The following is a 123,522-nucleotide window of genomic DNA, read 5'->3' on the forward strand; positions in this document are numbered from 1 at the left end:
TTATCCCTAAGCACTTTCTTGCCTCCTGGCATGGTGCAAGGGCTGCTAGGAGAGGCTCAGCATCCTCTGCACCCATGTTGGTGGCAGCACTGTGTTACAGCACCAAGGTTGCCTCGTCCTAGCCAGGAACATGGTCTTTGTATTTGACGCGAGATGATCTTTGGAGTTGCAACGTGATTCCTATCCCAGAGTGAAGTAACTGGGAGGAAGCAGCCAGCCCATCCCAGCAGCAACTGGGGCAAATACTAAATCCCCAGAAAAGTTGGAAACAGTCTGGAAAGCCCTCGGGAGCACCTCAGCTGTTGCAGCTTTCCCAGGTGCACGCGGCATAGGCGAGTGCTCAGGAGAAAGGGTAAAGCAACAGTCTGATGGGACCTGCCTCCACCTGCACACCTTCTGCAAAGGCCCTGGCTGGCGGCAGGGCTGGAGCAGACATCAGGACGTCTGTGGTGGCCCTGGCAAGGGTGGCATTTTGAGGCTCACTCCAACCTCCTGTCTCCGCGGCCAGGCTCCCTCTCCCTTCCCGTGGGGCTGTTGCAGCTCCTTCTCCGCTGCCGGTGCTTCTAGATCGTGGTGCTGCTGCTGCCACTTTTAACAAAGTTCGACCTGAGCCTGCCTGCTGGACCCGGATTTCATCAGGCAGCCGTTTCAAAGTTGGTCTGCCCTGAAACAAAGGAAGGTATATGCGCCTTTCTGCAGATGCTAATTAAATTCTTATCTGGCCATCTTTCTGGGGATGCTGGGGCCTGAGAGGCATGGATTGCACGAGGGGAAAAGGGCTTACGGAGCCCTGCAAATAAATCAGAGGAGGGCAGGGGATGAAGATGGCAAATGATAAATTTACAAGTGACACAAAACCACCACAGGAAATAAAACCAGGAGGAGTGCATGGGAAAGGCGGTGGGGAGATTGTTTGCAGCGTGTGCGTTGGATTTTCCAGCTCTTGACATCTTATCACCAATTCATCCCATATGTTACTTTATGCATGGATTCCTGTTTTTATGGGGTTTTGTGCTATGGTTTTTGTGCTAACATGAATGACTCACATCTGCTCCCGTACGTAATTTATTCTCTGATGGCGCCTGCAAGAGCGAGCTCAGCCCGTGCAGCGCTCGCGAGTGGTGGGACTGGCAGAGCACAAGGCAGGCAGGTGAGCAGGGCCAGCTTGGAGATGCAAACTGCTTGCTGGAGACCTGCTCTGCTTCCTAGTTTGCTTTGCTTTTACTTTTCCCCTGGAATGTCCCTAATTCCCCTGTCCTGCTGCTCTACGTGGGCCTTCCCGACCCCCTGCACCCATGGGGCTGCAGGGGGTAACTCTCTTTGGGACCATCGTGGCTGGACCAGCCTCCGCGTGGTGCCTTGTGCTGCGGGCGCCCCGGCAGCAGCCCCGCAGCCGTGTTGATGATTATGATTTTATTTTTTAAGTGCTCTTGACAGCTCTGGAGACGGACGTCTTCCCTTCCAAATCCAGTAATTAAATTCCACCTACCTGAATTCCCCCTGCAGTTGCAATTGGATAAATTAATCTTCCCGTCATGTCGGAGCCTCCCGGGCGCGCTGTTAAACAGCGGCCCCCCCACCCCGGCGGCGGCCGGGGGCCACGGGCGAACTTCGCCGGGGCCGCGGCCGGTCCCGCCCGGTCCGGTGTCGGTTGCGGGGGCAGGGGGGTCCACGCACGGCTCCCTCCCGCCCCCCCCCGTCCAGCAACTCCGGCCCCCCCGCCGCCTCCTCCTCCCTCCCCCCGCCCTCGGCGCTGCCTCCTCCTCCTCCTCCTGCAGAGCATGCACAGCCCGGGACTCGCATCGCCGCCTCCTCCGGCTCGGCGGGCGGCGCAGCCCCCTCGTCTCCCCGCTGCCGCCCGCGGGGCCGGGCCGGGCCGGGCCGGGCCATGGGGCGGCCGCGGCGGCGCGTGGCGCTCTTGCTGCTCGCCGCGCTCTGGCTCGCCGCGCTGCTGCTGCTCTTCCTGGCGGCGCGACGGCGGCCCGAGGCGGCCGGGGCGCCGGGGCACCCGCCGCAGGTAAGGCCGCCGCGACCCCCCGGCAGGCCCGATGTCCCCGCGGCCGGACGGCCCCTTCCTGCGGCGCCGTCGGGGCTTCCCCGCCGAGACCCCCCGACCGGAGGCACAAGGAGCGGGCGGGGGGGCGGGCGGGGGGGGGCTGTTGGGGGTGGTTTTGGGGTGAGTTGTGGTTTTGGGGTGAGTTTAAGCCCGCGCTTCAAACTTCGCCGGCTGCGGAGCCGCGCAGGCGCTGCCCTTGCCGAGGAAGAGCGGAGGGTCCGAGGGGGCGCCCCGAGTGCGGGGCTGGCGGCCGGGCCGGCCCGTGCCCCCAGCACCTCCGAGCCGCCCGGGCCACCCCGCGTGCAGCGAGCCTGGCGCAGGTGGCACCTCGGCGGGCTCGGGCAGCTGCCGCTTCGCAGGGCTGCTCTTGGCCATCGCTGTTTTCCTCGGTGCGGGAGGACGTGGGCAGGTAGAAGTGTTTTACTCGGTGTTTTCCTGGGTGGCTTCCACGTGCGCAGAGGCAGGTTTGCTGTGGACATGGACCCGTGCTTGCCCCAAGTGGGCAGGGGAGCAGGGGAGGAAGGCAGAGAGCATCCGCCTGGAGCCCGGGTGAAACACACGGGTTTCCCTGCCCGAAGATAGGGAGAAGTTGGGGAGTTTCAGGCAGCCAACGTTCAAGCGAGTCCCTGCATTATTTCTTCCCAATAGCTGAGAGTTTGGTCGAGCTTTCTAGAGGGTCAGCTTTGCAAGGTGCACAGGTCAGCTCGTGGTCCTGGTTATTCTGCTGTAAATCATGAATTACTAAACCAAGGTTAGGCCCTGGTGGAGGGCCAGGTCCAGAACTCAGGTCTGCTGAGATGAAGGTTATCGCAGGCAGGAGAGGAAGGCTGCGGACCCCGTCCTGCACTGGTGAAACCAGGTGAAGCCTTTGGCCCATGACTTAGGGCAACTGTATCTATTAGACAGGTCTTCACAGATTATCATATATATATATATATATATATATGAATGTATCGCCTCTGGAAATGAATTCAAGATCTTTTCTGCAAGAAAAAAATCTAAATTCATAAAGCTTGCTTTGATTTTTTTTTCATGTAAAGGAATTATTAGTTTTCCATGTTTTTTAAATAAAAATGATTGAGGAGGTTTTTTAGTTTTCAGAAATCTCTCAATACTAGGAGAGGGGAATGAATCTATGCAATTTCATGCCAGAAGATAAATAAATATATACGCACTTATTTATTTATTTAAGGTGTGTAGGGGGGAAGTAATAAGTCATGGAAAGCAGAATAAAAGTGCTTCCTTCACCATAACTACGCTTTTGTGTAAATAGGTTTCTATTGAGTCGGCATTCTTAAAAAACTGCAATCTAAAAAACTCCCGTGTTTGACATGATCTACTGTCTTCTCCTTCAAATGAACCTTTCTTTTTGTTTGGCGGTGCTTGCTGCTGCACTTGCCGTTCCTTTTGACTCGGCCCTGACGCCCTCCCCAGCTGGGCTGCCAGTGCTGTCCCGAGCCAGGGAGGGCTCTGCTGCAGCCCAAGGAGCTTCTCCCCATGCAGGATCAGGCCCCAAGTCGAGAAGTTGCCACAGCCAAGTTGCCATAACTCCAGCAATTTGACTGCTAAAATTGCCTCTCCTTCATTTCCCCTGAATTTTCCGTCAAAACAGTCACAGCCCCTTGAGATTCATAGAGTACAGAGTTTTTTTTTTTTTAATGCATTACATTTTTGGCTTTGGAAACTATTTTGAGTGGTGTGAATTATAACCTCGTTGTGAGAGCTGGGACGCGATGTCACTCCAGTTCAGCCCTCCTGAAGGCTGCAGAGCTGACGTGGTGCCCGGAGCCCGGGCTGCTCACGATGAAGGGCTCCCTGCCGTCTTTCAGGTGGGTAAACTGAGGCTGGGAGCAGTTAGCAGAGCTGCACATCCTCCTGGCTCTTCTCATCTCTGTTGGGATCCTTCTTGTGACCCACTGGGGATGGTGCATCGGGGCTTGGTGCCCATGTGGCCAGCTCCCCGCCACCCCCCGGGCCCCTGATGCTCCTTCTCTTTGTAAGGAGAAAGAAGATGTAGACGTTAATAACTTAATTACATTAAGAAATAATGAAAGGAACTGATAGGCAGGATTAATTACAAGCAAATTCCCCAACTGGTGTGCTAGGAGGATGCGGAGCGGGCTCTGCTGTGCTCCTGAGCTGCTGTGCCAGCTCCCTGGGATTGTTCCGGTGCCTCCGCATGCGGCTGGAGCTGTGTGGTCGGCCAGTGCTGGGCTGTCCCAACCGGTGCTGAGGGGTAGGTTCAAGCCCTTTAAGCTGTCTCATCTCCTCCCATATGACTGTATTGTTTCTATTATTCTTTTAATTATTATTTTGCCTGCGTGCTCACTCTCCTGGATGCAAGGTGGGAGCGCAGCTGACAGGCTTAGAGGGGAAAGTGGCTCCTTTAGGATTGGTGTTGTAGGAGAAAGGGTATGGAAAAGTTTGTTTTATTAAAAAAGTGACAAGATACACTTGACTCGCAGAAGCGTTTGAGACGTGACAGCTCCTTTCCGAGGGTGCACAGCTGCGGATGGATCCTAGGAGGAGCTGAGAGCTGTCTGGGGGCTGCTGAGTACCCTCCCTTCCTGTGCAGGGTGCTTGCACCCGGCAGGATTGCACCTCTGCTGAGTGCTGCTCGCCAACTCTGCGCTTGTGTTGCTCCTGCCAGCCTGCGTCTCCCTCTGCAGCGTTGCCATCCACCGCAATTCTGCACCTGGCACTCAGCTGACGGGCTCCAGATACTAAATCTCTGTCATTTTTACAGCGTCAGAGCCACTTAGCAGATTAAAATAACTGTGTATCCTGCAAAAACTCAGATCTTAACAATTAACAGATTGAATTGCCAAATCTGTCACGAACAAAAAGGCAGTCAGACCATTTAATAGCAGACAAGCATTAGCTCGTGCTCACTCGAGGCTTGGATAGGTCTAGGATGGGAAAGAAAATTTAACTTTTCCACCACAGTTTGCCTGTGAAGTCTGTGCCTAAAATCTGCAGGAGTAAAAACAGGCTTTGCTGTGTGTACGTAGTGCTATCAGGTTAGTGGTGCAGGAATGATGGGCAGAATCATTTTGATCTTTCCTGACTCTAATCTTAGCTATAGATATGGAAACATGCAAGATGAGATCTTGCCCAAGCTCTCCTGGTGCCTGGGGGCCCAGTACGGAGCAAGGCTGGTGAGTAAATGGGAGCCACTTGTGGGGCACCAACCTTCCCTCCGGAGGGCTTTGGAAAGGGCTTTATGGCACAGGGCCTCCTCATTCTGCAAGCAACTGTGTCCTTGTACGGCGCGAGTGTGGTGAGGTGTCCACCAAAGGGACACCAAAGGTTGCGTGGCCAAACCCAGCCACCTCTGATGAACCGGGCACGGACACATGGTGAGCAGCCTGTTATTATATCCCGGGTGTTTAATTAATCTGCTGAGTATGTGTCAAGGCGCTCTCCAAGATAGCTGTGAAACAATAGGCAGTAAATGAAAACCCTGTTAATTTTTCACTGGTAATTGCGATGAATGAATTTCACCCCATTATGTTCTCTTAGAGCTCTGTGTTGCATCTGTGAGTGATCGAGGCATAAATATTGATTGAACAAGACCTGTTTGCTTTGCAAAATGATGGTCGTCAGGATGTCTCTGCACCTTTTGTTGCTCAGTGCTTTGCAAAAAGTAAGCGGCATGGAAGGAGAATGTATAAAAAAACATGCTTTTTTTTTACTAGTTAGAAGCTAAATTTCAGTGCAGGCAGTGTGTATCATGTTGACAAAAGATGCTGAGAGTCAGAAGGGGAAAAATGCTTTTCTTGTGCTCTGGAAGGACAGAAAGAGCTTGACAAGTCCCAAAGCTGCAGCATTACTTGAGTACAAGGAAAAGGAAGGATAGAAGATGTAGAAGACACCAGGGCCACTTTAGCAGTTGACTTTTGTTTTCCAGTTCTCATTATGCTCAAGATGGACTGGCATGAAGATTTTTGACTTTGTTTTGTCTTGCTCTTTTATGTGTACCCTGTCTTCACCCACCTCCTAAGCTAAAAACTGTCTTGTTTGCATGTCCCCTCTTGGTTTGGTGCGCCAGGACCTCCTGTGATCGTGGGGATGGTGTGAGGAGAAACCAAGTGGAGGTGGCTCAGGAGTGTTCAGCCCCAACCCCAGTGTGATTAAACAAGTCCAAGGCACCATGGAAGATACCTGGAAACCTTCCCCCTTCTGCTTTGCTGCCCTATTGCTGCTTTGCCCTCAGGGTGTTGAGGCTTCTTCCTGTTTAAAATCTCAGGATTTAACTTGCGGGATGAATAGAGGCTTCCTTCCCAGTACTGAATGTCTAGAGTGGTGACTTGGTAAGACTTTGCCTGGGAGTTGAGGTCTCTGGGAAGTCTGGGCCCGTGTTGCTTTACGACTGGAGGGTTTCCAGTGTGAGGACCGTGTCCATACGATACCGTCTGTGTTTGGGGGTGTTGCCTCTTCATTCAGAATCTTATACGCGGCATGTGAGTTGTGAAGTGTCTTGACTTAAATGTACTGTTTAGCTGGGAAAAGAATTTTGTTTTTGTACTTGCCCTTTCACCATTTCATGTATGTACAAAGGTGGATTATTTGCCAAAAAAAAGGCTTTTTTTTCTTTCCTCCCCTACCATAAGAGAATGTCTTGCTGATTTATTTTCATGTAATCAAGGCCCAGGGAACGTTTCGGCTGGTTTTGTTTCATCTCGCTTTTTCCAGATGATGCTGGCGCGGCCGGGTGATCGGCTCCCCCCTGCTGTCATGGGCAGTCGGGCATGTCGGGTGCCTGCAGAATAAGGGGCATGCGGCCGGGGAAGGCAGCTCCGCGGAGCGTTTCCACTGTGGGCGCTTAGCTAAAGTTTTTCTTTCCTCTTCCAGCCCAGGTTGTTGAAGCCCTTGGCAGCGAGCATAAGGCAGGATGTGTTGAGGGACGGTGATTGGAGCATCGGGATTGCATATAACTCCGTCCTGTCTGCCCACAGGAGTGTGGCCAGGGCCATCCTTAGGTCATCATCCTTAGGTGATGAAGCCATGGCCATGAGAATAGAAGGATTGAGTAGGATTCCGAGTCCAGTGTTTTTCTGGGACAAATGGACGTGCATGTGGTTTTCTTGGGGTACAAATAAGAGGCTGACACATTTGCAGATGCAGGAGAGCTGTTCCTGCCATGGATGATACCAGAGTTGGCAGCAACTGCAACCCATGGGACGCCAGTTTGGTACCTGTGTGTGTGTGTGCACATGAGTGAGCTCTTTGCCAAGCAAAAGAAAGCGAGAGAAAGGCAGGGAAATGCAAAAGGAAGGCACTGCAGCTGTGAGAGAGAAATGCAGTCAGAACCGTTTTCCTTCCACCAGGAAGGCCCAGCACTTGGTGCAATAAAGCCAATTACAGGGACGTATCCGTGAAGAAAGCAGAAGTGGGGTCTGCTTAAGAAAGATGCTTTGCGTGAAATGGTGATTATGTGGTGTGGAGCTGCGATGTAAGCAGTGGGTTGACTATTAATTGCAGTAGTGCGAGCGGGCTGGCATTTTGCTGGGTGTTTCTTGCCATTTTCCTCCTGCTTAAGGAAGGAAGAGGCGAAAACCAGATGATAGTTGGGGGAATTTGTTCCCAAGCTGCTTTCCGATGTAATGAAAAAGCCATTCCCTCTACTTCCCCTCCTGGTGAAATGTTCACATTTTGCCAGCAACGTGTAGCACGGTTGCTTACTAAGCTGCAATTAAGCTGATTTCCCCCCCTCCTTCCCCTCTTGCTTGCAAACTCTCAGTGGGAGCCAGAGTTAGCTAAGGAGGAGATCTCAAGCCTAATCTTTTGGTGGTCTAAATGGGTACTGCTCCATCCATGGGTGGATTTTCGTACGTGTGGAGCTGAAGTCATCTCAAAACTGAATCAAAATCCGGCTCCGTGTGGCAAACTGAGGCTCTGGAGCACGTGGGGCGGGGTGTGAGGATGAAGGAGGCGGTTGAGGACGTCAGGCGAGCGCGGCCGCAGCAGCAGCAGCATCGCGTGCCGGGCCGTGCGCATCGAGGCTCCGTGTCCCCGCGTGGGGAACATGTGTGCTTCAGGGGGGAATTTATCATCGTTAACGTTCGCATCCGGAAAATGATCAGTGGTGACAGGTTCATCAGGAGTTCACTGCTTTATTTATCAAGGCCGCATTAGTAATACTAATAGTTTGCTTTGCTCCAGCTCTACTGGGGCTTCTTACAAAGCGTTGTTAACCCTTGTGGCAGCCCTGATGGAGGAAGTGAGACGCAACGTCCCTTTGCCTTGCACCGAGAAGGGGATGCAATGCTGGCCTCACCGTGCAGCCCCGGGATGGGATTTGCTGCAAGGATTGGCTGATGGTTGTGTCTCAGCTCCAAAAGGACCGTAGCACTAGCGGGGAGCGCAGTGTCAGGAGACCATTGATTCAGAGACCAAATAGGCTCATAGGCTCATTTTCAGATCAGGCCGAAAGACAAGGGAAAGATTGATTTTCCCCCCCCCCCCCCCCCTTTTCCCCTTCTCTATTTCAAGTGCAACTGAGGGCTTTACTCCTTTCTCTCCTCAGCTTTCCAATTGGAAAAAGCCAACAATAAAACTGATTGGAAAAGTGATATGGGGAGAGCAGGTCTCATGCACTGCAAAACAAATGAGCTCTGAAATCACTTTCTATTCTCTAAATATTGTTCACAGAGCCAAGAAAATTGAGACGTATTATTATTATTTTTCTTGAAAAGCCACTGAAGGAATAAGTCCAAAGGATGTAATTTGGCCCAAGGAAGGAGACCAAGGCTCTTTTGTCCTGCCTTTCTAAATAGCTTTGTCTGCATTTAGACACACACCATTGCCTTCCCCAGGGCCGCCGCCGGCGTTGGGCAGTTGCAAACACGGCTCATAGCGCGTCGCTGAGGCGCAGAGCTCTCAAATAAGGCAAAAGTGTGACCAGTGTCCCGGCAGCTCCCTCATGCTCCATGCACTTTTTTTTTTTTTTTTTCCTCATACATTTAATTTTTAGCTCCCTGCAGGTAGGTGGGACAGAGAAAATGAGAGGCAGGTGGCAGCAGGCTCATTCCCAATGGTTGGGCTGATTTCCCTCCCCTTGATAGATCTGGTGGGAGTTTTCTTGCTTTGCCTAAGTTCCTCCAGGTTTGCGTGGGTGCTGGGGAAAAAAACATTTGGCCCTTCCTCCCAAGCACCACTGTTTTCTCCTGCCCCTTTCCTTCTAGCTTGGTCGGAATGGAGGTTTTTTAAAATGAATTAATTCTTTTTTAAATAACCTGGCCAGTGCTGCCCAGCTCAAGATCTCTTTAAGCATGTGAGTCTCTGATGGCTTCCAGATATACATCCTTAATTAAAGCATTTAGATTTGAAGCATTTTTTTTCCAATCTGCTATCCCTTATAGCTTATGCATCCTTTAGGATGGAAAATACTGCATACTCATATGGTCTATGACATACAAGACAAAGTAGTTAAGTTTTTCCCATGTGAAAAATGGGGAAAGCTTTTCCCCTCCACCCACCCACCCATCCTCCCACAGGTCTTGCTTTTTGAAGTGACTTCCAATCTGTTCATCGTCTCCCTGAGCAGCGAGGGCCCAGCCTGCAGACTCGCGCTTCCCTCCAGAGGAGGCTGCTGAAGGGAAAAATGTACCCTTCATGCTTCACTCTTGTGTTGCTTATAGTTTTGTTGAGGGAGGGAAGTGCAGGGAGCTGCACCAGAGCCCCTTGGTGCTTTGACCTTGCCCTGCTGCAGTCTGAGCACCCTGAGCTGGGCTGAGGAGCTCCCTGATGACCAAGGAAAACTGACTGCTTTCCCAGTTGGGCGGACAATGGAAAGACATGGAAGGATGAATGATACTGCCTTTGGGTTCCAAAGGTGGCAAGCCAAGTGAAGGGAGGAGCTTTCATCTCCCATGGTCCTGCGTTTCCGCAGGAACAGCGTTGGACCAGGAGAGCAAGGGGGAAGTACGGGATGGAGCTGTTGCATTTTTAATGCCCTGTGCAGTTTCTGGAGCGATAACACAGGGTAATTTGGAGTGAGAGAGATTCAAACATGCATTAAGCAGCCATCTGGTCCTGCGACTAAAATCAAAATGAATGACTACCCATATAACAACGAGAGTTAAAGCGTGTACAGCATGTAGGCTGCATATGGCCTGCTCCTCGCGGTACAATGAAGTGCTTCGCGGAGCGCCATCCCATCCAGCAGGGACATCATCTGCCTTAGATCTCTTACAGGAGTTGGCGCTGGGGATGCTGGTGCTGGGGCAGCGCCGAGCGAGGGATGTCAGCTCTTCCTGTGGGAAACCCATGGGGAGCTGTCAGTAGAGTTTCTGTGGATGTCAGAAGGAAAATCAATTTGCCTCTCTGTCTTAAGTTCAGATCTTAAGTTCAGATCTTTTTCAGATCTTAAGTTCAGATTTTTTTTTTTCCCCATTTATTTAAGGATGAGTCCCCTAAACCTCGAGGACTTTGTGTAGACTGGAGAGCTGAGTCTAGCAGGTGGCTGGGGACAGTCAGCTCTGCAGCCAGTTAGTCCCCAAAGTTTCAACTCAGATGCCCAGGAAATGCACGGTTGCTCCATCTCCATCTAAGTGTGAGGATGGCACAGCTGTGGGAGTGACCTGTGAAGGGCTCGATCAGCACTAGAAATGGTGAGAGGACGAAGTCTGCTAAGAGTTTGAAATCTGATGAGTTTTTAGCTGCTTATTCTTAGGAAACTTTGTACATTCCTGAAAAGATAGGCTTTCTAAAGGCTTCTTGTTTTGCAAAGTTTGGCAATATTTTTCAGAGGAAAAGTGAAATATCCAAGCCCAATAGAGAGGCTGCCATCTGCCAAATTTTAAGCCCCTGCCCCAAAGCTTGGAGAAGAAAGGACATCTCAAAAAGAAGGTCACCAGGATTTTGTAATAGGAGCAAACCAGCTTTTTTCCCTGTTCTTTTTTTTTCTTTGAGAGAAGAGTCTGGTTCTCTCTGAGCAACCCTTAATCTCTCTGCACTAGAGAAAAACAGCCAGGAAATTTTCAAATGAAATATCTGAAATTTGAAATTAAACTTACAAGTGGCATAAAAGAAAGACTGATAATGAGAAAAGTCCTGTGCTGGTGATCCCAGAGCTGCTACTATTGCCTTGGCTTGCATTAAGAAGCATGGATAGGGAATACTTCCTTGATGAGCATCTCTTGGATGCATCTTGCGTCCTTCAAGAAATATTGTGTTTCCAAAATTAAACACAAATATAAAAGCACTTATTTTTTCCCTCAGCTTTGCAAGGGCAGAGTGAGTTCTGGCAGGCATCTGAATGCCAAGGAAGGTTGTTCAGAGGAGCTGTAATGTTCTTTACCTGGGGCAGTACGCAGCGTTTAGAAAGGTGAGAAATTCTTTCCTTCTTATGGAAACATCAGAGACGGAAAGTTCCAACTTGGCCTTTGCAAGCAGAAGTTCTAGGAGGCTGTAAAAAACAGAAGGGAAATGTTTTATCACTTAAGGGCACTGAGTTGAGAGATGAAATGCGGTCAACATTCCTGAACGGTCACAACTCATGTTCTGTGAAAAAGCATTTCTCAACTTCCAGTGCTTTGTTCCACTCTTCATACGTCAGATTCACTGTCCTGCTTGCCCTGTGGTGGCCAAATCTTGATGCTGTCACTGAAATGCAGCCCATATGTGAGGAATCCCTGCTGTTTAACCAAAGCCTACCTAACTTAGCCTGAATGTGTTACAGTGGGGCAGAAGGGTGTGCAGATGATCTTACTTTAGATGCAGTAGCACGTACAGGTTTAGCACAAAGGTTTGCCTATGCGTTAGCTGGGAATTAATTAATTAAACCATAATATGCACCTTTTCACCTCAATGATGGCTGTGTATGGATACCCTTATTTGGAATAAAAGATTATGCTGCCTCAATTAATTTTATATCAATATAAGCTGAATAATTCAAGGTGTGAATGAAATGGCGGCTAGTTATTTCCATTCAGTCTTGTGCAGAGGCTGTGCCAGGATAATTGCTGGGATCAGCGCGGCGCTCCCGGCACCCAGCAGCAGCTGTTAGTCCTCTGGGACTGTGTGTACATAACCTCACAGCCCAACAGTTCTCCTGAATTTCTCTACGTAAATATGAATTGGACCAAACTAATCCTTGATGTAGCCCAGAGTCCAGATCTCCTGGTATTAACACCGGCTTGGTCACTGACACTGGCGGTGTGCATGGCCTTGGGCAAGCCAACATCCTTCTTCCTGAATACGAGATTAGGTCTAAAGATGTTTTTCGCATCTCCAGATAGAACTAGCAGCCCTTACTGTACTGGAAAGGTAAAGCATGTGAATTACCACAGGGTGAAAGTTAGAGATATTCTTCTTTGAGAATAGGCTAACATTTGACCTGAAAAGTGTGGTAAAGTGGTGGTATTTGCCCGTTTCTGAGGAAAAACTAAATTAATATGCTGATTAGGAATCCTTTTTTTCCTAGTTAATTCTTTTTCAGTGGATCATACATAGGTACAGGGATGTGGAGATGAATCTGTTGTAGGTTTTAATATTTCCTTGCTGTTGCAATACTTAAGTTCCATACAGGGCTAGGTTTGACTGAAGCAGGCTTTAAAAACACACAGTTGATCAAAGCATTAAAGCTTAAGTTCCCCTTGACCAAAAGACCCCTAAAGACTCTGGACATGCAGGACTGCAGTAGGATGCAAGCACGTGCTTATGGGCATTAGCCTTATAGACTGAGGTTTATGCAGGTGCTGGAAGCCAGATATTTGTGTAAGAACCTCTCTGGTCTATGTAGCAGGGTGAGGAGAAAGTGCAGGGAACTGTGCGAATTCACTTTTCTGTAAACGGGTTCGATTTCAGATGCCATATTAAGGAGTACTGCAAAACTTTATAATCTGGCAGCTTGGTTTAGTGCCTTCAGTAGTGTTTCCTGGCTGTGCTCTTCCATAGGAGCCACAGTGTGATTACAAGGGTTGTTAAGTGCCCTTAATATTCGTGCTGTTAGAGAGACTATTTACTCCTGCAGGCTCTGCTGTCTGCTGCTGTTTGCAGTAGTGTTACATTGATGATTAAATCATAAATGCTACATTGAATAGCATGTGAAGGCCCTCTAGCCAGGAGATTCAAAGGCAGAGTTAAATCTCTCCTGTTTGCCCATTTCCTTTTTTTTTTTTTTTTTTTTTTTTTTTTTTTCCCTTCTAGGTCTCTTAAGTGAGGGCATTTTTCTAAAGCAAATAAAATACATAGGGAAATGTTCAGAGCTATGAAAGGAGAAGGGCAATAAGCCCCTTGCAGAGAGGTTAAGAGAACGTGGCACATTCGCTCTAAAGGAAGAAGCCGGAGGGTTTCTATACAAATGCATAACACAGTGTTACAGTACATGCAGCTTCTCCTTTTACTCCCTTTAGTCAGCAAGGACAGATGAGTAGTCACGGCTGCATGCTGCAGCAGCGGCACTGTGGGGTGACTCTGAGGACAGGCTGGAGAGGGGAAAGTTGGAAAAGGAAGCTGAATAACCCTGAGGCCAGGGAACATGAGCAAGAAGAGGAGCATGCTGAGTAAGATGGGGTTATACGCATGTGGCTAAGACGGGAACTCTGCTCTGTAGTGCTGCAAATGATGGAGGGCTACAGGGTCCTAGAGGGCTGGGCTGCCACCTTGCCAGCTTCACTGCAAGGAACTCCTCCCTCACATGCAGCCCCAGCTTCTGTAGAGGTGATTTCAGCCTGCTGAGTGTTTTGAGGAAATGGGCAAGAAGAGTTTCTTGGTACTCTGCCTTACTTTGTCTTCTTCTGAGCCCTCTCAGCTGATCTAAGCCATTTGCTCTCACCCCTTCATGCTGCCATGGTCTCTGGCAATTGCAGGTGTTGCAAGCGGGTGGGTTGTCATAGAGGTACCCTGATGTTTCGGTTGTCCTGTCCAAAAAAGTGCAGCTTCCCAGTCCAGCAAGAAAAGCTTTAGTTTAGCTCTTGTGGTCTCAAGCGTGACAGCTGAGTCTGGGGTTCTGAAGGGCATGTGCAGGTGTAACCACCGTGCAAGAGTCTGCATGACGGACAAAGTAGTGTGGAGCTGCAGCTCTGGAAATACTGGGTGGTAAAATCCTCTTTCCTGGAGAAATGTTCAGATACTTTCTTGAGACTGATTTCCTGAGGCTCCTTTGGTGAATTAGTTGTTTATATGGCTTTCTTTTTTAAGGGATCTTGCTGAGAAGAGCCCTGACGAGGTGAACATTAACGAACCTGCCATTTAATCACTCCCCTGTCGGTTCCAGTTAGAGGGAGCAGTGCGGTGGGAGCGGTGGGGAAGCCTGCTCAGATGCTGGCACAAGGCCTTGCTCAAGGTTCAGTGAATTTCAATTGATCTTGAGCTCATGGTACGGGCATGCTGGTCATGCTATTCATTAGGAGAGGGAGTATGAATTAGGTGCTTAGTAGAAATGTTCCAAGCAGAACTGAACAGAACTGATTGCTGCTTGAGGAGATGAAAAAAATCATCACACCCAGTCTTCCTTTTCTTAAAGTTGAGTACGCATCTACGGCAGTGCGGACTCCTTGGGAAGGACATCTGAAACCTAGCTGCCTTGCAGAGCCTTGTGTCTGCTCCAGGGAGCTGGGCTCAGGGGGAGCAGGAGAGGTGGGACCAGCATGGCCTAAAAAGAGTGTATCTGTCAGGGACGAGTGGGTTGGTTGAGTTGAAGTTGTCATTTTTTGGAGCTCTGTCTGGCTTTGGACAATTTAGATGCTGTTGGTGGTGCAGAGCCATACATAAAAGCACAGTTTGTGAGGTGGTCCAAATGGAGTGGTATGGACCAGAGGTGGACCATGAATGGGAACAGGATTGGTGGAAGAGATTACCTTTAGGATGAATTTGATGTATGTCCTTCCCCAGACTCTTGTACCCATTACAGGAAACGGCAGCTGTGATAGAGTTTTCTGCTAAATGCTGCAGGAGGCTCACACTGGCATAGGGATGCTGGTATATGTGGCTAGCTTTAGGGGAGGTCAGATTGTAGGAGTGCATGGCTGCATCTCTGCTAGGTTTCTTCTAGCTATTTGCTCCTGCTTGCATTGCTTGTGCTGCTTTTGAAAATGCCAAACAAGGCAGGTGTTCGGGCCCAGAAAACCTGCTGGGGATACCTCCCAGAAATGCAGAGGCTTCTTGGTTAGGCTCAACTGTCAGTAGTGCAGATGGGAAGACAGTTTTTCTGCAAGACAGACAACCTGGACCAGGGGCCTGGCAGACAGCAAACGAACCTAGGGACGGGCTTTGTGCTGCCAACTCACTTTGGGACATGGACGAGTCATCCCACTTTGTGCCAAACATGTCCAACATATATCTACATCTTCTGTATGGTACGTGGGATCTACGGAATGAAACTACTATATGAAGTACTCTGTTTTCATCTTGATGTCTGTCAGTGGAAGGCAGGATCAAAATTAACTTTTGCAGACAATATATGCAAACCCATCAGCAGCTGGGAAGTAGATGCCACTCTCAACAGCTGTGCTTGGGACATATTGTGCTCCATCTGACCAAATGCCAAGGAGAAATCCCCCAGCTCGCCTGGGGCTGCTGGATAAGATGTCTGTCCTTCTGTCCCGGCGTTACTGCTGTCACTCCTGCTGCATCCCCGAAGAGGCCCGCTTCGTTTTATTTCAATGCACCCTGCACACAAAAGCTGAGATTGTTTTATTTTTTTCTTCCTCCTTTGTTTCCCTGAAAACCAAAATGAAAACAGGAGTCAAAACCTGAAAACAAAACTAATGAGCAAACAAAGACGAAAACCTGCAGCTGCTGTTGTCTCCTGACAGGCTGTCCCTGCGAAGGAGATGCCTTGTGTCTGTAGGGCCTTAATTCAGTGGGTGAGAGACAGAGACAGAGAGAAAATACCTTGCAGTAAACTAATCCTGTTTGAATTGCACTGCTTTTTGCTGGTAACATTCAGTCCTGATGCCTTCTGATGGGCTTCTGTCTTCTTTTTCTTTTTTTTTTTTCTTGCTTGAGGGCCTTTCTCTGAGCCCAGATATTTTTATGAGGTAGAAGGAGAGGGAGCAAAGACGACTGCCCTGCTTCTCGATGTCCTTCGCAGGACTGTTTTGTGCCCTTGCCCTCAGCCTAACACTGCCCCATGGCCCGGTCCTGCTTCATGGCAGGCTTGACGTGGGCCCTTTCCCTGTGGCTCATGCTGAAGCCGCGCTGATCAACGCAGTAAATCCTCTTGCAGGCACCGTGGAGACAAGCCCCTCTCATCTGGAGAAAAACCAGTGCTAAGAAGTCTCTGTTGAGAGATGGGGGCTTTGAGGCATGGGAAGATGTAATGGGGGCTGCTTTGTAATTAGCTCAATTTAGCAGAAGTTATTTGAGAATTGTCATTCTTGATGGGGAGGAAAAAAAAAGAAATCAGAGGGCAAAGCAAAAAGTAAGTAAATAATATTGAGAAAATTGTAAAACTGCTCAGTAGCTCAAAAGATTCCCCTACCTTGACTATGCTGTTGAGTTTTTGGCATCCAGTGAGGATGGGCACCGAGTCGTAAGGAATTAACTGGATATTGAAGTGGAAGACTATCTCCAGAAAGAGAGCTTAATCCCAGGAATTAACTCAAGGAACACACTGCTGTCAACATCTGTGGGATCAAGCACCCCATTACCCATATGGAGAGGAGGTGAAATGTGCACAGTCCTTCAAAGCCACAGGTTGTGTAAGAAGAAAAACAGATGGCAAAAAACAGTCATGCTACAGAACAGTCTCTTATTGACAAAACCCATGAAGAAACCTCACTTGTAAAAAAAAAAAAAAAAAAAAAAAAAAGGGGGGGGGTGGGGATAGTTGACTAATTTGGGGATGTTGGAGTTTTCTGAAGCAGCCACAGCTGCCTGGAGTTGTAGATGAGAGATCAAGAGGGATGTCTGATCTGCAAATTTCTGAATAATTTGTTTGGAAATGAACTACTTGGAAAAAACAGAGTCACTACAGTCCTTTGTCCTTAGAGGGGATGCCGGTTTTGCAGGAAGGAGAAATGAAGAAAAGCCTCTAGCTGAAGTAGGAGGTGAAAAAGAATAAGATAGAATTCAATTCTGCAAATCTGGCCTTTGGCCAGAAGGCTGTGGTGAACGCCCATGAAATTTTGCCTTGGGATCTTGCATGACCACGAGCACTTAGGAACCATCTTTCCTACAGCAGAACTACGTCCTCCTGGAACTGTGCAGCTGGAGGAGACGAGGGACAGATGATTGCAGATGGATAGAGGGCACAATGCACATTTTTCCATTTATCCCAATTTATTCTGTAGATTGTTATAAGCCCCAGGGAAAAATATTCTTAGGAGAGGATCTGTCTCTCATTAGTGACTGCCTGTCTAACTTACAGTGATGAAGCAGATCCACTGTTGTCAAAGTCTCCTCATCATCTGCAGAGGAGAAGTGGTGAACGGATGTCCCTTGTGGATTGGGAGGGACTGGAGATGCCGCTTGGTGTACCGCCATTGCACGAGGGAGGGCTCAGTATAACATTTGCATTCCTTTTTTTTTTTTTTTTTAATGTGCTAGTGAAGGAATAAGAGAAGTTTTGTGCAGTATTTAAAGCCTGAAGCCCTGAGTGCTCCTGAGCATGGCTCCAGGAGCATGCAGCGCTGTGGCAGAAATAGGTGGCCTGGCTGTGTCCCTGCGTAATCGTGTTCTTCCTGCCTGTCAGATGCAATAGCCCTTCACATCCAACTCCAAAACCAAACCAAATCAAACCCTGACTGCCGAGCAGCCGGGATGGATGTGCGGACCCTGCTGAGGCGCAGCGGGCAGGTTCGTGTCCCTGCACGCACCGCGTGCTTGATGCAGCTCTTTCTCCCCAGTCTATTTTGAGCCCATGGGGTCAACAGAGTCACTGCGGCTGAGCAGTACAAATGCAATCCCAGTTAGTTGTGCTGGCCTGGAGCAGACCAGGGGATGCTGCTTAGCTGTATTGCTGCCTGCAGTATATGCATAGGGGGGACACCCCAAGATTGGGCTTCTTTGGAGGGCAGTGTCCCTGTCTGCTGGGCGAGCGGTGTGGGGCTTGGCCTGAGATCTCTGAGTCCCCGTGTTTTGAAGATGCTGACGTATCAGATTGCAGATCTGGGGAGTGAAACAACTCATTTTGGGGTCTGCGCATTTATGCATTTCTTTCTGTGGAATTCCATGAGGTCCAGTGAGGTTAAACGACCCCGGGACTCTTCAAAATAGCCAGTGTCAGGAGTAAGAGAGGACATTAGCTATCTTAGCTATTGATATTCAGACACAGTTCCTGCTTGTGTCTGAGTGGCATATAGCCACAGAGAGCAAAAAGGCTCATATAAATCCCCTTCCAGCTATTTGGTTAATAAAATCATTAGGAGAACATAAGAGGCTTGCATTATAATGTTTCAACAGCCCATTGAATAGATCTCCTCATTTTTGCATGGTTTTTTTTTTAAAGCAAAAAAAAAACCCCTTTTATTTAAAATAAATAAAAGATTTAAAATAAATTTAAAAAGACTTATTTTTTTCCTAATAATGTCGACAATTCCCGGGTTTTGTTCTTTTTTCTTTCTTTGCCATTCTCCCTCCCAAGGTCTAGGATGGAGTTTGTTCCCCCAGCCCGGAGAGTCGCTCCACGCTGGTCCCTGTGCTGCCTGTTGCTCATGCCGTGATGTGATGCAGCAGCCGTTTGCGCTTCACCTCGTACAGAGTTTGCACAGCTGACAGCCAGATGGTTTCATAAATAGCCACGTCTCCTTGGGCAGAGGGTAGCTCACCTTCCAGCGCCATTACCGCTCTCCAATTACTGCGAATATAGTACACCATTAGTCCAATTTCCAAGCCTCTTCCCCCTGGAGTGTCTTGCAGACCCCAAGAGGCGAGTGTCGCCCCGTCGGAGGGACAATGAGCAGTGCTTGCCGCTCGCGGGGCGAGTGCGTCAGCACCGCTCGGTGTCTGCTAGGATACCGAGGAGAGTGGGATCCTCTGCATCCCTGCTTGTTCGTCAGGACTCTCTTCCTTTCTTTCATCTCTCCTGCCCCTCACATGGAAGCAAACAGGACTTTAAGCAAAGCAGAGCCTTTAATGGAGAAAAGGGAAAGTCGCATTGTGACAATCCATTGCAAGAGAGAGTTTCTGGGTGACTTAGGGCAAATTAGTTGATGTCTCTGCACTTCAGTTTCCCAATGGGTATGTTTGTTCCTGCCTCAAATGTGCTGAATGGTTTCCTTCAAGGGAGGCTGCGAGGTGGTTGGTACCAGGGCTGCCTGGATAACATTCACGTGTGAGCGCTAGTCTTCCCACCCTTGTAATCTTGAAAGAAAAGCAAAGCCATTTCACAGAGAGAGAAGGGAATAGTTCAAACAAACAACCAAAGCAAACATGCAGGGAAATTTATGACATCGTGATTTGTTTACTAGGCTAGGAAGCAACGCGTGAAAAAAGCCATGCTGTGCTCCTGCCTTTTTTCTTTTCTTTTTGTTTTTATCCTTTTTTTCCCCCCAACATTTGCTCCTTTGATACACAAAGGGGCCTGTAGCAGGACTCAAACTGAAGTGTCGCTCAGCAGGCCAGGGTGCCTGGCGCCGCAGCAACCCCGTCGTGGCGGGCACCAACCCAGCACCGCTTGCCCGCGCTGCCGCGGGCAGGGAGAAGGACGTCGGGGAGCTCAGGACTCGCTCGTGCTGCTGCCTCCGCTTCACCTGCGCCAGGGGTTAGAAGCAGCTTGGTGCTTCCCCAAGTGGGGTGGCAATGAGAATCATACTTTAAGTACAGCTGAAATCCTTTTTTTTTTGCCCTTTAGCTGTTTAACTATTTTATTTACTTTCTATATTTAACATAGTTGGTTTTCATGCGCCAACTGATCTTTTCTGCAATATTTTTTGCTCAGATATTTATTTGTACTGGCGGAGGGGAATGTTTTAAAATGAGCCTTGTGATACCTCCCTAGACATCCCAGTGTACCATCAGACTGCTTCTGCTATCAGGCCAGAGCGGTTACTCACCTCAGCTTTCTCACGTTTTTTTATTGCTACTTCTGACATGGTTTGCTTTTTAAAACATTAAATCAGAACTCTAAAAAGGGTTTTATTCCTCGTATTTGCCATAGCCAGTGAGAAGCCTGTGGAATTCATCCGTTTTTGGTGGCTGCCCTCACATGCTGTGGGAGACCGTGTTAGCAGCCCTAACCTGTGCCAGGCAGGGCATAGGTGAGCAGGATGTGCAGCTCTAAGTGAGCTGCTGAGAAACAAATGGCACTTGCAGGTGGGGATGTGGAGAAACGTGTGCTCTGCCCAGGCTCAGCTGTTTCTGGTTTTTCCATGAAGCAGTGAGCAGCTCTGCAGGGGCTGGTAAAGAGGGAATGGGGCTGTGCTGGGCTGCAGGCGCGAGTTGCAGGAGGGAGGTGAGGGGCCCTTGCTGTGGCTGCTTATCTATGTTTTCATCAATGGTGCTGGGCAGGAGCATTGTGCAGTGTCAGATTGCAGCTGGGGGACACTAAGTTATATTTCTGGAGCAGGTAGGGAGTTGTGCTTACCAGATTTCTACCTTTTCCACAGTAGTAAAATTGAAAGCCTGGAGCATCACGTGCTGAGAAATTGCTCTTTTCAGTGACAAGATGGGGATTCCTGTGTGCATTGCAGCACAGGAGGTGAGGGTAAACCAAATCAAGCCTGCTTGAACTCAGGTGCTGTAGTGGAAGTAACATGTTCCCTGCCAAGCACCTTGTGGTTTTTCCTTCCGTCTCAGCTTGGAAGAACATCCTGTCCTGCTGTGGCTTGCTCCCGCAGCTCTGGTACATTTTAGAGGCTGAATGCATGCTGCAGAATAACAAGGCTTTTGCTGTAAAATGCTTCTTGCCTTTTTGTAGCCAATTAAGTGGTGAGACAGGGCAGGATTCCTTAGTTGCCCTTACAGTCCCCAGGGGCTCTAGACTCCTAACAGGTCTGCCTTGCTGTGCGACTGTCCCAACCCATCCCATTTGCACCCTATGGTGCCCAAGGTGTAGGGGCAATGTGTTTGTGGAGTTTTTTGCTACAGTATGTGCTGGATGCTGGACGCTTATGTGGGTTTGTGGACAGACCGACAGAAGAAAGATCCATCCAGCTGTCAAGCACAAAGATGTCAGTGTGCTGGGAGCAGCAGGGAATTTGGGAGAGATGTCCCTATACTTACCCAGTTACAGTCTTCCTAGCCCTTTGACACTGGCTCCCATCAGAGCCAGGTATTTATATACGTTCTCACCCCACACTGCTGCACTTATGAGCAGCTTTTCTTTGCTTGACCAGTAACCTACAGGACATGACGGTCTTGGTACAAGTCTGCCGATGTGGGCATCCAGGCTGTGTCCCTGGCTCCATGCCTGCAATACCTTCTCGCTCAAGGTGGCTTCAGCTGTTTAGGTTGGAGGTTAGTTGCAAGGGTGGGTGAGCTGCCTGGGTCTGCAGTAAATGAACTGCACCTTCCCTGCAGAGGTGCTTTGTGGGAGGGTGTGTAAGTAGGGGATGAAGCTGGTGAAAAATGGAAAACTGACAGCTCTGGAAATGAGCAGTTGGCAGGAGAGGTGGTGCTGGCACTTGCGCGCTCTCCATTTGGGATGCAGAAGTGTCTGCTATGGGGCTGCACCAGACCTCAACTCCTCTGCTTCCTGTTTGGATCCCGTTTGCTGCCTGGTCGTGCCATGTCACCCCAGGATCTGTGGGAAACAGCAGCCGGTGGCCAGCAACTGCTGTATGTATCCAATGGTCCTGCTCGGAGCTGCTGCTCCTCACCTGGCAGTGCTCCTGCCAGGTGGGGAGCCAGGGTCAGGAGTTAGTGGAGAGGAGGGAACCTTTTAGAAGAACCTGCTTCTTTTATCATCAACAGAGATTTTTCTTATGTTTCCAGGGACCAATATCTCCTCCCTGTGTTGTGACCCAGGCCTGCCATTGGGAATGGCTGGGAAGCACCTTGTCCATTCAGCTATGTGACCTGCATCCTCCTTTAAGCATTAGAGTATTATTAGAGCTATTATTAGAGTATTATTAGAGCAGTGTCCCCCAGGGGTCAGTCCTCGGTCCAGTCCTCTTCAATTTATTCATCAGTGACCTGGATGAAGGCACAGAGTGCTCCCTCAGCAAGTTTGCTGATCATACCAAACTGGGAGGAGTAGCTGATACCCCAGAGAGCTGCACTGCCATCCAGGGGGACCTGGACAGACTGGACAACTGGGCAGTGAGAAACATCATGAAATTCAACAAGGCCAAGTGCAAGGTCCTGCACCTGAGGAGGAATAACCCCAGATACCAGTACAGGCTGCGGACTGACCTTCTGGAGAGCAGCTCTGCAGAGAGGGACGTGGGTGTCATGGTGGACGACAAGGTGACCATGAGGCAGCAGTGTGCCCTCGTGGCCAAGAAGGCCAATGGGATCCTGGGGCGCATTAAGAAGACCGTCTCAGGCAGGTCGAGGGAGGTGATCCTGCCCCTCTACTCAGCCCTGGTGAGGCCACATCTGGAGTATTGTGTCCAGTTCTGGGCTCCACAGTACCAGAGGTATGTGGAGCTGCTGGAGAGAGCCCAGCACAGGGCCACAAGGATGATCAGGGGCCTGGAACATCTGCCCTATGAGGGGAGGCTGAGGGAGCTGGATCTGTTCAGCCTGGAGAAGAGAAGGCTGAGAGGGGACCTGATCAGTGTCTATAAGTACCTCAAGGGAGGCAGTGAGGAGGATGGTGCTGGCCTCTTTTCAGTGGTGGCCACTGACAGAACTAGAGGAAATGGCCGGAAACTGAAACACCAAAAATTCCACAGGAACATAAGGAAAACAATTTTAACAGTGAGGGTGACGGAGCACTGGAACAGGCTGCCCAGAGAGGTTGTGGTATCTCCCTCTCTGGAGATCTCCAAAACCCGCTTGGACGCAGCCCTGTGCCACGTGCTCTAGGTGACCCTGCATGTGCAGGGGGGTTGAACTAGATAATCTCTAGAGGGTCCTTTCCAACTTTAACGATTCTATGATTCTATGATTCTAGAGTGCTAGAGTATACTTATTAGCATAAGTATTAGAGACAGTATCCAGAGCTCAGTACTGCAGCACAGGCTGTTAGTCTTAACTGAGTTTATTCCCACTATGGTTGTACATAGCACGTACTTCCTATCTTTCATTGCTGAACCTTAGAGCACTTCACAAAGATTAATTCACTATGACCCTCTAGGCAGGCATTATTGTCTCTGTTTTACAACAGGTGTAGAAAGGTGGCTGGCAGACCAAGAAAAGGAACTTTCTGAAATCCAGCTATTCACCAGCTTTCAGCCTAACCATCGCAAGACCTCCTGCTGGGTACTATCTCAGTGTTTTTTTAGGTTCATTTCACTTCTGCTGCGATCTTTTTGCAAAAAGAGGGATGCATTCAAACACTCAGCTCTTCGCTGTAGTTTTGGATTAAAACTCTTTTTGCCTGTGTAGGAGGAAGTCTTGGCTTGTGTAACCAGTTATTTCTGGTGTATGTCTTCAGACATCTGTGTTCATGTGGGCCGTAACATATGCTGCAGACTGCAGAGGGACCAATCCCATAACCATCTGCACGCATAGCTCGCTCCAAGTGTGGTGGGCCCTTCAGACAGGGCTCTGTGCGCTCGCTTTTCCTGCGGCCATGTGTAAGCTGGTGGCAGGCAATCCAGCTTCAGTGGAAGACCTTAGGCTCGGGAGGCTGTAGCAATGTATCCAAAACTACTCATTGCTCATCAGAATTTCTTCTCATTTGGGCTCCACCCAGGGCAGTTGTAAAATGTAAATATTCAGCTGGAACTTGTGTCATGGGGGTGCATTTACAAGCAATAAATCAAATATATTTATTTATTAATTTTGACATCAGGGCCAGTTTTGGTGTAGGTGTTCAAGCTTGCCTGTGCTACAGACTGTGTAGGAAGTCTGCATTGAGCAATACAGTTTCAAGAAGGGCTCATGGAACAGCCCATTTGCTCTTCAGTAGGTCTTCTCCATCCCCAGGGTTTCTGCTCCCAACTCTTGCTTCCACAAGGTGTTTTCATTTTTGCTTGTTCTCCTGGGTGTGTCAAAGCCAGAATATATCCTGGCATCATTTGTTTTGCCATCCTCTATCCTCCCGTTGAAGCCATGTGGTGACTGATGCCAAGGACTCTGGGGAGCGAGGGCAAGTAAAGACATCTCTGTGGCTGAGCAGAAGAGACTTGCTTAGGGATACGAGGGAAGATGAGGATGGATTAAAATACCCGGATGGAGGAATGAGCCAGTGGATAGCCAGTATTAAGGGAAACAGCTTGGCCAATTTAGGGATCAACTCCTTCTGGGTTTGGAATCACCAATATGACAAAACGGTTATGTTTCATCTAACTCCCTCCAGTTATGCAAACACATAGGGGCTTGGTGTGAGAGACTTCTGTCCATCTGAGGTTCCTACCTTCTCTGTAAACCCAGCTGGAAATGTGACTCTTTTCCAGGCCTTGGGAAAGAGACATCCCTTCCCTGTGTAGCACCTGGGCTCTATAACTGTATATTAGCACCTGTCTGCCCCAAAACTGTGTTAGTGCAGTTTGAACCATGCTTTTCTCTGCCTCTCTCTTCTTCTCTTGCTTGGCCAGAGTTTAACTAACAGTGTGTCTTTTCCCGTCCGGCTGCGAAGATGGATTCATCGTTTCTTTGCAGGTACTGTCAGCAGCAAATGCGACCTCATTTGTATTACCCTGTGTCTGATCCTACGTAATCCTCAGCATAGTGCGCTCCAGACAGCTCAGATGTGTCCCTCTGAGAGCAAGGTGGATCAAACGTGTACAGCACGGGCTGTGACCCAACCTTGCAGCACGACTGGCTGAAAGCAGAGCTCAGCCTTTGCTCTCTGCTCCCTGCGTCATGTTGGACATGACCCCTGTCCCCACAGTGGATTTTTGAGTGAGGAGAACTTAGTATTTGGTAAATATTTTACAGTTTCCAATGGAGCCAATGTGTTTACCCTGCATGAAGATCTCTTCATTAAAGAGGCTCTTTTGATGCTGACACTTAAAGTTTAGAGGCTCTGGAGGCTTTCTGCTTGAGGAGTTTCAGAGATCGCCAGGCAGCCTTTCAGGCTGGGGGACAAGTGACTTGCAGGCTGCCAGGGCTGTTGAGTGAAGGGATGAGGAGTGGACACCACAGCTGAGTGTCTTCAGGATCAGGCGTAGCTGTCAGCGGGTGCTTTGTGTTTCTGCTGTGCAGCTGCTTACCGAAGCTCCTCACATTGAAAGCGCAGAAGGATCAGAGTGATTTTTTTTTCCATTGCAACTCTTTTGTTTAGTGTGTGCGGTGCCTCTTGGTTCAGCTCTAGGTGCAGGCACTCAGAGGAAACCTGCTTTACAAAATTCATTCTCTGCTTTGTTTGGAGGCTGCTCTTGTTCTCTGTGCTGGTAAACTGCTTTCTGTATCATCAAGGAACATGTTTGATGGGGACCCTTTTGCTCTCCTGCCCCTGCTTCTACGGGCCAGCTGTCCTAACCTTTTCATTGCTGGAGGTCAGCACATCATTGAAAAAAATCCCATGAGTCACAACTAAAAATATCCAAAGTTAATGTTGAGAGTTTTGGGCCTCTGGAAACTTCAACATGAGGAGACCCTGCCAAGGAAGGGAGGCAGCTGTGATGTAAAAGGGATTCTTCACATGCAATTTGGTCTCTGAAGCAGCTCCTGAGATGCACCCAAGGTCCTAGGTACCACCTCTGGAGTGAGCAGAGTCATGCTAAGAGCTGAGCAGGAGCTTTCCAGGAGCTGTCAACCGTCATGCCGCTGCAGCCGTATTTGGGGACTTCTAATGAAAACCTGTTCCTGTGTCAGCGAAGGGGACCTATGTATGCCCAAGCATAACTGTCCGTCAAGACCTCCAGGATGTGTTTTCATGATTGCTTACTGCAGAAAACAAATCCTCTTTTCCTTATTGCAGCAGCAACACTTGTATGTATGTGGAAGAGTCGGAGCCAAATTAACATTATCCGTAATACTCAGTGTCTGGTTGCTGGTCTTCATCCAGATCCCCATGCTTTTGGGAGATGTTTTGACTTTGCTGCATCACATTACTTAGCAGTGGATTTATTTTTTATTTTGAATGGATTTTATTATTTTTTTCGCTTCTAGACATGCGCAGAAATATTGCGTTCCGACACTGCTGGTGTACTGGAGAAGGATGGTCCTGTGTGTTTGGGCATAGCGGTGCTTTCTAAACCAGAGTCCTCCAGGTGCAAGAGTCCTCCAGGTGCAAAAGCCCTCCAGTGAAGTGGCTGTGGTAACAGCTGTTCTGCAAATTGTGGTGGTGGTTTCATATTGGTGTTGGGCAAACTATCTGGCTCTAAACAATCCTTTGCCTCAGTGTTCCAGGCAGAGGTGGCTGAGAGAGACCAGAAGAAGAAAGCAAGAGACAGAGTTGCTGGAAGGAAAGACCTGTTGAGGTTAGTGTTTTTGCCAGGGAACTGGTGAAATGGAGAGATGTGCAGGTGCTGATGTCCAGGCTGAGCAGAGCAGCAGGTACTTGGCACCGCAGAACGGAGATGGGCACAGCTTTGGGCAAGTGGAGAACAGGACAAGGTTTGGAAGCAGGTGACTTGGCTAGGCAATGTGTGTGTCTGATGTCTGGTTTTACATGCATCTCTTGCAGACTAGTGGCCAGAAAGCCTCTGGCTCTCTATTTGTCTTTTCTTCCGTGACTTTTATTTAGCACAGCAGGCCAAGGCCCTGAGGCGTGGAGGCAACCCCGAGGAAACTTGAGCTTTGCTCTTCTCCCCAAATTTGTGTTCCCTTTTGAATCACATATGTATTGAGTCCAAGGGAGGAAAGAGAAGAGGTGATAGTGTTACTGAGCTGCCAGAACATTGAAAATCGTTTGCACAACCTCATGTCTCTCTGGTTTCCCTTGGGATTCCCTTGAGGTGCTCTCGGACTGAGTTATTGGAGCCTAGTTGGTGGATTGCCAGATCCTGACCTCCTTCTGCAGCTCCAGCAAAACTGTTGGTGTGTTGAGGAACAGCAGGATACATCGCCTTTGGCATTTGCTACAAGGCCAGTTACAGCTCTGTTCTTCCCTATCCCCGTTTTCCTTTCTATTTCTGTGACTCTCCTAGGAACACAGGGATCTGTGACTTCCTTCCTGCGAGCACAGAGCTGCACGTGCCTGCGTGCGTGTGCACCCGGCTCCCTTTCCAGGGAGGATAAGCTCTCTAATTCAGTCCCTCTAGGAGAGCAGGTGGCTTTTGTCGCGATAGAAGTGGGGCTGCACACGAGAAGAAGCTGTGATTTTTCCCAGCATGATCCCTTCCCTCCCTGCAGGGATGATTCTACCGCTGTAGAGGAGCCTGTAACGCAGCCAAGTGTCTTCAGTTCACCCTGTGACATCCTTTTACTCTGTTAGTTCCCTTGCGATGCTGTAGTGAGTCGTAGGAGATGAGCAGGGAGGAGCTGTGCTGGCAGGAAGGCAGGAGGTGATGGCATCCCAGGGGAGACAGCGATCCTAGCAGGAACCGCAGGTGTTTCTCTTGCAAGGTGCTGAAGTCCAGGCTTGGATCAGCTGCAGCAAAGCTCTGAAAATCCCCTGGTCTGGCGCAAATTGCATCCTTCTGGCAGAGGAAGGGTGCCGAGGTGCTGATTTGCACCAAATGAGCATCAGGCTGTGAGTTTGTAATGATGCATCTGAGGCAGTTGGGGTCTGGCAGCGGGTTAGGCTCCCATGCCCCAAACCCAAGGTCATGGCTGAGCAAGGCTTGGTCCCCAGCTCTGCAGAACCAGTGCTGATACCGGTGGGCCAGTGCCCTGTTTATACGAACGGTGCCTTTTTCTTCTGTACTCGCCTGTGTGCATCTGCGTGCAAAGGATGACTGCAGGACCAAGGTATAGGGCAAGTTTCTGGGAAAAATGGATGTGCTTTTTGCAGTGGATCCTTCTCCGTAAGAACAAAAATTATAAAAGCAAGTGAGCCTGTAACCTGATGAACTACAGTAAATTCTGCTTTTCTCATGCTGTTTCCCGCTTTTACGAGTGATAATTTTCATCCCAAAGATTGCTATGTAGGTGTAGGAGAATGGGGAAAGACTTCCCAGTTGAGGTCCCTTGCAATTGGCAGTAATAGAAACCTAGTCCAAAAAGTACTCTGGGTATATCTGTTGAGTGCACAGACCTTAAAATTCAGATGTGCCTTTTGGCAAGCTACAGTAAAAATTCTAAAGTTACAGCTTAAGGGGAGAGGAGAGGTTGAAGGCTATGTTCAGACATGGAAATCATGTAGCTGAGCTTACTTGTTTTGTTTTAGAGGCTCTGGCAAAGACTAAGGTGAAATGCTGTACGCTTTCAGGAAGTATTTTGCTCTCAATTTATTTAACTTTCTACTTCTTTTTTTCTTCTTTGTTTTTCCCCTGCTCTATGGGGATTAGGACAGCTTGTACACCTAAAATGACAGTTTCAAACAAAATGTTAAAACAACACTTTGCTTTCCTTCACCTTTCTTTCTCCAAAACTGTTCTACTTCAGACATGATTTTTTATATTTTATTTTTTTCTTGGCTAGTTTGGCTAGCTTGCAGCAGCATTTTTGGGCAAACTTATCCCCCAGGTTTTTTTTTTGGGGGGGGGGCAGTCTCTGTGCGTTTTAGTCACTGCCACCAGCTCGTCTCATCATTCAGGGTTTTCCTGTTGAGTGGATCTGATGTGTCCTGGGTGCCTGCCCCGGGGCCCAGCTGTAGCCTTCGGTGCCCCCCCCGTGGGGGGATTCTTCACTCTCCTCTCCCCACAGATACATTGAGGCCAGCAGTGACCTGCTCAGTCCTTACTGAAAAAGCCTTTTTATTTTCTATCTCATGATACCTTGCTACAGTACATTTCTCATTTGTGTTTTTTCATATCCTTCTTCCTCCCCTCTATTACTGAGCTGAGATAGGAGAAGACGGGGCTGACACTTATTCTGTAAATTATGTGTGCTGTATCTCCGCTGCTGTCAGTCACGTTGCTCCCAGACCTGGTCCCTAGCAAATGCTCTGGTAGCGGGTACATAAGCATCAAAGGTTTAGATCGGTTCTTGCTGTCACAATGTTTTATATCTAATTCCTCTCTGGGGAGAAGCCATGGGAGGACGGGCTGGTGTCTGATCCATATGTGCACTATGTAGTACCATTGCAGTGACCTGAGCTCCATGTTCCTTAGCCTGCGTGCTGAGGACCAGCATGGTCTTCCCACCTTGTAAAAGGGAGACAGAGAGAGAGAGATGAGAAGAGAAAACCAGTCTTGTGCTGGGAACTGCTCAGGGCAGGTAATGCTCTCTGGGAAGTCAATGAGGATGTCGGGGATCCTCCTCAAGCCAAGCAGAAACCGTGTGAGTATCAACTTGTGGAGCAAGAGGGAAACTGAGGCACGGTGGGAGAGTGTCTGGAGGGTTTCCAGAGCTGGAAGCTGAGTATGGAGTTTCAACCAAGGGCAGTACTTGTCCTTTGTGGAGCTGATCGTGGTGATGCCCTCTTGGCAAAGCTCTGCTCTCCAGAAGCTGCTAGCTGGCAGAGGGAGAAGGGAGAGCGAGCCAGTGACTTCTTTCACACAGCTAAAGCAATTCGGATAACTGCCCTGTTACACTGTAGGGCACATAAAAGCATAAGCAAATTAAAATTATTTTTTCCAACTGCCACTTTTTCCTCCCCATTAGGATAAAGCAAGGTAAAATGAAAGCTGAGCCTTTCCTCTCTTGACCCCTTCCTGGCACTGACGTTTCACGTTCGTACACTGCTCTTATCATTAGCCTCTTGTAGCTGCTCAGCTTGGAAGGGCAGCCGCTCAGGGAAAGATAGTAGCATTACTTTCCAAAGCTGGGTAAAAATCCCCATGGAAGCAATTACCGGATGGATTACCGCTGGCTTTGCTGCCGTGAAAAGGCCACGTTGGGTCGAGGATGCAAAGTATATTAACAGCGAGATCCCTTCCTTGAGCGCGAGAAGGGTCTATAGAAGGGCACTTGTGTTTGAAAGGGCTTCTCTCTGAGCAGGTCTCTTGCTGCCTTGGTCCCTCACTCTGCGTTCCCTGCTCCCTTCTCACATTTCTGCCCCCGTCTCCTTTCCTTTCGCTGGTGTTTTCCTCCCCAGCCACAGTCGCTCCTGGGGATGCACTGCGGGAACCTGCCTGTCTCCTGCTGTTCCTCAGTGCCCAGGAGTTCTTGTTCCTCAAGGTTTCCAGAGCTTGCTGTGGTTATTATTAGAAGCTCCACATTAGCAGGCTTCTATTTCCTCCTTTCCTAGGGAGATTAATCCAGAACCTGATAAATTTTGCCGTTGGGGAATTTTAGATCCTTTCTCTTTCTTTGCTATTTGCCCTTGCTCCCTGGAGCTATATGGCATCTAATGTAGCTCTCGTAATTCTTGCTAGTCTCTCATTCCCCCAGCAATTTCTGTTCCTTTCATCTGAGCTCCTCGCAGATAAGATATTGCAGCACTGCTTCCCTGTTCCAAAGTGTGGATTTGGCGCAGGGGTGCAGGGCCCTGCTTATCTCCTGGAGGGACTAGTTCCTGCCCTCTGATATTTCAAAAGGGCAGCTTTTCTTGGCCACTATCAAATCTCTTGGGGACTGGAACAGTTCAGCTGAGAGCTATGAGTGTCTGCGATGGTGACTCCCATCCCGTATGGGCAGCTTGTTGTGGAGACCAAAGCATCCTGCTGCTGTGGTGACATCTCTGCCTGCAGGGAGGGGAGGTGGTCAGCAGTTCTGTTCCCTCTCCACCTGCAAGGTGTAACTTTGCAGTGCCAAGGGTATTTATTTGCTTATGGAATGTGAATTCCAGGACAAGTGACCAAAACTCAGTTACTGAGTGGTTTCAAGCAGCATTTGCACCCCTGGATGACCTGCCATCTTACTCACCTTCCCAGCCTGATCATGGGGAGCTTGGGGCACATTGTTCTGTGTAATGCTTGGCTAGGGGCTGCTGCCTCCCCATTGCTGGGCCTGGGGAGATGCTGCTCAGGTTCGTGCTGCCTCTGGGGGTGCCTCTGGAAGAGTCCCAGCAGCATGAGCATGGGTGCGAACCCTCCTGTGCACTTCTGGGAACAGGAGGGACCGCAGTGCTTCAGGAGTTCATGCAGGTGGTTTCACAGTGGAATTAGGCTAGCAAATGTTCCCTTCTAGGAGCAGCCGCAGACTCCACCAGTGTTCCAATTGGGATGTCTTCTCCTCATTCAGTTGTGGAAGGACTGGCCTCTACCTTGGTGGGAACCAGCATGAACCCCGATGTTCATTGCAGGGTGGTGGGATTCCAGCCCAAAGCTCTGTCTGCAGTGCAACAAGGCAAGCTACTGCAGGTTAGTTTTAGTTTTACCTTAAACTAGTTTTCTGCCATCCAGGTTTGGTATCAGAGGCAATCTAGTCGCAGCATCACAGGCTGCTTTGCCAGGTGACAGCTGAAGTATCAGCCAAGGCATCCAGGGCCAAATCCCGGAAGGCACAATGCAGGCTGGTTGTGCCGTGCTGCCATCGTAATAAGCACACAGATGTGCCACCTGGGAACTTGCACTGGTTTCCCTCCCCAGATTGTGTCAGCCTGGGTTTAAGTCCGGCTACAGGTTTTGCTGTTTGGGTACTGTAAAGGGGCTGAACCTTGTAGCTGTGAATTGAGTATCTGCCCTTGGAGGTGATGTAGATTCCTGTTTGGCCTCTAGATCAGTGGTTTTCACTTTTTCTTTTTTTAAATTGTAAAGACTTCTCAGTGAATAATTTTTTTTGACTCTTAAAAGCTACTTAATTTACCCTCCAGAATTAATTTTGCAGGCCTTTTGGTAGGAGTTTTTAGGTGCCAACAAAACCAGGATGAAAAACACCGATCTATCTCATCCTTTCTCAGCAGATTGTGGTGTAGCCCAGAAGTGCTCAGTTCTGGGAGTTTAGAGCTAGGGAGATTAAAAAACACTACTGGGAGGTAGTCCATCCTGCACAGCAATGACAACTGAGCAGAAGGTTGGCAGGGCTGGCATTCAAAAGCAGATTAGCAATGCCATTAGGACAACTCGATTACAGAACTAAGCAGGCTCAACACCAGCCACAGGAACTTGGAAGGTGTAAACCCCATGGGAAGAGAGAAAGTATAAAATGGGGAAGCAGAAATCAAATTCAGGGAAAGGAATATTGGGAAACCTTTTTCTGATGCAGGCTTCAGAAGACCTATGTGCCCCAAACATTGGTAGTTTAGAACAAGCAATTGAATTGAATAGTCCTGTAATGTCTGCAAAGAGGAGGGGGAAAACGACCCAAAATCAGGCAGGGGTAGGGGGAAATGACCAAACATCCCCTCTATTCTACTGCTTGGCTCCCGGTATAGACAGAGCTGGGGATTCTTTTTTCCAGTCAGCAGATTGGTTTGTGCTGACCTCCTAAATATTCAGCTCATTATACAGTGTAATGTATAAATAAAACAGAAGCAGGCAGCAATATTCTCCAGGAGGATATAATCGGCTTTCTTTCTTTTTTAATTATACAGGATTTGTCTTCATATGTCAGGCTATCCTATGGGCTATTTTATTACTTCAAAGAATTAGAAACTGTGTTCTTTGTACAGCTAGGTGGTTCTTTACAGCCCTGTGCATGTGCCTGATGTCTACGATGAAGAGTGTGGTGGGAGGATATCTTCCAGAGCCAGGAACACCAAGTCTGGTTACTGCATGTTGTTTCTTGAGTGTCTTCTGCCCTCCCAGTGGTAAGGGTCTTGTGCTCTGGGATATCCCCCAGCCTGAATACTGTTCAATACTGTTCTTGCAGCTTCTGCATTGTTTGAACTAAAGGCTGGAAAAGAGGTGGCCTGCTAGCATGCTTTTTAGTAGAGGCAAACTGAGTAGAAATCCCCTGTGTGACCCTCTTTGCTCTCTGCTGCATGCACAGTATGGGATGTGATGGGTCAGATGTCAAGGGATCCATTGGATTTCTCCCATCTGGAGGAAGGAATTGAGAGGCTTTCAATTCTCCCTCTAGGCAGTAAAGATCTGCTTCTGTTCTAATGGGGAAAAGGGAGGTAAAGGAGATAGGCATAATTGGATGAGAATGGGTGAAGAGAAAGGGATGAGTTTCTTCCATTAAAGCTACATATTTGTCCTCACTAAATGGTTCAAGAGGGAAACGCGGAGGAAGGATGGATGAAGAGAAAGCGAGTTCCTCTCTGTCTGCATGGTGGGTAGAAAGTTCCAGTAGAAAATTCCTTGGCCTTTTGGTGATGATGGGGGGCCAAGAAACCCCATTCTTGGGGTCTAGATGAGGCAAGTGATGCTGGCTAGGACCACAGCTTGCCTCTCCCTCTTTGGTGCGAGAAGGTGCTACAGCCAGTGGATAGGAACGTTGCCCACACGTGGGGCTCGGTCCACGCTTGCTGCAGAAGGGGCATGTTTTTAATGTGGCGCTGTTGCCAGCACTGTAAATGCTTGCTGCTAAGCTTGGTGTGAACTCTGAGCTGATTTACTTTCTCCCCAAAGAAGTCCTGGAAACAAAGCTTGGCCTTTCATCAAAGAAATGAATCTGTCATCTTTCTTTCCTTGCAATTCAGAATCTCCTACTCTTGTTTTACAAACAAATTCCTTGTTTTGGTGGCAGTCCTGAGCATGCATTAGGCTACTAAAGCTTTGGTGCCCTTATTGGAAAAAGCATCACTATTCCTGTGGAGGTTTTCATGCTTTCAGATATAGAGCTTAGCAGATTTAAACCTCCAGGAGGTTGTTTTGGACCTCATATATTGATTACTGCATATCCAGACTGAAGATATGCAAAGACCTAGTTCCAGCTGCAATCAGCGTAATGATAGCCCAACTCCCTCAGCCCTGGGATGGCTCTTTGCACCTTACAGACGAGCCAACAGCCTGTGCTATTTCTAGTTGAATCTGCAGGCAGTCAAACAAAAGCACCCAAGGTCCTGCTCCAAAGCCTGTGTAGAGATGTTTCCATGAGGGTGCTGGGGTGCAGCCATAATTCATGAAGATCAGGTTGTCTTCAGTGGTCAGTTTCCAGTCTTTGCTAGCCATGTGGTCTGATGCCATAGGTGTTTCATATATGTGTGCATGCGTTTTAAATAGCTTTTTTTTTTTATTTGCTAGCACCCAACACACAACTGCTTGCTATCTTTGGGTGATCGTATGTTCCTTTAAGACCTAGCACATTCAGATGGCATCAGGCCAGCCTGAGGTGGAAGCTTATGCTGTGATGCTGTCCTCCTGCCAGGGATCCAGATTATGGTGCCCTTGACTTAGGCTTAGGCTTTTGAGAGTGTTTAGTCCTTTCCATTCATGCTTACCTCAACTTTGGGGGTCACCTCCCTCTGCTGAGAGATGTCTCTGTCTGGGGTGAGACTTGGTAGACATTGATTTTTCTTAAACTAGTGGCTGAATCCGATCACTGGTGTAACTAGCATCTCTCTACTGGTACTCCAGCTAGATTTTTAAAGTTGACTGGGCCAAGGAGGCTAAATAACTCCTACATGTGCGTGGATGTGTACAGAAGAGCTGAGACTGGCAGTTCTGGTGTTTGTGTCAGAGAGGAATAGTCTCCTCTTCAGAGGTGCAGAGAGGGAGGCATGCAGTGGCTTACGAGGTGTACCAACTGGAGGAAGAAGAGATGAGAAAAACAGAGGCTAGGCACAGTTTGGCTGGGAATGGTGCTCTCTGTGAGCCCTCTAAGGGCACCAATCGTAGGTGATGCAGAGCAGGCAGCAGAAATGACATCTTTGTTACTTGCTCCTATGGTGCTGGTGGCAGAAACAGACTGTGCTTTTATTCCAGTATATTCCTGGGCAAGCCTTGGAGAGTAACATCACAAGAACATGGAGCAATTCTCAGCCTTCAATGTAAGCACCTTCCTTGACTGTGAAGGCAGAACTGAGTCCTTGGGGAAGAGGAGGAGAGGATGCACAGAAAGAGAGGGGATAGGGAGGGCAGGATGGTGGTTTGGAGAGAGAAGGGTAAAGGAGGGGCAGTGAGGATGGTGATAGCACAGTTACTGTCCTTAGCCTCAGGACACAGTGATAAAATGGGACTTGCTGGAAGGTCCTCAAGGACCCATGGTCCCTACTGTGAGCTGTCAGAAAAGGAGAAGATGCTCTATACTTTGAAGATGGAGCAGTGTGTGCGTGCTCATGCAAGTAGGGAAAAGTCAGTGGCCATGAGAAGTTTAACAGTGAATGCTCAGAGATTCTCCAGGGATCCAGGCTGCAGGAGAGATTGCTGGAGAAAAGCTTTACTTTAATTAGGTACTTGTATTAATATTTTATTTTATTTTATTTCCTTTTTTTTTTTCCCTCCCTTTCTCCTTTTCTTTATCCAGCAACTGGGGCCAAAGCAGTCTCAGCTTTTTGGGTCTGCCCTGAGAGACAGTAAATCACTCCCAAGCTTGGGGCTTGGGAACAAGCTTGGGGCAGGCTGGGGAGCCCTGGTAGACAACGGTTCACTGTCCGTCCTTCCTGAATCCTTGAGCAGCAGTCGCCAGGATGGAACCGGCTGCTGCGCCTAGACACTGGTGCTAGAGAAGGAAGAGCTTGTAACCCACAAACAGAGGAACTGGAGTTAAAATCCCCAGAGGGTCAAAAGACTAATTAAGAGATGATGCTAATTTGGTCTCAGAGCTACCCTTGTTTTGGGTGCATGGCCGATTTCAGCAAAATCCTGGCAAAGAACAGGCTGAGCCAATGAAGCGCTTAAGCCACTGTCTAGTTTTAAGTATTTAAACGGTGATTTCCATGGGCTCCTCCAAATGCCTGAAGTTGCTTAACGTTGTATTTAACTGCTTCATTGGCTTAGGGACTGTACCACTTGTGGAAGCAAGTTAGGCGAAGGGAGGTGTGGGATACAACCCTTTGGGGTGTGTGTGTAGCCATACCTGGAGGGTCAGTCCCAGTAGTAAATCTGTTCTCAGGAGACCCATAGCCTCTTTCTGGTAGCTCTGAAGGACCTCGCGCTCTAGGACCTTGTTTTGTTTGAGTGAGTCCCCATGGGGTGATTTGGGGAGCTGCTAATGATGGCAAGAGGATAGAGGCAAGGCCACGCCAGGCTTCCTGCTTGTCCCCCTTGCTGGGACTGCTTTTCCTCTCCTCCGGTGCGTGTGCTGGCACCAAGGGCCAAGGAGGGATGAGCCCTACTCTGTTTGAAGTATTATAATCCTTTGAGATGGCATTAGCGCCTTGGACGGTAACAGCTCTATAGTTGAGCCTGCTGCTTGCAGAGGCCCCGCACTTCAGCAAGATGTTTAAATCTCATTTGTATAATGCTTGGTTGCAATTCCTGCTGAAAGATTACCCTCTGCCTCCAGTGTCCCCAGACTGAAGCAGGCAAACAAACAAAACAATCTCCAACCATCCAGAGGCGAAGGAGAGAGTGAAAGCGTCTGGGCAGTGAAGTGCCTCAGGACATCTGTGTCTCTAGAGGCTGCCTGTTCCAGATGGCTAAGATTCTTGCTAGGGTGATGTATTTTCTGTTCCCCTCCCTCCCTCTCTTCCTTTTCTGTCCCAGGAAAGACCGGACAGAGGCTCAAAGTGCTATTGGGGATTATGCAGGCGTGAACATTTCCAGGGAGAACTGGGTATGATGGGGTGCTTGCACTGAGCTTTATGGCTGTCTCCTGGGCCCTTCTCAGCATGATTAAGAGCTCGGTGTTAGCTTTCTGATGGCAGTGCTAACATGATGTAGCCCGTCACTGGGAGAAAAGCAAGTGCCTCAGTGCCTGGGGACTGCGGTGCATTGGGAGAGCTTAGTTCCTGGCCCGTAGCAGACCTGCAGTCTTCTCTTGAGACCTTTTCCCAAAGCCTGCTCATCCCTTGTCTCCAGAAGCTGCTGCTCAGCCTTTAACCCTGGGGTATGACATGCCAAGGGGAGGCACAACTCCTGGAGTAGGGCACTGCTGCACAGCCCATTCTTGCTGTGGGACGGGGTGCTGGGCACTTCTGCTCCTGGTGGTACCGTGTTGAGTGTCAGGGCATGGTGGCCTTCATGGGTCGGGCTGCTCCAGCATCACTCCAGAGACCTTGCGCCTCAATCCTACAGTACCTGTTACTGATACAACAGTGTGGTGATTTCTTTAGTCAGGAGAGACCCAGTAGATGTGTTGCTGTGGTGCTCAAATGCCATCTTTGTCCTGTGGAAAAACCTGGCAGGCTAGATGCCTGTTTTCCCAGAGTTTCTCCATTCTCTCTAGTCCTTCTCCATCTCTTCCCACCTTCCTGATGCTTTTGTTGCTTTGATCTGCCGCTCTCTGCCAGGTTGCTGGTGTGATTCTACCCATATAAACTGTTGCTGTTCATGTGAGGACATGCCAAGGAGCAAGTTTTCCTCTGGATTTCCTCACTTCCGTGCCTACCTGACCACAAAAGCAAGGAGTGACACACAGCGAGGAAGCTCCTCTGTTTTCCCTGGTGTTCGACCGTGCTAGCATCCAAACTAATTTGGGGGCCATCATAGGAAAAAAGTCCCCTCATCCTGTTTTAGGTTCCTAAACAAACCCTAGAAAACCCTAAATTTGCCTTTAAAACTGCTTTGCTTGGATTTTCTGCCTTGTGTGCTATGCCTGTCAGGTTCACATGCATCTAATTGAAACACTTGATGGTCTTCAAATGCAAACAACCTTATTTTTGCAAAAGCTTAAGTTACTTATTTTAAAAAATGTAAACAGAATTACTAAAGAAGAAAGTGAATTAGAATCTGCTTTTGGATTGTGCTTTTAGATTACGCCACTGGTTTTTCTTCCTTGGCATCTCGGCCTGCTGGGGCTTGGCCTTGGGGAGGGCAGAGCAGCATTTCTGTCCCTCGAATGGCTGGTCTGCAGAGTTTTGTAATCCACCGGGTTGCAGAATAGCTATACTGACTCACCTCAAGAGTCTGTCTAAGCCTGCATCCGGTTTCCAGAAACGGGGTAAGTGAGTGCCAAGAAAGAGCAAGAACAGACAAGCATATGTGATGTTTTTTCTCTAGTAGTCTTCCAACACCTAACTTTCAGCCCAGTGGATGATCTATTTAATGACCTTTAATGAATGTCTTTCCCAGGTGCTCCTCCAGTTTCCCTGTGAACTCTTCTGAACTGTCTGCATCCACAGCACCTTTTGGCAGGCAGAACTGTAGATCGCTGTCCCGCTGCAGGAAATACCATGTCCTTTTGTTGGTGTGAATCTAATCTGGCTCTAACTTACTTTACCAGAAATTTCATCACTTCTGTGCTAGATAATGTCCCCAGGAGTGGATGGTGTGTCCTCCTTCTCCTTTTGATCAGAAAAGCCTTGTCATTATTGCCATTCCTTTGCCTGAGTGTTTTTATTTTATTTCTCCTGTTTTTATACAGGAACAAATTGCTTATGACCAAATAAAGCTGTGAGAAGAGGTGACTTCTAATAGGTCCTACTTTGATTTTAAATTCCTGCTCTCTTCCTTAATTAGGTTATTCTTTCTAATCTGAATGGCTTTCTTCCTGGCTACAGTATATTCGGGACTGCTGCCACATTCTCTAGATGACACATCATGAGAAAAATTCGCTCTGTCTGATCTGACTAGACGTACAGTTCGCACTGGCTGAGAGTTTCCAGGAGGTGTGCTGACTCCTGCTAATACACAGGGCTCTCGGGGTGATGAAGGTGCCTCTTCTAGGTTACCCAGTAGCCTACGTACTGCTTTTGGGGACCTGAAATCACTGCAGTGCAGGAGGAGGACAGGTTGTAGTATGCATAGTCGTTATTTGTCCTCAGCTCCTCTGGAGCAAGAACAGCTCTGTATCGTGGGGAAAAAAATACTCTCGAAAGCAGTAGAAGAGAACTAGCAACCCTGTCATGGTAACTGAAAATGTTCAGTAACTGTAGTTTGGGCTTTCATGACTAAGTCCGGTTTTAACCGCCCGACCTCATTTGTTCTCACTGTGATCACAGGCCCTGCTTAAACAGAGACTTTCGCCCAAAATGCCCTTTGGCTCTAGGGCGTCTCTCCGGCTCCTGCCGAAGCACGAGAGACAGCTTGCCCCATCAGTGCCGTGGCTGACTCAGCCCTCTCAGTAAGTAGACGTTGTTGGCCTGGCTACTCTTGCGGGCACTGTGAGCGCGTGAAGTGAGGAGCTAGTCCTTGCAGGAGCCTCGGGAAGGGGAGGATGGGAGGCAGGGTGCTGGGAAGGATGTGTAGGAGGGAACCAGCTTGGGCAGTCATGCAATTCAAGGCATATATATATATATATATATATAAACTTGCTAATTATTTTGCTTTCTCAAAGAAGGACAAGGTGCCTTGGATATTTCCTGGGTATTCCTAACAGAAGCTGAGTTGCAGGAGTCTGTACAGTGACAGGCGCTGGTTTTGGCGGACAGCAAGCGTTTCTGCCGTGATTGGCAGCGCGTCGATGCTTGTCTGAGGCTGCTGAATACAACCCACTGTGCCAGACTGAGGGGGCTCCTTTTATATCCTCAGTTCCGCATGGCTTCCCAGAAACATTAATTTTCTGTTTCAGCCCACTTCTTAGCCTGGGCATTCAGGATGTGGCAGCACATGCCCTGAGCCACAAAAGTGATAGTGAGTGTGGATCTGCACTGCGCCCGCCAGCTAAGGGAGGTGCTAAAGGAGAAAGGTCCTTTTACTGTCAAGCCTTACAGGGGCTCCGGCGAGCCCCTTTGCTGTCACAGTGTTATGTGCAAGCTGTTCAACATCTCCTCTGGGCAGAGCATAGAAGTAGTAAGGGATGAATACACTGCATGGATGGCAAGAATCAAGTGTCTGTTTTTGGGCAGGGGAAAGGAAAGGATGAGGATGTGCAATAAAATGTCAGTGTGATCTGAGGGACTGCATAAGGTAAAAACTTTCCCTGAAACACAGACCCTATAGCCTGTAACTGCTCTCCTGGCAGGCCCTGCCAGGAAATGTGGCGAAGGGGGAACTGATGCCGTGCTGAGCTGGGATCTCTGGGCTTACCTTGATGCTTGCCATGGAGAGGGCCAAGAGCTTGGGCAGTGTCTAGGGTTAGGTCTCCCTGAGGACAGAGCCATTTATCTTTGTTTTGCTATGCTCTCCCCAAACACCTTCTTATAGGAGCATGCCATGTTTTTGTGTGCTCATCAGATGTATTGCCTGCTTTTCTTAGGCTGGTGATCAAGAAGTGCCAGAGGCTGTGCCTCTCCAGAGAGCCTTGGCCTTGCCACTGCTTCTGCTCTGAGTCGGATCTTCCCATCTGGGCTGGGAGACTTGCTCCGCTTTAAATAACTTACATTTAGGGGCACGTGGTGGAGGAGAGATATTCATCCCCATACATATTCATCTCTCCAAGGGGGAGGCTGTGCTGCTGAGTGTACCTGGTGCTCGGCACAGCTTTTCTTGGAGGAGCTGCAGACCCACGGCGGCATCAGTTGGAGCTGCTCGTTCTCTGTTCCTGCTCCAGTGATCCCTGCTGTACTGTAATCACACAATTATTATGCCATTAAAATGTCATATTCATAGAAATCCACATAAACAAGGCATTAACAGTTGCCAGAAAATTGTAGTCTTTACTGCTAATGACCTGCTTTCCTCACCAGCACCACTCCCTTTTTTTTTTCTCCTGTGTGTGTGTTGTGTTTTGTTTCTGAGCTGTGATTTAAGAGGCGGATGACGAACTGCATCTTTGCACTTAGAGGTTTTCGATCTCTAATGTACTATTGCAGTGAAAAGCTGCCTCTGTGCTTGCTCTGGGTTTTGTTGTGTGGCCTTTGTTAGTAAGGCTGCGGGAGGGTGCAGTGGGTTGTATTTTTAGCAGGCTGGCAGAGGGGAAGGCTCTTTGCAAAGCATCTTCTCAGCTGGGAGAGCCTCTGCCAACTTGTGTAGCATGGTGGCTCCTCTCTGAAATGTGTTTTGTCTCCAGCCTATCTGAGAAACTTGAACAAATCCAGGCATTTTCCATTCTCTTGTAAGCAGCCTCTGGAGGAGGGTTGTTGAGGGCTTTAATTGGAAGGAGCAGCTGGGGTTCAGAGGAAGGAGGACTGGCCTTATTAGACCAACTGCATCTCCACTGTAGCTCTGTGCTTGCGCTGCGGTGAGAGCAGATGGATGTGTTTGGAGCGCCTGCGATCCACATGGCTCACGCTAATTGACTCCCCAGGGACCCTGATGCCCTTCCGTCCCAGAGACATTGGCCACCCTGCCTCCTGAAATTGGGTTCTGCGTGTGTTGCCTGCGTGTGTCTGGAAACATCTCCTCGTCCCTGAAGAGACACAAATGGAATGTGTCCTGCTTCTGTCGCCTGGTCAAGCATAGGGTCATCCCGCGGCTCCCAGCTGGGAGCAGAGGGGGACTGTGCAGCTGGCAGGGTGCAAGGGCTATGGGTGTGGATGGGGTCCTAGGACTGGTGTGAGCCTGTGGTTGCCACAACCCTCTGCGACAGTCCTGGAGACAAACGTGTATTGAGCAGCATGGCTCTGTGGCGGCAGCTCCTTCAGGCTCAAGTCAAGCTCTGGCTCTTTGGACGATCAGTTCTCAGGAGTGCGTGAAGCTGAAACCTATGAAGAGGGGAACCAGCAGTCTGGCTTTCTCACAGAGCCCTGCTCTGATGCTGTTCAGAGGAGGGAGAGGACTAGTGTGCACTTGTTACCTTGGAGCACCAGGCTCATTTTTATCAGGGGGCAGATTTTTTTTTTTCATTTTCCTACAGACTTGCTCAGTGCCTCAAACTCTTTAAGCATAGACTGTGTTTCCTATAATTAATACCAACCATTAAACTGCAGTGTTGAAAGAGAAATTACCTAATTCCAAGCAAAAATTAAAATTTATTACTAGTACATGAGGGAAAATGAATATGAAACTTTGAGAGAGGAGCCCTGTAGAAGATAAATAGAAAGGCAAGTGGAGTATTGACTTGATCCTTTCTAGTGCAGGGTAATTTGGCTTCTAAAGTGAGTTAGATCATAATAAATTAAATTTAGATTTCTGCACATCCGTTGAATAACTCCCAAGACAGAATTCTAGTGTGAGGAAGAGGTGATAATACACGGTGGAAATATTATAATGAAGACCTTATCCAATAACCCATAACTGATGTGCTGTCCCTGAATGAGTGAAGAGATTTTCTCCTTTCATTTTAACTTCCTGGATCAGGCACTGAGAAACAGATGAGACATCTATGTGCAGGTCAGGAACTCTCCTGGCTCTGACACTTGAATAACTGAGAGCTTTGTGAGCCAAGGACATTGTCTTTTTTTTTTTTTTTTTCCTCCTTCCACCAGAGGTGGGAACACTTTTGGGTGTCACTTGAATTTCAGTTAGCTATTCAGGAAGTTCAGGATTGACAGTTGAAGAATGCCAACTCCTTGGAAAACTGGGGGAGATTTCCTACGCAGCAGGAATTTGAGCATGAGAGGTGGAATGAGGTCAGATCATAGAATCATTATAGTTGGAAAAGACCTTCAAGATCATCCAGTCCAACCATAAACCCTTCAACACCATGACTACTAAACCATGTCCCTACGTGTCTCATCTATACATTTCCTTGATCAAAAATAGATATCTACTTTTGACCGAGAAAATTAATTCTGCCCAATCCATGGGCTTGTCCTATAACAGAAGCTCTGTGACCAGATAATGCTTAGAATAAGCTTTTATCCTTGTTTTTGAGATCCTTCTCTTCTGATCTCAAATATGTAGGAACCATCCTATTGATTATTTTCCTTGGTGCAAAAAGTGGAGCCTGGGCTTGAGGACAATGTTAATCCACATGGGTTGAAGTGCTTGAAGCAGAGAAAGTTCCTGCTGTATATTATGTGCTGTGGTATGAACCAAAAATATAATACATGGTTAAAAAGGCAAATACAGTCCTAGGATGCACCAAAAAAGATATGCTCAGTGGAGGATGAAGGCGAGAAAAAGGAAGTTGTTGTGTACGGCATTGGTATTTGTGTGCTTATTTATTTACTCCTGTTATGTTCTGTGTGCACAAAAAATGTGCTTATGTGGGAACAGGTGCTGAGAAGGAGAGCTGGGTGGTAACAGAGTGTCTCTCTCCCCAGGAAAAGTGCTTGGTCTGTTGAAGCTAGAAAAACAAAGGCTGGAAGGATTGTGGATGTTCTCTCTAAATATACTGTTGCATAAAACACCAGGGCGATGGAAGAATTACAGAGGATAGTAACAGGGGTTGACACTGACAGGGTCCCATCTGCTAGCCAGCCTAGCAGTCTTGCTTCTGTGTGCTGGGGAATGCTCTCACCGACTTACAAATGCAGAAGTTTTGCTTGATCTTCAGAGCCTACCTGAAACTGTCCTGAAGGCAGCTGGTCCCCTGGTTTTGTTCATCTGACCAGACTTCAAGGTCTAACACCACAGCCTCCCACCGGCACACTGGTCGCGCTTGAAGTGCTAACTGAGACGCGCAAAACACATGGCTGACCTCGCATGGCCAGCTAATTGCCTTGTTCTGGAAGGCCATCGCACCATGCAAGCTTGACATTTCCTTTCCTTTATTATTTACAGCTGAAGTTTCCTTTGGATGTTTTCAGAAGTTCCCCTTCTGACTTGGATCTAATTCCTTTCCAGCCCACCCAATAATACAGAGTTTAATTGATGTTAAAAAAAATCCAACATTTTTCAGCGTTATATGGTCACTTTTAAGAATGATTTGTCTTCATATTCAGTTTGGAATTGAATCTCCATGATGGCTGTTCTAGCAGAACTGGGCCCCAAGGGTCATCATGAAATCTTATAAAAGCTGGGGCTTCGTGCGATCTCAGATGCAATCGGCTCTCTTCTCCGTCAACTCTTACAGGGGTGGTAAATCATGTTTTACAAGATGCCTCAGAAAAACATAAACAGTATTTATCACCCAGTATACTTTGGTCTTCTCGAAAGCCGGCAGGCTGCTTATGTATACCCTTCTGCTCATAAACCTCCTGATGGACTGGAGTGACCTTCCACTTTTAATAACTTTCTTCTATTCTTTGCATACGGAGAAGTTGGACTCACTTCCAAAAAAGACAAACTGTTTTGTAGCTGTTATCAGAGGCCACGTAGAGGGGCTATAAGCAGTGAAGAGCTTGTAAAAATGACAAACTTAAATATTTTACTTCCTTCTGTCTAATGTGCTCTCTTTCTAAGAGTCAAAAGATGTTTTTTTCTTTTTTTTTTTCTTTTCTTTTTTTCTAGCTGTCAGCAACTGTACTTGTGCCCCAGGAGATGAAAATGAAGTCATGGTCTTCCTGCCTTTTGCAGGATTTTCACTGGCCTTGCCAGGGGAGTGAGTCTGGCCCTCAGGCAGGAGACAAAGTACAGCCATCTAGGTACCACCACCTGTGCACAAATATCAAGGTGTGCTCTGGTGGTTCTTGTGCATTGGTGTCCTTGGCAGTCACTCCTGAGACAGCCATGGAGTTAGACCAACAGAGGACGACAGTGGTCCTGTAGCTGGGAGTATGCACAGGCGGCAGCCCGGGTTTTGTGTTGCCTGAGAGCAACCAGCAGAAGTGCCGGCGATGGCGATGGTGCTGGAGTTCAGTTTGGATTAGCAGCGAGAGCCTGGTTTGGCCTGATGGGATAAAACAGGAGCAGGGAGCAGCGGAAGAAGCCCTAAGGGAGGGCAGTCACCTCAGGAAGGCCATGAGATCTCCAGCACTCTTGAATCACTGAGGCAGCCCTGCGCCTCTTTTGAACTCCCAGTTGCCTTTGGTCATGTGTCATCCTGCTGCCATCCTATCTAACACAGTGCTTGAGGCCCTGCTAAACACAGCCAGCCCTGTAAATCCTTAGGGGAGGCCACTGTCCCCAAACTGGCAAGTGCTTGATGCACTGCTTGGTCCTGCTGCTGAGGCTGGTGTTCAGGAGATAGGCCATTCATTTGCAGAAGCCTGTTCTCTCTCCTCCCCTTCTTATTAATGCAGAGAATGTGCTGTCAGATGCAAGCAAAATCAATTATGGGATAAAAATCACCTGTTTCAAAAGCTTCATTTTGTGCTATTAGCAAGCAAAATCGGCTTTGAGATGGTGTTAACTTAAAAAAAAGGGGGGGGGAATAGATCAATTATTGGATAAGATCACAATTTTCTTTGGGACTGAGATGTCTGTAAGTGTTTGAATCTCCCTGTATTACACGTAGGCTGAGATCAAAGAGGTGGTGCTGCAGTAATGATGTGATCTTATCGGCTTCGAACTGTGTTGGCTGCCTGGGAACAGGCACGATGCCATGGAGAGAGACCCCTGGCAGCTGTCTGAGCAGAAGAATTACCCCAAATGGTGGCTTTGTTGGTCCGCGCTGTGGCCTGTGTGAGAGGACTGAGAGCAGACTACTCGTGTGCTGGCCCTCTCCCCACTGGGACAATTCCTGCTCTGTGGTAGGGTGAGGTCCTTGGTGGGCACTGTGGTCTGTAAGAGATGGACTGAGATGGTGCTGAGAGTACAGGGGACCCTCAGTGAATCAGTCCCTGGGACCAGGGTGTTGCTGTGAACACCTCGGTGGGGTTGTGGTGGTCAGGTTGGACTGGGTTTCATCGGGAGCCTGCTGTCCTTGAACAGCGAAAGTTTATCTGGGGATTCCCTGTCCCAGGCGAGGGGGATGCTGTGGTTGATCCTGGGATCACTGGACTGGGAAGATAAAAGCAGTAAAGCCCCTTTGAAGGGACCATCACTGACTTGTAAGTGATTTTTTTTTTCTGTGATGTGTTTGACTCCCTTTTTATCACAAATGATTCTCTGATTAATGGAGGGAGTAACAATTTAAGAGAGAGGAATGCCTGCTCCATGTCACCTGAGTTTCTGATGTTTCTTATGATCCCCTTGCAATGCCCTTGGCATGGGATTGTGTTTGATGAAAATGCTCTAGTCTTGTTTCCCTTCGCCAACAGACCAAGGCAACCTGTAGTGGGGGGGAGAAAGAGATTGTGGTGTAAAATATCCTTATATTCAGTGGGAGATAAATTAAAAGCTTAACAAAATCTTGGTGTTTTTGTAATTTTTTCAAGAATGTGATGTTTCAGGGAGGGATGCACCAGAGACCAGAACTTGGTTTGAAATTAGTCATTTTAAATTCAAATTGGCAGCTTTTCTTTAATGTGTCGTTTCAAAATGATAGAGAAAAACAGAAGACCTAATTAGGCTCCCTTTTAGCGTGTTTTTGTGGTGTTTGCTTGTGATGAGGGCTGACTGAACTCCTCCTGGAGCCAGAAAGGTTTGAGGTAGGGGTTTTAGCAGGCTGATGGACCAGGTCCTCCCCTGACAGCATTATGAGAAGCTGCCTGACTCTGCTCGGGAAGTCCTCAGGGACGTGGTGTGTACTGGTGGGGCATGGTGGCTCTCCAGGCCAGGTGCCCACATCGGTGCCTCCCCTCTCTGTCTCAGACCTTTCTAACGGGATCGACTGTTTGTGCGCACAGGACTTGGACGTCGACTGGGACGACCTTTGGGATCAGTTTGAAGAGCGAAAATACCTGAGCGCACGGAAGTGGAAGGGCGGCGAGGACCCGTACCGGCTCCATGCCTTTAACCAGCGGGAGAGCGAGAGGATCCCCAGTGACCGTGCCGTCCGTGACACGAGACATTACAGGTTCTGCCTCCTCCCCATCCCCTCCCGTGGCTGTAGAGCCTTTTGCAGGTAGCGCTCCTTACCAAGGGACTAAGTTGGCCGTCCTTACAGGTATCCTTGGGGGAACTAAGACCCTACAGAAGGGTTTTGGAGGAAAGTTGACTGGTCAGAGGCATGGCAGACTGTACACAGTTTGGGAATGTACCTTGTTTTTTTTTTTTTTAAAGACCCTAATGAGATGCAGGGGCTATTGATTTGATTATATTTCCCTTACGTGCTTTGGTAATACCACGTTTGACTTTTAATGAATTTGGGCAGTTTTCTTGCTACATGTTGTCTTTATTTGTATTTCCTTTGGGCAGACAGGTTGGATGAGGGAGTTTTATTTTCTGTTCTGCAGGACCGTTTTGTTTCTAGCTCTTCCTGGTGCTGTCACAAATAGGGTCTTTTTTGGTTTCCCCACACCAGTGCCTGTGCAAGTGAAAAATAACATTTTTAAAGCAAAGGCAAGGAGCTGCTTTTCAATTTGGGTGCATCCAGAAACAGCAGCTCTAAGAGGAGTGTGGATGTTTGTGATTCATGATTAAATGGTGAAAAATCTCAAGATTCTTGGTGAAGTTGGGAGAGGTGGCAACACCAGTATTGATCCCCTAATCTCACTCACAAAACAGCACTATATAGGCAGATAACCTGCATCTCTTGAGGGCCATTATTTTGGGATGTGAAGTGAGGCTAGACCATTTATCTGTGCCCCATGGACACATGTGGATGTTATTCTGCCTAGATGGGAATGAGGAGCTAAAAGTGAGGCCTCCAGAGAACTGTGGTCAAAGTCACGGAGGACAGCATATGTCACAGAGTGGCTGGTGATCTGAATGTGCATTAGCTCTAGCTCCAGCCTGGAGCAGAGGAGACATGGTTTGTGCTGCCATGTGGCTTGGAAGGAAATGCTGAAAATGGCCAGGTTCTGCAGCCGGACAGCTATTGATGGCACTGCTCTGTGTGTATTTATTTATCTAAATGCTGTAAGGGCCGGATGCTCTCTTTTTTTTTTTTTTTTTGTCTTTTCTGGAGAGGAGCTGACAGCCCTGACAGGCACCAGTTAACAGTGAGCAGAGAGTGAATGTGCTATTCCTGGCGAGAATTACTACGGGGGATATTAGCCACCTGCCCTGCTAAGAGGGGAGGTCGACACGGCCACTCCTCGCCATGCGCCCTGTTGTGGTCTGGCAGCTGCCTCACTCCTGGGTGCATGGAGGTGGCTCCAAGCGTCACCGGACACCGAGGAGTAGCTCCATTACAGAGGGAGAGAGGGCAATGCACGTGGGAGGGGCTGGGGCTAATTGCATTTGCTTCCAATTTCCTTACGTTGGTAATTGGATTCTGATTTATTGAGTAAGTCTGAGCAGTGCTGCGGACAATGCGCTGTTAGCCAAGAATTGGAGAGGACCAGAGGAAACAGGGCGGCCCTGAAGTTCCTGAGGGCCTGGTGCTGAGGATGGGATGGCAGAGGGACGGGGATCCAGGCATGGTGCACCCTTCGTCCCCTCCTCCCCCACTCCACCTAAGCATCTGGAATTGCCAACCATAGTTTAACATACAAAATTTGGCAAGGTCTCAGCAGCAAGCTGCTGCCAGGAGGTCACAGAGAGGGTGTACATTTTTGGAGGGTGGAATATTGCCTTCCTGGTGAAAGACTGGGTGAGCCCTTGGGTAGTGTGAAGGAATGCCTGCCTGTAGGTGCCCATTGCCACCGAGAGTTATCAATAAAAAAAGAAATCACCGCAGCACAAGGTTATATTCACTGACTGGACCCAGATCTAACCATTTCTTGGTTAAAAGATGGCATGTTCAAGTCATGAGTGAACAGCTCTTGCCTCTGAGCAAATGGCTGGAGTGGATGACTGGTCCCTCTTGGCTGCTGCAGTCACAAGCCATTTGGGATTGCCTCACTGTCACATCCCACCTTCAGCAACTCCCACTGCCAAGTGCGGGAATAAAACGGCAGCCGGGGGTTAGCGAGTGAGTCAGTGTCATGCGTACGTGTGTGAGGAGAGGAGCTGAGGTTTACAGTATTGCTCAGTGGGTTGGAAAGCTGACAAGGAGGATACGTTGCTTGAAGCCAGAAGAGTTCTGCGTGATGGCTCCTGGGCTTCTTCCATCTGTGGCAGACAACTCCCAGGCAGCGCAGACAGTCCAGCGTTCCTAAGGTGATTGCTCCATATGCTGCTCATGCCGACCTCCACTTCCCAAATGCTCAGTTGGTTTTAATAGATGTGCACATGCTGTTGTGGCTGCCAGTCTTGGCTGATATCCCTAGCCTTGGCCAGATTTAACCCGAACTTGAATTTGTGCTGCCTGACTGTGGAGAAGCGGATAGGTAAGATCAGAGATGAGGATAGCAGATGAGAGGGATATGTAAGTAGGAGCCTTTAGCAATTGCATTATGTCTTATTGTGCAAATGATGTCATCAAGCCTCAGGCATCCCCTACTGCCTGTTTTCCACTATTCATTTCACTTTTTGTACTGTGACTGTAATAGTTGAGTAAGACTGTCTTGAGAACTGGTAGATCAAGGAGGCCAAAGATGGAGCCCTCTCAGACCTTACCGCATAAGGCAGTAATCCTCTGAATCCTCCTTGCCTGAGTCCCAACTGCTTTACAAGAGGCCGTACATACCCAGTTATGCTTAAATTTTACTACTTTGTGAGACAATGTGTTTGTATGTATGTATCTATGTATGTCTGAGAGAAAAAACAGCACTAAAATCATGTTGAGATTGAAATCAGAAGCTGGTAGGGAGCAGATATCCATCATCTGTTGAAGTTGAGAGCATTTTGTCAGATCTGAGGCTTGTTCACATAAACTTTTGCCTTCTGGAAGAGCTCTTTGTTATTGCCTGTCTCATTCCCTCTGCTGCAAAGATAGCACTTTGTGCGACTTTCTCCTTGTTTCCTCAAATCCTCATGCAGTGCCAGATGATGGCACTCAGGAGAGTGTCTGGTAGGTGAGAGAGTGCTCCGGGTCTAGTGGTTCTCCTTGTAGGGACTTCTTGTTCATGAAAGGGTATGAAGACATGAAACCTGGGATGTCTTTCTCACGCTGGGTACCATAGAGGGCAGAGAGGTGGTAACTTGAATTCTCAAGGTCAGAAACTTTTAGTTTTTCAACTCTGGAGGAGAAGCACTAAACATTATAGCAGTTTTTAGACCTTTTTTTTTTTCATTTTTTGCATGGTGCATTCAAAAAAATCCAGAAGTTACATATTCAGCACTGTGTTGAAGCAACTCTAGCTAGAGTAGTTGAAAATATCAGAAATATTCTGCTGTGCGTGGAGATGACTAGGAAGAATATGCTGCTGTCCTGAGGAAGGTCTTACCTCTGTCTGAGATGGTATCTGTGTACACAGGCACGTGTGAGCTTAGCATGCATCTCTGTGAACGTTCTGCACATGTGCTTGTGTTATGCAAATGTGTTTGGTTAAGCTGCAAGTATATGTGTCAATGTCTGTAGATTGCATGAGGGCAGGTGTGTTGTATGCATGTTTTGAAGCGTTGTGGATTTTGCCCAAGTTGATGATTGCATCCAAGGGCTAGCAAGCAGTCACGTGCATTGAGAATATTATAATATCTTCTTGGAAGCAAAGAGTAAAACTGGATTTTGACCTCTAACTTAAAAGTTTTTATCATCCCCTTGGATTTCAGGCTTCCACTAACTTCATTTCCCTCTTGAGTCTGCTAGACCAAAAACACTTGGAAATGAATCAGTGAGCACTGGGTCTCAGTAGCTAAAAGATCCCAATGGGGATGTACAAAATGCGATTCTGTCTTGTCTTTTTCTTGCCTGGTTTTGTGAGAGTCTCTGTCTAATGCTATCTGCCGGCCCACAAGAGGAACTTAAATGTCTGGAGACTGATGTGTGTAGAAATGCTCATCTCATTCCACAGATGGCTGTGCATGCACAGTTTCTTACTTTGCTTGCTTCAGAGTCTAAATAGCCAACAGCTTTGGAGCCTGAAAACAGCAAACCAGCTAGCTCTTAAACCCAAATAGTGCCTACAGTGATTTTGAGTTTTGCTGTGTTTCTTAGCATTAAGCACTCTGGGCCTTTTTGTGTATGGCAAAGAGCATCTTGGTCCTGACAGGGTCGAGCAACTTAGCTCACGTGGTGTATGATCATCTGTTTGCATCACCTGGTGGTGAGTTCTGGCCTGACTGTTCCCTGAGGAGGGAAACATGGGTCTGAATCCCTTTAGGTGGAAATCAGTCCACCTGCTCCTCCTGTGCAGTGAGGAGAAATGGAGTAGAAAATACCTTTGGGACTTGGGGAAGATTTTCAGGGACATTACCTAAATGGTCCTTGGATAGTTGAGAGCAGAAACAAACTAAAACGTTTTCATATTGGAATGTTGTCTTTGCCATTGCTGATTCAATACATTTTTCACTGTGGCTTTTGTATTTTAGCTGAGCTAGTTCGATGTCTTGGAAATGCAGACTAAGTCCTGAGGGCTTCTGTTATTTTAAAAATTTGCTTATTCATAGAGTGCCTTGGGAATTGCTGGTGACTTCCTCTGGATTCACTTTGTTATAAATCTGATTAAAAAGCTGTGTGTGTGTGTGTGTGTGTGTGTGTGTGTGTGTATATTTTTAACAGTTCCTCTGAGTCCCCATGTTGCTGGATTAATTTGCCTGGGGAGGAGAGAATTGCTGAATTAATTTGCTCAGGGAGGAGATGTGGGTGCAGTGTCAAGAAACAAGGGCCAAAAGCCCATGGCCAATAGCAATTTTATTGGGTTACAACCTCATATTTATGAGCAAACAACTCAGTGCATGTGTCTTACATGCGCCCAGATAGCCAATCCAGCCTTGTCTGAGGCTTGCATAACTTGAGATATTCAGTCACAGAAAAGGTTGGCTTTAACTTGTTCTTGTGTCTAGTCATCAAGCCGCATCCGGCTTGACACGGTTCAGTTGGTTCTTGCTTTTGCCAATTGGTACGTTTTGCCCTTTCCCCTACAAGGAGAGAAAAGCAGAGACCGAAGGAAGTGAGGGTGTACTGCCTGTGATGGGGGCAGCGTGTGGTAAGCAGTGCCCAAATGCTTCTGCACCTCCAAACTCGACATTGGCAAACCTGGGAGATGTCCCCTTGGGGCTCGGTGCCCTCCCTCGGGGCTGGAGTTGTGTAAGAGAGGAGAGCTGGTCTCTCCTATCTTCAGACTTGGTCTCCTCATTCCTAACTACAAGCAAGAGCAAAGTATGATGACCTTGCAAGGGAGCAGTTATGAAAAGAAAACACATTTGAGATGAAAGTATCTCCATTAGGAATACAATTGCTTTTGTCTCTTGGACACCAGACCCCAAGAGGTTAGTGCTCAACAATGTATTTTCCTGTCGGCTCCTTAGAACAAGGTCTTTGGAGTTGAAGAAATGAGAAAAATCTATTAATCTAAGCAGCGATAAAAGGCAGGTGCAAGAGTTGTTCGCAGGCTCAGAGGAGCCTTGTGCTTTCTGTGGGTAACTTAGCTCAATAAAAGCTGTGCTTATGCCATCCCCCACTTACTAACACGGAGAGATGAGTCTGTATAGAAGGAATTAGCATGTGTTTTGAAAGTACACTGGAACTACCCCAAATGGCCAAGGATCTCTTTTTGCATTCAGTCAACTGGCTTTTATGGTTTAGGTTTAAGGTTGAGGGTCTTGGAGATTCAAGAGAATTTCTTGTCCTTCTACTGTGTGTGACTGCCTGGCAACTGTTCAGTAATGGTAGAAATTGCCAGCATGGGCTGGTGATGTTAGGAAAGCATCTTATTAAATGAAGCTACAGAATATATTACGGTTTAGCAGCTGAAAGTCAATGAGAGGGACAGCATCAGGCAGCTGCTGTCTATCGTTAACCTCTGATCAACCATCTGAGAACCAGTATATCATCTAAGATGGTATCACTGTGTGATGCTGGGGTTTATTTTAGAGGGAGCTATCATCATTACCTCTTCTCATCCTATTTTAAATCTCTTCAGCCCTACAGGAATTCAGTCTTCTGTTATATAATCTAGTTACAAATGCATTCAGTTCTACTATTTGGGAAAATTTGCTGTCTATTGACAAAACACCTGATATGGAGCTCCCATTCTCAAAATCTATTACTTGAGCTGTGCACTGCAGTTTATGTCCATTGTCAGATGTGTTGCTGCAGAGATGAGGCTTTTGAATTAACTGAAATGTGAAGCCAAAAGTGGCTGGGTCTGGTTGGGTCTCTGTGTCTCCTTTTTGCTCCTGGGCCAACATTGGCTCTTTCCTACCTTTTGAACTAACCTGACCCACCTACTAATACACATGGGTCTGTATCAAGGTCTGTCACTTGGAGCTCAGTTCTGCACTTCATGGGTTCATCTGGAGTGTCAACCACACGTAGCTGCATATTTCATTTTGAAGTTGGTCTTCAGGGTGAATTTGAACTTGAATCTCCAGGGAGGGTCAAGATGAACAGGTTACTGGTCAAAACCCAGAGGAATTGTTTACGTTTAGCCCATAGAACAAGAAGTATTGAGAAGTGCAAATGTTGGCAGGTAGTTAAGCAAGGCAGGGTGTACTGGCCTTGGTATTAATCAGAAATAAATGCTTCATAGAATCACAAAATAATTTGGGTCAGAAAGGGACATCAGTAGTTCTCTAGTTCAACCTCCTGATCAAAAACCAGGATCAGCTATGGAATCAGATGAGTTTGTTTTTAGTTGGTGCAGAAAGCACTGCGCCTTGCAGGGCTTCTGCCTGTCAGTCTTGGCCCTGTGCTTTTAAAGAGCTGATCGACATAATTTACAAATCTTCATTGCAGTGCAGGTACTTCGTAATTTTTTTTCTCCCAGCTGCCAGCGTTGACTAGGAGTTTCTTGAATATCTGTCCTGCAGCACTACATTACCCATAGCTTTCTCATCTTCCAGACATTATGGGCCTAATTCTCTACTCACTTACAGCAAATATGTTAAATAAGAGGAGGAATAGGTGCACAACAGAAAGAAATAAATAACAGAGTTGTGAGCAGGTCATGAGCCCGAGGTTCTTCCTGTGTTCCCAAGTGCTTCTCGGAGTCCTTGGTGTTTCAGAATATTCTGTGCATGTAGAAATGCCCGTCCTTTTCTTTTACACTTCTGTAAATCCTAAATCACTTCACTGGTTCCAGGTTTATATTAGTTTCTCTGAGAGAACAGGGCCTGTAACTTAGTGTTTTCTGCTAGGGATGCCTGAATTTACTGGAAGACTGATCATGGCCATCTGTTTTGCCTTTTCTCAGAGAAGAGAGGAAGGTTGTGACTAAAGCCTGCCCTGCTCTTCGTAGACCTCTTCTCAGAGAAGGTTGCAAACCAGTTAGAAAAAATAAGCTAAAAAACTTTGACTCCTACTTTAAAGTTTGAATTTATTTCCTAAACTATTCTGTCCCTTAAGGCACTTGGTGATATGAAAGTGGATATACAGAGACTCAGGTCACTTAGTGTAGGGCTTTCTGCCTGGCTATAACAGTGTTCTGATCTCAGGAAATTGCTGGGCCAAAAGAGCAATCCAGATATTCAGGTGATCCTTTGAGGTGAAAAATTTCCAGTGCTGAATTATCATTGCTTCCAGTCTCTTCACAAATTGTACATATAAAATGTATGTTTATTTTTTAAACACAATCAATGTATTAAATACACAGCCAGAGAAAAATATGAATTTGATCGCTTTAGTGCTGAAAAAAATAGTATTTCTTGTCCCTCTGCTTTTATTTGAGTTGATGTAAACAACATGAGGATGTAAACAGCATGAGTGAAGGACAAGGTCTGACTGGGCTGAGAAATGAGCCTAAATGTGCAACTACATGCCCCTGCCATGCATTAGGTCCTACCTGCAATTCCAGACAGACATTATAGACCTTGGACACTCTTTAGCATGCCATACCCAGCGTCCCTAAATAACATGTAGAGCTTAATCATGCTTTGGGTTGTTGTAAACTAGGCAGCCTCACTGGCATTGTGGGATTTTCCATGTTCACACTGGTGTCAAAGAGATCCAAACCTGGTCTCAGCCTCTAGGGTTTCTTGAAAATGATCTAAGTGCTTTTAAATTGGTATATCAAAACTACTTGGGTTCAAACATTGACTAAAATGCTTTGAAATGCCTGGTGTTTAAAGACTCAGCTTTCACTGATGTCTTGCCCAGATGCAGGGACGGCCAGGAATTTGTCAGTAAAATGCCTCTCTCCGATAGCTGCACACGCCGCTGCCGGGAAGCTCGTGCAGGAAGCATGACAAATTGGGCTAGAAACACGTGGGCCACCCTCATGGCAATGGCTGTGGTGTCCCTGGTAAGTGACAGCATGTGATGTATGCTGAAGTGAGAGCACATGCTGCATGCTGCCTGGCATGGTGGTCCATGGGAGGTTGAGGGCTTGAGCAGCAGACCTGCTGGACTTGATGGCTTCTGAGGCAGAGTGGCTTCAGGGGACCAAACTTGATAGCTGCAAAGATCTTGTTCAAATATCTTTTTCTATTTAATGTTCTGTTTTGAAATGTTCTGTTTCTTTTAATTAGAGATGCAGAACTTCATGGGGAGGAGAGACACCAGACACTGAGATCCAAACCAAACCAGCCCTTTCTCTGGTGTCTGAGGCAGGCTGGGGGGGGCAGTCTGACTTCCAGCAACTCATCATTTCCTGAAGCTAGAGATGCTGGCTGGTCAGACAACAAGCAATTTCTAGGAGAGATGAAGAGTGAGTGTTATTACTGAGCTAACTTCATCACAGCAGAAAGATTGCTGCTCTGCTTCCTTCTGCGGTGCTGTGTCTTCCTTACCCTGGCGGTCAAATTGGTCCACTCAGATTGTTTTGAATCATAGCCCAGCTGATCCCAAGTTGCACATTGTGCGCTGGGGTCTGTCTATTGATGCTCGTGGTCACAAAGGGGAGCAAAATTTAAACCCCTGCGAGATGCTGCATTTTATATCTTGTGGCGCTGTCTCCCTTAGCCTGCCTTTCTCTAAGGGCCTTCAAATTATTGGAGAGTAAAGGAATGAAAAACATGCTGGAAGCTGGGGCAGCAGGGTAAAGCAAAGGCAGGATGTGTCTCGGCCATGAATGCTGTAGGAAAATAGCAATTCCTGCTGTGGTGTATTTGCAGAGTCCCATTTTCTCCATTTCTTTTCTCTTTTCCTCAGAGAAAAGGATGCAGGTGACTGTTTGGAAGAAGTTTAGGGATCAACTGCGATGTGAGAGAATCTGATGGAAATACATGGACTGATGTTTTGAATGCATGAAGAAGTGCCAGCTACCTGGCTGTGCTACTTGCTTTTCTGGAGGGCAAAGCTAGTTATATCTGAAACTGCACCTAAGAGCTGTGCTAGCAGGGTGAGTTATAGCACCTGTCTGTGCAGCAGGCACAAACCATTCCTGAGCTGTGATCCTAGATAAAAATGTGTGTTGTGGGGAGGGGCTCAACAGCCTGAGTGCTGAGAGGTTTTGCAAGACCTTGGTAGGCCTGAGCTTGTGACGCACAGTAAATCCTTTCAGTCACACAGATCTTGGGTGCAAAACCATGCTTGAAGGACAACTTGGGGAAAAGACAGTAACTGCCTCTCCTCCTGGGGAGCAAGATGAATATTATAGTACGAAGTGCTGTGGGAGGTCAGGCTAGAGTGCCACGGCAGGGAAGTGCAGGAGCAAGTGCAAGGTGAACACAGTTCCAAATGGCTCCGTGCCACGTAAGCAAGCAAGATGCGCAGGTTATCCATCCTTTGATGTGGTGCTGCCTGTGGGGAAGGGGCTTGGATTAGTGCCTGCCTCCTGCATGCACGGCCTCTCGGGTGAACCTCAGTGCTTTGACTTAAGGTGCTCTCTATAAATGAGGCCATAAAACAGGCTGGAACAGAGTATGTAAGCTCTCCTACCCTTGGAGCAGGACTTTGCCTCTATTAAATTTTTACTGCAAGTTAGTTTGTATTGAAGAGTACCCACCAGTTAAGATAAACCATTACCCCCAAGCTCAGGTGCTGGCCGCCTCCCTGTCAGTTACTTCCCGGGTGTCTTTAATTGCATGCGCAGTCCCTCGGGAAGTGACAGAGCTAGGCCTGCCAAGGCTAATTATTCCCCAAGACAGATGATGTGATAAAATATTAACCTTTGTTAAAAACAGACCCCCAGTTAATAAGCTGCTCTCCCAGGGCATGTTCACCTGAAGATAAAGGCTGCTTTCCCAGAAGTTTGTTTAGGGTGCAGTGATCTTTCTGCTTGTCCCTGCTGCGAAAGGGGCAAAGAGAGACAGAAATTTAATAAAAGCTGATCCCCTACTGGCCACAGCACCCTGAGGTCCCTGCTGCTGTCATTAGAGAGGGCTGAGGCTTGAAGAGGAGAGCAGGTGGGCTGGGGGGCAGCAGCTGTGTCTAGGGATAGGCATTTGACCACAGACTCGTTCATGCCCATGTCAGCCCCCTGGTTTTAGTGGGAGGGTGATACTCTCTGACTGGCTTTGACATAGTGTTTCCAAACTCCTGGTTTGCAATAACAGTGTCAGTGCGAAATTTGTGGAATGTGAATCTGGAGACTGTTTTGGTGGACAGGCTCTGTGGATCTGGAAATCTCTCATTTCTTTAGCTGTTTAAGAAAAAGAAAAATGAGTTAACAATTTCAGTATAAACTGAAAGCAAAATGTCTAGTGAATCTGAAAGTAAAAATACCCCCCCCCCAAAAAAAAAAAAAAAAGCCACAGTAATCCATCTTTCTTATCCTGAAAAGAAAAAGCTTCCATTTAGATCTCAAATGGTTTTGACACCTCTAATCATCTGAAAATGACAGGTGATATTTAAAAGCAAGTAATTTCAAATATCAGATGAAAAGTGCATCGTGGACTTTGAATGGAACAAATGATGTGATGAGGTGTACGTGATTCTGAGATGCGTTTCAGAGTCCTGGCATCTGCAGGAAGTTTTGGTGGGAAAATTTTAACCCAGCTATGGTGATTACTGTTCTGGTTGAAGCGCGGGCTGGGAAGAGCAGTCAAGGCCTACGATGGTCTTTGGACAGCAGAAGGCGCCGGTGAACCCGTGTGAACCCGTGGGTGAACCCGTGACTCTGGAGCTGGTCTCCAGTGCCGGAGAGGTGCCTCGACTCTGAGGAGTAGCCATGGTTCCTTAAAAATGCCCAGTGGGTCTGCCAGCAAGTTTCAAAGGCATCAGTGTTTTCTGAAGATGTCCCGGAGAGCCGTTTTAGATTGGTAGTGACGAGGGCCTAGTTTAAATAAAAGAGCCTGATATTTACATCTCCAAGGAAGGACAGTTGAAGACTTCACTAAATGGCAGATTGTGCTTGTGTTGTTCATTAATGTGTTCAGTTGGAACCAGATAACACCCCGAGTCTCCACCATGGCCCTCTGGACAGGTTTGTTGACACCTGTCCATGCAGGTAGCTCCTGCGGTGCTGCTTACAAAACCTGTGATCAGGATCACAGGATCAGCCCACTGCACATCCCATACAGCCAGGAGATGACAAAAACAGCATTTTTGCCTCCTGTTTTCAATTCCAAGTGCATCCTTTCCTGCAATAGGAAGAGAGGATCCTCTTTTTAGATAAGAGAAGACACTGTTTGTCTTGCTGCCCTTGGCTGACAGCAAGTGAGCAGCACAGCACCCAGCTAAGCTGTCTGAGTGCCTCCTGAAATTTCAGGGGATGGGCATCACTTTATCACCGAGTGCTGAAGCCTTCCTGGGTGCCATCAATCATTCTTTGTTAGATTATCCTATGCCTTTGACTGCTATAATGTATTGATTATTCGTCTTATAGTTATTACGTGCCATTGATTACTTTGATAACTTGCTTCAAGTAATTCTGACAGAATAAAGTTGTTGGAGGGTGACAGAGCCCTGGAACAGGCTGCCCAAAGAGATCGTGGAGTCTCCTTCTCTGGAGATCTTCAAAACCCCGCCTGGATGTGACCCTGTGCTATGTGCTCTGGGTGTCCCTACTTGAGCAGGTGGGTTGGACTAGATGACCTCTAGAGGTCCCTTCCAACCTCAACCATTCTGTGATTCTGTGTGATTCTGTGTGTTTTGTGCTTATCTTGGTGTTTCTATTGCCTGAATATATTTGCGTGGCTGAAATTGAACTTGCATATTAGTAAGCAATGGAACTAATTTGCAAGGTTTGCTTCTACTGCCAATTAAAGCCATGGGATGATTTCTTCCATCAGACTCTTACTGGGTTTTCTAGTGCTTGTACTTCATCCATGGTAAGAAAAGAATGATCACAGGCAACATTTGGGTTCCCTTTGGACCGATCTCTGCTGTAAGCACGGCAGATCTAGCCTAAGTGGTCTTGAGTTGTCATGGCATGGAGGTGTGTTTGCGTTACTTCATTATGACTAAGGAGATGATCTGGGAATTGAGACTTTGTCTAGTTTCATTTGCCACATGGTGTCACAGAGCTCCGGTTGAAATCGTTCTCCATAGTCAAATCTTTGCATAAATGCTCCTGACCTTATTAAATTGAGTTTGAGGTTGTCCCAGCTTCTAAGAATATTAATAAAGGATTGGTGGCTTTCCAAGAGGGACAAGCCTCTCTTGTTTTCACTTTTACCAGATGAAAAACCTTGATGTCAGTTCTGGTCTTGGAGTAAAATTGACTTGGGAAACTTGGCTGCTGTTTAAATTCTACTGAAACAAAGCAGTGTTTTTTGTTGGTGGTGGCTCCTTTTTTCTTTAGCCTCAATTCTGGAAGAAAAAAAAGGGGGTGGAAGGGGATCAAGAGACAAGACAGACCCTGAATCTGCATGGAGGGCCCTAGAAGTCTGAATTATTCATGAGCTGCCTTGAAAATCAAGATAAACAGTCTGCTTTAACTTGTTTTAAATGCAGCCACACTATTCTCTCCTTCCTTTTTAATAGGTTCTTTTTTCTTTCCCTTTTCCAAAGACAAAAAAGTGATTTTTTAATAAATTATAAATGTATGATCTTGTCAGTTTTGAGGTTCACAGGCAGCAGCACATCATGTGCACAGAAGGTTATTTTTTCCTTCCTGCATTTCCCCCTTTCTTCAAGTTTAGCTGTTTGATTAATTTTTTAGATAACTATCTTGCAGAGAGAAAGAAGGAAAAAAAGACTGAAAGAGGCAGTACTGTTAGAGGAAATACTAATTGTGCACTGGCTAAATAGAGCACTATTTCAATTTCCAGAAGCTGAGTAGGGAAAAAAAATCCTTCTGGGTCAATCCACAGTTGAGATAAACCCTAAATTCTCCTTTCCAGGCCCCTGCTGTTTTGGGCCTGGTGATGGGTGGCTCACTGGGGAGCTCTAGTTCCCTATTGGACTTGTCACCATCGCTGTCACCATCGTACGCATATGGTAGCACACCTACTTCAGAGAATTGCTGGGACTGGAAAGAACTCTTTCATCATATATTCCATCTTCCAGCCTCAGGGGGGTTATTTTCCCCTTTTTCAGTATTTTTATCCCAGCTTGTGTTAGGGAAGAGAGGGATGTATCCTTGTGGGATAGACAGCCAAACTAGTTTAGCACGTCGGTAGTGTTTTCCTGATCTTTCATTCTTAGTTTTGTCCAACTGTGTCTAGCTAAGGCCTGCTAAATATTTGTTGTCACTCTGATGTCAAAAAACCTTGAGCAACACCCCCCCTTGACCCAGCCCACAGTCACCACTAGACTAGCCATGGAGGTTGGTCTGATCTTTCAGTGCTGCTTCAGTCTAGACTTTTTGCTTTTTTCTGATCCTCACTTGACTGTGCAGCTCCCCTCAGTCTAGTATTACCCCTGGCAGTTGGCGCTGACTGGCATTCAATCATGACCAGCTTGCGGTGAATTTGGATGAGTAATATAAAAGCAGAAGGCTCTGCATCCTAGTGGTGATCCCCTCAACCACTCTTCTCGTATTTAAACCATGAAGTTCATTTATGTGCTCTCAGCAGTGACATTCACATTCAAATCTTGGTGCAGCACGACGGAGCAGTCAGTATTAGAGATTTTGGCATTATGGCAGAAACCTCAGAATTTGCCGAGTGGGTCTTTGCCTCCTCATTCAGCAGCACTAAGACGAGGAGAATGAATGCAGGCTGCCCTGAGAGGGTGCTGTGTGTTTGCAGTTGATGTTGTGTGGACATATGTTACACAGGCCTGCTCTGATAAGCCTGGTGAAGGCTAGTCCAGCCCAAAGCTCATGTGGAGCTCAGGACTCGCAAGCAGCCAGCTGGCTGCCAACAGCCAACCTGCTGCACAGCCCAGCGCACCAGTCAGTGCATACGTTGCGCGTTGACACCGGAGGTTTCCAGACGGGCACTGCCTGGCCTTCTAGCGACCCCAGCTAGGCAGTCTGTGATTGGGAAGGGGTGCTATGATTTCCACCACTTCTCTGCTCTTAGTTAGGTTCCCGGCCATGATGTGACTGTGGACGCGTCTCACATAGGCAGAAGCCCGTGGGAGTTATACTGCATGCAATATCCCCGCTGTTTGGTTTCTCTTGTCTCCTTGTATCTGTTTTCTCCTTTCTTTCTTTGGTGATGGGGTAATAAGTGTTACGAGAAGGCCATTCAGGCATCTTTGTACATTTCTGCATTGTGTGCAAATAATGAGTTGTAGTATCACGTTTATACTGTCCGATGTATCTGACGTAGTGACTATAACATGAGAAGCATCTCTTGAATTTTTCCATCTCTTGAGGGCATGGAGTGATGTTTTTGGATTACTACTCTTCAGTTGGACACAGGTCACTAAGCTCGATGCGAGGGTAACTGGAGAAAATGCAAGGAGCCTCATTACCCAGAGGTCAGAGGAGATGATGCACAGTCCTGGATGGCAGTACGCACAGTGAATGCATTACCTTTCATATGAGTTGGCAACCACGTTCACGGGTGTATCTAAATCTCCGAATGGCTAGGGCTCTGAATTCCTACAGTACTTCAGTACTTGTGTGGAATTTACTGGTGACTTTGCTTGAACTAGAAGGCAGAAATGCTTGCCCACTGCCTAAGAGCTATCTGCAGGTTGTCTCAAGAGGTGTTACCAACCTGCTTGTGTGGTCCTCCCCACCATGCAGGTATGTCAATGTCAGGCAAGCTCGGTACTGGCCAGTTTGCTACTGACAAATAAGTTGGGCCTCTAATCCCTTGCTTCTCAGAGGTGTTTGCTTTGCTGCAGCAGGTCACCTTCTCCTTCCCTAGGGCAGTAATTTTAATTTCCCTTTAAGGGAGTCATTTTTCACACTGAGTTGTTTGTCAGGACTTGCTCCTTCCATTTCTCTGGGGTACTGCAGAGAAGACTTACAGTGAATACACTAAGGGCAACATGCTACAAGAGTTAGGTGAAGCCACTTGGTCTGGAGAGGCCTCATCTGATTTTCATGACTATTGTTATTATATTTTTATTTTTGGAAGATGTCCTTGTCTTTCTTTGCTGGATTCCTACTCAGTTCCAGACCCAGCCTGGCTCCCATCTATTTAACAAGCTGCTGATGTGTATGCCATTGTCTCTGGTCTTTCTCCTCCCCTTTAGCTGCAGCTCTGTCTTTGTGATTAGACTGATTAGATGTTGGATGCAGAACAGGACGGCCTCTTGGTGAAGCTCAAGTGTCCGAAGAAGTGGTTGTTGGCTGGCTGAATCCCTTCAGGAGCACCTGGCAGGCAAGGGCTCTTTAACAGTGTGGGTGTGAGCTGGGAGCTTTGGGTATTATCTTTGAAGCTGCTGTAGAGCTTTGTGTAATTTTGTTCAGTTTTTCTTAGCGCTTGAAGAAGTTTATATTGTTACCCCCGACTCCCCCAAGTAGCTTTTTGCTTCTGGTGGACTGTCTGAATCTGTAACATGCAGCTCATGGGACTGAGTGATCCTCGTTACCTCTTTGCTTGAGAGCTATTAAGCCTGAGGATTAGCCAGACCCTGAGGCAATCTCCTGAGGCCTTGAAATGCCTGTGAGTTTGTCCATTGGTGGTGGAAAAAATTGCGATAGGAACATGCTCTCTTCCTGATGGTGAGATGAGAGGGACAGACGTGGCTACATAGTGGAGCCAAACCCAAATGCTGTGGATTGGATGCACCATGGTTAGCGTGTTCTCCCCCACGTTTCCAAGCAAGAGAAGGGAGTGAGGAGCCAGCGGGGAGCTGGGAGAAGCCACAGCTCTGGCTGGCGAGGTTGGCTGTTGGAAATAAATGTGCAGCAAATGCTTTGCAAGCCGTGAGCTGCGCGAGGCCGAGTGTGGACTTCATGGCAAATGTTAAAAATTCAAAGCAGAGCTGTTGGAGAGCGATCACTCCTGAAGCAGAAAAGAATAATGAGCAGAAGGGTGGCAAGAGGGGGCTGGGGAGACGCATCAGAATAATAATCTTTTAGTGATAGTTAACAAGGCAAAGGAGAGTGAGCAGGAGAGGTGAGTTTCAGTGCTTCTCCATAAATGCACAGAGGCATGGAAAGCACAGCGCTGTGCTCGGGGCAGGTGGAGACGGAGACAGCAGATGTCAGGGAATAAGGCATGCTCTTCCTGAGTCCAGAAGAGGCTAAGGAACAGGGTGGGTCTCTGTTGGTGCTGTTAGCCTTTACCGCTGTGCAGTTTAATGGTGTTTCGAAGATAGGCCTTTGTGTGTTGAGGGGTCTTAGGAGCAAAGCCTGCTATTTTAAATGTAAAACCTGTTGAAACAGGCTGGAAATCCCTGCAAGCAGGGAATCCCATTGCGAGAGCCTCTAGGAATACAGAGGTGGCTACACGCAGAGGTGATGGGGACAAGTCACCCACTCTCTGGCCAGCAGCATGAGAGTTGCAAAGAACCAAGAATGTGTCCTCAGTGTGGAGACTTCAGAGGTGTAAAAGGCATTAGAGTGCCCTCAGACCTATATCTGTCCAAGGTTTAGGGCATTGCAAGAGGCCTCTGATTCTTGCTCTTGACATGAGTGTTTGTTCATTCGGGTGTTTTGGTTTGGTTTAACGAAGGAAACTGTTGAGCATGGCTGGGTCCCAGATTGCTTTTCCACCATATTGGAACATTCAAGGCCTCCCTCTGTACCTGCTGTTGTTCTCCATTGGCTTTCAAAACATGAGCCCCATAGGGCTCATAGCTATTTAAAGATATCCTGCCCTATCTCCATACATCAGACAGAAAAAAACACAAAAGAGTGAGGATTACTAACTGTGTAGTGTTGGAAGAGCTACTGTGTGCATGTTAAGCCCTCACACAGTCATTACATGGGACAGAGAGGATCCCCTGCTCCGTGTGATGAGTGCCACCTGTGACTGTCTCCTCCCAAACACTTCAAATGGGAGCACAGTAATTTATTCCTGAGCTAATAACAGCGCATTGAGAACATGGAAATGAGATATGTGATGTGCTGCTTATTCCACCCTGAAGGGAGTAAGGTGAACAGCCAGTTTAGGCTGGGGTTTTCAAGGGGGTGATTCCTTAAAGGTGTCTGCAGCAGGAGTTGAGGGCTTGACTCCCACTAAATCCTTTGGGGAAAAGCAAGGGTCTCTAACTCCTGAGGAACATGAGCTAAGCTGTGGGATTCAGGTGTTCTCAGTAGGAATTAGTATCAAAGATTTTTGTTTGTTTGTTTGTTTTTGCCTGGGGTTGGTTCAGAGCAGAGGGTTGCACGGTGTCCCCGGCTCAGGCGTGAGTGGGAGTGTGTGCGTGCGTGGACGAAGGAGCGCGCTCACCAGCCCGAGTGTCCTTTGCAGGCTGAGATGCCCGTGGTCCTGCACAGTGTTTCTCATGTGCGGGCTGAGCACAAGCCAGCAAGCCTGCTTCGTAACCAGCCTCCTGGTTCTAGAAGTGCTCGGAAAGGGCATGGCAGGTAATGTGAAGCAAAAAAAGTGAAACTTCCCATTTTAAACAAAAGATTGATTGCTTTAGTTCTGGGAGAGAAAACTACGTGTGTCTCTGGCCAAATACTTGCCCCCAGCTTTCTTGGGCAGCCTGGCCTCGCCTCTGTTGTATTGTGGGTCCCCAGTTGCTCAGGGATGTCTGGGCAGCCTGTGTTTCCACGCAGTTCAGCCCGGCGTAGTGCTCAGGCCAGCATTTCTGCTAATTTTACTCCCCATCTATCTCCACTGCAACATTTCAAAGCGTGCAGTGTTAAGTGACTTCAGCCTTTGAGCTTCAACATTCTGCAGGTATAAAACATGCACTTATTCTCTCTTTTTTTGAAAGAATAATCTAAAAAAAAACCCTCAACCTCTTATTGGTTTTCTGAAAATATTGTGGGTTTCTTTTTTTTTTTTTTTGCTTCTTGGCAATTGGGTGACCAATGAAGTACCAAAAGCAGCACAAAGCATTTATCCAGTGACAGCCTGAGGTAGCTCAGGCAGCTCTTAGTGGGTTTATTTTCATTATTACAGCAATTTTAGGGCTGCATGCTGCAATTTTCACTTGCAGTGAGGTATTAAATTGAAATTACCCCAGATGTAATTGTCGCACAGAATAATTCTGGACATGCTGGATTTAATGCTTTTCCAAGCTGTGGTTTTTATTACCCAAGCAAGTGCCAAAAAAACACTTGTAGTCAACAACTTAAACTGAAATCTGCCTTCTCAGAAGCCAGGATGTTTAGCTGCAGTCACACTGGGGGAAAAAGATGAACTGGTGACAGAGAACTCAGTGGAGTTTTTTTCCTTCCTGCTTTCACTAACATATGCACGTAGCAGCCTTCTCCTCTGGCCCATAATTTTGAAGGCTTCTACTTTGTAAAATTCCATGCAAGGGTGTTATCGAGCATCACACAGGCTGCTCCCTTAGTGCCCGAACAAACTGCAGGGCAGGGACAGAGGAGTGCTGGCAAAGTGCTCCTTCCCACTCAGTATGTGCAGATCAATCCCATCTCTGAGATGTTACAAGCTTCGTTACCCAGAAGGCAGGGGCAAGTGGCAGAGCAAGTGACCAAACTTTGGAGGTGTTTGTACATGACGTTTCAGTGTTTCCTGCGGGTATGTTTTCTAATTAGACTGATCCAGGGCATACACATCTGCTACTGCCACAACTGGAGTTTTAGAGACTGGTTATTGTCAAACACACAGAGAGTCTTTGCTACATCTCCAGCAGGCGCAGGCAGTGTGCAGTACATCGTGCATACATTGTGGCATTGCTTATTAGCTGTCATAATAACACAAGTGAAATACTGATGACTTAGTATTTTCCATCCTTTTTTATTCTTTTGCCCAAAATAGCTTTCCTTGTTTGCCACACAGAACCCCTCTTGATGCCATGCGTAAAGTGGGTGGAAGGACACACATCTGGGAACAGTTAGGAGATAACTGTATATAAATAGTGCAGAGAGAGCAATCATAGTCTGTCACTGCCGCTCTGCAAAGCGAGCAAGAGCTGGGCCTGTGCTCAGCAAACTACACACAACAGCAGTAGTTCTCCTCATACAGTCAAATTGAGAAAGTTCAGTTGAAGTGCAGTACCAAATGATGCAAACACCCAAAGTGACCCGGCCTGGTAGCGTAGGGCATAACCTGGTGCTATTTGGTAATTCAGAAGCACTCTGCCTTTTAGCATCCCTGAAATGTAACTTTGATGAATGAGGGTATTAATACATGGGCCAAAGCCATCAAATTTTCTTCTGCATACTGACTAGCCATGCACCTTTGGGGTCCTTTGAGGATGTATCTAGAATTAGAATTGGTTGAATAATGATTTTTTTTTTTGCATTGGTAAAGATGCTAAAAGAAGTAGGTGGCAATGGGAAGTTTGGTTTGGTCAAGCAGAGACAGGATTTGGGAATGGCTTTGAGTTCAACAATGAAAGAAAACAGTGTGTAATTTAGTTTGAGCTTGCAAATACTTTTTCACCCAAGATGTCATCTTTTTCTTCTGGAATGATTTAACCCACTGCATACCCTTTTAAATTAGGTCACTTTGTGAACAAACAGAAAAGCAATTTTAAATGAAAACATGATTAAAAAACAAAAAAGAAAGAAAAAGAATAACTCAAACATTTTGGCATTTCTGAGGGTAATGTTCTCTGCTGATAGTATCAAACTGCAGTATTTGGCTATTTCTATTTCCTTTCTCGTCCCCCTACTCCACTCAATTTTCTTGTCAGCTTTGGACTTGGCCTTGCAGATACTGTGGCCTAGAGTTTGGGGGAATTAATTTACAGTTTTCTGAAAAAGTAATTGCCCAGTTCTATTTCCTGCTTCATTTGAGCAATGGATTGGAAGCATTTGGACAGTCAGAGAAGAGCGTGCGAGTGGCACGAGGGCAGGGGCGAGGGCAACTGCTGTGAAACCGAGCTCATTGGGCTGGGGGCTCTGCATGCTCCTGATACTGGTGTGTCATCTCAAAGTTGTCATAGAACCTGAAAAGGACCTACAGAGAACAGTAAAGACAGAAGAGGTGTATGCAGCTGTATGATACCATTGCTATTTCATCAGCTAGGGGTCAAAGTGAGTAAAACAGCTGTGAAGATTTAAACTGGAGGAGGCCAGAAGGGGGCTGTGGTTACAGTTGCTCTCTTCATCTTCTGAAGGCTGTTTAGTAAACCCGTTTTTTTCCCTTCTGTTGCCTTTCCCCATAGTCAGGCTATGTCATGAAAGCAGAATGAATAAGGAAACGATCAATTGAGAATCACTTACCCAGCAGCCAAGCTGTAGAAATGGCTGCGTTAGGAAATGAGAGAAATAAAACCAAAAAGCTGGAATTGAATAGCTCTTTTAAAATCTGCTAATAACCCACGTAGACAAGAAAGCCCTCCCAGGAGAGGTTTCTTGGCAGCACACACCTTCTTTAGCAGCCCCTTTTGAGACCCACTCCCACAGTGCCTCTAGATTTTCCCCTTTTCTCAGCCATAACCGTAAGATAACACTTTCAACTTTCTTACAGCTGCAAGAACCTTGGCTATCTTCTGCTCACAGGTCCCATTTCTTATCTCATTTATGCTCATGTTAGTGTGGAGAACCTTTACTGAAGGAGATGGCGCCCTAACTGGGGTAAAGCTGATCAGAATTAGTTCTCAAGTTTCAAAGGCACAATAGGCAATATAACGTATAAAAGGGCTTTTTAAAAATTACTCCTCATGTTTGAGACTGATGACTTCTCAGTGTTTTTTAGAGAAATGCTGTGATGGAATGAAAAGAAGGATCTGAGGTATCTAAGTACAAAGCTGTTGCAGGCTTGGCAGGGTGCTAGCAGAATGTGTGCTTCACATCATGACGTGGAGAGGAGGCGGCAATTACCCCACGGTGGACTTGGAGGCTCTGCCCAGTGCATCACCCTCACAGACTGGTAGAACATTTCCTCACCTTCTGGTTTTACACTTTTTTTTTTTTTAAGTAACAAAATAAATAAGGAAGAAATAAATAAAATCTGAGAGGCTAAGGAGTGGAAAGGGTATAGTAGGAATTGTTTGTTATATTATCGTGTACTCAGAATCCCTGGTGCTTTGACAACGGGTTCCCATTGTGCCAAGCACTGTGTGAGTGTTAATGAAAGGGAGATGCTGCTTTGAGGAGGCTTTAGTTTGGAGAAATGAAACACAGCCTAGTGGAGAAGTAGGCACAGAGAGATGAGCTGACTTGCCCACGGTCATGCCAGGATCAGCCACAGAGTCAGAAGAAGTTGGTTTTCTTGGCACCTAGGCCAGAACATCACAGCCTGTTCAACTCTTTGCTTCTCCAAAGAGGAGCTGCAGTTTCCTTAACAAGTGTACAACAGCTAACAGTGGAAGGAGACCACATATTTGTAAGTTGCGTTGTGTCACCACGTGGCATTGCTGACAACCATACACTGGTGGATGATGGTGGCGAGGGAAGGCCTTTCTCTTCCTACTTCCTATGGGTGTAAGAAGCTGATGGCTCCAACAGTGTGTGCTAGTTGTTGGGAAGCTAGTGTGGTTAGAGAAAAGGATTGCAGGAGGGCAAGTCTGTGCCCATCCATTCCTAATAATGACACTTAATCTCTTCTTGTGTTTCAATCCTCAGTGATTTACTCCTATTTTTTTTTTTTTTTTGATTTTCATGAGAAAGGATTCTTGTAGGAAAAATTCACTCTTAATATTGGCTGGAGGACCACCGGGCTCTAATGCTTTGTTGATGAAATTAGGTCCCATTTTTAATTTCAGCACTAGAATGGCTTTTTCATCTTTCTCCGTCCTCAGGTGTCTGACTTTGCACTATCGTCCAGACCTCCCACCAACCAGCATCATCATTACCTTCCACAATGAGGCCAGGTCTACCCTGCTAAGAACAATTCGAAGGTAAGAGCTCTCAGATCTTTGGAATGTATTTGTAAAAGTGCATGTGTGTTTGCTTGTTTGTTTGCTTTCTTAAAGGATGATATGGACTAGAGATTTTTATGAATAAAGGTAGAATCTCTATACACTTGCCACAGTGAAATGAGTGGACCTGACAGCTGTGGTCTCAAATAATTATCAAATGATAATTATTGTAAGTGATAGTATTTTACAGTGAAATGCTCAGGAAAATGAATGTCTGCTGTCTATGCAGGGTCTAGTACTAGGCACTCTTGGGGGAAAGACGTAAGCTTAGACAGAATCTGGGATAACAGTTTTTAAATTCATCTGGGTATCAGAGCTCAGCTGTATTCTGTCCCAGTTGTCTAGGGACAGCTATTATTCTGCAGATGTCTGCTGTAGTATTGCTATTTGAGCTTCTCCAGTGACCCATCAAGTGCCAGCAAGGCTTGATAATTGAGAGCTCTGATGGTGCACATGTGAACTAGATTTTCAAGGACAGCTCTGGATATGTTGTGGAGAGATCTGGGCATGTGGCCATTCTTTCATTAGTTGGTTTGTTCTTGGCTGTGTTTTGCCATAATAGATACACTAAATGCTTCCTTTTCACTGCAGTTTTGTTTTGAAATCAGTGTTTAATCCCAATATATGCCTTGAATCTACAAGCTCTCTTGTAGAAAGATTTCTTAAGGTGTATCCTCCACACTTTTTGGTCTGTCTGTCTGTGTCTCAGCTGGTGGGATACTGCTTAGCAAGCCTGGATCAGCTCTGTTATGTGTCAGTATTAAGTGCTTTGCAGGTGTTGCCCATGTAGTTAAGACTTTGCTAGCCGTGAGCCAGGCATTGGACTCCAAGGTCCTATATGTGCCCATGGTGAGGTCCTATTTGCTCTTCAAGAAGAAAAAGAGCTGCGGTGCAGGAGAAGCCCAGCCACAGGAGCACCCTGGGGCCACCTGTGCTTGCCTGAAGGGCAGCAAGATTGTGTTGCTTCTTGTTGTGTCAGTTCTGGATGCTTGTTGCCAAGCAGGAGTTTGGCATAGAGAAACCTCTATGGGTTTGTGCTCCTTTCCTCAGCTGTCTGGTTAGGTGAGGAAAGCCAGTACAATCTCACTGAAAATCCTTCAGCTGTCTTGATGTAGGTCCGCTTGCAGCCCAAGTGCACCCTGCTGAAAACCTAGTCAGTCAAACCAGGGCTTCTCTAAAGGACCCTTGCCATCATTGCTGCTGGGGCTAGATTTCTTTTTGCTGTCAAGGACTTCATCTGTGCCCTGTTTCCTTTGTGACCCCGATGGATTCTTTTCTGAGAACAACAACCTCTCTCAGGTGATTTTTTTTTTTCATTGCTACAGATGAGTTTGACAGTCCTGAAATTGAATTCTTGCTTTACTTTATAGTTTCGTGACCACTCCGATCTCCTTCACTTCTTTCTTTAAAATCTGTCCTTGCTTTCTCTGGTTAGCATGCGGATTTCAGACGTGCATAGTACTGACACTATGTTGTGTAACATCTCCTTGATCCTGGATCTTCTCCGTTATATTAGCAACCCTGGGTGAGTTTACCATCCTCCACAATCCATTTTAATGGTGATCCAAAGGCAAAGTCAAACACGGTCCTCCTGACATGTAAATATTATAACACATGTAAGGTGCAACGATGGGCTTTAATCTCTTCTCCATAACTGAGTACCTGAGTGGCTTGGCAGGAGTGGTGATGTTGCCACATGAGAGATGCTGGACCCATGATGTGCTCTACATACACCTAGATCCACCCTATCTCACTTCATCAGAGAGATGGCATCAGTCCATTACAATGATGGCAAAGTTAGAAATATACATATCTAGAATTTTCCTGTTTTTCTCTGGGATATTGTCCTCAAGTTCCTGATTTCTATGTGAAAATTGGCTTCCTTTTCTGTTCTTTCTGTTTGTTGACTTGATTAGGTGGCTTTACTGACTTTCTTATCCTGTTGCTTGTGATTTCTCTCACAGTTTCTGTCCTGCGTGTCATTCCTTCCCACCCACTGGGGTATGTGTGGGATGCTGTTCCCAGTGAATGGTGGGTACCCATGAGAAGCTGTTTCCCAGAGGATGATTTCAGAATCATCCAGCCAGCGCCCTGTGGAGCATCCTGCAGGGCAGCATTGCAGAGTATGGCTTAGACTGGGCTGCAGGCTGGACAAACCTGTGGGGACATGGTGCAAGACTGAGAAGAAAGCTTCAGTTCTTGCCTCCCACTCACTTGGATGACATCCTAAGCTCTCCTGAACCCACTGGGAACTGACCTTCCTTTTTGTGTACCCTGTATACAAAAAGGCCTCCTGAAATCAGGAGGCTCTTTTTTCTCCGTTCTGAATGCAGCACTTACTTAGAAGTTAGCTTTTGATCTGACTGGCTAGCTAGGGGTTAGCTCCTCAGCATACCAGCCCTTGGTGGCCAGCAGTTCTGGTGACCTGGCTCCTGCCTTGCCCTGATCATGCACACACTGACGTTTCCCTGTCTGCTTTTGGACTTGGAGTCCATCTGCCTCTTCAGACCTTGTAGGTTAATTTTCTGTGCCTTCTGACTGATCTTTTTTCTTTCCCTCCCTCAGCAAATGCTTAGTTTAATTAGATTTTCCAGATATCTCTGCCCCATGGTAGCTTTAACAACATGGTTCATTTTCCATTTGCCAGCCAAAATAAACCCTGTTTTTCTGATGCTGCTTTTTGGTTTTTGGAAGACATGTTGAACATAGAGATGATGAAAATAGCCACCTCTTCTGCCCTTTTTTCCTCAGTACCTCTGTGTGTGCAGAGAGCAGTGTGCTCCTGGTTTCAGTGTAGCCGAGGTGACAGATGAGCAGACTGAGAAAGAGACTGAGAAGGACTTGTCCATGACTGACAGAAGATTTTGCATTACAAATTTAGTTTCCTGAGTTCCAGCTTATTTAAATTTTCCAATCCCACTGTGAAGCGAATGCTATGTTACCTCCATTCTAGGAATGAGAAAACCAGAGGAAAATAATGCACTCCTTCACTATTCAACTGCTCATTTTCCACCTCCTGTGAACTACTCCTTGTGGACATTTGCCCCTAGCTAAGGGCAATGTAAGGGTGATGTAGCCTGCAGTTCTCTGACAGGAGCAGCAGACCTGAGCCTCCTCTGTGGTACTCTTTACATAGATTAGTGGGTGTAGTGGACGGGAAGGGATGGCGAAGGGAAATGCAAGTGAAGACACACTCCAGAAGGGAAAGGAATGAAGCTGGTCCCTGTCACCTTGTCTCAGCCAGGCAAATGAGCTCTTGGAGAATGAGTCGCGTCTGTGATGAGCAGGAGATGTTACTCTTCCTATGCTTTTCCATAGGCACTTGAAAGCTCTACAAGGTTTTGCTCGACTACTTTAATTTTCACTGAGCACTAATGCTGAGCTGCATTGCAGACTCAGTATGTTCCATTTGGCTCTTTGTGCAGATGCAAGTGCTGTGGCCCATAAAGTAGAGATGCCAACACGTGGCTTCTGCTCTTGGCCTGTGCAGCACCCGGTACACGAGTCACATTGTGAATGTTTGTGACGGTTCATTTATGAACAATTTGCATTGTCAGAACTACTGAGAAAAGCTAGTGGACTGTGTTGAGTAAAGAATTAATTAAAAAGTTTCACGATCTTTTCTCTGACCGTTTGCCAGCTGGAAGAAGAGAGGGGAGGGAAAAAAAAAGAGTTAAATTAATTGAATGTCCAAATCTCTGCAAATGAGGTAGTCGGCATTTATAAATGTCCGTGTAACTATGTGAATAAGTAAAAGTGGCCAGGTAGTAGGGGCTAGGAGTCATGAAATAAAGGAAATGGAGAAGAGGAGTAAAAGTAAGGAAGGAGGAGAGGGTGAATGGAAAAGTGGCTTTTGAGAGAGAGAGAGAGAAAAAAAAAAAAAAAGTACTGCACTGGCAGTTAAGACTCTGTCATTGGATTCTGGTTTATGCCATCTGCTTTTGGAATGACCTTGGGCAAGTTTCTTATCTCACTGTGGTTTGGTTTCATGCGTTTCTTATTCTGAGGCTCAGTACATGAAAGATGGTTAGATGCTCCAACAGCGTGAGGTGGGGGTGATGACAACCCTACGAATTAACCCAAGGGCAGAAGATAGGAGATAATAAAGGACGTAGACTGTTTTTCTGAAACATTTATTTTCTTCTCCTTCCCTCTCTTTCTATCCAGTGCTGGGTAGAATTTAAGAAGGGAATGCGTCTTGATCCCAGCTCTAGCTGCCTGGCTCTTCCTCAGGGGGAACTGAAGGACATCCAGGAGGGCATGGCAGTCAGTGGAGGTGAAAGAACAGTGAGGCCAGCAAAGGAGCTGGGCTCATTATCGTCGAGGTCACACTGAGCATTAGGGCTCTCAACATCATGAGTAATAGTGCCTCACCATCATAAAACACACTGTAGCTAGGAGGATCGTGGTACCTTCACACACTGTGCGACTTGCTTGTTAGAGTGTCAGCACCTGTCTTTTGCCATCCCTTCTCTGCAGGCATCAGCACACTTGCATGCAGAAAAGGAGCCACCACTGCATGGAAATAGTGCTTTGAGGGTGTGATCTGGCGTGGCATCCTCTTGGAGGCAGCAAGGAGCAAGCCTTGGTGTGTGCGCCCACAGTGCTGTGTTTCCCCATGTGGCCCATGGGAGCCTGCCGTCCTGCTTTCCCCTAGTGAACACTTGCCTGAGCATGCTTGTCTTTTGCAGAGGTGCCATGACTTCTGGTGCCCTTATGCAGTATTGCTGTTCTTGGGAACGGTTTGGGGCTCTGCCCTCGCAGGAGGAAGGCACCATGGCTCTTGTGCAGGAGTGGCACCAGCACTCCTATTTGGCCACCATTGCACTAAAAGAGGAGGCATGCAGCAGGCAAAACGTAAGGGGTTTCCCTACAGCGCTGCCTGTGCTGCACAGGCATTAAAGCAGATTTTCTCTGGCCCAAGAGCCACTGTCACGTATAGGTTTGCAGTCCGTCCTTCTGCCCCTTTTACACTACACCCACACTAACTCACCCTCTTTTCTCCACTGTGGATACATCCTGGAGAGGGTGGTTGCGATAGGGCAGTAGACTTGAATCCTGGTGGCAATAGGATTGGAGAGGGGGCAGCTACGATCTCCTTTTAACCCGGTGTCTCCACACTGCATAACACTGTTGTTCCCTTCTCACTTAAATACTGAGCCTCCTGCATGCTCTCCTTCTTCCTTCTGAGGCCGACTGTCATGGTTTAAGAGTAGCCACTGAGAAATGCTGTGGGGAACCCTTTTCAGCACAGGCCCCGCAGGCGGTGAGACAATCCAGTTTACTCTGCTGAGTGGTCTTTATTTATTTATTCTTCAAATTTGCAGCTGGGGACTTCAGAGCAGGAACAAGGAGACTTAATTATTTACCTCTTGCTGACAAACCGAAAAAAAAAAAAACCACCTTTGGCAAAAGTCCTGATGCAAGTGCTGTGAATACCACATCAAATATTTAGATCATTAATTAGTGAGTAGAATATCGTGCCTTTTATTTTCCAGTATATATAAGTACAAGTGATGTCTTGGACAGTCAGCAACTCACACCTTCCCCACGTGACATTGCCCGGTGTGCATCCAGGCACTTCTGAAAAAAAGAAACAGTAAAGCCACGTACCTGCTTCCTTAGGCAGTATGTAGGCACTTTATAGAGTCTGTGCCATAACTGAAATGAGCCTGATTAAAAAAGCCAAAACAAGCCAGGTGTTGCTCCGAAACTGTATAATTAGCACTTTGTGCTGACTATTTTTTATTTCTTTCTTTATTTTTATTTTTTTGCTTTTTTCTTAAACCCTGGACTTTTTTTAATTTGCTAATCATCTCTCACAGTGACTAAGTATACAGCCCTATATGCGCTTTTACCTTTTGATGTTAACATAAGAGAACTCTTGAATTTCAAAGAGCCGGTGGGTATTTGAAAGAATAAAATGCAAAAGCCGCAGTGTAATCAAAGCTCATTATGGTTATTCTTGGTGTGATGTTTCTCTTCCTACATAATTAGCCATTTTGGGATGTTGAAGCAATTCATTTTGGTGGGCATTTTCTCTTCTCACTCTCATTCTGATTTTGATAATTCTGACCCCTGGTCCCTTCAACGCTTTATTATGCTCCCAAAGACTTCTCTTTTTTCCCTAGCAAGTCCAAATATGTTGCCATGGAGAGAATTATAGGTTTGTAAAAACAGATGGATCAATGTCCAACAGTCACCTCCTACAAAGAAACTTGTATTTTGGATTATGACCAAAAAATATCGACAAACAGAAGTCCCAGACTCCGCTTTGCAAATATTTTCTGCATTTTATGTATGGCAGGTTGAATTTTGCACTGATAATTATTTAGAGATTGAATTATTAGATTTGATACTTACTGCTGGGTGCATATTGAAAAGAATCCCAGCAAAATATTGAGGAGAACGAAAGATGGACATGGCCCTACAGTGAAAATGTAGGGTGAAGTTCTGCACAGTCCATATGCATAGTGACTGCTAAACCTATTGAACAAAATTCATCATTGTCTTTTTGAGACAATTCAGCAGAGAATCCAAACATACTCAGTGGAATAAGGTTAAAGGCTTTCAGGCCTAGAACCTATGAGTTTTCATTTTGATGGCAACAGGTCTTTCTATGATTTAAGAGAGAAAGTATCTGTGGTCTCTGGCTCAGTAGAATTTAAAATTGTGTTGGTTTGTTAAAATATGGTCATCACTGCAGTGTATTTACCTAGGATTGATTTCAGGAGAGAGAAAAGTAGTCTATAAATAACAGAGGGACTTCAAAGCACTATAATATTAATTGTCTTCTTTTTTTTTTCCTCCCCATATAAATACAAAAGGAAAAAAGCCACGCACACACATAAAGAAAGGAAAAAATCGAAGTTGAGCAAAGATCCAAGTGACAGAAAAGCTGGCTTTGAATTTTTAAGAGTGCTTTATCTGAAAAAAAAATCCCCATAACGCCAGAAAGCAAAAGGACTCGGTGCCTCTGCTTCCCGTTAGTCCTGACAAATGTTGCAGTCAGGGCACACATAATCTGCGATGTTTCCAGTGGTCGTGGTGCATTACCGTGTGATTGATGGAGCTCAGGTGGGAAATGTGTTGGAGAGGTGAGGTCAGCCTTGCTGAGGAACATTTGCTCCGCAGGGAAGTAGGTGAGAGGCTGGTAGCAGTAGCGGCTTTCCTGCGGCACTCTTCACTCTTGCGTGGAGTGGTCCTTGCTACCAGTTTAGGAGCAGTCTTAGGGCTTGCAGATGTCTGTGCATATGTTCACAGCAGCAGTAACGGGCTGCCTGTGTTGCTGTGATGAACTCTGCCTTTCGGGCAGCTCTCACTAGGGCTTTTCTCCTCCAGATTTAGGGAAGTGTCACTCTGTGGGTGAGTGCCACAAGTGCAGTTATCTGAGCAGGCTGCCATGGTGCTGGGGGAGGCTGTTTTCAGTCTGAGGGATGCTGTGTTGCTCAAAGGATTATCCTTCAGAAACCTTCTTGGCAGGATGGTGCTGGGATCAGAGAGGTCCTTCTACCAGTAGTTTGTGTGCCGGGTTCTTCACCCTTACTCTGGGCTGTGGATGTGGAGAGCCCTTGTTTGCTGTTTACACCGGCTCTGTGTGGTGGTGTGACAGTAGGTTCATGCTCCCCTTGCCACGCTCCTTGTTGTGTCTTTTGGGAGACAAGACCAGGCCAATCCCACCACCCGTGGGACATTGGTAAGGTCTGTACCAGCAAGGTCATCTGGGGACTGACTTCTTGCAGGTTTCTCCCCCACTCTGTTACCCAGGGTACCCAGGGTACCCAAACCTCTTGTCTCTCTTCATTTCCCTTTAGCGGAGTATCTTCAGATGGCAAATGCATCTTTTGGAGCCATCTAAAAGTAATGTATTGGGGGTTAGACAGATAGGAGAATAAATGAGTTCTGCTCAACTAACTTAAGCTGGAATAAGCCATATTTGGAGATGTCTTGCACAACTGAGGGGAGAACTTGCTTCAGTTGGGCTCTTGACTTTTAGATGGTGACAGTTACCTGAAATGGATCCCACCTCTGCGCGCTATAATGGTTCTGGCATCGCTCACAGAAACAGTGTGTTTCACATGCTGCAGAAAGATGAAAAAAAAAAACTGATTTCAGTTGATGGCAAAGCCTTTAAATATGAAATGCAAAATGCATGAGTCGGATGATGAATTATGTCTGTTGTGGCGATGTCAGGGTCCAGCTGTGAGTGGAGCAGTGTCATGCGAGGCACCAGAGGGAAGCAGATGGTCCCTGCTTCTGGGAGCTGCCACTCTCCCAGGCACAATGGGCATAGAGCAGGTGATGTCTTGGTAGCAAATGTCATGTTGTTTGTTTGATCTGGGAGTTGGGGAATGCAGGTGAACAGGAGGAGGGGTGATGGGGCTAGAGACATCCAGCAGCAAGTGACCATGGAGAACAAAGCAGGGTGGCTGATGAGGTCGAGAAAGCAGGCAGGACATGAGCTAGGGCGATGACTGGGTGAGAGGGGCACGTGCAGACCCCAGGCACTAGACGCAGTGCACATGGGGCACGGAAAGGTGATCAAAATCACCACCTTGGGCCCCAGCATCCCAGCACACAGCAGGGCCAGAGGGACACAGCTGTGGCCACCACTGATGAAGTGGTATGTAGCTGTCTCGGGCACTCAGGGGAGATCATCCCTGATTTACAGAGTGGCAAGCTGAGCCACAGAGTTTGCAATAAATGGCTCATCAGTGGGAGACAGTGGGTGTCCATAACCGAGGAGAAGCTTGGTGGCCCATCTCCCTAGCCCAGGGCCTTTTTGTTGTCCCTTGTTTTTTCTTCCATAAGTGATGCTGTGAGGGGAATTCCCCTGAGGCAGCGAGTACCACCAGCACCCTAAATCTGAGAATACTGCCCAGTGCAGTGGTTCCAGTGAAGTTATTACTGCTGGTACAAGCAACAGCAGAATTAGCCCCTCCACAACCGCTTTCCCATAGAGTTAAGACCCACACTGCACTTCTGTTGTCTGAATTGTTAAGACCCACATTGCACTTCTGAACAGGAGAGTGGGTGAAGACAGGCTGTGAATATTCAAGCTGCCCACTGAATCCCCCACTCTGCTATCTGTGGCTTATTTATTTATTTTGCTGGATTTTTTACAAGTCTGCTTTTTTTTTTTCTGCAGGTTTCACCAAGTTAGGTTTCCAGGCAATCAGTGCTTGTTAAATATTCCACCGAGCATGATATTGCTCTCCTGTCTCTCTGCACCGACTCTCAGCTGCGGTAATTTGCTGAACTCAGCTCTCACATATGGGGATTTTTTTTTAAATAACAAACCTATTAATAATAATAATTAAAAAAACACTTGACAGGTGGGAAACAGCACATCTAAATTGCTCTGCATGCCCCAGCGGGAGAAGGGGGAGCCAGCCACTTTTTCTAATACTCTATGCTGATTGCTGGCATTTCCAAGGCTGTGTTGTCTAGCCCCACTCAGAGGAAGGCTACATATAGCCACAGATAAGAGACTAGTGAGCACAGCAGCATGTCACAGTTAAGGCTCCTGCTGTCACCACTGTAGTTATGCTTAGGGGGCAAAAACTCTTTTTTCTCCATTTCTTTCCCCCATCACCAACCTTAGCATGTGCAGTATCCAAAATGAGGGGAAATCATGGTTTCTGCCAGCATACTGACATTGGAGGTTACACTTGTCTGTAAGTGGTAGGCTCGGTCATCAGCTGGCGTCATTCTGTGGCTGCTCAGGCTCAGGATTTCAAACCGTGCCCAAGTCTGTGCAGCCTTTCAAGCCATGGCAAGGTGTTGTGAGCAGAGAGAGCTCTGCAGGGCCCTGACTGCGAGCAGGACTGCACACTTGATGGTGAGCTACATGCTCAAATGATGAGCCAAGGTCCAGGTGGACAAGGCCATTAACGATGCTCAGGATCCCGTGTTTTTTCTGTGGCTGGGGCCGTGTTTCTGGGATCACTGTAGGAGCAGTAACTCAGGTTTTGGAGGTGACTTTGATCCTTCCAGCCTTATCCACTCTTCTCTGAGGTAAAGCTATCCAGGGATGGGCTTTGGGGACCATAAGCAGAGTCACACAGGAGAAGTTGCCATGGCTCAGCATGACTTTGGGAGACCCTTCCAGGTCCTGCCAGCTTGGCTGCTGGGCACCTGGGTCATGAGACCTCTGTATTGGGGTCTGGCTTAGGGATATGGTTTCTAGGACTTTATTTATTTATTTATTTTGCTATAGAGTTGGGAGCCTGAGAGACTGGAAAACTTGTTGATAAGGTTCTGGACTTGCCAGTGGCTTCAAGGTTGTTAGCTGATAAGGCATCTGTCCCCTTAAATCAGTGATAGATTTGGTGAGTTTTCTGACCTAGAGCAGAAGGCAAGCAAAGGGGTGGCTGCGAAATTTGGAGGGCTTTTAAATCCTGCCTGGAAAAGGACTGCACTTGAGATGAAGGCAAAGGAGTTTAATTTCTGGAACGAAGCATTTAATTCTTCTGAATGAAGAATTAAACTGACTTTAAAAGCACAAATCAAGCACTGTGGCATGCACTGAGATTTCATCTGGCTATTACAAAATCACGACCTTAGAGTTCAGATTCTTTGCTCATACCCTGCAGCGCTGGCTCTTGGTTCAGCAACTTGCTCTCCCAGCTCCTGCTGACTATTACAGCACAACCATACTGTGTGGCAGGGATGGGGCCTGAGAGGTCTATGTGCCAAAGTCTCAAGTGTCAGAAATCACAAGCTAAGTAGGGATAACCCCACTGTAAAATGGTAACTAAGGGTGTAATATGGTAACTGAAGTTTTTTACCTTGCCTGTGGGCCACGTGTTGTGAACACTCACTCTCACATTAGTTTAAGATCTTCATGCCAATAACTATGAGCAGTCTGCCTTCACTGTTCCTGTTTGCACCAGCAAATGTTTTCCTTTCACAAGGTCAGCCTTTACCCTTTGCTGGGGAGGATTTTACACTCTTTTGGTTCAACTGTCTTCTGTGTGGTACGAGGAGGGGGAAGAGCAGGTCCAGCCTTTTTAGGTAGTATATATGTATAGTATACATATACAAGTATAAAATCTTGGTAGTATAAATATGGGAAGATTATAGCTTTCAGCCACGTTTCACAATAACTCTCCTCCTGGAGGCAGCTTTGAACTACTTTTTCCACTCTCTTCCATTAAATGGGCAGACTAAAACCCTGCTCTTATCCTCTCTGCAGTCTTTGAAACACAATCAGTGCACAAATAAAATGGCAGTTGTCCTGCCAGGGCTGTGAGGTTTTTAAAGATGGTAATTTTTCACCAGGGTAATTTTGCTCTGCATTGGTCAGGCTATCAGTAAGTTATCATTAGCACAAGAAGAGGTGAAAGAGCGATGGCAAGAGGTGAAAGAGTGATGGCAGCTGTGGCCTAAGTTGCTTTATGAAACTAACTTTGTGCAATAAGCATATACCTGAAGCCCACTTCTCCTTGTCTCTTTTGGCTTTTGCTCACAGAAGTGGTCAGGGTGAAGATCTATGTCTGAGGAAGATTGAGTGCTCTCCTCAGACTAAAGGTAGAGCAGGGATATCTTTTCCAGATACACAAATCTTCTGTGCTTTGGCAAGGGTTGATTCCTAGTCTTGTCTTCGCTGTTTATTGAGTTGTTGTGTTGGTCAAGCCCTGTCATGGATTTTCTCTCTTAATTCTTTAGTGTGCTGAACCGCACGCCGATGCATCTCATCTATGAAATCATACTAGTGGATGACTTCAGCGATGATCGTAAGTGATTCTTTGTACGTTAAAAGCAAAGGGGCAAACCAAAAGAGACCATGAGAGGTTGGGATATATGTGGAGAAGGAGAGGAAGAGTGTGCTGAACTGAAAGGAAATTTGAAGCTCTGTAGGCGGGGAGGGAAGAGGGAAATCCTGCCAAGCCAGGTTTACTTTGGTGCCAGGCAGATTCAAATTGCAAATAATAGACCTATTCTAATGAAAATGATAGAAAAAAAAAAAAAAAGGAAACACGCACATCACAAATTATTTCTTTGGCCAGGAGACATGATTCCATCCTTTACGTGATTTGATCCTGCTGCAATTCTTGTATATTTGATCAGACTCTGAAATGCAGCTAGGAGCAATTCTGAGTGTGGCCGCTTTTCTGTGATAATCTGAGCCTACTGACATTTACTCCCTGTACACTTATATAAATGGCCAGCAACACTGGAATAGAGAGGAGGGGAACAGGATTTCTTGCTTAAGTTGCCTGTATCTAAAATTCATCAGGTGCTGTATGTGACAGATAGCTCAAGTCTTCTTCCTGTTTTTCCCATGCCAACAGTGTGAAATAGGTCCCACCTGCAGGAAGTTCCTATGGCTGAAGCCCCAGAGGCTTCTAGGAAACTGCCCTGAGTGTCCACAGCTGAAGACCTTGTCCAGGGAGAGGAACAAGTGAGAGATCCAGGCTGCAGAGAGCAAGTGTCTCAAATAACTGCCTTAGGCATAAAAGGGATATTAAAATATGCCTAAGTTGAGTGGTCCATGGCACTTACATTTCAAGGAGCTGCAAAATGTAGTCATTTACTAGGGAACAGAGAAACAGAAACAGAGAAGATTAAAAAAAAAAAAAAGGAAAAAAAAAACTGTATCCATAATTTGCTCTTGGGTGTTATAAATAGGTTCCACGTCAGAGAACATTAGGAACATATTTCACAGCAGAACCACTTCTCATCTGTCTGTTTCCAGCCCAGCATTGAGGTCTCACTCAGAAGTCACTGGCGCCAGTGAAGAGGTTTCCAGGGATTGCAGTGAGCTTTGGAAGGACTCCAGTGCACTGGAGGCTAGACTGGACAAGTCTAGAAACAAGCAGAGCAGCTCTTGAGAAAAGGAACAGGTGCAAAGGCTTGAGTTGCCCTGGAATTCAAGCAGAACAAGCTTTTTTTGGAAAGGGTGGAGAAAATAAATGACAGTTATTTGGCTAAATCTACAAAGCCTTCCTGAAAGAGGAAGCTTTGTAGGAATACAAATCTTCCCTGTACCAGCATGCCAGATGGCACAAGCTGGGGAAAAGGAGCAGAGGTTCCCACAGCTCCAGAGGACGGTCTGCTTCCCACATAACTTAGAGCAGCCTCTTGGCTACTTGAAATCAGCGCTTCTCTTATGTCTTACTTCTGTAAGACAGGAAAGAGGGAGCTCTTTCCCGTGATAGCCTCCTGGTATATACAATGCATGTATTTACATAAAATACATCTATTTGCATAACACGATATACACACAGGGTCAGTTTTTCTGTACGACCCACTCCAAGCAATCAGTGTTTTTATCTTGTGCCCGGTTGCATCTCATTTCTCACCTCCGTCGGTTCATTGACCTTTTATTCACTCAGATGCGGTTGTTCTGCATGCAGACAACACACACACACAGGCATGTGCGCACACGTTCCCAAGAAACCTGGAAACTTCAGTCTTAATAGCCCTAGTTCTGTATGTGTTACTTGATGTACCAGTGTGATGATGTGTCTGTAAGCAAAGGTTGCTAAAGCAGGATGAAAGTGTTTGGAGGTGTGTACACACACAGGGAAGAGGCCATCAGCATGTGTATCCATAGGGCTGAGGAGGCAAAGGGGTAAGATGTGTGAAGGGTTTGCGGGGTCATGGGTGTGCAAGGATGAAGGGGGTCACGCCGAGTGTAACTGCAGCTGAGGTCCTGCCCCATCCTCCTCCCGACCTCTGACTAGGAGGAGTCCTCCCTGGCTGTGAGATGGTCCCAGGGAGTAGGCAGGACTAGAGCATGCACAGGAGCAGTGGCAGCAAGTGCAGACCAGACCACAGGGCTCCTCTGGCATGGGTGGCCATAGGGCCTCTCTCTTGGGCATGGTGTCCTCGCAGAGCTGCTCACTCAAGCTCTGAGAGCAGCCCGAGCTGCAGGAGCTTCCAGGGTCTGCCCATCCCTGCCATGGACCAGGCACCCTGTGCTCTTCTTGCCCAACTCCTTCTCCTTGGCCAAGGCCACCTCATGGTTCTCCTGCTCTGCCATGCAAACCTGGATCAAATGACTTAGATGTTTGCAGCTAGTAGAAGTAGACATTTACATTTAATGTACAAATGATCTGAATCTGACCTCAGTCTCTACTTTTCTTTCACCCTGACTTTATAGCATAATTCAGCTATAGTCAGTCTATGTAAATCTGTCAGGTTAACATGAGTTTTATAACTGGGCTGCTACTGCGTCAGTCCTGATTTATACTGTGTGAGCTGAGAGGTAAAATAACTGTGTACTAGAAGTGCCATCACCCTACAAAACAATCAGTCAGACCCCAATATGTGCCTCTCCCTGCTCCTAGTTTCTCTTAGGAGACCATTTGTTCCGTGAAAGCTAAAATCTGTGCACTGCTAAGTTTCCCTTTGTGTTCCCAAAGCTGATGATTGCCGTTTACTGGGCAAGCTACCCAAGGTGAAATGCTTACGGAATGGACGACGAGAAGGTAAGATTTTGTTGGCCAAGCCTGGGATGCATGGTGGTGAACGTGATGGGAGTGATGGAGTGGATACACCAAACCATTCCAGAAGAGGTGACAAGGGAGATCTGCTGACGCTTGCAAACAGGGACAGGTAAAGAGACCTGGCAAAGGACTCAGGATTAGAATTTGTTTCACCCTTACCCTCTTCAAAAAGATGGGGCTATTAAGATATCCAATGAGGCTCAGCTGTAGCTTATTAGCCAGAAAATTAGAACAGGCAAAACAAAGCCCCAGGTCTTCTTTTTAAAGATGTTTGTTCTAATGAAACAGATGAGATCTGCTCCTGCTGCTTCTGTGGGAATTTAAAAAAGTGTAATTAATTATATTTGAAAGATTAAGAAGATCTATATGGAGGATGGATATATGCTTTAGTGGGCAACTGCTGGCAACCCCTTGAGACATTTTCTTGCTCTGCCCTGTAGTCTGAGTGGTTATTTTCAAGTCCTGCTTGGCAGTAATAGGAAGACAAAAACAAATCAGCTTTTTTCATACTGAAAATCAAAGGCATGAATAAGGATGCACAGGTTGGAGGGGTATGAAGAACAGAGAGGGCTTTTAGTATATTATTTTTCCAGAGTTTTGGTGTCAATATATAGTCACCCCATTGACACAGAGGAGTTACCTGGGTTGGCAGGAGAGTAGGAGATGTCTCCATAGCTCCACACCTCATTCCTGCTTTTCTCTCCTAATTCGGATGCATACTAACAGGCATATATGCTACCCTCCAGCACTCGAGACACCTAGACATAGTGATAACATAAAGCATTCAGGAGTTGGGAATCCAGGCTGGAGGACTTGCTTTGCTTAATGCAAATCTAAATCTGTCTTCCTTAAGGCCTTCCAGGCCTTGTGGAGGTCTGGGACAGATACAACAGACCCTGACTGCTCAGAGATCTTGATGCTGTGGTAGAGGTTGCAGAGGGTAACGTGGGGACGCACTGTGTTGCAGGAGGTTACGTCCAGCAAACGCTGTATCGCTCCAAGTTTTGTTCTGTCTGTCTCTCTTCTGCTCAGAGACTGTCCCTTGGCCCCTCTCCTCTGGGAATTTTAATATCATAGTCAGTGACCTCTTTCGTGTCCCAGATGCATGCTTCTGTTCAGCACATTTCTCTCTCTCTTCATTTGTTAGCACTGTTTTGCCTTCGTTGAGAAGCTCAGCTCCCCTTCAGTACCATGGGGCTCCTGCTGATAGCTAAGGGCCCTTCTCCTTGGGAGGTAAATTGAAGTTCCCTTGAGAATAGGCTACAGGTGGGCTAAGTGTTGAAAAGTCAGGTGATTCCTATAGAAATAGCTGTTGTCCCCTACAGCAGTCCAGGAGAGCTGTGCAATGGTTGGAGGAAAGGCTTTTTCTTAAACTCTAAGAGGCATGAGATTGTTAAGTAATCTGGTCTGAAATCCACGTGTCCAGGTCTTTTCTGTACCTTCCCTTCTTGTTCTTGTTGCTTGGATGCAGTCCTGTGCCACGTGCTCTAGGTGTCCCTGCGTATGCAGGGGGGTTGGACTAGATGATCTCTAGAGGTCCCTTCCAACCCTAAGCATTCTATGATTCTATGATTCTATGATTCTTGTTCATTTTTCTCTCCCTCAAAATCATATAGAAATCCACTGCCAGCATCTGCAAACTCCTGAAGACTTTTTAAGTTCACCATGAGGGATGCTGATGAACTGAGCAGGCTTTTAGCACCTTGGGAAGTGGCAGAGAATGCATTGCCATTGACCTGCAGATCAGCAGTGCCCAAGGGTAGCAGAAAGATGGGGGCATGTTTCAGTAGGACACAGAAGTGGGCACGTCTTTAGTGGAAAGTCTTTATTGTGAGAGAGGGGTAATTCTGGCACTAAGCATCCTTCGGTCAGCTTCTGACTGCCAGCCGTTGGGATTTCACTCACAAATATGGGGCACTCAAACCTATGAGCTTCTAGAGAATTTGCCTCACTGTATGTGATGCTCACATGTGGTGCTGACACTGAATAACAGCAGATCCATTTTGATTTTCTTCTCTCTTCTGGAGGATTTGTAGCTCCTGTGCCTGTCCCATTCCCAGCTGACCTGTGTTTGTATTGGATTGTATTGCTTGCGGGGTGGTCATGGAAGCATTTCAAATTCTATTTTGCCCCAGAAGATGACAGCAGAAATAATTACACAAATTAAGAATTGGCACCAATGCCATAAATCATTAATCTGAGTGGAGCTATTTATTTGGTGACCTTAGGAAATGGTTGTTGTGGAAGTGCTGGGAGGCAGTTAATGTACCAGAATCCTGTTTCCCCCCAGTGGGATTCAGGTGGGTCAGGAATGGAGGGAAGTGTGAGTGCAACAAGACAGCACTGAAGGAGTTGCCTGAGATGCTGCTTGGGGATATTCCCCATGCATCTGAGTGGGAGCTGACTTGGATGTCCCTGAACAGGTCTCATCCGGTCCCGTATCCGAGGGGCAGATGTGGCACAAGCAGGAGTCCTGACCTTCCTAGACAGTCACTGCGAGGTGAATAAGGACTGGTTGCTGCCTCTGCTGCAGAGGATCAAAGAGGTGAGTGCTCCTGGGAGACCAGGGCCCCGTAGGGTAAGTGTTGCTGAGGTCTCTCCAACTCTTCCCCTCCGTTTCCCTCTATATAAGCATATCCATCCCTCCAAACAGGCTTTAAAGAGGCAGGCTGGGTTTTCTCCTGGGAAAACGGAGAGAGGATGTGCAGAAAGGTCAGAGTAGGTGCCTCCAGGGATGGCCAAGGAATAACCAGGAAGCACAGGCTGAATGTTTAAAGGGAAATAGGTGGGCATTGCTCCAGCAGACTTTTTAATTAGGCTCAGGGAAAATGCTCAGTGCTGATGATTTAGGGGAGTGACGACTCCTTGAATAGGGGCCGAATTTAATTTCATGCAAATTAAGCGCTAATAAATTGATTTAATAGGATTTAAATTCTGCTGATTTCACAGCAGACAATGACATTCCCCTTTCTCTGGAGGCAACTCTCTCATCAATCGTGCACACAGAGGCCCTTGGCATCTTGTCACTCAAGGCAAAAGGGTCTGTGTCCTAGTGAGGAAGCCTTCAGCACCAGCTTACACTCAGGAACCTTTCATTCACTGTGCCTTGCTCTGTCTCCATAAAGTGGAGGTTAAAAAATACTAACAGATGTCTGGGATTGAGGCCTGTGCATGCAGCTTCGCTGGTGTTTTCATGGGGCCTGGACTCATAGGAAAATTCACTGTTTATCAGGGGCAGCTGTGCTTTGACTGTTCTTTTCCCACACAATGCCTTGCTTCTTCGTGCTCTGTCACTATAGGCTGGCAGGGATAATCAGCACCATTACTGTGGCTGGTGGGTGAGATGAGGTCCTGGGTTATAGAGAAACCTGCTCATTTGGTGTCCACTGTATCCTTGCCAAGTCATTGTGCTTTCTACACCTTGCCACTGCCATGTTTGTCCTGGTGGGCTGCACCTCTGCCTGTGCAGGGCAGTTAAGGAAAAGGTGGAAGGAGGGAGATGGGAGCAGGCTGAGTCCTTGAGCGATGGGTGCAGGGAGCCAGTGCTGTTTGTGCTCGTAGCACATCCAGTGCTATAGAGCTCCCAACCTTGGCTTGCAGGCGGGACCACAGCGCTGCTGATAAATGGTAATATAATGAAAACGGCCTTTTCGTGTTATTGATTGTAGCTCCTGTGGAAATATGAGAACATGTGCTATGAAATTCCACTCAAGCCTTGTAGCTGGCCTGCCCAAAGGCGGGATTCACTGCTAAAGTTTATTGCATCGATAGTTTCCTTTGAGTTTTTTTTAAAGATAGGCATTTCCCCTGAAAGCTCTTCTTGTTCTCTGCTGCCACTGTGCTGTATTTCAGGGGGAGTATGAAGAGCAATTGCCTGTTTCCCAAGCAAAACTTTTGATGTGTTATGGCAGGAGGAAGGAGAATTCCGAAGGAGAAGGTGGGCAGAGCTGGGTGTCCTTCAGTGCGATGGGGTGGCGGATGAACAAGGGTCCCCTGTGCAGCAGTGCCACACAGGTTTGTTGTACTACGGCAGTGGCATCATGGTCTGAATGTAGCATTCAAAACAAGCATCATCTCTGTGAACTTCCTTTTGTTTGTTCTTCCGCTTTAATGTTTTCTCTAGCTGGAAGTAAGGAACAGCTCCATGTTCAGCTTGTGCTGTTGCTCCTGATGTTCTTACCTTGTCCAGTATTCTACAGCCCAGCCAGAAGTCACCGTGGGGCCTCGTAAACATGGTTGAACTTGATGATCTTGAAGGTCTTTTCGCACCATAATGATTCTACAATTGTATGACTTGCTATGAAGAGTACTGTGGGACCTTTAAACCCAGTGAGGTTGCTGAGAGTTGAGGAGTTAAAGAAAGGCCTCGCTTTAAAATCTTGCTTGAGGAGTGAGAGGCAGCATCATGGGGTTCATGGTAGCCCCTCAAGGGAGTTTGCCCTGCCGGTCAAACTGGCAGGAGGGCCAGCGAGTGCGATGGCCACGGGGGCGCAGAGGTGGAGGAGCAGTGAGGACTGTGGTTAGACTGGGGCTAGGCACTGCGGGCAGGGCCTCGCAGGGTTTGGAGATGCCTCCGAAGGAAATTACCTAGCCGCCCCATGGAAAGAGCAAGGGGTTTTATGAGAGATTGAGAGATGTCTGAGAGAGCCGCATGCAGGGCTGGCAAGGCGGGCCGGCGCAGACCATGGTCTGAAAATGCACTTGATTTCTTTTTAGTCCCGCTTGTGTGTAGTTTAGTGGTTTGGGAATGCCGCGGGATAAGGGCAGAAGCCTGCTGTGCCCATGCTTTCTGTCAGGTTTAAAGTGCTGATCAGTGAACTGAACAACATGTTCCTGCTGCCACCTTCAGGCTGTGCCAGAAAGAGGGTTCCCTGGCAGAGCATCGCAGCCAGGATTAGCGATACATGCAGGCTTTCCTCCCGGGTTGCGAGCACGGGTAGACTTTGCTCTGATCTAAGTTTTGAGCAAACAAGTAGCGACTGCCTCCACATAAAGCTAGTGCTCTGCCCTCCACCTTGCGCATGCCTTTCCTCAGGGAGAGCCGCTATTCCTGCTCGTTTCCACGGCCGGCAGCGCGGGAGCACAGGACACGAGGGAGATGCCCGAGGAGGAGCCGCGCGTGCCCGTGGGGCGCTGCGCCTCGCGCTCCGGCAGGGAGCCGGGGCCTGTGCCCAGAGCACGCGCAGCTGCGGGAGCCGCTGCCCGTGTTTTGCAAACATGTTTGTGAGCGTGTGACTGTGCATGCGTAGGCACACGCTTTGTATTTTTACTTATGGAACAAATGCATCTAAAACCATTAACAGTGCATCCTGACTGAATAACGTTTCTAAAAATGTAGTTATCAAGCCTGAGGCATTTTTGTAGTAGAAATGAATCATCTCGCCCCCAAACTGGCTTTTGCTTAACCTGTGGTTGGCAACCTCCTGCCTTTACCAGCGTGGTGTGGTGACCTCCCCTATGCGAGGGGCAGCCTCTGCTCTCGTCTTACCCAAATCACCTGGAGACCAAGGTGTGACCAGTATTTGTTGACCAACTATTTTTTTTTTCTGCTATTCTTGACCATTGCAACCAAGGGCAGTAGGTGTAGGGGCTGAGGGCCCGTAGCAAGTTGGAGCCAGTTCTTTTTCTGTTGACACGTATCACTTGGCTTTAGAGTTTAGTCCTGTTAAGTTAGTTTCGCAGATTAGTTTGTTTGAGAGGTATATTGGAGAAATGCAGTCTCATGTTTTGGAAAATTTCATGTAAAAGAAGTTAAAGGTTTGGGTGTTGTGAATATAAACACACAAGCCTGACTGGGTCTCAAATTATACAGTGTGTGAAAATCAGAAAGGTGAAGCTGCTTATAACAAAAGCCTGTTGTCCAGCCTCAGAGCTAGGTTCTTAAATGTCCAGTGTCTTTCTGTTGAGGGTCAGACAGACCGTGAGGAAAGCTGCTGGCAGGGAAACTGAGGCACAGAGGTGGTTGTGTGACTGAAGTTAAACCCTTGTGGAGTATTTTGGTCAGGAAAAGGGATTTTCCTGTAAGAAGCTGTGCTGTGGAGTACACAGGAGCAGCATACAGACTGGGGATGCGTTTGGGCTGTTACAGTGCTCACCAGAAAGCTGCTTCAGGTCCAGGTATTAAATGACCAGATAGGATCATTTCCCTGCATGGTGTTTAGCCCACAGCAGTTGCTATTTTCCCTGCAGCCTCTTTGCTTAAAATCTCTCCCCCAGAAGGGATACTGTGCACACTGAGCAGAGGCCAAGAGGTGCTTCCCGACGTCAGGGGAGGCAGCGTGGAACAGGCGTGAAGCCCCCGCCGGCAGCACGGCCAGACATATCCCCTCCGTGCTGGTTTCCAGTGGGTGGTTTGATTCCCACATAGTCACCTCAGGGCTTCTGGCTACAAGTTGTTTCAGAAATACTGGGTGTTTGTCATGCTCATTTGTAAAACTGGAGCTCGAATTAAACTCCCCAGTGGAGGTTTTGCATTCAGCTGCTTTGCAGCAGCCCTACAATGGCATTTGAGTGCTGTTTTGTTAGGGTTAATCTCTGAAACAAAGTCTTTTCTGAGCGAGAGAGCAAGCCCGTGTGTGCCGAGATGCTTCCTTTGCACAGCTGTGAAAAGCGATTTGATCTGGTGAGGGTAAAAGCTTGAAGTTGGAGCTATAATTGGAGTTTGGGATTTTTGAAAAGAGAAAGGGAGATAAGAGACCAGTCAAAGCTGTCAAAGTCTTTTCCTCCCATAGATATTTTTTTTCGTAACTGTTTGTATAATCTCTTTGCCCATAACAAGATGCTAATTAAATCACCAACATCTGCTTAAAATAACTTTGGTCTTTTTTTAACCCCTTCACAGCTTCACTAACTATAACTGTATTCCTGTAATTGTACATTTAACCGAATTAGTTTAAAAGGTCTGATGGGCTGTGTTTTCCTCTGTCACTTTAATTGCCTGTTTGTCACTTGACTTTTGAAAGTCAATAAAAAGAATTTAAGGGAGGTGAAAGGGGAGCGCATTGAATCAGTAAAGACAGAGCTTTGCATTCAGCTGAGGATTTATCAGCCGAGCCCAGTCTTGAACACAGGCACGCAGCCCGTGGAGGTGTGGGGTGGCTGTGGGTGAAATAAAAGCTTCTGAAAGATGCTAGCTCAGCGGCGCAGCAGTGTGCAGGCCTTTCCTGGAAGAGAAAGCGCCCACCTTCCCAGCCGCTGCCTTGGCCGCGAGCCCTCTCCCGGGAATTTAGTGCCAGTTAGGGGATGCTGCCATTGATCCCTTGGCTGAGCTGACGTGACTTCTGAGGAGAGGGAGGCTGCGATGGACACTTCTCTACAAGAAACCGGTTGCCATATCCCCTTTCTAGTCTCTGCGCATGTTTTGTCACAGGGTATGACCTTGCGTCATGGGTTGTTTTGTCTCTGCTTTCCAGGATCCCACCCGGGTGGTCAGTCCCGTTATTGACATCATCAACTTGGACACTTTTGCCTATGTGGCGGCTTCCTCAGACCTCAGAGGAGGTGAGTGTGAGCAGCACCCGCGTCGCAGTGCACAGCCTGCATCTCCCTGTGGCCACTGCCACCGGGGATCTGGCAAAAAGTGCATTAGCCCCATTCAGTCCTCTCCCCCCAGCAATTTTCATGCTGGTTTGGAGATAGATGGGCATGATGTGAGGAATGGAGTTGGCTACAGTAAATAAGGCAGTCAAGCAGGATGGAAGTGTCATGTCAAAACTCCCCTTTGCAGCGCTGAAAGCCACTTGCTGAAGAGAAGAGACGGGGGATGTCTAGGCAGCAAATGGAGGATGCAGCTGTAGCACTTCTTAGTATGCCTGTGCTATTTGTAGCATGTAATATCCATCAGAGCATGTATCTCTATGCACAAGGGGACAAAGTAAGGTTTCATTAGCAGCTTTAATTCTGACTTTTCCAGTCTTTGGAGTCCTTGACTTTGCAATTGTAATGTGTTGTTTTTCTTTCACATGCAGTAGTAAAATATGTTAGTCGCTGGACTCATCTCCCAAGAGCTGCATCTCCATGGCTGAAGTCATTTAAAAGTGGAGAAAATAACTTCACAAAACCCATCTTCTGCATCCTGAGAAATGGAATTGTTTCCTAATCCGTGCCCAATTTTAATTTCCTGTGGTGTGTCTTTGTTTTGGTTTTAGGTTTTGACTGGAGTCTGCATTTCAGATGGGAGCAACTTTCCCCAGAGCAGAAAGCCAAACAACTTGATCCCACTGAGCCCATTAAGTAAGTTGAGATCTTGTTTGGCTTTGTACGGGTCGCCTTGTAGCAGAAGACTGACACACATTCCAGGACAACTCTGAACTTTGTATATGTATTGTGAGTTCCCAACAAGCTTGGATTTTGCAGTACCGCTTCACCTCCCTCTTGGCAGCAAAGCTTGAGGTGGTTGTAGGGTTGTGATGCAAAAATAGGCCATATTGATGGTTCCTTGTATTTGGTAGCACTGAATCTGGGGCTGAGTCTAATTAGGGGGAAAACCTAATGATCTTTACTCCCACTCACAATTCAGCTACCATTTAAAACTAAAGCAGTGTTCTCAGTCAACTTGATTAAAAAAATGGTTCCAGGTGAACACTGCTCTTCAGGACCTGGCTGAAGGCTGTTCAGAAAGTCAGGATGTGCAGGAGGGATAGCCAAAAAAAAAAAAAAAAAAAAAAAAGTTCTGTTCACATCCCTTGAGATAGAGGAAATGTTCTGGGCACTGGCATCGCAGTGATCCTTCTGACCAGCCGTGAGGCTGCTGGCGTGTGTGGCACCAAAAAGATGAGGAGCGCAGAGTGCCAGAAAACTGGCAGGAGGTCCTTATTGCAGGGGAAGAGAGCATTATTTCTTCTTACAATGCTGCTGCTGTTAACAAGAGCTCTCTCACCTCCCAAGGGCTCATCTCATATTCCTAATCACCCTGCCCTGTAGAGCACTGTGGAGACTCATCAGGGTGCAGGGAGGCCATGCCAGCTCCTCCTGAGATTCTGCTAAGCTGTTGTTATTTGCAGTTGCAATGCAACGGGCTCATGGAAACTTGTCCGAGGAAATGGTGTCTCCTAAAGCTGTCTTCTGGATCCACCCTCCCCTCCTCTGCATACCTTCTCTGTGCTGCTTTTCTCAGCTAATCCAAAGAATGAAAAATACCCCTGTTTCGAAATAAAGATCAAACAGCTAGTGATGGCTTTTTAAAAGATCTTGTGAATTGCCTCTGCCTTCCCCCTCCCCAGTGGAATGGTGCTTTTAATCGACTGGCTCCAGGCAAAAAGCCCGTCTGAGTAATGTCATGTGAATAACCCCCCAAGCGCTAAGTGCATTTCTGCTGCTCAAGCCTACAATCAGGGCTGTGAACTTGGGGCTTGCAGCAGTTGTGCTGATGCGTGCATTAGGCAGTCATTAAGTGCCAGGCAGTTATGATTGACAGCAAAATACCAAGGCAGTGGGAAGAGAGGCGCTGATGCTTTTTCAGGGCGTGTTTGGTAAAGGGGAGATATGGAGGTAATGTCCTGAGGATGGAACAGGAGGCAAAAGGAAGAGCTTCTGTGCATGTAGATGCTGTAGCAGTGTTTGAGTGTCCCCTCTTTCCTTCCCAATTCTGCAGGACTCCCATCATTGCTGGGGGGCTCTTTGTGATTGACAAAGCCTGGTTCAACCACCTGGGGAAGTATGACAGTGCCATGGACATCTGGGGTGGGGAGAACTTCGGTGAGTCACTTTTCTTCCTCATACACACTTGTGGTGTTGATTCTTGAGTCATGTGAGATGGACATAAGGTCAGTCTCTTGTAGTGCTCTGTGTGGCTCCCCTCACATTCATAGGTTATAGTCTCAGGTGAGTAAGGGATCCGTGACCATGAATGATGAGACATGAGCAATTACTAATTGTTAGAATTTCCCTGTCTTCCATATTGTTTTGATTTTCTATAAAGAAATACCACAGAGTTTTCAGCTTTAGAAAACTTCTTTCTACATATTAGAAAGCACCACATGTGATCTTATTTCTTCATTAATAAAGCAAATATATTGAGATATTTGAAGAGAGCAATTCAAAACTGTGAACTAAGGCATCAGAGCCTCTCTGAATCTGCAGAGGGCCTGAAACAGCAGCTCCATTGGCATTGCAAACCGTGACTAGGTATCATGGCTGCCCATCTGTTTCTGTATTCCTAGATGGGTGATAGCTGCTAGGCTCTTTGTGGCAACATGATTTTCCCTAGAGGAAAAAGGTTAAAAACCTACCTTAATTAAGTTATCTTTCCCCATTATCATGGGGGCAGGTGGGAACTGAGAAATCTCCTGTGTGCAAATTTGACAGGACTGATCAGAGAGGTAACAGCTCATCCCTTTCCCCCCATTTAACAGAGCTGGATCAGTCTGGGCTGTTCTCTCTTTGAAGCTGTAGTGATGCTACAGATCAGAGCAATAGACTTGTATCTGTGAAAGAGGAAGGAGGCACCTGATGTCAGGGAGACAGATTGGAATCTGGCTTTAATAGCTAGCACCTCTGGAGAGTGTGGCTAGCAAGGAAGAAAAAAATCTTGTGTCTTAACACATATAGCAACACTGTCAGTCATCCAAAGGAACAGATGCTGCTGCCTTGCAGTAACCCATCTAATGCCTGGCACTGCTGTTTGCTTCACATGCCTTTTTCCTCTAACATATTTTATTTGTTTATATCTCGTTGCACAGTAGGATCTCTCTCCCTTGTGCTTTCCCTCTGTGGGTAGGTATCTTGCCACTGGTCTGACCTGAAGCATCTGCTCTTTCTGAGCAGCATGGATCAAAGGGAATCTAGGAGAGAAGAGCAGCCTTGCCACCTCCCCTGGTGGATACATGGCCCAAACAACACACTTGGGAAAGGAATTAGAAAGACAGGTTTGCCACACTGCAGCTGACCCACTGTCCATCTCTCCTCATTACTTTTCTCTGACAATGACCAACACAAGCTGCTTCTGGGAAAGGGCCCTGGAATGAGCAATTACAGAGCAGCCTGCCCTCCAGGGAAGCTCGTTCCCAGCATGTCTGTCAGGGCTTCTCTGATGCCCTGCACTGGGGGGCATTGCACTCCTCATATGTGGTTATTGCCTGTCTTAACGCAGCACGAGGCTTAATTACTCACACTGTTCCCCTTGAGACAGGACCAGAGCAAGCAGGCATGGTCTGTGCTGCCTCGGAGCCCGACCGATCGCAAAGCGACCGGAGCCCGCACCCATGTGAGTAAGGGAAAAGACAAGGCAGGTTAATACTGGAATAAAAAAGTTGAGATCAGATCAAAAAAGTTGAGGTGTTAAGATCAGATCCTGCCTTCAGCTCTCTCTTCATCTACCTGAGAGCAGAAGCATGTCTCGCTCAAAGCTGCATCTTCATCTGTAACAGTCCAGGACACTGCTCCCATGGTGTCTTGTTCTCTTCCACGACTGACCCTGCTGTCCCCTCCAGTTCTGGACAGGTGACAGGGCAGGAGCTGGCTGAGCAGCTGCTCATTTCAGGTACTTGCACTGAAATGTGCATTCTGCTGTGGGTTAGCCGCTCTGAGCGGGTGCAGGACTCCAGCCTGTGAAGGAACATCTCTTCTCCCTTTCATGTTATTAACTTAGTACCTAGAGGGGGCTGGAGACTTGAAGCAAAACAAAAGCAATTATGTTTGCAAATAGAGGAAGGACATTTTAGGTGCTTTACTTTTCAAAGTTATTTAATCACTTTTAGAGGAGTTGGCTACTGCTGGCAGAACGACTTGCATTTTTGCTGTTTTGCCAAGTTTAGGTCAAATTCAGCACCCTTACATGGAGAAGGGCTGAGTTAGATTTTCTGGCCCAAGCATGTTCCTTGCTGTGTGGTTACCAGCTGTGGCATATACAGATTTGCACGAGAGAAACGGTCACCAGCTCGTTCCTTGTCAGCCAGTGAGCAATCTTGATCTAGCAGCAATGTCAGAAGTGGGGGGGAAGTGTCTTGGGTTTATAGCCATTGCTACCATGCGGTCACTGCTACCAGATGTCTCCATTTGTCTGTCCCTCCTTACCTGCCTTGCACACTGCACAGCTTGATGTCCTGTGGGATGCGGCTGGTGATACTGGCATGAACAAAGGTGGCTGCTCACCCAGGACTGCTCTGTCATGGCAGGAGACCTTGCTTGGCCAGGTTACCACCAAGAGATGCTGCAGAGCTGCTGGCTTCATGGCAGATCTCTGAAAGACCTGTAACAGAACTGGGCAAGTCTTGCAGGGGCAACGGCAAAAGTCAGATTTCAAGAACTTGCCGCATCCTAACAGCCATCTTGAAGGGACCCGGCGAGCTGCCTGCTCGCACCATCTGTATGAAGGGGACTAGCTCAGAGGGACCGTCTACACTGGAGATATCCCTGCCTGATCAGAGGAAGTGCTTTCCTGGTTCTTGGTCTTCTGACTTATATGAGTTGCTGCAACTGTTTTACCTCCTCCCCAGGCATTTAGCTCTTGGCTGGGTGTGAACCTTGCTTGTTACGTGCCAGGGATGGATCTGTGGGCCATTTCTACTGACAGAAAACTGTGCTTTAATTGCCTCTTCTGGGATTAGAGCAGGGTCTGCAGAGTACAAACTTTCCGAAGCAGAGAGCTTCACCTCCTCACCATCTCCAGTCTCTCAAGAGCTCTGTTTTCATTCCAACCTATCATGTACAGAGATCACTTCAACCTGCTTCTTTATTATGCCTTAAATTATGAGCAGGCAAGGACTGGACTGTGCAAGCCTTTCTGTTTGAGAGAGCGTTTGAGAGAGCTGCAGGTTAAACAGAAGGATGAGAGGAGGGGAAGGCCGATGCAGTGGCCACGCATCGGCTCGCAGCTGCTCAGCTAATTGTGCTCTTTTATCAGTGCACCCGTCTAATTTGCTCAGCAATGCTCCTGATGTGGACAGCACTGCGACATGCAGATAAGGAGCAACAGCCACGTGCAAGGAGAACTGAGAGCAACAGCTTAGAGTGGCCAAATCCTGCCATAATCTCATTTCCCTGCAGCTGTGATTAAGGTTGCTCCCAACATAGCACTAGGACATGGCACAAGGGCATGTTTTATTGCCCTGCTAATGCCTAGTGCTTGGGAAAGGCTGTGAGGCTCCAGCTGTTCTTGAGGCTCTTGTCTGTAAACACAGCACTGAAGGAAAGAGGAAGGGATTTCTGTAAAGAAATACTGTTCCTTTTTCCTCTCTTCTTTGCTTTCCCACCCCAGCCTTTGCTGCCTTCTTCTGCCATGCCAGCTATTAGCAGTGGTCCCAAGCTTTGAATTTTGGACCCAGGAATTAGGCTCTGTGAGGCTCTTTGGCCACGCTGGCCACCAGTTGCCGTGGCCTGAGGAGCAGCAGGGCGTCCTGGGAGCAGAGGACCTGGGAGAATTGGACACTTTTGCCTGGTGCTTGCTGGCATCATCCCCCTCCATCAATGAAGGAAATATCGATAAGCTGAAGGCTTTGTGCATGGCCTGGGCAGAGCAGCTGGAGATATGAAGCTTTGTAGGCTGTCACAGAGTGCTAAGCAATGGTGAGAAGCTGTGTGAGCTGAAGTAAGACTAACGGAGGGAGCTGCAAATGCCAAGTTTCAAGCCAAACAGCCCAAATGAGATGCTCAAAGCTGTGAATCATGTTCTGAGGAAGGGCAGCTCTGTGCCGTGGTGGTTGGCAGGTAGGCATTGCCTGCTCCCAGGGGACAAGGAGTCAGCGTGCCTGGCAGCAGTCCTGAAAACCCTTCCCCATGGCTGAGGCTGCTCTTGTCACCAGATCCAGCCTGGAGAAGAACCACCATAGTGCTAGCACGTGTAAAGGGAGTGCAAAGCTGATGGGTATCCTCCTGTCTGACTTCTGCAATTAAATATGTAGGGGAAGAGAAGTGAAAAGTTTGTAGTTTTGGATTAGATATGAGCTAAGTGTAGGTCCATGCTGTCAGCAAGCCATAAACAGGATGCAAAGAACTGCAAAAGTATTTTCTTTTTATTTTATTTCTTTGTGATGCTGGTTCTGTCTAAGCATGACTAACTGGCAGCATAGCTGCGGATTCATAGTTTCATGGACATTAAGACCAGGTAGTCATTAGATCAGCCATTCTGCTTATCCATATTACCTTCATGGTCACCTACCAAGAGCCCAATAACTCATGATGTCAGTTGCGCCACAGAGTTTTTCCTACCAAAGCTAGTAGAACAGGAAGAAAGTGGCTTGGGGCAACCAGGAGACATGTCCTGTAGTGACAAGTTACCCTGATTTTTGGAATAGTCCTACCCAACACTGACCTTTGCTTATGAGTGCATGTGCTTGTTGGTGTGCGGTGTTGGCACTTGGCGCACGTGGAGCTCACCTGAGAGTGTGCTGCCCAGGGTGGGCTCCTGCCTGTTCTGGGGCAGGTGATGGATGCACAGCCCTTTTCACTTTGCAGAATCAGGCCTGCATTCATAAAAGATAATGATCATCATAGTCATTAATAAACAGAATTCATGGTGTCTTGCGTGGACTTGACAGCCCCTCCGAGGAAAGAGCTTCTGAAACATGCAGTGCAGAAGTAATTACAGGAGCACAACATAGCACCAAGATTCTCAGATGGAAGCTGTGCTGCATATAAAGACACGCACTTACATGTAGCACTTGCCATTGTGATAGCACCTGCTGGGCAATAGGCAGATTTCAAGACCGCTAACTTCAAACGAATTGTAAGAAGCTTTGAAATGCAGTTTTAAGAGAGTTGGGCTTAGGAAAGGCCCTCTGGTAATTGATTTACCCCAGTTTAATATGGCAGAGGATGAAATGAGAGATAACACCAGGATCCACCCTGCTCTAGGATAGAAATATAAAATGCTGAAGCTGCTTTTCTTGTAGAAATCTCATTCCGTGTGTGGATGTGTGGAGGAAGCCTTGAAATTATCCCCTGCAGCCGTGTTGGACATGTCTTCCGGAAGAAACACCCTTACATCTTTCCAGAGGGAAATGCCAACACATACATTAAGTAGGTATTTTGCACTTGCCTTAGTTTTGAGAAGTGGAATAAAGTGCTGACTTGTGAGAAGGGCTTACCTGTTAGAAGGTGACTGGAGAAGATGCAGAGAAAGTTTGGTTGAAACATTTGGAAGTACCCATGAGAAGAACTCTCCTGGGCCAAAGCAAAGTACCTGGCCTGAGGATGATGAGCCAAGGCCCTGGCATCTGAGGGCCCACAGAAGCTTTTCATATGCAGGAACAGAAGCAGAAACAGGTTTTGTAATGGCCAGCTAAGATGGGACAAGTCCTGGGGACAGATGACCAAGGAGGGAGGCAGTCCAGAAGTAGAAGTCAGCTGGGGAGAGATGATGGAAAGAGCTCATGAAGTGAGGAAGGGATTTCCTCTGTTTTTCAGAGCTCTAGGCTGAAGATTGTCTGTAAAGTTAATAACAAATGCTGTCCGCCCCGTATGCTTAATACAGGATCCTTTCTCAGCTAAACTGCATTTATATGTGTTTGCACACCAGGAGCTCCTTTTTATGTGGGCTTCCTAGTATTACAAAAAGAGTTGACAACATTTGTGAATACCCAGCTGCTCTGCCTGCAGCAGGTTACCGCTAACCTATTCTCTCTGCATCTTCCCCAGGTTTTGCATGTGCTAATGAATGCAAATTGCACATCTCTCTTATACCCGGTACATGATTTCCAGCCTCACAGCGTATGGGGCAGGAAAGGCACTTTTCAGATGGGTAACCAGAGATGGCTTCTCTATCACCTTCCTTCATCAAGGTGACAGTGAGGAGAGAAGGGTGTTGTGGACATGCAAGGGCAGGGCATAAATTGGAGAACACCACGGGGATCTTGTTTTCAGTAAGGAAATAAGACCCTTACATATTGCCAGAAGTCCGCTGTTCAAGTCACTAAAAAACAGTGTGGACAGAGTGTTTTGTGTTATATCACCTGCAGGAGTAGTAAGGGAACTTACATGGGGTGACTCTTTCTGGTTGATACCCCAGACAGATTTTGGTGAGATTTGCATCAAGACTGAGATGTAAAACTTGACATTTGCTCCCATGTTTGCTATAAATCAAAATGAGATCAGAAAGCCACACAAAAATACCCTGAAATTTGAGGAAGGTTAGGAACGTGTGCAGATGTGATTTAGATAATTCTTCTACAAGAGCACTTAGAGAGACTTTAGAGAGAGAACAAGAAGCACGGCGAATCAGCAAGGGATTGGGGCTACATGTCCTGGAGTTCCATGTCTGTAGGCATTAGAAGGCTGGGTTTCGATGACCTTACAGTACCTATCTGCCTTAAACTTAACATAATAGTATATAATCTGAGAGGAGGAACAGATTTTTGCAACCTGATGCTCTGTGTACCTTCAGGTACCTCTGTTTAAACAGAGATGCTAGGAAAAATGTCGCTGTGTTTCTGACTAAAACTGATACATTTTTCCACCCCACAACCTCTTCTTGCACAGCTGTGCAAGAGGCAGCTCAGGCTCCAGCATCGTGATGCGTTCACATGAGGGTTATCACTTGTTCTGTGCCCCACAGGACTCAGAACCTGCCCTGGGTGCCCACAGCCTGGTGACACAGTGCTGCCATCTTGTAAGCAGTGCCTGAAAGAGCATATCCTGGCCCTTGAGAGATGGAAGGATAGCTGTAACAAAGCCATTTACAAAGAGACCTGAAGCCATAGCAAGCTGCTAGAAGGTTTTCTAAGGTTCATAAACCTTCTCTGCACATCCATCTGACATGGAAAAATGATATATTTGCTGTAGAACTGTACCTGGGTGGCTTCTCCTGAGTTTTGAATGTTGAAATAATTCCCAGTGAGATTCAAGAGTGCAAAGAGAGGAGAGTCCGTAGAAGATTAGCACAGAGAAAATATTTGGCTTCAATCTTTGGCAAAATTTGCACTGCTTTTTGAGAGCTCCATCCCACTTGCTAAATAAAAATTGAAGAATGCCTGCCTAGGAGAAGGCACTTAACGAAGAGAAGCTGCACTCGCGAGTCTAGTGGGTACAAAGTGTCCATCAAAGCTTGAGATAGTGAATTCCTTGCCTGAGCTGTGGCTCATTTTGTGCTTGGTGCCTGGAGTGACAGGGAGCAGGAGGAGCTTCTACTCTCACAGGGAGGAGTGATTTGGCTCAAAGACAGTTTCGTCCAAGCCTAAGTCAAAGATAGGAGCAGAGCAGGATGGGATAGTTCATGCACCAGGGTCTCCGTTTACAGTGACGACCTCACCTCAGAGGTTTCACCTCTCTTTCATTGCTTCCCTCAGAAACACCAAGCGCACAGCGGAGGTGTGGATGGACGAATTCAAGCAGTACTACTACGCAGCTCGTCCTGCAGCCCAGGGAAGACCTTATGGAAAGTAAGTGCCTTTCTGTGATGGCAGTCAGAGCCTCGCCTGGCCTCGGGCTGGCTGCCTGCTGCAGGGGGTGTTCACCGTGGCGTCGCCTTGCTGTGGAAACCCGCCTGTGTTGTACCTGTGGTAACACCCAGTTAAACGCTGGTTTAATGGTAGGCAAATGCTTCAAGCACAGCAACCAAACCTATAAGCAGCCAGTTTGTACGCTAGGCTAGGTCCTCTCAGTGAGTGAACCCAACCACAGTGTGAGAAGACCTCCCTCAGCCCATGTCCTGTCCTTCACATGATGTTCAACTTGTCCTAGGCCTAGGGTAGAGTTTAGGATGAGAGTTTAGCGGTCTCACTGTCAGGAAAGTTGGCATATTCTGAATGCAGAAAGGCTTTATTGAAAAGCAGCAGATGTTTTATATGCAAAATATTTGCCATTCTTCCTTTGGATAGTCAGACACCCCTCCTTTTCAGGAGGAGTGTACATATATTTGTACATGTATATATTTGAATTAAAGAGCATGTAAAAATGAGATATTATTTCCTTAGAAAGTTTCCAAGTCCAGAAACAAATTACCTCAGGCTATTTTCCAGTTTCCAGGGAAAATGCATTAAAATCCTGAAGGCTAACTTATTTTGATGGAATTAGCATGCTCTTCCCATCTGTTAGCATGAATTGAAGTAATAGCTCTTGTCTGAGTAAACAAGGATTTGGGGAAGACAGACCGAGGATGGGAAGGGAAGATACTGTAGGTTTCTCACTGCTGCATAAATGCTGGCCCACAACAGCTCCATGGGTAGAAGCTCACCCAAAGAAGAGTTGAGCCTGGAAAGTGTCAGTGTATCCAACTTTTCAGCAGAAATTTGGTCCTTACTAGTGAAAGAAGGAAGGATTTCACTGTATGATTAAATTCTGATGAGTTCAACAGGACTTAAGCATGTGTTTCAGTGCTGTTGTGAATCAAGGCCTTCTATAGTTCTATAAACTAGCAGTAATTTGTAATAGTACATATTAACTTCTAGTATGTTAATATATTAAATTTGTGCTTATGTATATAGTAGTTTTTTTTAAAAAAAATGTTACTAAACATTTTTAAATGACTGTACTTTTCTATGTGCCCTTTTTTATTCATCAAACTCCAAGCTCCTTGGCAATGTCATCATCCCATTTTACCAAGTGAGACCCCTAAAGAGACAGAAATTAAAATGACAGGCCAATCTCATGCAGCAGGTGGCAGGAAATGGAGCTCCTGGTGGTCTAGTGCCTGCTGCCTGTACATTTGTTTGTTTTTTTCTTATCTTTCCTTTTGGCACTTGTGTCTATCCCTCATGATTTCCTTTCCAACTCCGCAATGTTTTCTCCTCAGTGTCCAGAGCAGAGTGGAGCTGCGGAAGAAGCTGAAATGCCACAGCTTCAAGTGGTACCTGGAAAACGTTTATCCTGAGCTTAGGTACGGATCAATGATCTCAGTCTGTGTTCTAGCACTCTAGTGGGACCCCAGTCCCTGCTGTCCCCGTCAGCTTTGCCTCTGCAGCCACCTCACCTCCCCATGGCCCCTCAGTATCCCAGCCCCTTCGCCCCAACGCCACCAAGTCAGGCCTTCCTGCTCTGTGCCCGATGGCATCCGCCAGTGCATCCTCCTCTCCTTGTTATATATATCCTACTGCTTCCCAGCAGCAGTGTGTTCTTTCAGTTAAACCTTGGGCCCCTGTTCCTCACTACTTCCCAGCCCTGTGGTCCTTCCCAGCTTCCTCCTCTGCTTCAGAGAGCTGAGAGGGAAGAAAAGGCACAAGGCCTGGCTCAGGCCTTGCAGAAAGGTATGGTGAATATTCTACTGTTTTTAAACATAGTTCAATCACAGTGATCCTGCTCATTTGTCATCCTGCTGGATCAGCCCTTTAAATTCAAGGTACTTTTCTGTGGTACTGAAGTTTTTTCTTCTGTCAAAGGCCACTGTAAGAGTTTATAACATTTATTCAGGAGACTCTGCTGCAGGATTTCCAGGGCTGGTGAGGGAGACAGCACCGATTTTTTTTCTTTATCAGAGATCTTACTCCTAGCCTAATGATTTGGTTGATATGGGCTTTCTAAGCTGCTTTTGCATAGGTCCCTTTCTGACCCCCTAAAATCCATAATCTGTTGCATCCATGCCCTCAATCATTCCCAAGAGCTATCCACAGAAATGGCTCAAAAGCTTTGGAGATACCTTCAGGGACCTCTTGGTGCATTCGCTTGAGTGCAGAATCACAGTGTGAAAATGATTTATAGCTGTCATCTTGCTTTTTCACTGAGAATGACAGGACTGTGTAGCAGTTTCTTATGAGGTTTCCCTACCTCTGAGATTTGAAAACTGACCTGCCCCCTGCTCTCAGGGTATTTCTTGCTCCTCTCTTTGCAGTGCGCAGTGCTATTTATTTTTCTCCTCTTGTAAGAGACCCCCATCCATCTCTGAAAGCTGCTTCTGCAGGGTCAGTGCCCTGTGCCGCTCGCAGCGGTTCAGTGCAGGGACAGATTTTGGCCCTCGTTTTCTGAAGGTGAATTCTGAGGGGCATATGGCACCTTCTTACCCACACAGAGCTGCCCTTTGAGTAGCTTGTGCCTCTAGGGGAGGGGAGAGGTTATTTTCTGCTCTTCCCACAGGATTCCTGAGGAATCACTCTACCAGTCTGGGATGATCAGGCAGAGGCAGAGCTGCCTGGAATCGCACAAGTCTGAAGGCCAAGAGTTCCCAGTCTTGAGCTTAAATCCGTGCAGCAGCAGCAAAGGCACTGCAGCGACAGCACAGGTGAGTGCCCATGCCCTAATGCAGGAGGGGAAAGGCTCTGCTGCAGGTGCACTGTGCAACTCCAAGGTGATTTTCTATATTTGTTAAAGCTCTGCTGGAAGACTGAGGTATAGTTTAACCCCAGTAAGTCCTGCTTGCCTTGGTGGCGGTCTTGGGCAGTACTATCGCTGCAGCAGTCCCACAGCTCCAGAATGGGCTGTGCTGATTTTCTCTGTGCTGGCCCACATGGAGCACTCCCTGCTTCTGGCCAGAAATGCCCTGTGTTGTTTGTATGCAGAGAACAGAGGAAGACAAAGAGAGCTATAATTCCTTCTCATGTTTCAGCCTTACTTCTTTTGAAAAGCACTGAATTGCGCTGGTATTTATAACTTCATAGTCTGCCTGCTTTCAATATTAAACTGCCCATTAAAGTAGTGAGAATTTAATGAGGATGATCTCTCTCTCTTTTTTTTTTTAATCTCACTGAGATGAGAAAAAAGAAATCTATCAAGCAGCATGTGTTCTCTGAGGCATAGTCTGGGAAACATCAGAGCAAAGAGCAGTCACGTGCACCTTGCAGTGCAGTCACTGGAGCAGGACCCTACACACATGGGCTCAATACCTGCCTTTGCCTCAGGCTCTCTTTGTGATTTTGGGCATGTTTGTAAGTTCTCTCAGCGTTCCCATCTCTAAAACAGGGAGGATAACAGTCACTTGGTTCTTTGGGGATGCCATGAAAGAAATTAATAAGCAACTGTGTACTTGCTTCCACTTGACCCTACATCCTCAACCCTTGTGGTTACACATTCAAAACAGGTAACTGTGCATATAAAAAGCCCGGCTTCGGGATGATACTGAAAACTTTCCTAATTTATTTGTGCAAACAAAGCATGTCACTACATGCATCTCTTATGCATGCAATTGTATGCCCATATTTAGTCAGTAAAATAATATCTGCTTCACAGTCCGGTAAAATTAACAATGACTACTTTAATTTTAGTTCAAAAATGACAACGAATCTAGCAGCAAATAGTGCATTTATAATTTAACTAGTTCCAGGTTTTAAAATTCTTTCTCGTTCTTCCACTGCTTTATTGACTTTTTACATAAACAGCAAGAGAAGTGAGCTAATGAGAGCAGGTCATTATGTTTTGCTGGAACAAATTTCCTGAAGGAAAAAAAAGAACATTTTAGTGAAAATTACAACTTTCAATGAGCTGGATCTTTTTAAAAAATCAGATCGTGAAAAATCAAAGGGGAAACTGTTGCTTCAAGACAGCGTTTCAAAATGAAATGGCATTAGTCTTTCTGAAATATCAATTTGATGTGATATTTTAAAATGGGAAATGTCATGTCAGCAAGTTGGATTGTTCCATTCCTATCAAACATATTTTGTTTTGACATTTCCAATGAGAAAATTTTGAGAATTTTTTCATGCCATAAACTTTTCATCTTCCCATTCTGATTCTGCAGCTCTTTGCAATAGGTCAAACGTTTCCCACTGATGGCAATTCAATTTCTTGTGCCTGTCTAGGACTAAATCTGCAGGGGAGCAGTAGAGTATACTACAAAGAAATCACTGCGAGCTACACTCAATAAACAGGAAGAGAGAAAAATCTTTTCTCTTTTATCCTTTTTTTCCCCCTCTCTGCTCTAGAGATCTGTTACTTTTAACCCACAGAGAACATTTCAGGTAAAAGTAGGATTTTTAAATAGTCATTCAGGATGAAAGTGTGTATTTTTATCACTCAGTTGTTATAACACCAGCTGAACTCTCCAGGAGGTGGAGACTTTGGTCACCAGTCTATGTTGTATAAAGTATGCAGCAGTTTCAAATTATTCACATTATTTCAAATTATTTACATGTATACGTCTAACAAAATTGAATAGTAGCAATCTTCACTTTTAGAAGATTGAAGTTGCATCTTGCTTGCCCTAAGCTTGATTATTTCAAAAATACGCTTAGCTAAAAAAAGCTGCACTTTCCTGACATTCAGCAAGTACAATGGAAAAATCCTGGCTGTCCAGATTTTTTATTATCAAGGCTAGTAGCATTAATTTAATGGCTTGATTCCCTTTTCTGTAGCTAATTCTTTGCTGGGCTCCGTAAGTTCTTCAGCAGCATTAAATGCATGAAGTCCTTTGTCAGTCTGTGAGAAGACCTAAGCTGTCATACATCACCTTGGATGAAGGGGAGAGAACATTAAGCTATCGAGTGGCAATTGCTTAGTTATTTTGGCTTTTTCTATCTTGTGAAGGATACTGTGAGCCCTCTGGACAGATTTATTTTGGGGGCAACTTGAAAATAATACTCTGACGGCAACGATCAAGCAGATTTTGATCCAGATCAAAACTAAAAGACCAAGCAGATCTCACAGGCCTGCCCTGATGGCATTTGGTGTTCGTCTTGAATTACAAAAAGGGGTACGGAAACACAAGGAGAGCCCGCATCGTTGACACTCTGTAGGAGAGCTCTGTCTACTCACACCAAGGTACAACCTGGCCCTTCCCTCTCTGTAAGGTCTTGGAGTAGCCAGGACAGGCTGTGTCCCATGAGGTGGCTCTCCAAGGCACCTGCCCTGGAGTTAGTGAGTAACAGGGAGTTTTGTGCAGGGCAATCTCCAAGGCACAGCATGCCCTGTCTGCGTATCAGAGGCTTAGTACTGTACATCTTGTTATGTCCCATTTACTAAATGAACTGATTGATTTAGCTTATTGCAAGAGAAAGCATCTGAGGGAAAAATTTGTTCATCATAATTTTGTTCTGGTTCCTCTAATGAAGATGTCACTGGCTGGCTTGTGCATTGGTTTTCTTTTCAAACTAAGTGTCGGTTGATATTAGTCTATACCAATCTGGAATAGATTTCAAACTCTGGGGTTTATTTAATAACCTATTAATCACTAGCAGTTCCGGGAAGCCTGACTTGCTTCACAACAGAAAGCAGAAGCCATTTTGGTCTGGATTTTCATGCACATATAAGCAATAGCTGCAAGCTGAGTGTACACAAACAGTAAAAATAAGAAATAGTGGGAAAATTGCCCATTCCCTGAACTGCACCTCAAAATATCTGGGGTCCTAGACCTGAGTGGCAGCCATTGCATTTGGATGGCATGTCCTTGGTTCTCACTATGGCAGAAATGCATATTCTGTCTGACATGTCCCCTGAAGCTTATCTCAGGTGGCTGGAAGAGCTCTGCAGGTTGAATAGATCTGCACTTGTTTGCAGAACAGTTAGCATCTATCCAAGCTATGCTGACATTACCCCAAAATATCTCAACCATAACTCACTTTTTTGACCTTCCCCGCCTCCAAATCTTTGTTGTTCTCTTCTCCATCTCTTCAGCAACCTCCACTTCCTCAGAACACTAACTCAATCAGATCCTTTCATTTTCCATTTTTCACCCTCCAAGATCATTTTTTGGAGGTCAGAGAGCCATGAGGATGCTCAGATGTATTGCTAGAAGGTCACAGATCCCTCTGCTTATCTCTGTTTTGCTTGAGTTACTCCTCATGTGTGCCCCAGCACAGGAACAAGGGGGCTGTTACATTCATGTCACAAACGCCCTGGGAAGACTCTGACGCCTGAAGACCAGTGACGCCAACTTGGCTACTTGCCTGTGAGCTGTGCCCGCAGCGCTGGCACTGGCACCCTTTGCGCTTCGCTTTCCCCTTCCTGAGAAGTACAGAAATGCCAGTTGCATTGTGGGGCCTTTCAATGAGTGAAGCACTTTGCTGTCCGTAGATGACCAATGCAGTCAAGTACTATCAGTCTTGGGAAGTTCTTCTTTACGGTGGCAGGGAGGTAAGATATGACGGCTGAGGTTAGCCCAGGCTTCGTCACAAGCATTTTTTTTCTCGAGCTTTAGGGAGCTGCCGACTTCTGCAGCTGGGCAGCAGAGCTGGCGCTGGGCTCCTGCGGGCAGCTGCGTGACCAGCTCAAGGGCTCCCTTTTCCCCCTGCCAAGCCGAAGGTCACGCTTTAAAATAATTCCCTCAGCTCAGAGCAATGCTGAGTAGCAGTGACAGGTGCCTCCTCAAATGATGCTAAAGCCTTGAGAAACGGTCTCAAGCCTCAGCTGGGGGTGAGCATGATCAGGGCTTCGGAGGGGAGCAGCGTGCATGGGGCATTGCTGTATGCGCCAGATGCCTCTGCTCTTCCCGCTGCCTCTGTGTTGTGTGCAGGGCCGCCAGCATGTAACCAGGAATCCTTAACTCGTGTTTCCTCTTTTGCATCTACTTTTATTTTTCAGCGGGTGCCAGATCTTAGCCCAGCCGGCAGCTCCTCTGGCCAGCTTGCAGCCCTGGGTTGCACTGGCTCTTTGAGGGGTTCTGTGCTTAGGTGCACCCTGAGCTGCCCTTTTTGCCAGAAAGCAAAATTCACATGGCCATTTGCCAGTATTTTAACTCAAAGCTTTTCATGGATTCAGTGCTGTTCAAGTGACATTCTTTTCTTGGTTTTCATTTTCTGCATCACTTTTTTTTTTTTTTTCTGGGTTTCATCGAGGACTGAAAAGGGAAGAGATGTGATTAAAACTGGACAAAACATTTTCAGCAGGACTGGCTTCCACAAAAAGTCATTCTGCCAAGATAGAGGAGCCTTGTGAAAAATCTGTCAGTTTAGATAAGGACTGTAGCAGAACAGCCTGGGGGCAAGAGAGGGAAGATCTGCTATCTGTTATCCAGCTGACGCACATATCTGAGCTATATAGACCTCTCTTCTAATGGCAAATAGCAGCTTAGGATATGTGGTTACCATAACCTTCTGTCCCACAGCGCTTTGCCGCAGGAGAGGATGGCCCTGTCTGGAGAAGATGGAAGTACTGGTAAGGCTTGAAGAGAGCCTAGGCTGGAAAAAAAAACATGGAGAACCTCTGGAAGGAGCAGCGCTCCATGAAGTGCCTCAGTAAAGCAAGGAGGTCAAGAAGTCCCACTCTGACTTAGCTGGGGCATCCAGCATATACATAAGCTGCAGAAATAACTTCTTGTTGTTTAGGAGCCGTGTAGCTTGGTGTGCAGTTCCAGCCCTGTCTGGAGCTAAAATGAAGAAGAATTGGTTAAAAATATAGAGCAGGTTTTACAAGCAACTTGTAGGCAGTGCTGGCTCCAGGAACAGGTGCTGGAGCTTGCCTCGTAGGGCTTGATTCTTCACAGATGCAGGACTAATTTGGCACATGATTTCCCAGGCTGGTAGTTTACACAGCAGCTGACAGTGTGCATGGTTGGGATGTCTGGAACATGCTCACTGTAGGATCAGGTGAACGCTGTACCATCTGATAAAGAATAGTTGCCAGATGGCCACTTGGGTGCAGATTACGGCTCTGAAAACGCATGCTTGTTATATATGGAAATCCTGAGCAGCTTGTGCTGGAAAGCCTGTAAGCAAGTTCTTTGAAGAGATAGGTTTGATCTGTTAGATGATGGGGAATTACAGGGCTAAGAATCAGGGGCTGTGAGAGGCACAGTGTGAGGTCCTTTTGGGGCTGGGTCTGTTGTACAAAAGGGTGTTTTCCCCTGCAGGTGACAAGAACCTGAATGAAGTGGAGTTGATGTTCTCAGAAACTAAGGGCCTGGAGTTGCCTGTTTTAATGTTGGGGATAGAGGCTAGAGCTGCTGACTGTGACAGATACCAAAAGGGTAGAAGTATTTCTGTGCTTTAATATTTCTTGCTAATGTAACCCCAGCCCCCACAATTTAAAGTCAGTGGGAGCTGCAGGCACCTCAGGGCTCTGAAATCAGGGCATTCACTCTTCATGTTTCCTTTCAGCACTAAGAAAGTGTTGCAGTGTCCTGGGAGCATTTTCTGCTCCTGGTTTTTCAGACGCAGCCTGCTGCTTAGCCAGCCCTGCCACAGCTCAGCAGGCTGCTTTCCAGTTGCCGCTGCTTGTCTTGCTTCCATCTCGGAGTGGTCGATGAAGCAGGAGTTGATCCTGCTCTGCACCCGGACTTGAGGACCTTAGAAACACCCATATTTCTGATTTAAAGTTAGTGCCTGCACAGAGCTATAAGCAGAACAAGCAAGCCAATAACAACAAAAAATTGTTTAAGAAGTTACTCTCCAGGTTTATGTAGCAATATGGTTTGCAGATTTCCTCAAGGAAAAGGAGCACTTATGTACTTAAACATGCACAAAAATGGCACTGAGATATTCCTGCTTGGAGCATCTGAGATCTGCAGGTATTGTTCCCGGTTAATATGTACACAGGAATTTATGCACAGTGTTCTTCTTCCACAGTGCTGGAAGAAACCGTTATGAAATATTCCAAATGGGGTATCTCTACAAGCATGGTCCAGCACCTTTGAAACTCTCACTCAAAGTGTCAGCCACTCCTCTTTTTATCCCAAGGAAAACATTTCTGGGTGAAAAAAAAAAAAAAAAAAAAGATAATCCTGGAGAGACCCTAATGTATGGTAAGCTTTACAGAGACACAGGATCTATGTTGCTCCAAAGATTTCTTGGGCTTAGGTGGTGAAGAGCAGGTGAACAAAATAAGCAGCTGGAGAAAGCTCCAAGAGAGCACAGGTGCAAAGGAGGTGGTCCTACCAAACCAGGACAGCAGGCATGTGGAGCTCAGAATCAACTCTAGTTTTTAACCTCCTTCCTTTCTTTCCCTTTTGCAGGAATGGACATACACATACAACCATCAAGTCCGCCAGCAGCAGTTGTGTTTGTCTGTGTACACCCTCTTCCCAGGGTCCCAGGTGCTGCTGTCACCTTGCAAAGAAGGTGATAACAAGCAGGTGAGCCTTTCTAGCCATCTCCCAGTTAAGTCTGCTTGCTTTCCAGCAAGATCAATGAGGTATTACTGAACATCAAATTGCCGGTGTATTGCTTCCTAGGGAAAGCACTGCCTTCTGCCTGTGCCCTGGCCTGTTCAGCCCTTTGCCTCTCAAATAAGTGTGTTGATAAGGGTGCCTATTAGTGCGGGTGGTGATCTGGATGCGTAGCCACGGAAGTCAAATGGAAACTGGCAATTTAGTTCCCGCGAGCTGCCAGTCAGCCAGCAGACACTAGTGCTTCTCAGAAGTTAATCATCTAGCTGGCATTTGAACCAGTGACCTCGGGAAGAGCGTTTGTGGTATATTATCTGTCTGAGGGCTGCAAGCCGGGTAGAGGCTGAGTTCTCATGATTCGGGTGTACGTCTGACAGGAGAAGCGCTCAGCGTGTGTCCTGCTCAGCATGGGCAGCGGGTGCTCTGTAACTGCCAGATTCAAGCTAGGAAGACTTAGCGATGACTTTCTTTTTGATCCTGGGATGATATATTAAAAGCCCGACGAAGAGGAGGGTGTTTTACCCATGTTTCTTATCCCTGTGTGTCTCTCCACAGCGATGGGGTAAAGTCGGGTCACGCATTGAACACATAGCTTCGCGCTTCTGTTTGGACACTGAGACGATTGGGGACACGAACGAGAGTACCAAAGAGCTTGTCATCAATCCTTGTGAAAGTACAGCCATGAGCCAGCGCTGGGACATGGTGATGTCTTGACCTGCTTGAGGACTTACCTAGCTGGGCCAGACACTGAGACTTTGCTACGTGCAACCAACATACACCAAATGGAGCTTAAATGCAAAACCGTTGGGGGTCCTTGTGTATTACCGGGCAGAAGAACCATTCAAATAAAAATAAGGACACTGTGTTCTAGGATGAACAACAAATGTTGACTGTAGGACATGTAGTCATTATTGACTGTTGGCAGTCATATATGCAAAGAGAAGGGATGACAAGAAACCTTGAAGAAATCCTGAAATGTCTTAAAGTGACTCTGAGGCTCCTGGGATGTGCCCTGCTGAAGTTCAGTGTGTAGAGTATTTATTAATCTCACTGGAAACACTGTTCGAAGAGCCCTGGAGACCAAGAGGAGAATTGGACTTGGCAAAGCAAACATCTCGGGAGCTTTGTAAGGAGTGGGGCAAGTGCACAAGGAGACAACTTGCCAAGGAATAAAAAGAGACATAACCTGGTGTCAGGTGGAAAACACTGAGTAGTCTTTGCACTTTTTGTTGGGGTGGTTGAGCTTGTCTTCTGAAGACAGCATCGGTGGAGCTGTGTTACACATTTTACTTCATGTGTGATCTGTGTTTGTGTTGTGTATGCAGAGAGACAGTGCTGTCATTTAGGAGTGCAGCCAGGATCAAACCAGCAGGAGGAGTCCTGCTCACCTGCCCATGGGTGGTGTTGAATTTCCAAAGTCCAGGCAAACAGAGGACTTGTGTGTGATGAAAGGACACAAACCGCTGTGATGCTGGATGGAGAAGCAGTAATGTGATTATTTAACCTCTCTGGAGGCCATGGGTGAGCCTCAGCCGCTAAAAACACCCTTATAATCTCAATATATGTCTCTCACTATTTTAGATCTGGAATAAGTCAATTTTTCACTCTATTCCATAAAAGTAATATTTTTGATAATCGAATGTAATTGTGTCATGTTTGTGTTTCCCAATTTCCTGACAACAAAAGGAACAAAGGAATTAATTAAAACTAGAGACTGTGGTAAAGAAAAGGGATAGGTAAAGGAATTACCCGTTTTTCCTTCCCAAGTGTCTTCAAGCCCAAGGTGTGAAGTGGTGAGGAAATGCTTGGGGCTGTTTCTCTGAAGCCTGGGTTACAAAGTACCTGTCTTCTGATATCTTTTCATGTAGGCAGATTGCCTTACATTTTGGCATTAAGCAGAAGTCATGTCTAGCTACATGACAGTTATAATTGTGAAAGAAACAGAGGAATAAAGACCACAGAATAGGAAGCTACAGAGAAAAATGAGGGGTTCTTTCCAACCTACCCTTCAGAGCAGATCCCACTATGGCAACACATGACAGGCAGTGAATCACCAAGAGCTGCATATATACAGTTCTTGTGTAATAACAATTCTTGAGGAGAGTTTTCATAAGACTCTAAATGTAATCTGAAAGCAAATGCTGTTGGTGCCTCTAAAAGCCCTAAAGCTATAATAGAAATCCCATCCTTCTGTCCCTACAACTAGAATACCATAAGCTTTGAGCCTTCAGCACCCTTTCTTGAGTCATGTGTTAGCTTTCAGCATTTTACTGCCTCAGTTTCTCCTCCCTCAGTGCTAAGAGAAAGCGATACAGGAAAATCTCCTTGGCTTTTGTGACAAAACCAGTAAAACTATCTTTATCTACAAAAGGTCAGAGACTATATATGCTTTTCCGTATGCTGTAGTGATTACTAGTCTAACAAAACTTTCATGGTGAAGACCTGAAGGACTTCTATTCTGGAAGGACTGGAGTAAGCTCTCATTTTGTGGTGGTGGATTGCATTGTTCTAATGTCACCACTTTCCAAAGGAAACAAAGGGAAATATTTGAAATGTAATGAATCATTTCACAAAGAAGGTTAGTGACCTTGTGGTCTTTTTATTTAATTGAACCAGGAAGGATCACACCTGCTTTTCTCACTGCAAATGACAGGCAAGTTCTAATAATTTCCTATTCATTGCTCACGAGGGAAAGCAGCTGCCAAGAGCATGCAACTTAATGTGGTCACAGCTGTGCCATGCTTGCAGCCTGACAGTGGAGTTGCTCCAGTTCTTAGAGAAAACGCTGCTGCCACGCACCCATTAGCTGAACAACTTGACTTTAGTTTGTGAAGTCCACGATGTGCCAAGTACACTCTGACCTAGAATTTGGACACATATAGTTTATTATTTTCCACCTGAGCCTGAAATGTCTATTCTGCTGACAGCCAATGTTCTCTAACCAGGTAACACTCTTCTTTGTCTTAGTAGAAACAGCTGCCTCACTACACACATGGGTTTGAGCGTCTGTATATAGGGGACCTGCATAGATGCATTCTCGGAATAAGTTGTCTGAACAACTCTTCAGTTCTCTCACCTTTTGTGAAGGACTGAATCGGAGTACTATAAACAACCCTTCCTATTGCAAGATGCACATGAGAGTGATCATTGTGAACCTGCTTAGGGGTAGTTGGAGACAGAAGGTGGGAAACGTGACATTAGGCCCAGCATCCCCTATGAGAGAGCTACATCACTCAGCTAAATCTCCTGCCAGTCCAAAAGCTGCCAAGTACCTAAAAGTCTTGGGAAGCAGCAACTGCTCAACAAACTGATGATTGTTCCTCATGTATCCATCCGCCATAGCTCTTGGACTTCAGCATGCTTCATGGTCCAGGAAATGAGATTAGCACTATGGATTAGCAAGGTTTTCGGAGAAGCCTGAGGATGTAAATGTGACTCCTGGGAAGCTTAATATAAGCAGGCATGCAAGAGTATGGCACTTAGCAAATCTTCTCTCACTGTCCCTGCAAAAGACCTTGCATTGTATTGGTGGAAAGGTGACTGCTCCTGAAATCCAAGTCACCACTTTGGATGTATTTTATCTATTAAAAATACACTAGATACAGATATATATATATATTTGCTTTATATGTTTTACTGTATGTTTACATTTATAATCATATTGTGAACTGAGCTATGTGCCCTTTGGTAGACGTATCTAGACGGGCTCCTATGTCTATACATCTGAATCCCTAATGTCATTTGGTAACATTTTGCATTGACTCCAGGGAATAGCAGATGAAGTAGTAACTGTGATTCTCTCTTGGGCTTTTTGATGGGCTTTATGATCTTCAGATAAAACCTCTTGTGCCTTGCTGAAAACCTACAGGAAAAATAGATTGAGAGAAGGAAATTCTGGACTGGAACCTGTACTGGCTTTGAAAAGATTCCATCTAGGCTATGCAAAAACAACAACAACAACAAATTCTCAACAAGAAAAACATGAAGGAGATCCATGTTCTAATGAGAACAAATACAGAAGGTTTTAAATGGGCTAGGGACGGTCATAAGTCCCTATTTTGTTGCTTATCCAATTTCCAGCTAATTTGCGTTCATCTTCTGCCTGTACCAGCACACTACTCTACCATACTTGTGGGATTTTCCTACAGGCCTCCTGACTAGGGAGAGGAAGTGGATGAGGCCTTCTACAGGCAGCTGCAAGAAGCCTCACGATCCCAGGCCCTAGTCCTTATGGGGGACTTCAACCACCCTGATGTCTGCTGGCACAGCTAGGAGCAGACAATCCAGGAGGTTCCTGCAGAACATTGCCAATAACTTCTTGATGCAGGTGGTTGATGAGCCAACAAGGGGAGGGGCGCTGCTAGACCTGATACTAACAAATAGAGAGGTCTTGTGGGAAATGTGAGAGTTGGGGGCAGTCTTGGCTGCAGTGACCACAAGATGTTGGAATTCACCAACCTGCTAGGAGGAAGCTGGACAAAAAGTAGGATTGCAACTCTGCACTTTAAGAGAGCTAACTTTCACTTCTTCAGAGAATTCCTTGGAGGAATCCCTTGGCCAAGTGTCCTGGAAGGAAAGAGGGTCCAGGAGAGTTGGCTAATATTCAAGCACCACTTTCTCCAAGCTCGCTATTGGTGCATTCCTATAAGAAGGAAGTGGAGCAAGGTGAGCTGGAGACTTGCATGGATGGGCAAGGAGCTGTTGGGTAAACTTAATGAGAAAAAGAGCATGTACATAATGTAGAAGGGCCAAACCACATGGGGAGAATATAGGAACATTGTCAGAGAATGCAGGGATGCAACGAGGAAGGCCAAGGCCCGTTTGGAATTACAGTTAGCGAGAGATGTCAAAGACGACAGGAAGGGCTTCTATAAATGCATCATCAGCAAGAGGAAGAGTAGGGAAAATGTTAGGCCACTGCTAAATGGGGAGGGTGTCTTGGTGGTGGAGGATGCAGAAAACGCAGAGTTACTAAATGCCTTCTCCGCTTCAGTCTTTACTGCTAAGGCTAGTCCCCATGAACTACAGAGCCAAGGGACAAGACAGAGAACCAGTAGAGAAGAGGACTTTCCGCTGGTCAAGGAGCATTGGGTTAGGGATTATTTAGGCAAAATGGACACCCATAAATCTATGAGCCCAGGTGGGATGCACCCAAGGGTGCTGAGGGAACTGGCAGAGGTCATTGCTTAGCCATTCTCCATCATCTTTGAGAGGTCATGGAGATCAGAGGTGGTGCCTGAGGACTGGAAGAAACCAGCATCACGCCAGTCTTCAAAACGGGCAAGAGGGAGGACCTGGGCAACTACAGGTCGGTCAGCCTCACCTCCATCCCTGGAAAGGTGATTGAGCCGCTCATCCTAGAGAGCATCTGTAGGTATGTCAAGGAAAAGAAGGTGATCAGGAGTGGTCAGCATGGATTTACCAAGGGAAAGTCGTGTTTGACAAACCTGATAGCCTTCTATGACGAGGTGACTGGCTGGATGGACGATGGATGTTGTCTATGGATGTTGTCAGCAGGTTTTCGACACAGTCTCCCATAACATCCCTATAGGAAAGCTCTAGAAGTGTGGACTGGAAGAGTGGACAGTGAAGTGGATTGGGGATTGGCTGGATGGCAGAGCCCAGAGGGTGGTGATAAATGGGGCCAAGTCTAGTTGTCCCGCAGGGGTTGGTACTGGGCCCGGTGCTGTTCAACTTGTTCATCAATGACTTGGACGAGGGCATAGAGTGCACCCTGTGGAAGTTTTCAGATGACACCAAACTGGGAGGAGTGGCTGACACTCCAGAGGGCTGTGCTGCCATTCAGAGAGACCTAGACAGGATGGAGAGTTGGGCAGAGGAGAACCTTATGAGGTTCAACAAGGACAAGGGCAGGGTCCTGCACCTGGGGAGGAATAACCCCAGGCACCAGTACAGACTAGGGGTTGACCTGCTGGAAAGCAGCTCTGCAGAGAGGAATTTGGGAGTCCTGGTTGACAAGTTAACCAATGTGCCCTTGTGGCCAAGAAGGCCAATGGGATCCTGGCCTGCATCAGGAGGAGTGTTGCCAGCAGGTCGAGGGAGGGGATCCTGCCCCTCTCCTCAGCTCTGGTGAGGCCACACCTGGAGTATTGGGTGCACTTCTGGGCTCCCCGGTACAAGAGGGACATGGAGCTTCTAGAGAGGGTCCAGCAGAAGGCCACGAAGATGATTAAGGGACTGGAGCATGTATTTTATGAGGAAAGACCAAGTGAGCTGGGTCTGGTTAGCTTAGAGAAGAAAAGATTGAGAGGAGATCTGATCAATATGTACAAGTACCTTAGGGCTGAATGTAGGCATGATGGGGCCGGGCTCTTCTCCTTGGTGGCCAGTAACCGGACAAGGGGTAATGGTTGCAAGCTGAAACACAGGAAGTTCCACCTCCATGTGAGGAAGAACTTTTTTCCTGTGAGGGTGACAGAGCCCTGGAACAGGCTTCCCAGAGAGGTTGTGAAGTCTCCTTCTCTGGAGATCTTCAAAACCCACCTGGATGCTACCCTGAGCCATGTGCTCTAGGTGTCCCTGTGTGTACAGGGGGGTTGGACTAGATGATCTCTAGAGTTCCCTTCCAGTCTTAATCATTTGGTGACTCTGTGATAGCAACACAAAGTATTAATGCTTGGAATGCCAGCTTATAACATACTATTACTATCATTTAGTAGTAAAGAGAAGGAAAGTGAATTCAAAGATCTTAGATCAGCCAGGGAGGAAATAATAGGAAAAAGGAGGCTGATGGATGAGGACTGTGAGGCTGTGGTTCAAGACAGGCACCAGTGTCTTGAGTGCTGATCCCTCCCACTGCTTGTAGAAGTAGTCTAGAATAGTGTAGTTCAATTCTCTGTCTCAGTTTCCCAAACCTTTAGTGAAGACTGATGGTGACAATAGTAAAACTTTTCCCACCAAAGAAAACATGACTTGAGTTTCCAGATGGGATTTTGCGTATGTATCCTTTCAGGATTGCTCTATCATCTTTCCTCCACAATCGCTGACGTCTCCCAATTTCCTGTGGTTTATCTGAAGGAAGGAGCTAAATGCTGATGACAGATGAGTGTCCAGGCTAGCCTGTTGCCACTACTCAAATGGAGAGAAGTGGGAGGAACGAAGTTTCATCGACTCATTCCCACCTATGAGAGGGAAGAAGGTGGCTGTTTTTCCTGTAGGTAGCAGCTTGCACTTTATTACAGCAAGGCATTCAGAGTGTAAGAGGCATCTTAATGTCCGCAAACAAGTAACGTACATTCTCCTGCCCGTGAGCTAGAGTTGCTGTGCTCTGTGTGAGTGAGCTGCAAACCCACCCCAGGGACCTAGGGCTTCCCTATTACTCCTGGGCACCACTCAATCTTCTATTTTCTTGCTGAAAAGATCAAGTGACTTTGCAGTGCTTCTGTGGTCTTTCACAGCTGCTGTGCTTTTATTGGATATTGAATATGTGCTACGTGCTCCAAACTAGCTCTGGACATAAAGGCATGTAACGATCTACAAATCTGTCTGTGTCTCTCTGCAGCAGAAATGTCAAAGGCCTTTCTTCCTTCTCTTCTTAGTTTTGCAGAAGTTGCCCGAGCCTATTTTGTTTAAGGTCGGCATTCTAGTACCATAAATCTAGGTCACAGAGTCTTGCATACATAATGCTTTTAAATGAATCTGTGTTAGAAGCACTTCTAGTAGTTTTCCTGACTTCTGTTTCTTACTGCAGCCTTCCTGGATCCTGCATATGGACATCCAGCCTGTTTCCTCTGACAGAAGTTTTCTTTTTTTTTTTTTTTAATGCAGAATGCGACCCAAAGACCATGTGCAGTCATGACTTGATCCAAGGGTATTACTGACATTAGTAATACCTGACTTTTGAGCTAGACCAACACAATGGATAGAGCTATTACAAACCTTATTGGTCTTTAGCTATCTACAGGTGTTGAGACAAGGTCACAGCTCTGTTTAGCTGGAGAAGGGTGTGCAACCATGTTTGGTTCATGCAAAGTCAAAGAGCATACAGTACTTGGGGGAAGTCCAGGCTGAGGTGTAAGTGGGTGTGTTACAAGTCACCTGGGTATGTGCCTGCTCGATACCTTGGGGAGAACCTACATGGGTGTTGGGTCAGCTCTCTGAATTTTGAGGGCTTTTTTGTTTGACTGATAACTGATTTAGTGGTTTTGAAATGGCTGGGAGGGGAGCTCTAGAGTGCTGTTAGGGTTAAAAGAGATTTGCTTATCTAGTCACAAGACATTCTGGCTTCTGTGAGTGAAACTGTTGTTACAGGAGCAGTGGATTATTGAGTGAATTGGAAGTGAAACCTTGTTTTGGACATGGCACATATGTAGACATGTAATGCTTGTCTCTATATGTTTGGATTGCCAAGCACTTAGTACATTTACAATAGATCTTTGACTTGGAAGATCTCAGTCATTGCAACCTGAAATTGATTTTCCTCTGCAGAGAGATGTTTGAAGCAAAAACCAATTTGCTTTGTATAAGTACATTAGATATAAGAAGATATCCCTCAGAGTGTATGGGATCACCTTTGAAGCCATTTTCACAATACCGCAAATAACAAGTTGCACAATAAAAAGGAATTTCTTACAGCTGATCTGATGTCTATCCGTCCGTGAGTCATCTCTGAAATGAGATGAGCTTATCTACTCTGATTCAGAACTGGTGTTTCCTATTTTCTAATCATGTTACAGAGACTCATAAGGCCTGGTATTGTAAGCCAGCCCATCTTACCAGAGCAAACAAGTCAGTTCAGCCTATTTTTAGGGTTTTGACCTGTTCATTGTATACAATGCTTTTGTGATGCTTTTGTTGACTTCAGTGGAGACAAGTTAGTCTGGCTTTCAACCAAGGCACTTAGCTGCCTGTATAGTTACTCCAGCAGCTAACTTAGAGCAAATGACAAAACAGAAAGTATGCTTTAAAGAGGAAAGTGGTGGCAAAGAAAATCACTGCATTCACCTCCTTTACTGCCTTCTTAGTCTTCTGTAGTTGGTATTCCTGGAGTCTTCTGATATCTTATTTTGAGGGTATCTAGGAGGTATCAGGGCTTGATACACTAATTGCGTAGTTGACCTGGCCCGGGGCAGGGACTGGTCACTCAGCAGGTGACAGGATGATGTTTCCTGTTGAGCTGACTTCTTTCGGTGGTGGAGAGCGTGTCTTGTCTTGATTTGCCTGTATGCCACTGTGAATTAATGGCCCTGTGTTCATATTTCATGATAATTAATGGTAGTTGTCACAAGGTGCCTGAAAGTGCAGGCATCCAGAAGAAGTAGGAAAAGCTTATGGTATCTCAATAGGATTAAGTAAGAAGCAACTGGATTGGAAGGGAAGGAAGGGGAGGGGAAAAAAAAGGAGGGAAAAAAAAAAAAAAAGCCCTTAAACTGGCTTCAACTTTGTAGCAAATAAGAGTAGCAGCAGTGGGTGGGTGACTGTGCAGGGACAGAAAGAAGAAAGAAAAACTTCATCAGATATATACTCTGTGATGCAAAAGGTCATCCCTAAATTGATTTTAATATGAAGCAATGAGTTAAAAGGACAGTTTCCAAAATGTTGCTTCAAAGCACAGTCTCAGCCCATTCAGGGCTTGGACAGGGCCAACTTTCACTCATTTGGTGAGTTTTCTTGCTTAGGAACCTCTAGGTCTGCTCTGTGGCATTCAGGGTGTGCTGTGCATCAAGACTCCTTTGTCTGACCATAACTGAAGTATTATAGGAAAAATTCAGACCTCAGCTTTTCAGTATTGGTATGGGAGCCTCTCATGGACTTCACTTCCCCTGCCGGCTCTACATCTTGCCCAGCTGCCAACAGTGATGGCAATTTGGGGAGCTCTTCTGTGCTGTTTGCATTGGGCTGTTTTATGTGATAGAGGGGAATGCAGCCATGAGGAGGAAATGGCTCCTGGCTGCCACTGCTACCTTAGGCTGTTTTGGCCATGACTAGGAGGTGGAAGTATACACTGTTTATTTTCAGTCTGGTGAGTTTGCCCTTCTCGTCCATCATCCCATTCCTGTGACAGCCAGTGAAAGAAACTGCTCCTGGGGGACAAATGCGAACCTCTGGGGGGTGGGTTGAGCCTGCTTCCTTCCACTGTGGCCCCGACAGCATGAGAAGCTAGGCTTTTTCAGACAGTTCTGTGAGTGAGATGCTCCTTGGAGGCTACCCTGTCTCATGTATCCTGAAGCCTACTTGTAAGCATATTATCGGCTAATTTAGAATGACTCAAACAAGCCCTTAATGGCATATGAGACTGAAAAGTATTAGTGGGCACAATGACAAGGAAGACTCCAATGAGCCACTTCATAAAGCCAAATCCTTGGGAGCTATCAAAGCCATAATTAAATTTGAGGATAATATGATTTTTTTCCCCTTTCTCCGGCACTCAACAGAAAGTCAAGGAAAAAGAATTAGAGCATTCAGTTAATTCTGGTCAAGTTGGGGTGTGGTTGCAGGTTCTTTACTCAACAACATAAATGGATTGCAAGTCAGTACTAGGTAGCTGGGGGGATGTGTGTATATAGAAAGTATAGGGGTCTCAGGTCTCTTGCTGTTAGCCTCATGGATCCCTTACTATGTGACCTGAAATACTCTCCCGAGCTGTAAGAGGAATTAATAATAACATTAGCTAATAATGGGGCCCAAAACACAAAGAGAAAACCAGCCAGTATTTGTTATGAGGAGAAAATGAACAAGCCAGCAGGGGACATGCTGATTGTGGCTGATTCACGTCTTTACAATCCCAGCTAAAGTTTTAGCAGTCCAGGAAGATGAATTACCTGCTGTAACCTACACACGGATCAGCATGGGGTTTATTAGAAGCAAACTGTCATTTAGCAATGTCAGGAGTGTATTTATTATTAAGCAGTAGACTCCACAATCTAAATGGAAAACCATTACTCCTCCTTAGACACCAAGCAAGGTATGTTTATAAAGCCAAATGGCCAACGTACTGTATGCTTGCCTGGACACAAATATTGGGTCTATTTTACTGGACCTCAGGACTCTCCATGTTTAGACAGAGATGAACCGAACGGAAAGCTTTAAGCTATATGAGGACAAAGCTGTAGGCTACGTGTTAATTTTGATCCCACAGATTCCGTGCAGCGTCATTGTCCCATGGGACCTTTGCAAGAAACCACAGAGAGGCTTCTGGTATAGCGGGACTGCTGAGAAGCAGTTGCCTATTGGCCATGGTATGAAAAACAATGAGGAAACTTGCAGACTGTCTTCCCTCTAACTTTTCCAATATGCCTTCTGTATCTATAGCTTAGAGCCCTTCCTTTTTACTCAAGATTACTGACCTTGTCCCTGGAATGATGAACTCATAAAACGTAAGGGAGGGCACAGTCTGAATGGTCTTGCTGTTACTTGTACTTTTTCAGTCCCACTAGCTTTTAGTGCTCTGTTTGTCCAGTCAAATGTAATGTCCTTTTGGGTTTCCTTCTAGTTCCTATCAGCCAGTGCCACTGCTGAATGTAGTCTGCCAGTGTTCCTGAATTCCCCATAACTGTTATCCACAATCAAGTCGTAAAGGGAGACTTGATATTATCTCAACAGGAATGATTTTCAGCTAGGCATAATGAATATCTCTTGCATTCCAATACCTTGGATTTGAGCCATGCATAATTTTTACATTAATTATATCATTACTATTTAATTGCTGCAATTAGCAACATCATTTTCTCTGAGCTATCGCTGTCATCAGATGGCCTCCATGTTCTACCGGCCTGTCCCACTTCTGCAACAAAATCCCTACCTGTAGGGGCAGTCCAAACTTTTTCTCAGATATGAGGCGTCTGCCTAGGAAACAGACCCATGATTTCCAAATGACAAGTCTAATTAATATCCTCAGAAAAAAATCTTCCTGCTTATAGTTACATTGCAGTAGACAAAAGGTGCAGTGGTCAACCTAGAGAAAGAAAGCCTGAGCTACCCCCCTTTCTTAGTCAGGACATCTGGCACCCTACAAGATGAATGCAGAATGACACTTCTGGGTAGATAATGTCCTCTTCATTTGGTTTCAGATAGCTATGTGACGTGCAGGTAAGTTTGCATCAGCTCTTCAAACCTGAATTCTAAGGCTTTTTTTTTTTCTTTTCTCCATAAAATCAACCTGAATGTTGTCATGTTAGCTATTGAAATATCAGTAAATCCCACCAACAATTGATATTCTTGCCGTTTAGGTGAAAAAGCATGGGCCAGGCTGGTAACACATTTCAGGAGGTAGACAGACACAGCTGATTAAGAATGTGACTGAGGCTTCAGAAGGGCTACTGCCAGCCCCATAATGCAAGTGTGGATCAGTTCATAGCTGTTAGGATGATGCTTCTGAAAAACAAAATGCTCCCTGTTGTCCCATGGAGGTGTTAAATGGTGGGCTAGTGGAGGGAATTCATCTCTTGTGCAACTAGTTGTGCTTCTTGTGCTGCCAGTGAGTGTGATGTGAGTCAGAACAGGGTAGACTTATAAATACACCTGCAGTGTGGATCGATGCTATGGATGCTAGTCTCAGTCTTGTAAGCTCTGGGGTGATCATCTAGTGCAGTGAACTGAATGGAGGCCTCTCCTAAGCAGGTATGAGGCTCTCTGCTTTCATTTTTTTACAGCAGACTTGAATGAAGCCTGAACTCTTATGACTGTAGACCACATCTTTATTCTCTTTCACTTTGTCAGCTGAAATTTTCAGGCTTGGCACTACCTTTTGTCAGTGTTCCTCACTAAACTAAACTCCATTTTTAGATAATGTCACAAACATGCTAGCACAGAGGACTATTAGTCCTACCGCTAGAACACCTGAAGAAAACGTTGCAGTAGAGCACACTCTTGATACTGCCCAAGTACCAGGGCCCATGCTTTCAGTTTGCACAGGAAATTACCCTTCAAGAGATCCCATAATTATAAACTACTTTCTGACACTTGGAAGCCAACTTCCTTCTTTAATAGGAATCATGCTCTCTACTATGGCTGTCAGGATCAGGCAGCTTCTGACTGGCTGCAACCCGTTATTTGAATCTCTCTCTCCCTCTGAGCAGTAAGCTATCTACTAACAGCTCTATCATCCATCATTGCTTTATTGTACAACATCCGTCAAGCATCAAACCTTGGCATTTATTTAGCAGCAGGAAGTGATTAGCCAGTATAAGTATTTTTCATGCCTTCAGACAGTTTACCTTAAATGAGGAGCAGGCATTCATCCGACTGCTTAAAAACTTGGGTTTACCCTGACTATGAGCACTTGTGTGTTTGTTTTGGGGATATGAATAAAACAAGAAGAAATTGAATTTCCTAGACTGCTTTTAATTCTCAGACTTTTTTTTTTTTTGGTAATGTATGATGATGAGGCTATATGTATATTTCTGGGGACTTTTTGGCAACAGCAATTGCTCTGCTGGGAGCTCTCGCTATTGTTACATTCATCTGAGTTTGCTTACTCAGACAAAAATCACTCAAGCAAAATCAGTACTGATCACTGTGCAAGTGGGAGTGATGTTAAGGTGACAATTATATGGATTTTGTCGCATAGATATAAACTAGCTTCACTGGCTGGAAAACCTGCCTTGGGAGGG

The 123,522-nt window shown here is 46.6% G+C and overlaps 1 protein-coding gene across 1 annotated transcript; it reads left to right on the forward strand.

Annotated features, from left to right (window-relative positions):
* The first annotated feature begins 1,888 nt into the window (after nt 1-1,888).
* On the forward strand, nt 1,889-111,586 carry GALNT14 (polypeptide N-acetylgalactosaminyltransferase 14). The gene is made up of 15 exons (XM_088520565.1): nt 1,889-2,017; nt 46,296-46,465; nt 68,543-68,641; nt 80,333-80,400; nt 83,035-83,100; nt 85,542-85,663; nt 90,531-90,618; nt 91,266-91,350; nt 92,711-92,814; nt 97,947-98,073; nt 100,338-100,430; nt 101,783-101,866; nt 103,057-103,201; nt 109,799-109,918; nt 110,507-111,586. Exons 1-15 carry the CDS (start codon nt 1,889-1,891, stop codon nt 110,663-110,665), a joined length of 1,659 nt encoding a protein of 552 aa, XP_088376691.1. The 3' UTR covers nt 110,666-111,586.
* Nucleotides 111,587-123,522: the final 11,936 nt, after the last annotated feature.

This window comes from Tinamus guttatus, unplaced genomic scaffold (genome assembly GCF_059628265.1).
Source record: "Tinamus guttatus ecotype Peru unplaced genomic scaffold, ASM5962826v1 Tinamus_guttatus_pri_ptg000090l, whole genome shotgun sequence".
Lineage (NCBI taxonomy): Eukaryota > Metazoa > Chordata > Aves > Tinamiformes > Tinamidae > Tinamus > Tinamus guttatus.

Bases quoted from the DNA above. Each gene is read 5' to 3' on its own strand.
- GALNT14 (XM_088520565.1), top strand. From the start codon at position 1,889: ATGGGGCGGCCGCGGCGGCGCGTGGCGCTCTTGCTGCTCGCCGCGCTC. The intron at 46,466-68,542 runs GTTCTGCCTCCT...CTCCGTCCTCAG, and splicing joins CGTGACACGAGACATTACAG to GTGTCTGACTTTGCACTATC. The intron at 109,919-110,506 runs GTGAGCCTTTCT...GTCTCTCCACAG, and splicing joins AAGAAGGTGATAACAAGCAG to CGATGGGGTAAAGTCGGGTC.